Source organism: Thermobia domestica, chromosome 5 (assembly GCF_964235325.1).
Source record: "Thermobia domestica chromosome 5, izTheDome1.hap1.1, whole genome shotgun sequence".
Taxonomy (NCBI): Eukaryota; Metazoa; Arthropoda; class Insecta; order Zygentoma; family Lepismatidae; genus Thermobia; species Thermobia domestica.
In genome coordinates, this window is record NC_137458.1 from 148,930,707 (window position 1) to 149,074,885 (window position 144,179).

General features: G+C 35.6%; 2 protein-coding genes across 3 annotated transcripts; one reads left to right on the plus strand and one right to left on the minus strand.

Annotated features, from left to right (window-relative positions):
- The first annotated feature begins 623 nt into the window (after positions 1 to 623).
- On the plus strand, positions 624 to 71,981 carry LOC145686169 (fibroblast growth factor receptor substrate 2). 2 transcript variants are annotated; one of them, XM_081759185.1, is made up of 2 exons: positions 624 to 834; positions 60,187 to 71,981. In XM_081759185.1, exon 2 carries the CDS (start codon positions 60,195 to 60,197, stop codon positions 61,665 to 61,667), a length of 1,473 nt encoding a protein of 490 aa, XP_081615311.1. In that variant the 5' UTR covers positions 624 to 834; positions 60,187 to 60,194; the 3' UTR covers positions 61,668 to 71,981. The 2 variants fall into 2 exon arrangements, with proteins under 2 accessions (XP_081615311.1, XP_081615312.1); XM_081759186.1 differs by lacking the exon at positions 624 to 834 and adding an exon at positions 40,277 to 40,406.
- A 20,035-nt stretch (positions 71,982 to 92,016) lies between these two features.
- LOC145685273 (uncharacterized) lies at positions 92,017 to 93,156 on the minus strand. The gene has a single exon (XM_081757640.1). The coding sequence runs from the start codon at positions 93,154 to 93,156 to the stop codon at positions 92,017 to 92,019; it is 1,140 nt and encodes a 379-aa protein (XP_081613766.1).
- Between the last annotated feature and the right edge of the window lie 51,023 nt (positions 93,157 to 144,179).

The following is a 144,179-nucleotide window of genomic DNA, read 5'->3' on the forward strand; positions in this document are numbered from 1 at the left end:
TTTATAAGGGGTTGATGATTGCAGTTGCTAACAACATGATAATTGTAGCGTAAGATACACGATAACGAAAATGTGGCTTAATAAGCTAACATAATAATATAAAATTAAAATCTTTGGAAAATCGCAAAGCAACCTGGCATTCATATGCACAGTTATACCTCATTATTTAATTTTAATGATTACTTCATTATTTAATTTAGTGAAACTGTTAGTATTAGCTATAGGCTGAGGAGGAACGCTATCAAAATGCATTATAATTACAAATGACGTTTAAAAGTTGCCTTGCTGAGCGTACTTTGTAGGCCCTCCCGCAGCGCGGGGTCCTTATCGCCGCCACTGAGATGAATAGTCTCCCGTAGGATCTACATATATTCCAATTTCTTATAAGTTCCTATTTGGAAATCAGAATTCATATTCTTTCCGTAAACTTTTCAAAACTGTGCCCCCACAAAATGGAATAGCACCCAGTAATCTTTGAGTGATCTTGGAGCACTGTGTGTATAGCCATTGTCTTTATTCTAAATTTTAAAACCGATATTGTTATGATTTATTGTGTTTTTTTATACCTTGGGAATTCTGTAGATTGCGACAAATAATGGCGGTTCTATGGGCAGTTATTCTTGTAAATTGATTTTGTAAGTGACGTAATGGATGTTGCTAACTTGATGTGAATATTGTGATTCCCACTATTGACAGTGAGGAATGAGATCTGCCATTTTTGTGTGAGAAAGGAGATGGAAGTGAATGCTTGCTGGAGTATTTTGATTAGTTCTTGTTCTGTTTGTTACTTTTAAGGGAAGTGATGCTGAAAATGAGGCAGATATGTTTACTGTGGTAAGAAATTTAAACTATTTCAAACAGTGTAAAACTTATTTGGGTAAGAAAGACCTATATAATATACAAAAGAGGAATGTAAATTCTGAATCGGTATCTTGTTATATAGTCTTAGAACAAAGGGAAGTACATAAAGACAAAAAACACAATATTTTACATTCATTGAGACACTTATTCTCTTTTAAACACAGTGGATCAGAATATCCACATGTGTATCATTGCTTAGAGTAGGCGCGGTAATTTGATGCTATGTTTATGCTGGAGAAATGTTATGGTTTACTTTCATTTCATTTCATTTCATTTATTTGCCTGTTTCATTAGCTTACAAAGCATGAGAAATTCTCATGTAAGCATTACAGTTGTCAGAAAAAAAAAAAACATACAATATTGTCAAGTACCAGAAGTATACATCATGTAATCTTTCTAAAAATACAAAACCACATAATTAGGTAACTGTTTCTACCACACCAGGCATGTACTCACGGGTAAGTATCTGTAACCAACTCTTCAGTTAATGAGTCATTTAAATATTCTTTAATTGTGTAATAGCACTTTTCAGTGAGTAGATTATATAAAGTCTTACCAAGAATGGACTGTTTGACAGTTGATTTAATACAGCTGTGTGTTGCTTGTAATGAAGTTTTCTTGGGTGAACGTTTGCAGTAGGGGTCTATGTATAAATTGATTACACAGATACTTGTTTCCTTCACTGACTCTACCTTTAGTATGATTTCTCTTTATGCATGGAATACATTCTTCGGTACACATTCACTTGACGTAAATTAGGAGTTTTTACAGTATTACCCTCTCTAAAATTTCTGGCGGCTAAATAGACGCAGATGGCGGCGCCGTAAGGCCGACATGGTTAATTTCAGGCCTTCACTATTAGCTTTGTGTCAAAAATAATTCTAATTTTCATGCTGCTTTTGTTCTTTCCTACTTTTATGTGCATCTATATAGCTAGTATTACTGCGCGAAATTAGTACCTTCGAACTCTTAAGTGTTGCAAACTACGCATTACTCAGAAATTACTAAAACAATGCATCTTTATCTTGTCACTGCGATGGAGGATATACCATAGCTTCGAAACTGGTACTATAAATTCGTGAATGGTATCATCCTTCTTTGTTTTGTGTTTCAGGGGTTTAGGGGTGCTGTTCCCTATCAAAAGCATGCCCCTAGCACATTAAATATTACAAAATGTATACGAAAATACTTCTTTTCTCTGTGCTAACCATTCAATGGGGGAACATTTACATTCATGAAAAATTAGAATAATTTCTTCCAGCATCATTTGAAGGGTTTCCCAAAGGAACTCCTTTAATAAATACGGATTGATTTCATGAGGGCTGAATATAAATACAGGGTGTGGATGCATGGGATAAGAGCTAGAGTGCATTAAGCACGAACCAACTTGTGTTAGGTGGCCACTGAAAAAGCACGAATGTCATCTAACAGTCAGGGTAGGAGCGCATTAGGGGGGGCCCGAGGGGTGAGTCCGTAGGGAGCAGCCGCGTCAATGATGATGGGTATACGTATGAGTAAGTATAGTGAAAAACTTATATAGCATAAAATCACGCATTGCGTGTCGCAAGATTTGCGACACCTGCATTGTCACTTTACCCACTGCCTTGACATAGCACTTCCTTTCATTATGTTCTTGTTACTGAGTAGTATGTGGTACAGATTACACTTTCCATTTTGTATTTCTACCGTGTTGTACATTTAATGCATCAAAAAAACTGAGAAGTTACTCATTACTCCCAATTTTGGAGTAATTACTCGCATTTGTATCAATAAAAGGAAAATTGAGCACTTCTCGTCTTGGCTGACCTCGAAAAAGCCCTTCCCCTTTGGAGTAACCACACCCTATTCCCGATCTGAGTAACTACTCCGCGTTTGATATCAATAAAGTTCAGAGACTGCTCTGTGGTGCGAGTAACTTCTCCAAATTTGTTGAGCAAGCTCAGTATGTGACTTCCTGCAAAAATGGCAGAGTATATGATTGTTTTGCAGCGAACAAAAACTTATAAACCGCATAGAAATGTTGCAAATGGTGATTACAAGAAACACTTATAGGTTCATGAAAAAGAAAAAAAAATGTAGAGTGGTTAGTACATTTTTTTAGGAGAATCAAGCGAAACTCGTGGTGGGACACTTAAGTACCAAAAGATGCAAGTTTTCTTGCGTTACGTGAATGATCCAGGTTTCCAGGTCAGAGTGTCAAATGATTCTGGTGTGGCTCAAAGTACTGTGTCTATGACTATTACAAGTTAATGGATGCGATTATTGCGAAATCTGAAAACTGGATCCTTTCCGGCAAGTGTGCTTAATATGGAAGCAGTAATGGCAGAGGGGCAAGAAAAATATACATTTCCGGGTGCTATCGGAGCACTTGACTGTACACTTGTGGCAGTCAAGGAACCTAGTATTTTTGGAGACGAATACGTTAATAGTAAGGGGGTATACGTGTGTATTGTTTTGTTTATGTCAAGGCGGAATTGGACACGTGTGGTGTGGAAAACGCAATCAGATGGACGTGCTTTGTGATGTTACTGGCTTGAGTTTTTTAAAAAAAAGGAAACCCAGGGTCAAGTCTGATTTCATTCTTAAAGCCATACAATCTACGAGGACCTTGCACAACACGTGAAAGTGCTACTGGAAACTCTTTTATAATATCCGCAAATGCACTTTGATTGAAACTGTCGTTGCTATTCATCCGTTCCATGGCGTTTAGGATACTGCACCATAGGTTAACCACAACGAAATGACCGCCCGAACACTGTTACGCACAGAGGTAACCCGAGTAATCGTTCATAAATCTGGAATAGTCTCGGCCTGAGTAGTGGCTTGTTTTATTGATACGAAATTGAGGGAGGAGATTACGTAAGGTATAGTTACTCCGATTCTCGAGGAGGACTTCTCAGGAGTAGTTACTCATTTTTATTGATACCACTCAATGTGTAACATCTCGATATTTTTTAAAATTACTTTTACAGTCCTATTGCAAAATCAATTACACAATGTCTTCCGTGAATTTTACAAATGCCCCCATAGCATGGGATATCATTCAAAATTTTGCTTCATTTCATTATCGGTACATTTGTCTCAGATACTATTCTTCTTCTTACTAGTTTCCGCTCAACATTATGTATTTCCTTCCATTATAGCAGCATACACATCCTATATTAATAATGTAGTGGGCTTGAAACACTATCATATTATGGTCTGCTTGCTGATCACCTCATATCGCATGAATCTGCGAACTCATATAGCCCTAGTCGAGAACTGAACATCTATTTTCTCCCTTATTAATCAGCCTACATTGATGACCTTCATTACATCTTTTGTTACTCTTATTATGACATTTCGTCTGATTCTGTTCACTTCTCCGTAGATTTTGTATTTCGGGGCTGTCATCTGCGGCAGTTAACCCTCTGACCTCTGTACTGCAGAGTATGTCCAAAATTTTAAGGGTTAGTGTAAAGGTGGATAACCTCGATTAGGTTAGATTAGTTTTGGTTAAGTGCCATATTCCTAGACGTATTCTGCGGCACGTAAACTAAATTTCTTCACGACTGCCTACAATATTACTTTTTATTTGTGGTAGGTATTTTCAATAGGGTTCGTAACTCGCGTGGAACGCGAGTAGTGGCTCTGAGCGAAGCCAAGTCTTGGCAGGGGCTTCGGCGTTGCTGGCTGTCGTGCGGAACCACATCGAGGCGGGAACAGCGCGAAAGGCCTTGGTCATTATACTTTCGAGATTGACACTTGTGCTGAATTTTAGATATGTTGTACGCAATGGGTGTAAACGAAAAAAAAAAAAGAAAGAAAAAAAAAACTTGCATTTTAATCTTTTCTGTTTAATATATTTCTGTTTCGATATCTGTAAATTCTTCCAGTGTTCTCTACTGCAGTATGTACACAATACAATCATAATGCAATGTAGGCTTACTTTTCTGATACTTAGTTGGGTATCATCAGTTGATACAGCCTTTACGTGCTTAATGTCTTCCTTATGGAGAATCCGTGCTTAGCACCATTTTAATTCATACGTTTCTGCGTACATACACATATCATAGGTACATACACTCCTCTCATATTTGGATTAATGGCACAGTGCTCTGAGAGTAATATCACATTATTCTCCTGTAAGTTTTACCAGTATGTGGACTCCCATTGTAAATCGTTATTATTTTCTTGAATTAGCTAATTAAACATTTGAAAGTGCCTGATGTTAGTACTATCAAAAGTAATGTAACAAAACTCCGTGTGCATCACAAGTATCACGTAGTACTGCTATGATTTTAGTATGGTGAAAAATGAATAGGGTCTACTGCGGTAGTTGGTATTTTTAGTCAGATTGTTATGAAAGTAGTTCAGTGACGTTGGCGTAATGCGTTGTTATTTTTAAGTTGATAAACATTGTCAAATATTGTTTAGTCCGTGTTGTGAGGAAGGGTCCCCTGCGCCAGGTTTTACTTAAGTCTTGTTTAAAGTGGTTTGTACAAGTTTTAAGACAGCCTGATAAAGACTTGTTCAAGACTATTCAAAATTATTTGATGTTCTAATTGCGTACGTATCGATAATGTGCATGCAAACTAATGCGCCCTGGAAATGATTACGTTATATCCTATTATATACAATTATTTCATAACGAAATCCAATCGTAGTGTTGTAGAGGTTGTTTCTTCGGGTAGATGTAGCATTCATGGGTGCAGATTTACTTTACGAGGACTTTCCCTTACAAATTTAAATACGCGTCCGGAAGTATGCTATAAATACGACTGTGCAAGAAACCGTAACGAACTTGTCCTAGATGGCCACTGAAAGCGAGAATGCTATCTAGCGATGTCAGGGCAGGGGGGCCGAGCGCGGATACGTCAGCAACGGAGGGTATGCGCACACACGAGGATAGTGCAACAAACACTTGATATGACACTCACTAATTTTAACCCTACTATAGCCCTAATAATGGTTTGACATTAGTAACACCACAATTGTGAACATATACTAGTTCCTTGTTTCCTACATTGCACACAAATTCATAAATATAAATAAATGCATTAATATCACAAGCTCCAACTTTGGATATTAATATTCTAGACAATGTTCCATATGCATTCACTTATCTCATCCGTAAAATTACGATTTTTATGACGTACCAGTATTGTAACCTTTTAACCAGTATTGTTTAGTATACAGTAATATCGGTTGAGTTTAAGAAAGTCTAGTAGGTAAAAAGATCTTAGTTTGGTTTGCTGAATTTTCAGTTTATCTTTATTTCGGTGATTCTGCCAGGTTAAATTTTACAAAGAGGCGGCAAAGAGATAGTGTCGTATTTAAAACAATGTCTTCTCTGCCCTAGCATAAATATCAATAGGCACTCATTGCTTCGTGGTATTTTTCTACAATTATTAGAAACGGTTCGAGAAATTTTTGTTGGGTGTCGTTCTGTTATCCATAAGCCACGTGTAGTATAAAGCGAAGTCAAGAGTACAGGGGACGATTTTATACCTAAACAGCTCCCACACTCTTCGTAACGTAATCTAATCTAACGCACATTCAGTGTACAAGGGTCAACATATTTAGTTAAAATTTGCTGGCGTGGATTACCTACAAAATCAACTGACATGTTTTTAAAAATTGTAATGTAATTTATTGAATTTCAAATGCCTACAGAAAGTTAGGGAAGAAATACTAATATTGTTTTATTAAACAATTTCGCTTTCACGTGTTTATATATTTTCAATCACTTGTTTTCGAGTGCCAACTGGCAACAAATATATAAAACACGATTCAATACTTGTATGATCGTGTACAAAGGGTTTCAAGTTCATTCGAGATTCTTGATCAGGTTTTCCTTCATTTGCTCATTTTACTTTGTGCGAGTATTTTTGTTGTTCGTTGAGTACAACTTCGCGAGAGTAAATTTTTTACTAGATTGGCTTTTGTTAACTTGTTCGTGTCAAAAGAAATCCAATATGAATGGTAATTTTTTTGGTTCATTCATTGATTTGTATTATTTCCCTCACTCCGCAGAGAATGCTTTGATCCCTAGTTAACTTCAAGATAGTTTGTTTTGTCTTGGTTAAGATTGATTTGATGGGTGTTGTCACACTTGTATTTATGATAATTCATGTGTCTAAGTATTGTGATTGGTTGGTACTGTATTATTGTTGTACGATGTATATGATGTGTTGTGTTGTTTGTATTGTTGTTGTGAGAGCTAGTCGGTCACAGGATACGGTTAGCAGGTGTTTTTTCTTTTGGTGTTTGGCTGAGGTGGATATAATGTAGTGGCAGTTTTTTAATGTACGGTATGTGTTATTTTATTCGTAACGTGCATGAGTTCCGTTTATTTTTGTATTCTCATCCCACGAATTATTTCATAATCATTCGCTTTCACAATTCATCCGTCTCCCTTATACTGCAAAGCGTAAAGGTAGGCACGGTGGCTTAAGTACCAGAGCGCATACCTCTGGTGCTCGGGATCCCTGGTTCGATTCCCGGACAAGTAAATTTGTGGTGGATAACATCGCATCCATGAGTTTATCCTGCCACAGCCTCATTCCACCAACTCTTCCATCATTCACTTGTCTTAATCGTCTGTTCTCTTAGCCTAAAGGGCATAATCGTTGGTCGTTAAACTGAAGGATTTCATTTTGGAAGGGTTGTATAAACTTGGGATGTTAGATAGATATTAGGGTTTGAAATAATGTATATCTTCCTTGAGATGCACAAAAGGGAAGGAACTGGCTGTTCCATCCGTTCTATGGAGAAACTGATGCGGGTAGCAACAGTTAACTTTGTAGTGTCACAGAGTTAGTGAAACAGTATCCCCATGTAGATACTTGTATGGTATAAAATTTCAGCTTTTTGTCTTAGTTTAAAAATTAACAAGGGCGTATCAACAAAAATAGTCCAATAATTAACACTACTGTATTCCTATATGGCGTGTATGTAACTATTTCAACCGTTTGTGAATCATAAACAAACAAACCAACCAACCTCGAAAATTAATTGATGTGTTGAAAAATCAGTCATAAAAAAAAAATACATAAATTTCACTTATTATGAAGGCAGTTTATAAAATTCTCATTGTGAATCACTCAATTTTTATTCTTTGCACAAATGCATTACGTCACTTCATATGACTTAATTTGTCAAACTGTGATACATGAGCCTGATGTGGACAGTCGGTTGAAAAAAGTTTAAAAGAATTTTCAGGCCAGCCAACCTGAATGAGGTTTCCCTGGATTTCTCTCATTCACACCAGGCAAATGCCAGGATGGTACCTAACATATAGGTTCTGGGCCGCTTCCTTCGTTCCCCAGTCCTTTCTTCCCTTTTCTCGGATAGTGTGATTGCTGAGTTACGTCATCCCTCGTACGTGACAAGCTAACATGGCCGTAGATGCCGAAAGCTCAGAAATCTAATTCTTAAATTATTTGATACATGGGCATCTCTGGTTAGTTAAAACTTAAGAGGGGCGACTAGAACGCTGGAAGATTTCAACTAAATTTACCTCAAAATTGAGGACAAATGGGAATCTCCCTGAATTAAAAGCTGGCGGTTTCCTGCTTCTACCTTCATCAATACAATTCATCATAATTTTCTTGCATCATTGATAGACCACTTGCTACAGCTTTAAACGTCTCCATTCAATATGATCCTGAGGTAACTTCTTCGCCTTGACATAAAAATTTTTCTTAATCACAATTTTTCATCATTTTATCTCAATTTTTCATCATTTTTATCACAATTTGTCATAATTTTATCACAATTTTTCATCATTTTATCACAATTTTTCATCATTTTATCTTTCTGTACCTTCCTGGTTTTCTTTCCTCCATTTATACAATCTTCCACGTCATTTTGAGTACAATTTCTTCTTCAACAATGTCGTATTATCATATCGTATTATATGGTTTCCAGTTATATTCTTTGTTTCACCGTTCCAAGATTTACGTTCATCTCAAAGTACAGCTTTCTAGAACTCGAGTATTTTTAGTCTTTTCGAAATGCCCACGTTTCTGCTTCGTACAATGCAATACTCTTCATCTGAGTCATTTTTATAGTTCTTCATTAATTGTCTAACATAGTATGGTTCTCATCATCTTAAAGAATTTTCACCATTGATCCCGTTACTTTGTACTTAATGTTCACATTTCATATCTTCGTTAATAGTATACCTAGATATTTAAAAAATAGGCATCTATTCTACTCCCTTTCTCTGACATCTATAATTTTACCCACCTTTCATCATTCCAGCTACTATTGCGTTAACCTTATTCATGTTTTTCATCTCATCGATTTGTTAATAGTGGTGTCTGTGAACAAAAAACTTCAGATCCAAATTGAAATTGACTATGTTTGTGACTTTTAACCTCTTGAACAACCAATCTCGATCAAATTTTTGACGTAGATGCAGTTCTGGGAGTGTTTTTAGCTATTCACTTTGACGATAGAACTTAAAGGTGAAGGAGGAGGGAGGGGGACTTCGAAAAAAAAATAAATAAAACTTAATAACTCTTGAACCAAATGATCAATCTCGATCAATTTTTCAACATAGATGACGTTCGTGCCTGGGATAGATTTTTAACATTTCACTTTGACGGAACAACGCAGGGTTGGGGAGGAGGGGGAGGTGTATACAAAAATTAATAACTATAAAAAATGAAAGTGACCATGTTCGTGAGTTAATAACTCTTGAACCACCCGGTCGATCTCAATCAAATTTTCAACATAGATGATGTTCGAACCTGGGAAGTTTTTTTTTTATTATTTCACTTTGGTGGTAGAACTTACGGGAGGGGAGAATTGTAAATGTATGAAAATGAATAAAACTTAATAACTCTTGAACCACCGGACCGATCTCGATCAAACTTTCAACATAGATAAGGTTCAGACCTGAGATGTTTCCATCATTTTACTTTAACGGCGCAATGTAGTGGAGGGGAAGGAGGACATGCAAAAAAAAAAAAAAAAAAAAAAAAAAAAAAATCAAATTTTCAACATACATGACATTCGTACCTGGGATATTTTTTATCATTTAACTTTGATGTAGGGAAGGGGGAGGAGATGATCAAATTTTCAACCAACCTAGATGAAGTTCGAATCTGAGATGGGTTTTGTCATATCACTTTGACGTGTAACTTATGGGAGGGGGAGAGACATTTGAAAATGATCAAAAATGACCGATATTAGTATCGAGTCTATAGTGTTTGAGGTCGCTGAGATGAACAGTGATACTCCCGATGCCGTGCCCTGCAACATGAGGAGGGAGAGGGATATATAAAAATCACCGAAAATGACCAATATCAAAGATCGCTTTAGTAATAGTAAAAACGGAACATACTACTATTTTTCTTTAATTTAACCCAGCGAAATCGGGGTGCGTCTTAACATCGTCTTAAATTCGAGTAGTTATCGAGAAATTCTTAATTAAAGATATTATTAACGTGTTATTAAAACAACTACGCTAGCCATAAATATTTTTAATTTTGTATCGTATTCAATCATTTAGACAACAGTAGTGTCCTGCATTTGCGTAGGACGTGCGGGTTTGCTAGTATTACTTTCAAACCTTTCTTATGTTTTCTGGTATCATGTTAATTTTCAATTCAGGTTCCGCAATAACAACCATCTCTGAAAATAAATATATTTGTCCTTTTACCTCCTATAATCAATCTGATTCCCTAATCACTCTCCCTGTAGTAAATGTTACAAGAGGGAAAATTTTTGTCAAAAACCTCCAAATTTCATCATCTTACATATTTCTTGTATCCCTACTTTTATGCTTAGTTCTTACCGTTTGTAAGTTGCGTCCAAATCTTTGATCTTTTATTTTTTCCCAGGCTTCTTTGGCATCTTCATTCAAATTACCGACGTAAAGCAGTTATAAGAATTTTGAAAAAGGGTTGAAAGGATTTTGCCATACTGACTGTAATTTAAAATCCTACGACACATTTATAAGAATTTAGTGTTTATTATTATTATTATTATTATTATTATTATTATTATTATTATTATTATTATTATTATTATTATTATTATTATTATTGCAAATGACAAGTTACAGTGCATTTTTCATTCAGAAAATGAAAAATAATTATTCCGGAATGGGGATTCATACCATTAATTAGTATAATTGCCTTCTTTATCTTAGCATAGCAGCTGTTAAGATAGGACGCAACATGTAAAAATATTGAACTAATTGTTTATGTCATGTACTAGTGAGGTATTTATGGCTATATGGTGCGCGTACTACGCGTCGTTGGAGACTTGAGTTCGATTCCATACAGAGCTTTTGTGGTTCCGATCTCACATTAAGCTATAAGTCCACGTCTCATAGCCTTGCCGCTGAACAGGACACTTAGTAAGAATTTACGAATCTCACCGACAGTTATAACGTAACAAGATGATATGGTAAAAGATAGTGAATAGTGATCCCAACATATCCTGAACATGTTATACAAGGTGGCAATAACATACAATACCCAATGTAATTGGACTACAAGAACCTCGAACAGCAGATGTTCTAGCAAATCGTCGATTGCATAAACGCTGAATGGAGCAGTTGTACCCACGCTCGCTGTAGAACCTGAGCGTGGCTGCTTGGACGCGTACATAATGCTGCATACGTACTCTACAACTCCCAATAACTTACTGAACTATGTCTGAAGATCTAGCAGACCAGAGGAGAGGGAGTAGCGAGAGCACGCTCGGTTGACCTTCCGTTATCTTGCTCGAAGATAGGGTTTCCCAAAGTGTATATATAAGGTCGATGAATATGATTGACAGTGTTACGAATGTACAACGCACTAGTCTTAATTCTTTGAATAAAACGTAGAAGCGAGCGGGACGTACAGCTTCTTGCTCTCTTGCTCTTCCCTCTACATACCAGAATGTTAGGTGTCGTTCTCGTGTGACGAATGACAGTACAGTGAATTTTCTCGCTCATGTGAGACACAAACATAGTCTTCTTTATTGACCTCCCATGGCAGTATCTTTTGACACCTTGAAAGACCTTCCAGGTGATGAGCAGGTGTCAAGGATAATCGTGCGAGAGACAAATGTGGAAAGATTAAAATGTACACTCGTCCAAAATATATTTGCGAGTCTGAAGTCCCTTAAAACAAGAACAAACAATGCATTCGAAGATAAAAGTCGAAGTGATGAAGCATTCTCGACACACCTCGCTATTTGTTGTTTGAAATATTCACCTCCTTTTTGGTACCTAATCCACTGTTACTTTCAGAACTAAGTAGTACCTTAGCAGAAAACTTCGATAAAAAAAATACACACGCTTTACGACCAAAAACTTAAGGAAAAAAAAAAGTGTTGTGAAGGAGTTCATTAGCTATCAATACAACTAAAATATAATTTCACAGCTGTTTCGCTAGCCGTGTATGTTACATTGTCTCTTTGTATTGGTATTCGATAATTTTGAAAGTTCGAATCCTCTGAGTGATGTCATTCACTTTTTAATTTTTATTTTTCTGTTCTTGGTTTCTGATTTTATGATTCCGTTCATTTTTGTTTTGTTCAGGAGAAGTCATAGTTTAGAAAGTTGCTAACTGATCACCATTTGTATACGACAGTTTTTCCAAACACCAAGGAAACGAGTAATCTCAGCTTTTTGGGTTTTCTTTTTTAAAGGGCACATATACGTATATACTACTAAATTACTAAAATGGGTTAAGTCGTTTATTCCTGGTGTGCGAATTGACAGGGGAATGACAGTGATTTCACCTCTAAATAATCCTCATTTTGAAGTCCTCAGAAGTTATGGCAAACATTTAAGCTTCCAGTGAGTGGTTCATCTCTCTCGTTCATTTTTACATTTTAGTTCCATAATTTTTGGTGTTGCCCTAGTTGTTGTTATTCCCTGGTGCTCCGTGACAGGTTCCAGAGATACTGCAAATTCTAAGTAGTGTCCACTTACTTTAAAATTTAAACAAACCAACCCGTACCTTGCACTACGTAGACCTAAGTTCTGGCTTTCACGCAGCGGGAAAATCTTAGCGCATTTTCCAAGGACACTGATAGAATCTTTGTAGAAAAATCTAATATACCAACAACATTGGTAGGGGCCCTGCAGAAAAATCTAATATACCAACAACAAACCTCGTTTGGAACAGCTAGTGCCAAATATTAGTTGCATCTGAGGATAATATTTTACAGATCCTGAAGGATTGTAATCTGTATAGGCACCGCTTCTAGTTACCTGTTTTATTGTTTCTTCATGGCGATCAGTGTATTAAAAATAAAAAAAAAAGTATTACTCGTAAGGTTGGAATAAAAAAGATAAAAGTGAGGACTAAATGTGTTCTTGACACTGAATTCATTTAAAAACGCTGCTTTTTTGCTAATATTTTACAATTCTTGTACTAGAGTGATCAACACTAAAAAGAAAAATGGTTTATTTCTACCTTTTTAATTTTGAATACAGGTTTAAGGGAGAAGACACTGAGACTGAGACACTGAGTTCATATCAAAAAACATTTCTTGATATATCTTGACAGTTTTTGCTATAATACCTGTCAACAGGTAGACGGATGGACACGCATATATATATATATATATATATATATATATATATATATATATATATATACATAATCGTTCTGTAAGACTTCCCATACCAGTACCAGTGCTGACCTAGAAAACATTGATGTTATTTATGATATGGTATTCAAAATCGAAGTTCTTTGATGTATTTGATGTATTATAGAAACAGTTGATATTTCACGTAAAATGTTGCAACACACTTTGAAGAATGCGAGCACACAGCAGTCTGTGACTAAACGTGTTCAGATAGACATGTTCCCAAATTTCTGAATGCTGAACATAGTTCGCAGCGAGTGCAATGTTCTTACACGTATATTTTCTTCCTCCCATCGGAGTAAACAATGGCCCTCCGCCGGAGCTAAGATACATCAAGTAGTTCCCGATGGAGTTCCAAAATTGTTTTAATTTCTCCGCCAGACGAAATTTTCTGGAAGAAAGCTCGAGCGAATGCTCGCTTCTAAGCTCATCATTTATTTTTATAAAGAGGATCCAAGCTGATTCTAGTAAAAATTCATTACTCAGGAAACAACTTATATCGACAACTATAAATAAACCTTTTCAAATAGTTTCAGTACAAAACAATTTCCAAATAGTGGAAATCATACTTTATCTCCACTCCAAAATACTTCATGTGAGACTGTTTGGGGTAAGGTGATGCTCATACTTCTATAGAATTCTGAGAGCAATCCTATGGTGGACTTCCTACCAAACTACTACGATGATCGGAGTATATTTTTGTGAACTAATAAGGCGTTTAAGTATAATGATAATAGTAATAATATAATGTGAGATAACGTGGGAAGCTCGCTCAAATCGTTCTGATGCACCAAGGCAACAGAAAGCTACAGGTAAATCAGGGAGAAGAAATATCGAGTTGCCTCATACGGTACCATCAAGCTTTCTTATTGTTCCCTATCTTGGTGGAGCATGTTCCAATACTGATGAAGGAGTTGTGGTTGATAGTGATTTTCTAAATGATAGAACTTCGTTTGTTGTTTGTTTACGAAAATTTTATGAATCGATGAACACTTGCACTAAGGAGTACTACATTCCGAATATGGAAAAAGTTTCACGCCTGTGCAACTTTTTATTTTTGGTGTTATGTTAGAAATAAACTCGTGTATTACGTACATGTAATAAAAAATTAGAAAAAAAGAAATATTACAAGAATAGCATAAAAGTTAGTAAAAATAAAATCACCCAATGGGATTCGAACTAGATTTAAAAGTTGAATCAGCACCAAAATAAACTGCTTAACAGGCATGGATATCGAAACGATTGTAGAGTATTCCTCCAGTTATATTGGTAGAGAACAAATTCCTTAACAACCTTTTTTACTATTTTAATTTTGTTTGTGTATGTGTGTGTTCATTAACTACAACAATGTTTTTTGCATTTTCCAATGTATTATTTTGTTTTACAAGTATCGTTATGTAAGTATATCAGACAGCAAACTGTGACTTATGTTCGGAAGTCTTGGTATTTTGTCTTTTTTTTTTTTCGTATTACTTTCCCTCCTGTTCGAGTGCGTCGGTACCAAACCTGCAATTTTAAGGGATTTAGAAAAATTTGCACGCGCAATTAAGTTTTGGAGAAAGTGTAGAAGTGTAGAAAATAAATTTCTCATACTTGCGATGTTGGATGGAAGTGCAACTGCTGAACAAGAGTATTCATTGAATTTGTTTGGTTGAATAGACGTTAGAGAACTCTGTATTTACTGAGATCTGTGTACAGAGCAATTGGACCAGCTTAATCTTCCAAAATTACATGTTCATACTCTCCCGTGACTGCATAGTTAGCGTATGCGTCTTCGGCTCGAGAAAATCGATTCCCGGCAGAAGCTCTTGTGGTTCGGATCCCTCATTAAGCTGTATGTCAATGTTTGATATAGCCTCGCTGCTGAAAGGAATGCTGAACACCAACTCAAAATCATTCAACTAAATAAATGTTGCTGTTAATCCCAAGGTGTGAAGTGCTTCAAGTATGCTTCTTTCACATCTATAGATGTTCAATGATCGTTTTCACGCCTCAAGCTATCTTAAAGACGGACGACATAACGTGTGTATGGACGATCTAGAGAAAATACTTCTGATATCGTGTAGTCAGCTTTGCTCTATCAACTGCCAGGATAGATTTTACCTAATATAAACTGAGTTTATATATATATATATATATATATATATATATATATATATATATATATATATATATATATATATATATAATATTGGTAGTGTTTGGTTCACGGTATTCAATAGCAGGTTTTCTTTGCAGGTTTACAAGACCTGTTCGGAAAGTAATGTCACCAAGTGCACAAGTATAAAAACAATATTTACATAGTAATACCTACTTCCTAGCTATGCAAGCATCAATCAAAGCGATGACACAGAGTTAATTTTCTTAGTAGGCGAAATTTGAATTTTTCTTAAACCTTGGTGTAGCTCGCATACGTTGGTAGTCCTATAGTTCGTTAATAGTTAACACTTCCTCTTGAATCTATTTTCGCGCTCTTATTAAATTGTCCAATAAGTAGGGGAAATTTTTTAGCAAACCCAGCAAAAATTAGTAGCCTAATGAAACTTTCAGGATAGTTACCTTTCATCAAGTATAGTAATATCCTAAAAGTCACCGAACATCTCTCTTGAACTTCATCCCATATGGCTGCCATATCCAATTTGGCCGCCACCGTCTATAGAACAATCATATTTTCCTTGATTTCTTACCTTAGGTTCAATTCTACGGTCTTCGAACTTTGATTTCTATACATATAACATCTACATAAGTAAAAAATAAATAAATAAAAAATAAAGAAAATATGTTAACATGCCATAATTACAATTGATATATACAAAATACGGTACATTGGAGAATAATGGGGCATTATATGGAAATTTTTGTAAACTTATTCAGCAAAATAGTCCGTAGAGAAAATGTTGTTGAAGCAAATTTGTGTTGTTTTTTTTTTAATAAACTGTAGAAATAATTAATAGTACAGTACATAAAAGACACAAAAATTAACCAACCCTTGGCACTGTGTACTGCTGGCACATGAACGATAGGGTTGGGTTGGATCAGACCCACAGCTGCTTCAGATGAAAAAAAGTCATTGAAACAACGAGTTTTAAGGAGAGCGTTTATATTTTAATAATTTAGGTTCCATATAATAGACTCTGCTTCATTCAGAACCGGAAAGGTACCTATTACACTAAAAAACTAAAAGACAAAGAAAGAAGAAATTTCGAAAGATTCTTTAAAGTAACGTATAATTCGAGGGTAATTCAACACTAAGATAATGCCAACATGTCATTTTCATCTTGTTTTTGATTCCCAAAATGTGATTTCCCTACAGTTAATGCACATGTCTGACAAGGGAAGAGAGGAAGATTATATATCGAAGTGGAAGATGGATTATACACCAATCGAAAGCACTAATGACGCCTATTACGAAACTGTAATGAAATTTTTGCGAATTCATATACTGTGCGAGTTACATGAATATACAAGGTGTTCAGAAAATCCGTTTCCACTCTCTAGAATTGCATGCCAAAACAGGGAAACATGTGTTTTATCATTTTAAAAGTACAACATATCAAAGCAAAAAGTGTTGTCCCAGGACCAGCTGCAGGGACCCAGGCAGGGTCCAGCTCGAAAATTGCAAATGATATGGGAGTCAAGTAGCATATCACTGGAAACCTGTTGGAAAATAAAAGAAGACAGACCTAGTCTCGACTCCTGGTGACGGCTGGTCAAAATGTCAGTAAAACCGTCATTGTAAAGTATATGACCACCCCCATAAATCTGGAACTGTGAGACAGATGTCAAAACAGGAAAACACGTGTGTAATCATTTCAAAAGTACAATAATTGAAAGTGAAAATATTGTCCCAGAGTCCTCCACAGGGTCCCAGACGGAGTCGTACTCAAAATTTTTAAGTAGCAAGGGAGGTCAAGTATCATATCGTTGGAAAGCTGTTGGGAAATGAAAGAAGAAGGAACAAGGCTCGACTCTCTAAAACTACGTTGTGCAAAATGGCGGCCGGTCAAAATGTGCATCCTCATTTCGATTCTCCAAGCGCATTTGCTTTCCATTTTGCAATCGACACTTGTTGTCATTGTGAGAAATTTGCACGTAATCGCTGTACCTGGCGTAATAATTTTTTTTTTTTGGAATCATTTTATATTTGACAATCCAGACAACGAGCATGAATACCATTATTTTACACTATATGTTAACTAGTCAGTTGTTTACTCAAAGATTTCAAATGTTTCTTTTTTTTTTTTTCATTTTCTTCATTTCGTAATTTTCTTTTATTTTATTATTATTTATTTATTTATTTATTTATTTAGACATTATTAAGCCCAAAGAGTAGAATCTCACAGTAGGGGCATTTCCTGTGTTTCCGTTGAGTACAAGAATTAAAGTGAAAACGAACTAAAGCCCGACTACAGAAAAAAGAACTAAAAAGCAAGATGTTTGCACAGTGTTATCGTAGAGCATCCAGACTTGTTTCATCTGCTTTCATTTAACGGGATGATCTACCTTTTCTCGGCACAAAAATTTTTATATTGGACCTTATGGGGAGAACATGGCTACCGAATTTCCTCAGTTTCTAAGGAACTAGGCATCTCTAATGGGAAAGAAAAATTTTGCAGCATTCTACAGAAGTTTATTAACGGGTTGAAATACTTAAATTGTATATTTGTCTGCTAGTTTAGCAGAAATAAATTATTAAAAAATAAATAAATTAGTTTCTTTTTATACAAATTATAATATGTCTAACTTTGGAACCAATTATGGTAGAAAGATCAACTTTTTTTTTGTTTTATTCCTTGAGAAGAAACGACTCTAATAGTTTTAATCACAACCATATCTGATACGCCAATTAAAAAATAGTATTTTAATATAAGTAGTCCACCTGTCAAGAAGTTTGACGAGGGTAATGCATCCGCACCCACCCTTTTTTTCTGTTTTCGTCCCGAAAGATATGAAGGGACCGTTTTCACAGCAGGTGTCAATGCGAATGTAAACATCCTGTCCTCACGTTCAATAGCCCAAGTTCGGCCACTTTCTCTCTCTCTCTCTTTTTTTTCTCTCTCTCTCCCGAGGAGGTGTTTCTACCCTGTAAGAAAGTTACAGATATGTAGAGAAAATGGTGATCAATTATTTCTGATAGCCAGATGATAGACAAGCATTCTAAAATGCCTTCGAATTCCAAAAATGTATCGACCATAACTTTACCATCTGGTTATTTTCAGGAGGCAAAAGTTATATTATTATTATTATTATTATTATTATTATTATTATTATTATTATTATTATTATTATTATTATTATTAGTAGTAGTAGTAGTAGTATTTGGAGTTAGAGTGCAAAGCCACGAAGATACAAATGGCTCCATTGGCTAAACATACACATAGCTGACCCCATTCAGAACATCCCTTTGTGCGTTAGAAAACATGCTATAACAATGCGCTCCTCGCAAAAGTCTAATTCAACTCTTATTGACCTCAGTAGCGCTTACTAATAGCGTAAATGCTATAAATCAGGCACTTGCAAGTAGGAACAGGGATTGGCCGAATCACAGAAACCTTACTGTCGTCACGGGCTGTAAAAGGTAATATATGACATTTTCACAAGAAATAATTATCGGATAATTTAATAACGGACAATTTCGTGGGCTGTATAAAAGAACTCGATCTCGACAAATTGGGGGAAAGCACACGAGGCTATAGCACGAAGAAAATATGAACAGGTTCTAGGAGTCTGTTATTCCTTGTGATCTATTCATAGATAAACAAAACCCCTTCCTAGGGGCAAGTCCTGATGGTGTCGTTTATCCAGATGAAGGAGAACCATATCTCTTGGAAATTAAGTGCCCTTACAGTGCACGATTTTGCGAAAGTATCGCTGAAGCTTGCGAAAAAATAAAATCCTTCTGGCTACGCAAGAATGAAAATTTTTTTCTCCCAAAAAACCACACGTACTACTACCAAATTCAACAGCAAATGCTTTGTGCTGGAATGAAGAAGTGTGATCTTTTCGTGTTCATCCCTGTAGCAAGTGAGATACCTAGTAATCAGAATGAAAATTATGCCATTATAACAATAGAATGAAGACTTCCTCAATGACCTTGTTCCAAAACTGCGATGGTTTTATATGAAATGTATACTACCAGAGCTCGCTGATTCTCGTGTGTTTCGTGGGCTTCCAATCAGGGAACCAAAGAGGCCATTCAATTCCCATATCCTCGTCCTAAGAAGGCGCTAATGCAACGAGCCTAAACTTTAAATGCTTTGAAAGTTTGTTCTTTTTTGCGTATCCTGCTTCTTGTTTCAACTCCCTAGGACAGTAATGATTTCAGGGGTGATTCTGGGGGGAGGGAATTCTCCCAAGAGCTACGAAATTCACCCTCGGGTGCTTGAGATCTTCGCAGAAATTTCTGTGGAGCACGCAATTTTTAGTCGCTTTCCTCCCTGTGCGTGGTGCCTCCGGGGGAAACGATCTGAAATTAACACTGCTATAGGATAATTGAAGATTGGCTTATCCAGTGCTTAGTCTTAGCGAAGTAAGCACGAGAAACCAGAAATATCACAAAAAACAGGGCTTTTGCTCCGCTGTTCCCCCGTGAAAATGCACGGTTTACACACAATACAGGTTGGATCTAACAGGACTATTTAGAGAACGTCTTATAGAGTATTCGGTGTGCAGTGTTGTCTGCGGACAAGGAGGCAAAACCGTGTTTTTCATTAAAAAATGGAGTATTTTAAATTTCCCTCGCCCCCTCAGGAGACGCTTCTTCAATGAGACCGTATCCTGCCTCTCTCTCCCATTCTCTAGGCCAATTAGGACTGACAGGCATTTGAATAAGTCCATTACTTGGTTGCCTAGTAATTAGCCATCATATTGGCTGCCATATTGGATTTAGACAAATGTTCTCTCATGTTACCATGTAAAATATGTCTTGTCGTGATGAAAGCTACCAGAAAAAGTAGGTTTCGTTTAGTCCTAAGGAAGTACGCTACATCCTAGAGTAATGCGTGCATATACGCATTTGTAACTTTGTACAGTTAATCGTTAGACAACAGTGTTGCCAGGTTGTAAGATTTCTAAGTGGCAATAAACAATGCCATATTTAAATTCATCGTCCTCAGAAATCTATAGTTTGACACCAAAATTATTTTCTAAGTGCCTTGGTTCACGATCTCTCTCTCTTTATATATATATATATATATATATATATATATATATATATATATATATATATATATATATATATAGAGAGAGAGAGAGAGAGAGAGAGAGATTTACGTAGGGCGGCGGTCATATTGGAAAATGACGGCTACCAGGAAAGCACCTCAAATTTGAAATATATTCCGAAGATATTATTTTAAAAAGAACTTAGGGGACATTTTTTTACGGACACCTATATATGGGGGCCAGGACTTTACATTGTCGGAATCCTGTGGGGGCACCCCTGCCCCCCTTCCCTTCGCCACTACTATATGCTATAATATTTGTCCGGAAGGGAAAAAAATTCCCAAAATAACAGCGTTTTCTGATATATACTGTTCTTCCCGCGCACTCTAGAATGCATCTTGATGAACTTCCAGAGGTAACGGGGAAAAGAGGATACTTCACACCACATCGTCCAGTCTCTTAGTATGGAACCATTGAGGTAGACAAACTCTATAAAGCTAACAGTATTTGGCAGCTGACAGGTAATCTCAGAAACTGGTCAAGAACCTGTTTCATTCAGACATCCACCCCCTTCCCCCTCCATTTCACCAACCCCCGCCCTTTCCGCGGCCAAGCTTAGAGTGGGGCGTGACTTACCCTCGTCAAACTTTGACAGGTGGACTTTAATACTTATATTAAAATACTATTTTTTAATTGGCGTATCAGATATGGTTGTGATTAAAACTATTAGAGTCGTTTCTTCTCAAGGAATAAAACAAAAAAAAGTTGATCTTTCTACCATAATTGGTTCCAAAGTTAGACATATTATAATTTGTATAAAAAGAAACTAATTTATTTTTTAATAATTTATTTCTGCTAAACTAGCAGACAAATATACAATTTAAGTATTTCAACCCGTTAATAAACTTCTGTAGAATGCTGCAAAATTTTTCTTTCCCATTAGAGATGCCTAGTTCCTTAGAAACTGAGGAAATTCGGTAGCCATGTTCTCCCCATAAGGTCCAATATAAAATTTCTTGTGCCGAGAAAAGGTAGATCATCCCGATATGCCACTTGACATCCCTTGCTATTTGAAAATGTTGAGTAGAACCCCGTCTGGGAATGACACACGTGTTGTCCTGTTTTTGACATCTGTCTCATTTTTATTTTTATTTATTTATTTATTTATTTTTTTGTGGTGTGGCCATAAACTTTACAGTGACGTTTTAGCTGACATGTTGACCAGCCGCCATTTTGCACGGGGTAATTTTAGGGAGTCGAGACCTGCTCCGTCTTCTTTCATTTCCCAACAGGATTTCAACGATTTGCTACTTGAACCCCTTATCATTTGCAGTTTTTGAGTTGGACCCCGCCTGGGACCCTGCTGGTGGCCCTGGAACATCACTTTTTACTTTGATATGTTGTACTTTTAAAGTGATCAAACGCGTGTTTCCCTGTTTTGCCATCTGTCTCACCGTTTGCAATTCTAGGAGTGGAAAGGGATTTTCTAAACACACTGTATATTCATATAACTTGCACAGTATATGCATGCGGAAAATTCTCATTACAGTTTCGTAATAGGCGTCATTAGTGCTTTCGATTGGCGTATAAACCATCTTCCACTTCGACATATAATCTCCCTCTTTTCCCTTGTGAGTAAAACAAGAACAGTTGGAACTAAGTACATGAGGGTTTTACATTTCCAATACACCAGTTTCAGAAAACAGTTTGATACGGGTATCTGCAAACAAGTAATTGGGTAGCATTCTTCATTTTTTCCTCCGATCCCTAATCAATTGCTGGAATATCTTGCTCCAGCCGAGTTCGCTTGAATAGGTGTCGTCTCCTCGCACTTGCTCGTATGGGTATGAGTGAGAAGACCAGTGCATCACTATCATGTGAGGCATAAAAGTGTAATTGAAAATGTTATCCCATTTGTACGAGTTCTTTAGGATTCGTAGTAGATTTGTTGAATATACTTACAACCTGTTGCAATTAACTATTTCTCAGGTAGTTTCTAACAAGTTTTCTTCCTTTTATGGAACACAAAGTCATGTCTCTTCCTGAAAATTTATGTAGAAACAGTTTCACATCATCCATATTTCCTCCTGTATTTTCATGTAGACATTTTGGTTGGTTGATGAAATCTGCCTTCTCTATGAAACAGTTAAAAACAGTAAGAAAAAATACTCTGGAAAGAAACAGAACAAGATTAAACGGCACAAGCCTATCATTTCTAACTTAATACTGTATCTACCTAACCTACAGAGAAGAATTATATAGCAAACAAAGGAAATTTTATTTACAAAATATTTTGTTATAATTTAAAGACCGTATAATTGAACCTAAGGTAAGAAAGCAAGGAAACATGATTGTTCTATAGACGACGACGGCTTGAATATATGAAGCGCCTAATATCAAAATCCGCCACATCCATTTCGCTTAGTTTCAAGTAATCTCGCAAAACGTGCAATGATGCCTCATATACACGCGTACAAAGTCCCCATATTTGAACTAGTTTTTTTAGTATGAAATATTAAGCTTTTAAACAAAATTCTGTTTCCATCTAATTCCTTTAGATCAAACATATAACAAGCGATATATAACTCAGTTTCGATTAAAAAAAAAAAAAAAAATGGATTTGGCGGCTTTTGGTAATAGGCGCCTCATATACAGATTTATAGATATTTTGAAACAGGAGCAAACAGAAAATGAAATGACAATCTATCAATTCTGGATGGGACATGTCACTAAATCAAAGAAAGCAAAGTGGTGTCGCCTTAATCAACATATTGTGGAACTCAAAAGAAGGGTTGGATCACAAGAAATAGCCATAATACAGTACTTTGATGCAGTGTCTCACTGCATTTCATTTATGTGTGACTTGTGATACTTTGCTTTGTTTATTTTATGATTTATGCAAACTCTCGCAGGATTTCTGTCACTTCATTTTATGTTTTCTGTAAGACATTTGTAATTTCGTGTAACATTATTACAGTTCGATGTCAAGCGTATACTATCTATTTATATACCTGTATTGTGCTTATACTGATTTTTGGTGCTTTGTTTCATTTTATGATTTATGCAAACTTTCATAGAATTTATGCTACTTCATTTTATGTTTTCCGTAATATATTCTGTAATTTCATGTAACATTTTCTTATCTCGATATCAAATATATAATATCTAGTCATGTACTGTAATTGTGCTTATTCTGTTTTAGTATGTACTTTTTAAATATATATAAATTTCGAAACTACAAATTTTTGTGTAATTTCTTGTCAGTACTACCAACATAATTTCGCATTAGGTAAATCTTGAAAGTTGAAAGGGAAATCTTGAATTCAAGATTCGCCTACACTTTCCCCTGAGTTAATATTGTAAATTCCATTGCCTGAGGTTATTAGCCGAATCTTGAATAGGTGAAAGTTGAAGTCACCCCTCCTGTGTCCATACATCTTTGCCAGCGGAATTTCCAATCTTCGAAGGCATCCTGGAAGGCCTGTTCAGGAAGTGCGTGTAAAGCCATTTCACATCCTGCTTCCATATTGTCAATTGTTCTCTAACTATGTCTATTCAGGGGGGATTTGAGATGGGGAAACAGAAAGAAGTCTTCGGAAGCGAAGTCTGGACTGTAGGGTGGCTGGACAGCGTTGCCACGCTAGATTTGGCCAGGTAGCTGGCCACGTCGAAGGCAGTGTGGGCTGGCGCGTTGTCGTGATGAAGTTTCCAATCGCCGCTGATTTCTGGTCTGACGCTCCGGTTCCTTGCTCTGTCTCGTGAGGATTTCTACGTAAAATCTAGAGTTAACGGTTTTTGTTACGGGAGGTACAAACTCACAGTGGACAATACCCGTGATGTCAAAAACACAATGAGCATGGTCTTTGATTTGTTCATTCAAGCCCTCTTGGGCCGAGGAGATACCGAGGTGTGCCACTTGGCACTTTACCTCTTCGTTTCGGGTTGTACTGGAATATCCATGTTTCATCACCAGCGATAACATCGTCTAAAATGTGAGGATCATTTACATACATTTCCAAAACAGGTTGACGAATCTCCACTCGGCAGGATTTTGGCAGGGTTCACGCACACTTTTCTCATGTGCAGATCCGTGGTCATAATCTCGTGGACGATAGTTCTTGGAATATTTAACATATCGATCATTAAACAGACACTCATTCGACAGTCTGTTGCAAACGTTCTTTCACACGAGTCACATTTTTGTGGTTTGAGGAGGTTGATGGGCGTTCAGCGTGGGCTTTGTCGTCGACCTCTTCGCGGCTATCCAAAAAACGCCTTGTGCCATCTGTAGACTTAACTTTTGTAATAAACACTCATTCCCGAAGGTCTGTTGAGCATTGGAAAAGTTTCCGGTGGAAACATACCGACTTTTACATAAAATTTGATCACGTACCTTTGTTCCAGTGAGCATTGCATCGCGACATGTACGAGAGACGAAAGAGAGGTTTACAAAATCGCCCGTCCTTCACCTCCGAGAGCTCGGAGACAATTAAACAAGCACTCGCTTCGTAGTTTACTTAAACCACCATCAATCCCGGCAAATAGAGTACGCTGCGGCATACAGTCGCTTCACAATAAAATATATGACTTATTACTAAGGCCCGATTTTTTATGTGCTAAAAAACTGTAAAATATTTATTTTATATGCTAAAAATTAAAAACTATTTAATAAAAAATAAGGAAAAGTATGGGAAAACGCCCAATATACAAAAATAAATATTGGTACTCACCAATAGTTCTAATTCATCAATGTCGAAATTCCATGCACATTGCAGTGAATAACTAACTTTTTTTTTTTTTTTTTTCAAATTGTCCATCGTAAAGCCATGGCTATTGTCACGGAATAATGCCTTATATTGAGAAAAGGAACGTTCTAAATCACACGATGTTAACCTAGCGTATTTGAAAAGGGTCATATCACGAATATTCACACCAACAACTTCACTTGTGTTTTATTCTTCCCGTACTTCAGATATTATATATAGAGTTTTATAGCCTATGTTTTTCTCAATCAAATCCTTAAATTCTTTTTCTTACGACTTCAGCTTTCGAAGCAGAAAGAACATTCGGTTTTCTTTCAACGCATTCTATTTCTTTACCCGAAATAATAAATCTCCCGTAGTTTCTAGTTTCTTTATAGAGTGAGTCAAGAAACCGAAATTGGGAGATATGAAAGCCAAGTCACATGTAATACGGTTTCCACTGGAATGGATTCAGAGATAGTCTCATTCAATCACCTCTCCTGTGGCATCCAGCATACATTGTTTTGTGGGATAGACTGTGTTCTTGAGAGTTACCTCCCAAAAAGAAGTATAACGGCAGTAGATCGGGAGATCTGGTTGGACACTTGACACTTCCTCGTCGCCTATCCACCTTTGAACAGTTGTTTCCAGAAATTTCCCCACGTCTCGATGTTAATGTGGCGATGCGCCATCTTGTTGGAGAAAAAACAATCTTCATCTAGATAGAGTTGAACATCGGGCACAATAAGATTATGCACTTGTTGTAGAAAGTTCAGTGAAAAGTTAGCTTCCGCTGACCTATTAATAAGGTTCTAGTGTCATTAAGAACATCAAGCGTATGGCTGCCGCAGAACACTTACACATTATAACGTTGCATTAATCAGGTTGGTTGACGTGAAAACAGCTCTCATCAAACCGGCTGCCGCATTATATAATTAAATTACTATATTCTTTTAAGAATGAAAGAAAATTGGTCGTTCCATAGAAGAAAGGGTGAATCATAGGTATGATGATTTATTCTATTTCAATAAATGGTTTTTGTTTTGAGTAATTTTCAACGGCACTAATCTTGTAGTGACAAAAATAGTTACTATATTTTGTATAGCATGTATACTGACTGTACTAGAATGATCGAGGTATTTGCCAGTCTAAAGCTTTACAATAGAGTTCCCTGTACCCTACGTAGGGAACTGTATTAAACTAAGGGGGAGAAGTTGAAAGGGGGACATACGGCTCTGCGTTTCGCAAAACCAACTGAGATTAAAGTAAAAAATTGTAGTCTTGGAGATAGACGCTGTTGGAGTCCACGTGGATCCGCCACTGCCATAAATCCGAACACTTTCTAATGAATCTGTTAGAATGCCATTGTCGTCATAAGTATTATTCTATCAGTATATCAAGAAGAACTGTGTATCCATACGGTCCTTCACTATTGTTATCATTATGTAGGAGTTGTCCATTACAGAGCAGCGTATCCCTCCCTTTTTCTTGCACAATAGAAAATTGTACCTTTCTAACTATTGTGTATTGCGTGTTAAAGTTTACTCATTTACTGCCTATTGACAGTCTATCCGAGGCGAAAACACCAGAGAGATTTGTTAGTAAATATGTTGTTTCAAGCTATACATTATTAATTAAACTAACTTGGCGGAATTATTTACTTTTAACATGATCTTTCAAGCTGGAAAAGCTGATAAATCTACTTGTAATGCTCACCTAGAATACCTCTGATTCGATTGTGAACCGTGTAGGGAGCAAGGTGTCTTAGAGGTAGAGCACTGTCTTTTGGTGCGAAGGGTCCCTCGTTCGATCACAGGCCATGTGAGCTTGTGGTGGACAACATTGTGTATGTAGATTTTCTGAGAGTTTTCCCGTTTCCTTCCACATTATCATTTCACCAATTCATTCATAATCATTCACTTTTATTTATCATCCGTGTTCTTTAGCCTAATGAACATTAAATGAAAGATTCTATTTCATGTTGTGAACAGTTTAGGTTTATTCTCTCGTCACTTCTATTTCGTCTGAAACTTCTGGTATAAGAATATCCTGGTACGATTCCAGGCTACATACGTACTTCGACAGCGTTGTGTCTGTAAATTTTCTCTGCGTTCTCTCGTTTCCTTGGATTTTATTATCCTTCGAATTCTGTTTTCTTCCATTGCATTTGGCGCGCCCCTCAAGTCTGAACTGCATAATCGAAGGGAGAATTACCCAAAATCTTGCTTTTCTAATCTGCAAAAAAATTGTCTTAATTACTTTATCTCTCATTTGAGTTTATTTTTCAATCTCATAGTCTGTGGGATGTTAAAGTTTTTGTTCCTTTTCCAAATTCCAGAAGACGACGCATATTACTACAGAACATTGTCAACATCGCACTAGGTTTCGTGTTTTTGTCTTCTCCTTTCTGTTGTCGGCGCATAAAGCAGAAATGCAAGTTGGTATTTCCGCACATTTTCCTGTGCAACATCGGTGGCAATGTGCCGTGACGTTGTAGGCGTCGAAGACAACTCGCTCATTTCCTCTCTTCTCGTGATTCACCACTTACTATGTTATGTGCTTGTTTTACATCATTCACACTTTGTGAACACTGACTCGTTATCCGGATGTGAAGTGAACTATGAATTTTTATCTTCAACTTTTCACTGCATCCAGAGCACATATAAGCAAATAATTATTATGCGCTTCAGTGTAATCTTTCAAATAACACATTTAAAAAAATCTTCCATGTAAATGAAATCTGATGAATTAAAATTAAGATAATACTGACAAGTGAAATAATAGATCGTATTTGCAAGTTTCTGGCTCAAGGAAGGTTAGAATTTTTTTCTATTTCTAGCATATCAGTTTCGCTCCTTTAGTCCGTTAACGTGATAGCACTGTGATACGTTCCAATATACTATTCAGAGTGTTCGGAACAATACAAAATGCATTGGGAACAGATGAAAATATTAAAGTAATTATAGACCAACATGGGTGCACAATCTCGTGAAGATCCAAGATTCTGAAATTTAGTAGTTACGAGATAAGGAATTCTGAAATTCCAAACTCCAAAATGTCTTAGAGCTCCTCCGTGGCTAAGCGGTTAGCGTACTCGCCTTTGGCGTGGTAGACCCGGGTTCGATTCCCGGCGGGAGCTCATGTGGTTTGGATTCCACGTTAATTAGTAGGTCCATGCCTCATATAACCTTGCTGGTAAACGGAACATTAAACTCAAAATCAGCTCCAAATTCCGTAGTTCCGCAATTTGAATAGCCACAATTCCGAAACTCCATCGTTCCGAGTATTCAATATGCCAGACCAACGTGCCGTCGTTGCGCTTTCCGAAATTTTGGGCTGATGTTCTTTGATTCCGGAATTCCGACCTTCCCAAATTCCAATATTCCGAAAGCGCCTTGCTAAAGTTTTGAGATTCCAGAATTCCGAAATGCCGGACTAAAGTTTTGAGATTCTGAACTTCCGTAATTCCGATAATCTGAAATCTCGGGATTCCAGAATGAGTAAATTTTTAATTCCTATTCCGGGATGAAAATTTTCATTCCGAAGTATTTCGGAATCTGGAACATTTCTTGCGAGAGGTCATTGTACCTTTGACAACGTTTTAACACCACATATTAATATGCTGGGATTTGGAACGACATAACCTTATTTATTTGATCCTGATTTCTTTAGTGGTTGCGTGAAACACATGTTGAACACACGACTAACATTACAAGTTCAAGAGAGCATCCACGCACTTCTCATTTAATAAATGAGAAGTTTCCGTGCCCTAAGATTCGCCGCGACTTATCTACCTCATTATCATTGCCACCAAAAAAAACTTGAGCCTATTATATGTGCAGATGCTTGATGACATTACCAAAGAAAAAAAAATGCAGATATTTAAGTTGTCTTACTTTTCAATCAGAAGTGAATATTTCCAAGTAATATTTTGATGAATTTACGCTTAATTTTTGTTAAAGTACGGAGGTTAATCTTTGTTATAGCTGCAGAAAGGATTATAACTAGGATTAACATTTGTGCGCACTTTATTTTCTTGCAGAGCGAAACAAGCTCTCCGAAAAATAACAAGATGTAAAATGTTGCTTCCAGTTGTGAATAGAGATAATTGTTAAGCATATTTTATTCCCTTTTTGTATCCTTTATTCCATTGTTGTGGTTGTTACTGTCTGCACTGTCAGACCAGAAGCGCAACGCCCTATTCCATATCACTGAAGGACATGTGAAATCACCGCCTTCTTTTGTGTGTGAAGCATCGTGATTCGCATGCAGACCTATTGGACTGATAAGTGCCACAAATATAGTTATATCTTGAGCATGGTTTATATACATTCTTAAGTCATTCCATCCTACATTTTAAAAATCCCCATGAGTGGTAGGTGACATACCGATATAATAATTCTCATTTGTTTAGTGATGAAGTTTTGAGTTAACCTCATTTCTACCGTTCTGCAAATGTATTTCCAAGAGTCTGCGCAGCGCGGGGCCCGGATTTAATTCCGGGAGGGAGTTCGTGTGCTTCATATTCCATGTTAAGCTGTAGATCCACATTTCATATAGCCTCGGTGCTGACAGACTTTAAACTCCAATCCAGTCCAACCACTCAATATTTCCCAAGGTTTTATTCGTGAACATCTCATCGTATTTATTTCTGAGAATGCTACTTGTATCCACTCATTGTATCTTTCCCACTCATACACTACAGCGGACTATTACAGGTTTTACGTGTAAATTCTTGACAGTAATTGACACGGTTAGTGTATTATGTTCGATGTAATAGCAAACATTTCTTGTATTAATTTACTTTATATTTTCTTGTGTACCAAGAGCAACTTTGTAATGTAGCCACAAAGTCATGTGCCTTCTCAATTAATAAGAGAATCATGAGGAATGACCAAAAAAAGTAGTTATTTTAATAAGGAGATTGCAATCCTGATTGATATCGATGGGAGATTTCGCAGCATAGTGTAAATCACGATTCTTGATGTTACGCGTTCACGTTTTTTAGCGATCGGTTGCCTTATAGATAGCGATAGGCACGAGTCGAGCTAAAACTCGTCTCGAAACTCGGGTCTACCTCGAGTCGACTTCCGGGACGAGTCACTGTTTTTGAGGTCGAGTTTCGAGTCGAGTCAAGTTTGATAATGGCTCGCTTGTTCTGCTCGTTTTAACTCGTTTTGAAATCATGGCCTGATTAGACTGAAAAGCGAAAGCCATGAAAAATGAAAGCAGTTATGTGGAGTACTTTTAGTGTTGCTCACGAGAGGGGACACTACTCGCATCGTCTCAATAACGAGACAATAGATTTTTATAACGAAACACCCTCAAATGTCATGAGCACCCATATAAGTATTACTGCAGTTCTTAACCCAAGGCCGAGACCTGTACGGTCGAATTTTTGATCCGGCTCGGTAGGGATGAGCCATCGTCTCGAGCAGGCTCCGTCGAAACGAGTCCTTCGGCTTAGTTCGACTCGGTTCAACTGAGTCTCGAGCCGGCTCGGTTGGCTGAGCTGTTGGCTTTGCTCACTTCTTGGTTCGGCTCGACAGCGAATGAACTGTGAGCCGAGTTGCTCGAGCCGTTAAAAACCCTATTTCCAGGCCGAGCAGTTTTGAACATGAACTCAAACCTAGAAACTTGTGGACGATGTCCTTGCCTCCTGAAGACTTCTAGACGAGCGATATCGGCATTTAACTAATTTTTAGTATTCAGATACAAATCGCCTATCTTTCATACAGGGTGTTGTTATAATAAGTAGTAGTAGTAGTATCATTCATCATTATATTGTCTATGTGAGATACTTGAAACGAATACTTGAAACTACACACAAGATTTAGCTCGTTTGGCTCGACTCTACTCGAAACTCGACCCTAATGCGAGTCGAGTTGGAGGAAATTTTTCGAGCCGAGTTCTCGAGTCGAGCTGGAAGATGTCTGTTTCGAGTCGAGTAGAGTTTCAAAGAAAAGTCGCTCGTGCCCATGCCTGCAGCCCTTTAAACGCTTGCCGTAACGTACAATGTAATGACACATTTTCCATTACGGGAAAAGAATCTGTTTCGGTCGGCTGACGGGACCGCGGGATAAGTAGGAATAGGACGGAGCCTAAGCTCTGTGACTGTGCTGATGCCCTCAATTCGAGCGAAGAGGCGTGGATTCGCTCCGCTTTTCTCTTACAAAAATGACTCATATCAGAAATGCGAAATGTTTACGTAACTTTTTGCAATCATTTACTGAATGAATGGATATTCTTAAGCTACAATTTAAATTTATTTACCACTAAAATGTTACGGTGATAGCAAACATGCAAAACTGTAATAGCACAGATAAATATGCTAATGCAACACCTGTAATTCATAGTTATAAAATTATAATAAGTAGAGAATAATCAAGTTATGTAGGGTAGGTTTAGAGCGGACAATACTTACGGGGAATCAGTAAGTTCGGTCCCCTGTAGACTTGCGGGACGTCATGCATATTTTAGTTTTCTCGTGCTAATATCGTTCGCAAACGCGTCTTTAGCATGGGATATCAGGGTTCGATTCTTGATAGGAATACCTGTGATTCAGACACTACCTTAGCCAGTCACTCTACGTCATGCTGCAGAAAATGATTAGTCGAATGAATTACTCATTTGCTTTAGAAATGATCGAAATAGAATGCACATTTCTTTCAGTGCATCATGAAAATAATATCGTGTCTGTATTTTAGAAGTAAATAAATAAAAATACGATAAACCATGCTAGTTAACTTTTCGCTATTACTTTGTTTTTGTATCCGTTTCAAATTACGCTTCTTAAATACGCTTATGTATGTTAATGGGTATGTAACCGAATGATTTTTACAGAATCTGTTTATAGCGGGACATGGGACTCAGTGGTAGAGCGTTCATCTCTGATACAAGAGGTTCCTAGTTTGATACCCACTCACCCGAATTTGTATTGGACAACATCGTGTTCGTGGATTTTTTCCGGATTCTCCCGTTTCCTTTCATATTTTCATTCCATAGGGTACTTACAAATCTGGAAAACTGGGAAAAGTCAGTAAAAATGAAACGAAGGTCAAATATCAGGGAAAAGTCAGAGAAAATGGTGCTTAACGTGTAAATCAGGGAAAATTGGGTTTTTTTCTCAGAAAATGAAACTATTGTCCGTCTTACGTATTTGTTAAGATAAGCCAATAATTCAGTCATTATTTGTTGAAAGAAGCACTACAAATAAATTGATTTTCGTTGAGTTTTAGGAATTGTATTTATAGTATGTAAACTTATTAAGTAAAGTAGTTATTACTTCATGTACAGTTGTACACAGCATTATTTCTAATATTATGAATGTAATTTTTGAAGATATTTTGATTTGTTACACTTCACGTTATAAGTGATGGGCATTTCTTTCTGTTGGTAAGATAATAGTATAGAAGTACTGTTAAATAAATGAGGGTAATTTGCTGTTACTCAATGCTTTTTCACACCGTAACACACTGTACACATTAAAAAAAAAAAAAACAAAAAAAAAGAATATATGATAACATTTAAATGCCGATGTCCAATGAAGACTGAGGGCAAGCTGTAGAAGTTAAAAGTAATCTGAAAGCCCCTAAGAATGTAAATATAGGATTCGGGACAGAAAAAAAAAATACATTGGGAAGCTTAAATATGTCAAGGAAGTAGACAAGGGCAGTTTCTTCAGTGATTGTCAACAATTTTTAATACACTACTGAAAAAATACTCGAAAAATGTCCTCTTAGATATCCTCTTACTCGTGCCATTTCATGCCTTGATCCTGAGGTTTTCGTGCATAAACCTAAAATTGCCTGGATAAGGATGACGAAATGCTTGGAAATACTCCATCAGTCGTTTCGTCTCGATGATGATAAAACAGAGCGAGCCCAGAAAGAGTTCGAATCTTTTCTTAAACCGTCTAAAAGTGTGTTCGCGACTTATACTAATTCAGATGGAAGCGAAACAAAACTTGATGAGTTTTATAAATCAGTTCTAGGTGGCAAAAGTGAATTCAAACACTTGTGGAGTCTTGTGAAAATGATATGGATTATTTTACATGGAAATGCAAGTGTTGAGTCTGGTATTTCTATTAACAAAAGTTTATTGGTAGAAAAATTGCAAGAGGCTTCTTCAGTAACCCAAAGACAACTGGTCGATTTGCCTACATAGGTGGAATTAGATGTCTCAATGCTTCAGATCCAGAACTCTTTTAACTTCTGTAAAAGGTGCAAGAACAAGATACAATTCGGCTTTGGAAGAAAAGAGAAAAGAAAGAGAGAATGAGAGGTCTCAGACAGTACTTAAACGGAGGAAAATAACTAGAAAAAAAGAGAGATGACTTAAGGAAAAACAACGATTGGAATCAGAAGAAATTGAAAGTGATATATCAAAATTTTAAAGCAGTCAGTCTGAGTAACTGAAACAAGTAATCATAGCTATTAAAAGCTTTTAAGTAGTGTTCCTATTAATTTAATATAATTTAAGTTCTTTTTGGATCAAAAGCTCCAATATATTTCAGATAAAAAATTCCTTGTAGGTCTTATATCTGAAGAACTACATATAGCGTAGCCAAGCCCAAACTATAACGTAACTCAGTATGTTGTGCTTATTCCGTAAAAAATACGAAAACACGATTTAGAGGCGGTTCAAAAATTTTGTAACTCCTGATTCAAAAACTAATTATCGGCCAAGATCGCAATCTTTTGATGCATTTTTTTTTTATCATTCCGAAATACTTGTTACCTTTTAATATGTTGTATAATATGTATAACATAAATTTCTGTTTTATTCTGATAACAATTAGGATCTATTGCAATAACTGAAAAAAAAATCGGTACAGAAAAATTGGTTAAGAAATTGGATGGGCTGCTGTAATGTTCGCTACCCATAATAAAAAAAAAATCCCAATTTGCATTCTCACAGTTGCATATACATTTACATATTATTTTGAAAAGTTTCTCATTGTTTTATTTTCTCATTTTATTGAATTCGGAGAAATATTGAGAAATTGATAGAAGCAATTTGTTGACATTTTTTAACACTCTCAGCCCCAACCCTGTTTGAGTAAATTTCATCCCGGCACCAGACTACAGTTTGCTATGAACACTGTCAGCCCATGTGTATCTATTTGATACACGTGGTCCATTAGTAAACCCTCACTGTGTATCAAAAAGATACACATGGGGCTGAAAGTGTTAAAGAATTCTTAAGTTACAGCTGCCCATTGGGGAGAAGGGTGGCCAAATTACTAGTTTATATATATATATATATATATATATATATATATATATATATATAATATGCGGATTCAAGGGGAGCTGTAGGGGCTATAGTCCCTCCCTTGATAATATCTTGGATCCGCCACTGTGTATATATACAGGGTGTTTCAAAACAACACCGACAACGTTTGGGGGGTGAATCCTGACATCAAGATAAGACAAAAAGTATAGACCAACTTGGGTGCACAAATGCTTCCTTTCGGAGTTATAGACTGCCGAAAACATGAAAAAAATGAACTATAAAGGTCCATAGCTCCAAAGTTATGAGACCTACCGTAGTCGGTCATGAGCAACAGTAGGGTCTATTAGGGAATCTGGAAGTACATCACCACATAAACAAAAGTATCATTGATTCTATTCTGTGCAAAACTGATCTCGTCGGGATTGATATACAATACTTGTTTTTTAAATTTTCGTCCAATTTTCTAAACCTACCCAGAGATCTCTTACCCAAAAGTTTTCGAAGAAAAACTGTAGACACTTCACACAAGTTTGGAATACGAGCGATGAATTTTCCCGACCATCTTTGGCGACTTAATGAAATAATTTATATAAGTACCTTCATTTCCTTTACATATTATTCATTCCTACCCCGTTTTCATTATATATTTGTAGAAACTTTCACTGATCTGGGAACATTCGGAAAAATATCCACTTTTCGTCGCATGTGCAAACCGTTTCAGGAAACATACATCTCGCGGATTTTGCAGCAGTTGTCGGCTTACACGCACAGTTTCCTTTGGGTCTGAGCTTGTGTCAACTCATGTGGTACAATGCTTCAGCTCCTCATGGTTTTCCCGAGAACGTGAAGGTGATGCACTACAGTGTGCTCGGACATGCCGAACTGGTTTAACAATCGTCGTGTCTTGGTGAATTATCATTAATGGCGTGTCGTATGACTTTAGAATCTGTTACCCATGGAAAGTACACGCGCCTTCTGTGTGGGCTGTGAAAATATTGTAGAACTTATGACTTACCTTTGTAATACAGGAATTTAGCGACTTTTAAATTGTTACTGTGTTATTTGCATTAAAGAAAATAGTTGGCAACAGTCCCCAGGGCAGCCTGTAGATTTCATGAGCCCCAAGAACTAATCTCACGGGCCCCAACTATGATCTACGACAAGAATGTAAGTTTTAAAAATTTACTATATGCTTACATTAATCAGTAGTAGATCAACGCGAAAACTGAATTTATAGTCATTCACAAATAAATAAATAAAATTTTGAAATCAAAACTTGAGTTACTGCCTTAGCATATGCTTTCATTAAACTAAAAACTGCACTCCCTTACGTTACACCACGTGAATGACGATGGCCTTTCAGATGGCACATGTTCAGCTGGGTGATACGTAGTTAATGCATTGGTTCCTAGGCACTATTTCTGTAATTCTAGGCCGGATTTGCCATCTCTTAGTTTAAGTGTCTCCCTAACTACTTTATGATATTGGATCAAACCGAAAATCTATGCACCTGAACACGAGACCGTGTTACATTAATCATTCCTCGAAGCAGGAGCATAGTAGAATAGTCATTATACACCATACTGTTTTCAGCCTTGACTTCCAGTCCTCTAAAACAAAGTTTCTAGTTGTTAAGCCTGAAGATATGTTAGTTGGTAGCTTTAAAATCTACCTGAAGACATGTATTCTATTTACAGTATAATACTTCAGTTGGATATTTCCTTGAACGATACACCTAAAATTTGTTGCTACTGTTGATATATTCCGCACGAATACGTGATTTTGATGTAAAAGTTATCATGAAAGGAAACGGGAGAACTCTTGAGAAGATCCATGGACATGATGTCCACCTAAGATCCACATTGTCTGAGATTGAACTAAGGACTCCTCGCACCAGAGGTGAAAGTTCTGCCACTGATCCACCATGCTCCCTATAGCTATTTTTAATCATGAAAGAAACTAGTAAAATTCAGGATTAAAGGAATACGTGGAAATATAAGTGAAAACGTACAGGATTGTTCGAAGAGAGAAAAGAAATCAGTAAAACAAATTTTTCGGTGAGAGAAAGTTCAGTATTTCAAACAAGCATTTTCTGAAAAATGCTGGAAACTATTTAAAGAACAAGGTGTTTAACGTTTTTACTGAAATATTTGGAGACTGCTAAACCTTTCTCGCTAAGATAATTTCACATTTAATGAAAATGCTGTATCACAACATGGTTTCTAGCGTATATGTCTCGCCGTTAGCGCGATGGTAGCTGCAGTGATGGTGCTGACTTCTGCGGCGCCACAGCCTTGAAAAGGTTAATTTATTATTTTCTTGGCAAGAATTTCAATGCAATTTTCATAAAAGATTCTATATAATTCTGTTCGATATCATGGGTGTTCTGTACCTTTCAGGATCTCCTTATTAGTAGCAGTCACAATATGGGATTGTCCTTTGAGAATAAAAAAATAAAAGAAATTGTTCAGTTACATACGAGAAATTTAACACTTGATGGTTTATATACAGATCTGAATTTGTAATTTTAATGAGAAATAGTAAATCGTGTAACTATTATCATCATTTCGCTGGCTCGCATCGTAGTATTGACGGTTGTGTACATCATTGCATGTTGCAAAAGCTTGTGGTTGAATGAGTATCTTACAGATGTGATGATGTCATCTTGATGTCACTAGCTATTAGAATGCAAGTGCAGCTCTTGATGCTAATGGAGTACTAAGTATAGAATCAAGCATGTCTTTTATTAACCTTTATTAGAGACATTATGTAATTTTGCAGCTTTGCAAATTGGTGCACTTGGGAACAATGAATCGGTCTTGTTTTAAAGTATTCAACAGGCGTAGCATGAAAGAACATGCGTCTTGAGATTATACGGTTTGTATTGTACAGTACTTTAAACCAAGTTAAAACTTCATTGACTTGAAATAATTCGGAAATAAAAATAGGATTGTATTGAACTTTTCTTTATGTTAAATCTTTTCTTTATGTTAAATCTTCCTTACAAGGTTGTAAAAGAAAGCAATTCTTCTGTTTAAAAATAAGGAAAATAATAGTTTGGTACACATAGATCGAATGTCCGTTGGATCAAAAATTGAGAAAAAGACAGCTTCTAGAGAATGAATCGTTTCTAAAATGTGCCGATCTGAAATAAAATGAAATTTCTAGTTCTGTCATCTTACGATTATATCTTTTAGGCTAAAGGAAATTGATAATTAAACAATGAATGATTATGGAAGATATGCCGGAATGAGACTTGTACGAAACGGATGAACTCCAAGAAAAGCCACAGACACGTTGTTGTCCACCAAAAACACATGTCCTGAGATCAAACGAGCCTTCTCACACAGTCACCTTCCCACAAGTACCGATCTGTTACACTACTTAAAAGTATACGTTGGATTATGTTTATAAGATGCTGTTGCACGTAAGTGATTTTTAACGTTAAGAAAGTATCTCGCTGTATTTTTGATGTCTTTACATTTCTTAAGAAGGTGGTTTACCAGGACCGCCACCGTGTCTGTCCGAGTGTCCTTTCATCCCAGAGACAATCTTAAGAACAGCGATGGAGGTTATACTCAAACCGGAAGTGGTACAAGTTAACCATTTTCGGTTTTAACGTTGATCACTCTAGAGCAAAAACTATAATAGATAGCAAGAGGTGGTTTCCTGCAATGATTAAGCATTCCAGGAATACATTTAGTCTCCATCCGTAACTCTACTAATAAGGAAGTCATAGAAATCCACTACAATTTCTGGTTTCAATATTGATCTATATAGAGCAAAAACGATAAGAGATAGCGATAAACGATTTTTTGAAATCAATTTGGTCTAAGAACAGGTGACATTTTCTCTTGTAGCCCTCTATTCAAATCGGTTAAATGTTGATCGCTTTAGAATAAAAACTGTAATAGATAGCGACAAACGATTTTCGGCAATCAATTAATTGCCCTAAGAATATATTTTATCTCCACTCTAATCTTTCTACTAATCTCGGAAATGATAAAAATCTGATATCAATTCCAGCTTCAATATTAATTGAGAAAGTATCACACCGTACAAACCAAACTGCTTCATATAGTGTACACATGACACTGGTACTTATTTTGTTACAATATTTTTCTAAATAACAGAAAATCTATTAATTACTTTAAAAATTGGCGTTTAAGGCTTATGTTATTGACAAAGAAAGGAAGTTTCAGTAGAGTATCCCACTTTTAAAATACAGTAGGTATATTGGAATAAATAATCTATTAAATAAATGTAAATGAGAGGGGGTATATCTGGGGAAATAATTTACAGTTACAAGATGTGCTGAAAGTGTCCCTGTTTTCCTGGAGAGACTTTTTTTTTTTTTTTTATTTTAACCATGATGTCAGATACACACCTTAACATGTCATGTTTTGATACTTTTCCAGTAACCTTGGAATTGTCTTGCGATTAGAACCATAACAAGCTCTTTGTATGGATAATAGAATTGATAAATCAATAATTTTTACATACATATTAAAGAGACATCGTTGAATTGTGTATGTCATCTTAATGTTATGTGACAACAAAGAACAGTGATCAGTGTGCACAACGTAAGATCGATATGAACTGAAATCGAAACTCTAGATTTCGATCCCGACGGAGCTCATGTTGTTCGGATTGCATGTTACTCAGTAGGTCCACGTCTCATATAGCCTTGCAGCTGAAAGGGACGCTAAACTCAAATTCAACTCAACTCTAGATTTCCATCATAATTTCGATGTATACACATTTCACACGCCCCAACTGGGGATGTGGAGTAACACCAACTTAAAAAGAACAACATTCACTGAAACACCCTGTTCTATGAAATAATGTGCGATGTGGTTATTACTCTCCATGTTGGTCTAGTAGCTAGTGTATGCGCCTTTGGTATACATGATCCCAGGTTCGATCCTCAATGTTTACGGTGCTCCATATTCCAACTTAAACTGTAGGTCCACGCCTCATATAGCCTCAGTGCTAAAAAGCTATGCGAAACTTCAATAAATAAATAAATATTAGTTTTCGTTGCATAGTTTGATAAAGTAGTTCGAAAATGTGTTGTTTTGTTGGGTAATAGATGAAAGGGTTTGTACGTTTAATCCTAGTTCTTGTAAAATTTTGAAGTGAAACATCATGTTCGTGGGTTTTGTCTATATTCTCATGTTTTTTTCATTTAACTAATTCTTTTGTGATAATTCAACATTCATCATGCGTTTTGTTCAACTTATGAATCAGCATGTGGGGTCTGGGGTGTTAGACTGAAGACAGTTAATTTAGTTTATCTAAATGTTGAAGGTATGTATTAATGTTGCACTACATACCACTGCTTTATAGTCTTTCAAAGAACGGGATAGCCATCTAATGTCTATGAAGTCGCGAAAAAGATATGTACGTTGTTTATCTCCGTTATATCTCGGAATCCGGTTATATTTTATCAAAGAGCTAACCAATAATTTATCTTAAAATTTTGTTGTGTTAATTGTATTTTCAATTGAAGCAATCTTATCTTTCACTGTTGTTGAAGGGAAATCATGGTGAGTCATGTGAATGCTTCAGTTGACGTCACTGTGATCTTTCTTGGGTCGTCCAGGGTTACGGTCCGGTGACCTCCCCTTTGTAGGTGAAAAAAGCCGGAGGGGTTTGAAATCCGGCCAGCCGCAACAGGCGCTCCACCCTGCCTTGTGACAAGTGGTTGAGGATCAGTGCTTGTTCTCTTGTAGATTTGCTTTGTCTTCCAATCTAGAAGGAAGGGGGTAACCGACGCGGGCAGCTTCTGTCGCTGCTTAGATCTTGGCAGAGGAAGAGGTAAAGTTATGTTATATTTTTTCACATTATCAGGAAAGAGATTAACCTTTTTTAATGTGATGTGATGTGAACTGTTAATTTGTAACAGGTGCGCAAATTGTTCGATGTCACGCACGTGTGATTTTTGTGTTTGTCAACAACACGTGTACCTGACGTTTGTCTTTATAGCAAACAGAGGGAAATTGCCAAAAATTCCCCACTGTATTTAGTAAGCAACAAAAGGAAACGGTTCAGCATAGATTTTGAACAAGGCATTCTTTAATTTTTGCTGCAAGGAAATTTGTAGTTATTTTTATTCAGTGTTTCAAGGTAAGTTTTGTTAATGCAAAAGGCGTCGCATTTTTAGAGTACGAGTTACAGAATTAGTTATAAAATACTATCTTTCCATAACAAATAGCTAATTGCTTCCTTCCATAATTTCACGCTGTTTCATACATTTTTCTTAAAGCGGTGATTTATTTAGCATTGAAAAGGAACTAATCGAAGGCATGTGATAACTTACTCTGAAGTATGTTATTTAGGGCTTATTTGAAGTATCATGTAATTCCTGATTTGCACATGTCCCGTCCCGAACATTGTATAAATGTATAAATATAGAAGGGTAAGAACTACATAGTAATCGCACACAAAATTTCTTTAGTCATAATTGACGGGTATAATTCACGTCTAATTGAAACAAACTAGGCCTAATGCTGTTTTGTTTTTTGCTTACACAATTTGTAACTTACTGATTTCTTAACGAAAATGAACTGCGAAAATGAAAGGAATAAACATTTAAACTTTGGTTGTGTAATATTTACTTATTTAATAAATTTCCAGATACAGATAGCCAGGCTTAATCATAATCACCAAGAACAATAGTGGGAAAGAAATTGGAAAGAAGTCCGCTAGTTGAAGGTGCCATTCCGGAATGTGCCTTGCGGAGTTGAAAAAAAAAAAAAAAAAAAGTCATCATGGCATCGGCTGCGGGTTTGAGTCCGGAACCTCTCGATTGTAAAGCAAGTGAGGATTGCGGCAGTTCGTAATACTAGTAAGGGATCAGTTACAAAAGTGTGCTCTTTTTTCTCGTGGTTTCGAAAATGTGAAAATATGCTGTAAAATTCAGTGAATTCAATTTTCTCTCTCTCTCTACTTTTTTTTTTTTTTAACGGAAAATAACGAGTAAAATGAACATTTGGTTTCCCATAGCGATGTAGAACGTTGAGAGTAATAGGAAATGAATGGATTGGTGTTTCTGTGATATTCTTTATCGTCGCGTAATTTCACCGGCTGTCAATTAAAGTCATACATACTTCGTTTTTCCATTATTAAAATTAAAATAATAGACTCTAGTAGAAATTCACGTGGTCTTTGTAAGCATACTTTCTAAATAGTATATATCATTGGAATGTAGGGTAACTTCGTTTCGCATTTGGCTCAACACGTTAATTAGCCTGATTAAGTTTAAGGAAACATACTGTTTGTAACCAGATCTATTAGTTCACATTTTTCATTGATTTTCATGTATTTGGCTTGTACTGAAGTTTCATATTTGATAGGCTATGTAGAAGGGGTGTTCAGGTGTCTGTATTAACTTACATCAAGAGAGATTATTAAAACCTATGTGAATTAGGTTAGACTTTAAATAATGAAATTGTTTAATTGATTAGAATATTAGTCGTGCATTCTCAAGCTGTTGTCATGTATAGGTTTCAGTCAGGGCCGGGTTAACCATCTGAAGGCCCGGGGCTAGAAAAAATATGTGGCCCCGGCTTACTTCGCCTAATACATTTCTGTGAAAGAACAGTAGGAAAGTTAAGAGAATATGTTTCATATTTTTAGTCATATTTTATCTTACGATGATTGTATCGTGTATGAATCTTTTTACAGCCAGCTGAAATTTTGATCAGAGTGGAGGCCCCCGTCCAACTGGAGGACCGGGGCTGTAGCCCCTCTAAGCCCCTCCCTTAATCCGTCCGTGGTTTCAGTGCGTAGAAAGAAGACCGATCTGAAGTTCTACATTGTTATCAACTTTTCTACCTCAAATCATTAATTTATAAGTTCTAAGCTTCTCTTCGCGATATATTGCGATTGCCTGGCAGACATCATTTGACAAGGAATATAAACCGTAAATTGTTCATTATTTTTCCTTTCTTACGTGAAAAAGTGGTACAGGTAAATATATAGGGTGGTCCATATACAGTCCTGTACTGATCGGTCTTGACATTTTATATCATTTACTTACAGTTATCCATACAGGTATTGATTTAGTTTCTTCCTTATTTGTTCTTAATTTATTTCCACTTATACTTTAAGCTCGGAACCAACCAAAGCAAATACATTCACTATATTAATAAATTAAAATGTCATACTTGATCGATGCTGGTCTGTATACCTACTTTTGGACCATCCTGTATATAGGCTAGTATCCTTCGTAGGAAGGCTAATTGGATTGGACTCATCTTATGAAGAAATAGTCTTTTTCATACCGCCATAGAAGGAAAGCGAGGAATGGGAAGAAGAATACAACTGATCGATGATTTGAAAAAAAAAATAGAAGAAAACATTGGAAGTTAAAAGAGGAAGCTAAAGATCGAGAAACGTGGAAGAAACATTCTTAGTCCCAAACCTAAAATTAAAAATAAATAAATAAAAATAAATCCCAGGATCTGCCAAAAGGCAGAATACTTAATAATAATAAGGCAGGTGCAAATGAAACTTTACCTTTAAAGGTATAACCAGGGTGGGAAATCCTGGGGAAAAGGGGGATAATCTCCCCACTTAATATTTTTGAAAGAAATTTCCCCCACTTGTAGCTTCTTGGGTGTCCACTATTCTCAGAAGTTTGCAAATTCAGTTAAATACAACCAAAGAACATGTAAATATGTTATATGTACCGATCATTAATGGATGGTTAGCGGTATACGTAAATATGTTATATGTACCGGTCATTAATGGATGGTTAGCGGTATACGTAAATTTGTTATATGTACCGGTCATTAATGGATGGTTAGCGGTATACCTAATCTTATATACGTAGTTTAATAGTTACAGATTTTGGATGTTCAAGTATGTCGAAACATTCAATACGAAGAGGTTTTTTTTTTTTTTTTCGTTTCTTCCTTGTCATCCCCTCCCCCATTTCGACTGTTATGATTTCGCACTCTGGGAATAACGCATATTTTCCTGACGCTGAAATAGGGATGCATATTACTATTAATGTTTTATTTAGAATGTGAAAAAATCATAATTCCTTTTAGAAATTGACATACCAGATTGTTGTAAAAATGAAATGAAATTTCTAGGTTTATGTTCAACATTTATGCCCTTTTGGCTAAAGGAGAAATATTATTAATGGGAGTGAATGACTATGAGTAGTGGAATGAGAATGGGGAAGGAAACCGAGAACTCTGAGAACTCACGGAAACAACGTTGTTCACAAGCTCGCGTGGCTGGAGATCAAATCAGAGTCCCCTCGCTCCACAATTGAGATAACCGCTCCACAATTGAGCCACTGTGGACCCTGTAAGTTATTGGAAGTTATTCGTATAGGACTTAACAATGAATATATATATATATATATATATATATATATATATATATATATATATATATAATCTTTCGAAATGTAGTGTTCAAAATAAATCCTTGATATTTAGTCTTTCTATTATCTGCCCTGGAATCCTGAAAGAACTGTTATGTTTGTAATATGATTTTTGTAACCAATTGTTTTTTTTTTTTTTTTTTTTCCGACTTCTAGGCATTACTGAAGAGCTTCGGCTTCGGCGACACTTTATTTTATTCAGCTGTGTCTTTATTTTACAGGAAGTACTAGAATGAGCTGTGAGTGAGTGAAACGTTAGTAGTCACTACGCACTTGAGGTGGAAAGATTTTTATACTTATTTTTTGTCAAGGTTCGATCCCAGCCCCCGCCAAGTAAACTTTGTGGCGGATTAACACCGTGCTCGTGGGTTTTCTCGGGGTTCTCCCGTTTCCTCCCACTTTCTTCATTCCACCACTTCATTCATCTCTTATTACCGTCTCCTTTAGCCTGACCGGCATAATCGTGGGACGTAAAACTCATAGATTTTTTTTTTTGTCAATCGTAGAACGACACCAAGAAAAAATAAGCATAAAATTAAGCGTTCACAACAAGGTGAGCAAAGTATTTCAGAACATGATTACGTTTGTTTGAGATGTTTCATCCAATTAATATACAGTATCGGCCCCCCTCCGAAATTTAGCGTAATTGGCGGATTTACATCAATTCGAAGTTTGTAATAAATCTCGAAAATTATAGCTGTGTCAAATATTGAGTTAATACAATTGCATATATTTTTATACTAGCCTATTATAGTTTGTCCGAGTACATGACGTTTCATTCATAAAATTTGTGAAATATATAGATACAGGTACACTACTTGTTAAAAGCTTTGTAACTTTCAAACTAATACATAAAAAACAAGATGAGAATGCTCCAAGAACATTGCGAAAAAGAACTTACAAGGGACATCACCCAATTGTCCGGCTCCGATTTCAATGAAATTTTTCTAGCTGATAGAGGACATATATGTATTATTTGTGATGACAGAAATTTTTGCCATGGTATATGTTTTCTATTTTTTTATAATTTTTAAGAGTTGTGATGTGGTTATTAGAGATTACTACAGAAGTCCCTTACTAACCTTTCTAAACGGAGCGTTAATGAAAGAAAAACCATGTAGATACATATAAGGCTTAGGGGGAAGTTGTATGGTAGGTATGACCTTGACGGCAGCCATCTTGAAATCCGCCATTTTGAATTAAGGCCATTTTTTTTAAATGGGAATAGGGTAATATGATACATAATTTCGGGCTAGAAAATAATCAGGGAGACAACGGTGAAGCTAGTTTTGAGATGCACCCATTTGGGAAGAGTTGCAGGCATTTAATTGTTCGCTTACTACGTGCGAAAGTACCTTACCCCCGCTTCTAACCCGCGTATTAATGATAAGTTGATAAAAGCTTCGGTAATACATATTATGCCTAGAGGGTAGTGATACGGTAAGGATATCCTTGACGGTAGTCATCTTGAAATCCGCCATTTTGAATTAAAGTGAAGTTTGAAAAATGAAATGTCATGGCTCATGTTTTCTAAATGTATGCTTATCCGAGCACTATTCATGAACTGACAAATTTCAACACTTAAAAAATGTAATAAATTTAGAAAACATGAGCTATGGCAACAATTGCAAAGTGCCAGTTGGAATCTTAAAACATGCGGTGAAAATTAGAAGTGTTGCCAATTTGAAATATCGAATAATGGACGTTTGGTGCACATTAGAAGCAGTCTTAAATTCATACTGCTTAACTATAGAACAAAAATAAACATACCATTGGCTTTTTGGGAAAATTTGCTATTAAAATAAGGTGTCACATGTTATGGTTTTCGTTTTTCAAACTTCACTTTAATTCAAAATGGCGGATTTCAAGATGGTTTCCGTCAAGGATATCCTTACCGTATCACTACCCTCTAGGCATAATATGTATTACCGAAGCTTTTATCAACTTATTATCATTAATATGCGAGTTGGGAGCGGAGGTAAGGGACTTTCGCACGTAGTAAGCAAACAATTAAATGCCTGTAACTCTTCCCCAAATGGGTGTATCTCAAAACTAGTTTCACCATTGTCTTCCTGATTAAATTCTAGCCCGAAATTATGTATCATATTACCCTATTCCCATTTTAAAAACTTGATCTTAATTCAAAATGGCTCATTACAAGATGGCTGCCGTCAAGGTCATACCTACCATACAACTTCCCCCTAAGCCTTATATGTATCTACATGGTTGTTCTTTCATTAACGCTCCGTTTACAAAGGTTAGCAAGGGATTTCTGCAGTAATCTCTAATAACCACATCACAACTCTTAAAAATTATTTTAAAAAAATAGAAAACACGCACCATGGCAAAAATTTCTGTCATCACAAATAATACATATATGTCCTCTATCAGCTAGAAAAATTTCATTGAAATCGGAGCCGGACAATTGGGTGATGTCCCTTGTTAGAAAGAATTATTTTTTTATTAACTTCTATAGGCTTTATTTCAATTGTTTTATATACTTTATTATTATAATCATTAAACAATTCTTGTAATATATCTACTCTTTATAATTTCCTTAAGTACTACATTTTTTCCACATGTTTTGTTTAGGTTCGTTTAAAACGTTCTACGATATCCCGCTTTACGAAGACACATGCTCAAAATGGAGGGCTCAAAATTGAAAAATTCGCAAAATATCTCTCTATGACTTACGGTTCCTGAGATATGGCTCCTTAGATCTCCCGAAATCGGAACTTTTTTGGCCAATATCTCAGGACCGATAAGAGTAACCTGAAAAATTCTGTCATTTCTTTCAGGTAGTGTTTGATGCAATATCGAATGGAGGGCTCAAAATTGAAAAATTTGCAAATAACAGACACACACACACACACACACACATAGAGAATTCAGTAACGAACTTTGTAAGTTCGTTGAGTTGAAATCATCTACAATCAGATTAACTATGTTATCAACCCAACATAAAGTTATATTTTGTCAAATGACTACTCCAGATTATTACATATTTCAGATCTTCATGTAAACGAAAACGTATAGTCCACATTTATTATCCAGTGTTGCAAACTAGGTATACTGCAGCACCACAAACATCCCAATTTTTGGATGCGTCTCCGACAGTAATAACGAACCTGAGATGGATGGGGCAATCCACATCCAAAGTAACTGAATCTTGTTTACTATAACCATGATATAGGATGCATTAGTAATCACTACGCACTTGAGGTGGAAAGATTTTTATATACAATTTTTGTCAAATCGTGGAACGACACCTAGAAAATAAAGCCTGAAGTTAGGCGTTCACAACAAGGTGGGCAAAGTATTTCAGAACATGATTACATTTATTTGAAGTGTTTCATCCAAGTAATATATAGTATCCCCCTTCCCCCATTTAGCCTAATTCGCGACTTAACGTCAACTCGAAGTTGCGTAATAAATCTCGAAAATTATAGCTGTGTCAAATATTGCGTTAATATAATTGTATACAGATGTTTTTAGTAGCCTGCTTATGTCCAAGTAAATGACGTTTCATTTATAAAGTTTGTGGAATATATAGATACAAGTGCGCTGTTTGTTAAAAGTCCTTGTAACTTTCAAACTAATACATAAAAAAGTGACATTGAAATTATATACAATGCAAATATCGACAAGGGGAAAAATGTTTGTCTTACACTAATGCAATCAGATTAACTATGGTGCCAAATCAACATAAAGTTACATTTTGTCAAATAATACTAAGCCAAATTATTACATATTTTAAATCTTCATGTTAAAGGAAAACTTATATATAGTCCACATTTATTATTCAGTGTTGCAAACTAAGGATACTGCAATATAGAGATGCAAAAAAGCCGGCTTTTTTGAATCGATGGTTTTTTTCACATAAAAAGCCGGCTTTTTTGGGAAAAAAACGAGAATTTTGGAAATTTTGGCTTTTTTCAACTTCATGATTTTTCTATTTAAATAGCTTTCTTATAGTATATTCTATAGTTAGATAAAAATTCCATGACCTGAATGTGATATTTCGCTCTGAAATTCACCATCAAGATGGATGGAGCACATGTTTTACGAATTAAAGCTATCATGAAGAATGTAGTATTTGAGGGTAATTTTAGAGGCTATTTAACTTTATTTTAACTATTGAGTTATCGACATCTTTTTTCTTCTCTAGTTTGTCATCCGTGTTTCATTTCTAAGAGCTTTTAGTACTCTAGCTTCTAGCGCAAAAGTTAAACTTGCCCGTTTTTCTATTTATCCGTCAAAGCGTACCTTTTCAATATATCCGTCAAACCGTACTTCCACATTTTTGTTATACAGTAGCTGTGAAGTGATTTAGCAATAATTTTCCGGACACAACCTTGAATACCAATTTATACAAATAATCAGTAGCGGATTTAGAAAAGTACTGTAGGAGGGTTTTTTCTTATTGTTTCGTTTCCTAAAAAGTCCTAATTTTATTTGGGAAGTGCTTGAAGTATATGAGTACAGGCATAACTAATATTTCGTTTCGTTTATATGTTTAGCAATAATCTTCCGGATACAACTTTAAAAATCATTTTATACTGAGAATCAGTGGCGGATTTAGAAAAGTATTTTGGGAAGGGTTTCTTACTAATGTTTAGTTTTTTTAAACATTCGTAATTTTTATTTGACAGGAGCTTAAAGTTTATGAGTAAAGGCATAAATAATAGATATTTCGTTTGTTGCAGACATTCCGTAACTTTGGGGAACGGGCTTCAGTCCGAAAGACCGCCCCCCTAACCTTCGCAAAACCGTCACTGCTGGTAATTAGTAATAATAACGATTTAAAAACAATAAAAAAGGAAGTCGCCCAACTCACAGTACACGCACTATTTCTACATTCACAGATGGAATGAAGAAAAGCTTTGTCAGAATGGTCGAATGCTGGTTGAATCCCGGAATTCCCGATAGAAGCGCAAAAGCTAATCACTCAGTCATGTTTGTTGTGCAGTTGTATTTAGCTTAACTTAAATATATTCCGTAGTCTTTTTTTTGGGGGGGAAGGGGGGGGAGTTCCGTAATGATATGTTGAATCCCTCTTGTTAAAAATTCAGAAAACTTGAGGATTGGGTAAACTGTGATGGTGGTTCTATAAAACTTAACTGTAGAATTTCAAGAATATACAGAACCAAAAGCTCTAGATGTGCAGCCTTTAAGTGTATCATATAAATCTAAGTATTTCTCTTATGTTTTATTTTAATTTTATTTTGTTTCAAAAAGAGGGTATGGAATATTTTGAAGTAAAAATACTACATACTATTTTGCTAGTTATTTGTGTATTCTTTAAAAAGAAGTGTTTACTTTTAGGGTTGGCTGATTTACACCAACTTTTTTTTTTTTTTAATAACTGGTTTAAACCACAAAAATAAAAAGAATGAAAAATGCGAATCGTGTGAACTTCATGGTGGCGTTTCCATACATCAAACCATCTGCATTAGTTTTATTTCCTTTTCACCTTTTAATCAAGGTGTCCCATGTTGAATTCTCGGTCGAACCACAACCCTTCTTTCATGCGTAAACAAAGTAGCGGTTCGGATGTCAGTTTAAGCGAAAGTCTTCTCCTTGATAACCTCGGTATTTCGTAAGGATGTTAAGCCTAAATATACGAAACAAACCAAATTGTATATTTCTACATGCCTAAATGCGTGTTGTTTTATAAAGAAGCCAATATTGCTTAAATATATTGATAGAAATTGGCAAAATTTATCGATTGCCTACGTAGCTTCCAACATTAGCTTGAATTGGACTTTCAATTATATCTACATACCGGTACTAAATTTGTAATTTAATACCTCAGTTTTAGCGTACTGATTATGATATGTTGACCTTTAAATTTTACATGCAAAGCAATAACAGGATTTTCCCGTTATTGTCTTACATTTCAAGTAATGACGGGATTTTCCCAATGGCTAGGGCGGGAGATTCTCAACTTAAGAAATTTACTGACCGCACTTGTTTAAGCTTATGGGAGTTCTTCCGGCATAACCCCGCTGTTGCATAATAACATCAAGGCGAAACAAACTTAGGCTATTTCTGTGAATATGTAATATAAATACATAAAGCAAAAAATCTAAGTCAAAAAAGCCTGGTTTAAACATCCCCCCAAAAACGAGTTTTTGGCATTTTCAAAAACAACCACGGTTCTTGCCAACTCTGCTTACTTTTGTATATAGGAGGTTAAAAAATTCTTATTATATACATTGGTTAATCCTGTGGAATTCATAATGTAAATATGTTGAAGAAAAATTGTTTGAAATATTGTTTCGAAATTCATAGTTTATTTTCGATGTTTTATATTATTATCAGCATCAACCACTAATTAAATGATTTTTTGTGTTATAGAGAAGCGATACAAAGTCTGTTTTATCAATTTAAAGCAGTATTTTGAAAAAAGCCCAAAATTTCCGAAGCAAAAAAGCAAAGCAGAAAAAACCGAGTTTTTTTTCCAAAAAAAGCCGGTTTTTTTCCGAGCCCTTGCATCTCTACTGCAATATCACAAACATCCAAATTTTATAAGCAGACAGTAATAACGAACCTGAGATGGATGGGGCAATCCACATCCAAAGTAACTTAGTCTCGGTTACTATGACCATAATATGACGCATTTCGAGTGAATAGGATAGAAGTTGTAAAAAGCTTTATTTCAAAAAATGTGTTTACATAATTATTATATCTAAGGACTATAAAGAATTATAATTGTTTACTTTGCTTAAAATTATGTGTTGCAAGTACGTGTAATTATAACTACCAGATGCTATTGCTGTAATGTTACAGACTAGGGTTTCTCAACCTGTGGTCGCGAATATAAGCGGAAAAATAAATACAATTAGAATCTAATACCGGAAAATATTTTTAAAAATTATTTTGAATTTTGTTCTAATAGGCATATTTTTATTTTTATGCATACTGTTAAGAACAAAACAACAAAGAAAAGAAAAGGGAAAAGATCTACTATTTTTCCACAGGTGCAGAGTTGTTTAAAAATCAGTGTAAATGAAAAAGGTACGATATAAAACTAATGAGAATATCATATTGAAACACTAGAAAAATACAAACGCAACAAAACTGCATATTGAAATACAATTAAAATTGAATGCTAATGAATGAGGTACCTGATAATGGTATGATTTCACTAGTGTGGCAATGTCCGGTTCAATCTTCGTGGTGCACATTATCAAGTCATTTAAAACACTCAATAACTTTTTAAACAGGTTTAAGTTTTTTTTTTTTTTTTAACCAACATTAGAAATCGCTTTATTTTTTATCATATGACCCAAAATTAAGGGAGTTGTAAAGTTTTAAAATTTTCAAATTGCCTCCATTTTGAAACAGTATGATGATCGGCTTCGATATTTGTAATATGAATGAACTGACCAAATTTGGTTTTAATCCATTCGCCTACAGGGAAGTTACTCTATTCCCTACATATACAAGAAATGGATTCTACTATTAGAGAAATATATATCGTGAGATCTCCGCAATAGTTATATTAAAAATCCCACACAAACTTATTACAAACAAGAAATTATAAAGGAATCGGTGGCAAGAGGATGATATAAAATGGGGGTTGTGATGGGAATTAGACCAAAGGAAAACAACTAATTTTTCGTACAAATAGTCATTTTAAGTAGTGCTGGAAACTTGACCAATGTTTTATATTTTCGGACGGTTTGAGATATTAAATTGCTGTAAACGGCATTGTGATTTTTTTTTCGTCTTCTGGAAACTAAAAGTTCTTGAGCGCTTAAAAACATCAAGTGTAACTGTGCTCCTGTTTATTCGGAATGCGTCATATCATAGTATCTGACACTAAGTTTCTTTGTAGGCCTATGTGCAATGTCCCATTCGCCTCAAGTTTTTAAATTTGGATGTTTGTGGTACTGTAGCATCCTTAGTTTGAAACATTGAACAATAAGTGTGGTATTGTAAGATTCCCGTGTAACGTGTAGATTTGAATACTGTAATAATCTGAAATAGTACTATTTGAAAAAAGGAAGTTGTATGTTTGTTTCACTACACTGTTAATCTGGTGGTATTGCAGATTATGTTTAACGAGTTTCTTCTCTAGATACGTGATTTGTACAACATTTTAGGTTTTTTTTAAATCAGTTAGTTTATGATTTAAGGTCGAGTCAGGTTATGTCGTCTATCCTGTACCTAGGTATACACCGCATTTATAGGTGTTAAAATTCGAGAAAGAGGAAGTTAAAAACAAAGTTCCCAATTTTCGTATTTCAACGATATTGACGAGACGAGTAAAAGAGAAGAAATTCTGTGAATAATCAACGTTCACTAACCAACATTATAGTAGTTCCTTTGATAGAAAATATGGAGCTCATAGTAAAATTATTTTCGAGTGGGTAACAAGATGTAAGTGTAATTTTAAACCAGAACAATAATTTATTTCTTTGTTCATGGTAGAACTTTCTTGTCTACTACTTTGAATTTAGGCAACCCCCTCCCCCTCCAAATGTATAACTTTCAAGTACAGACTGGGGGAACCAAAACGGCAACAGTTCTCAAAAAGTAAACCAACTTTTGCATCTCTATTGATAACTAATACAAAGACTATGAGTAGTAACACCCTGCAAAATAAATGAATAAATCGGGGGCGAGGTGGCTCAGTGGTAGAGCGTTCACCTCCGGTGCTTGGGATCCCTGGTTCGATCCGAGCTCGCGCCGTGTGGACTTTGTGGTGGACAAACACCGTGCTCATGGGTTTTCTCGGGGTTGTCCCGTTTCCTTCCATTTTCTTCTTTCCATCATTTCACTCATCTCTCATCATAACCATCTCCTTTAGCCTAACCGGCATAATCGTGGGACGTAAAACTTAAAAATTTCGTTTCATTTCAAAATAAATAAATCCAGGGGCATTCTAATATTTATTTATTTGTTTCGTATTCCCGCTGATAGTTTTGCAGCGCACCAGAGTAATCGCAGTTAAAAATGTGTACTTCATAATTTAGTCGAGAAACTTGCAATTGCGAAACTAGATAACACTATGATAACTTTAAACTAATGAACAGTTTCGTCTCACTTGAGTTACTTTTACCAGAAATACGCATCTCAAATTTATAACAAAGCTTCACATATCTAACTACAAATAAATAAATTGTGAGTACACAGACATCAGTGACGACTACGCGAAAAAAAGTTTGAGAACCAGTGGTACATTAACGTAATATTTCTGTTATAGCTAATTTAACATAGTCGTTGTATAAAAAGGTTGAAATATTTTATTGGCTCCTTCTCCTTTCTTCCATCAGTATTAAATGGAAGATAAAATCTATCTACAGCTAAAAAGCTTTTGTAGAAGCATCCTGAAATCCACTAATTCATCATGTCGGATTGACGTGATTTACATAATATGAACCTCTGAGGCTTCAATTAACTAAATAGGCGAAGTTGTTTGACTTTTTAATTTGGCTTTTGTCATTGAGATTTCAGCACTAATGTACAAGGAAAAATTAGGAAATATGTTTTATTTATTTGTAGAGCATCGTGTTTCTATTTCTTTTTCCTAACACAGTTCTATTCTACACAATTTAGATCTTACGGTAAACTGTAGACTAGATTCAAACAAAGGAAACAGTTGATAACTATTGAATAAAATGGTTTAATCTTTTTAAATCCTCTTTGGGTTTATTTTCCTAATGATGAAACGATACAGTTCAAGATCGGTGTCGTTATTTTCTCGGACTCAGTATATAAATGTGAACATTGTTTTCGCAGTCTGAACAGAGAAAAGTAATAAATTATATAACTTAAAAAAAAAAAAAATTCAGTACCATAGGAACAAAAGCTTGTTAACGGATCTTATTCTCTGCTAATCCAATCCAGTCAGCACGTACTACGCACTTCCATCAGATCTTTCCCATGTATCATTCTCCCATCTCTATAGATACCCAAAAACTTTTCCTGTAAGCTTCTCAACTCATATTTGCGCACCATACCTATATTTTCCATGCGAACCACTTATTTCGTCCGTCTTAGGTTGGGATTTAAAATCATAAATTTCAGTTGAAATAAAAAATGCCATATTTAGAATTTTGACTATACCAGTCCCCATATGTGATATGTCACTTGTGTGAGTCATTCATACCATATATACAGTAATAATAATAATATAAAAAAGCATATACAAATAAATAAAGTCTATAGAGATGAGAACCTGTAATTTAACAATAGTGAAAAATAGAAATAATTTCACTTCAGATTCAAAGGTGGGTACAACCAGTCTCGATCTCAATTTCACAAATCGTCACTATCAATCCATGAGGCTGAAATTAAGTAGGCGCCAATAAAGAGTTTTGAAAATGAAATGAAATCTTTGAGTTTTACGTCCCACGGTTATGCCGGCAAGGCTAAAGGAGACGGTGAATATGAGAAATGAATGAAATGGTGGAATGAAGAAAGTGGGAGGAAACGGGAGAACCTCGAGGAAACCCACGCACACGGTAAAGAGTTCTGAGTTTGAGGGACTATAAGGACGCATGTAGTTATGTATATTGAGATCAATGTTGAGCGAAATATTGATAATTATTCTCAGAAAGGCAGGAGTGGGTGGATTATTGTTCCATGCCCTTTGTGAAATCGATCACAGGTATTCTGTCATTACTAGAAAGTACGATACTTGCAGAAAATTGAAAAAGTCTGCTGTCTACTACGGTCCTTAATAATCCTTTTCCTTTTGACGTAGAAATGATCTATTTTTAATATCATTTACCGATTATACTATTGTATTCCTTGTTTTCCATTCACTGTACCTTATGTTGCATTCCTTAGAATACAGTATTTTTTTATACAATGTCGTAAACAATGCGTTTTTTTAAAACATCTAGCCTTGCTCTTTCCTACCGTGCTGTTATCTTTTGTCTTTGGTTAGCTATTTTTTCCGCTCTTCTACAAGCTACACTTCGAAAGCCGTTATCTTTCCATTGTATAGTGTCCTGATTTCTGTTCTGTTCTGTATAGTGCAGTACCCATACGAAACATTTGAAAACTTCTTCTTCGCCATGTGCATCATTTTGTTTCCCCTTTAAATTTTAGATTACCACTATCAATATTACCTAGGTACCGAAAAATAGTTGAATATTCGGATTTTGGCAGTCTCAAAAGATTGAAGTGTGATCACAAACTCAGTGTTTCCGAGCCAAGATGTGGTGTGAGGTTGAAGTAGAACATTAGTGAACAGGACAGCAACCGTCCCGCATGTGACACGTGTATGCTGAGTAATCTATTTTTGGAATCTGATCTAAATTTGCACGGTATCCTTTGACACTTTCCCATCGCCGATAATGTCGACAGTAATGACGGAAGAAACTGCAGTGGCGAGGCGAATGAAAGGCGGTAGTATGCAGCGATAAGTCTTTTCTACCTCGAATACAATGATGAGACGTGTGAGTGAGTGGGAAGGTCCAGCGTCCATTACTCGCCACATAGGAGGGGATCTCCCTCGTGGCTAAGCGGTTAGCGTACGCGCCTTTGGCGTGGGAGACCTGGGTTCGATTCCCGGTGGGAGCTCATGTGGTTCGGATTCCAAGTTAATCAGTAGGTCCACGTCTCATATAGCCTCGCTGCTGAACGGGACGCTAAACTAAAATCAACTCAACTCGCAATATAGGAGCCACACTAAGCATTCTGGCATGGGATGTGGTGGGGAAGCAAAAGCTATACATCCCGTTTGCCTTTTGTCTTCATTGAGTGGAATATGACTCGTACGTCATGACATAATTAATCCTGTACTCTGGCGCTTGGGTACTACGGGACCCATTCTTCCCGCGGGATAACGCGTGTTCTCTTATCCCAGGGCAACTTGGCGTGCTCTATTCAGTATATGTTTTTTACTCTACCTGGCTAGGCCGGCCGTGTTGAGCAGATATGAGACATGCAGGGACGCCGCCTGACCACGTGGAGAATCGGCGATGATAACCGATCAGCTATGCCGAAATTAACAGCAAGCATGAGATACCATATTCAGAGAGAATTTAGCATCTGTACGATGAGTGACCTGTCCAGACATCTGCTTGTTACCGCTCGGGGTGGTTACGTATGCTATTGAAGAGTGTGTAGTGTTTTTGAACACATTGTATAATATGTGCATAATATTCCACAGTAGCCATATTCGGAAAAGTGCCCTTATTTAGTCGACCGGAAACGAGCTTTCTTCCAAAAAGACAATGTTTGGCTTATACTTCTGCTGTGACACTTCAGAAGATCCTAGAACTGAAAATGGAACTTCTATCCCAGCCAGCTTTTCCAACCACCCTTGCACTTAGCGACTACCATTTATTCCGGTCAGTGGCACATCTTTACAACAGAACCTTCGGGAACGTAAACTAGGTAGAAACAGAACCTGGGAGTTCGCCTACATGCCCGCTGAATGGTATTGTGTCGGAATTTAAGAAAGAAAAAAAAAAAAAAAGCTCAAAGATTGCTAAATGTAATGATATATAATGAATTGTCCTTTGAAGATTAAATCTATTTCTCATGTTCAAATCTGTTTTCATTTTCAAAGGAGATCGAGAACTTAGGTAACACTTTTGTAAATGATATCACAAAACATCTAGTACACAGATTCTTATCAATTAATGGAAACACCTGGAGTCGGAAACATGTCAGTCTTGGTTTGCAACGGTCAGGCAGCGACCATATCGCCAACCGATGTTTGGTGGTGTGTTAGGTCGAATGCACAATCTTTCTGATTTCCAAAGAGGGCAAATTCTCGGTTGTGTGGTGCAGGCGTAACGAAAGTGGCAAGTATGTTGGGTAGTCATGAGGGACAGTGTTCAAGGTGATGATGATGTACAAACTTGCTGCAAACCACATCAGCGAAAAAGAACGGTGGCTGGAAGAAAATTCGGTGACAGGTGTCTCCGAGCATTAAAGTGGATTGTCACTCAGAGCTGTCGTGCGAGTAAGGTACAAGTGACGGAGGAACTCAAGTAACTTTTTCTACAGCGTGTTGTGTCGACAGTCAGTCCGCCACGAGTTACGGGTGACTTACAGTTTGAGATGAAGGAACATAATCACTAATAAGAAACCAATAATGATTTAGCACGACGCCAATGGTGCCGCGAACATGCAACATGCATCACTGATGACTAGAAACGTGAGAGTCTTTTTAACTTTATTTTGAACTATGAACTGTGTTTGTGTGGCAGACACCCAAAGAAGTGTGTAGTCCCCAGTGTCTCCGATGAAACGTGGAACGTGGCAGTGGATCTGTGATGTTGTGGGTCGCATATCCTGGTGTTCAGTGGGCCCTGTGCTGACGCTTACCGTTTGCGTTACTGCCCAGGTTATATCGCCATTTTAGAGATTATGTGCATCTTATGGTCCAGATGTTGTTTCTGGACAATGACGCCATATTCCAGGATATAATGCGCCCATCATACGGCTGGAGCTTTTGCGGCATAGTTTGAGGAACATCGGAATGAAAAAGTCGCCTAATCCCTGTTATTTAATCATAATTGGACAGTTCGGGATCCATATATAATAACAAATAGATCACTTGGCTGTAAGTATATGGCCATGAGCCCCATGTAATTTTGCATTTTTATGTACAGGATGAAGATGAATATCAAGTTTATAAAATAATGTATTTGTTATTGTGATGGTCGCTAAGGAAATGTTTATGGCATAACAGATGACAGCCTTGACCAGTACAAATTGAAGTGTGTAAAAAAAAAAAGACCATCTTGGATTTTAACAGCTAATAACTAGTGTCCATTAACTTTGAATGACAATTCCTTATGGTCTGTGCATCTACCAAGGGACGAGATCCTTTCTCCATCTCTGTACTTGTGCCACGCATTGTCACATTTCGTACCGGATGCCAGTTAAGCCCGCTCACGCAAGCTTAGACGTTGCCATCGTCGACCATTTATACCTGCAATCACATAAATGAGATATCGTGTATTAAATTCTACCATTGTAAGGAACAAAATGGTTTTTGTTCTATGAAATTTCATTAAGTGTTAAAATAGTTACAAACAGTTTTTAAGAACGTTATACAAAAGCTCATTAAACAGTAAACACAATTTAGAGTTAATACAATTTAATATTTATATAAATAAAAAATAAAAAAGAAATACTTATGAATCACTTTGAATTTTTTACTTAAAACCAGATCTAAATTTAGATAGGGAAAGCTTAAGACATGGCATAGTAAAATGTTTGATAAAGTTACAGAATTGATGCTTATACTCTGTAAATGATAATGATAGAAACTTGTTTATCATGTAAGAATAGTGCTGTTACATTATTTTGCAGAGAATATGACTATTTGGTAGAAATAAAATCTGTCTTAGTAGTTATTCCTGAAACAACGTTTTCATTGTTTTCCAAATCTCTACTATGTTTTTTTTTTCTTTTTTTAAAAAAAAAATAGAATCCCTATGTGATTACTGTGACTTTACAGATAATTTTATAAACCCCTCTTACCCTCTTTATCTTTGTAGCTATTGAAAGAGGATAGTGGTTTTATTACTTATTTCATATTTATCAAAAGTGTTTGGATTGTTGTAAAATTATACTTGTGTATTTTTATTTGTACGTATTTACTTCTAAATGTTGGTTAATCACAAAAAATTAGGAATATAATTTGTGTGTTCAGTCGTTTCTCAGTAATAATTTCATAGTTTCCATTCTTTCTTAATGATATTCGTAAAGTGGTTTATTTTGTTTCTGTCTAGTTATTGTTGCAAAGAAGTTAGCTTATAGATGATTTTTTTTTTTTTTCCAAATGGTGTACTTGATACATTGAGAATTCACGTAGATATTGTGTGTATATATGGAGGGAGCTTTATTTTCTTTCTTCCTACACTGTTGTTACAAATTCGTTCTTTCTTAATGATATTTAAGTCTAATTATATTGTATTATTAGTCAAGATTTAGGAGAAAAGAGTGAGTACAATGAATTTACTGTGGAGGAATGATACATAAAGGACATTGCATAAAAAATAAAAAAACAAAAAAAGAGAAAAAAAAGATGTTAGTTGTTACCTCTGAAAAATTTGTTAGCATTCAATTCCTGGTAGTTACCCAAACTCTACGAAACATAAAACTATAAGAAAGTTAATCTCAGTGCGGTCTAAATGTTATGATAAGTACAGAAAAAGCTGTCCTCATCCCTACTCAGATAAAAGAAATGTCAGGAGGTTTCTATAAAATTATCTCTGAATGTCCAGCAAATACATAGGAGTAAGAAGAAAAAACATAAAAGTGTGAGCATGTAAGAAAATCGGAAAATAATGAAAATATGGTTTCACATTTATTCAAAGATTTATTATATGGTGTGCAGAAAATTAACAAAATCAAAATTTTGCACTTACAAAGGATACAGATCATTTTATGTTTTGATAATAAATCTAATCTAAATTTAGAAACGAAAAATCTTAGACATTGCATTATATTATACAAGTTTATGAAAATTATTACAAATAAATATCAACTTCTTGGATTAGTGATGATATGGGTAATACTTGTTGCTATTAATCCCAATATTTAGTTGATAGCTAAGTAAACTACAGCGTTCAGTAGGCACATGATTTGCTCTTTATCTTAATTATCGTATCAGCTCTTCAAAATGATCTCTTCGTACAACACAAAGACAAAATCAACCTTTCATTCACAGTGAACTTACACATACAATTGACATTCCTTAAAACTCCAAATTAGGCACTCTTAAGTATCTGTTCCCATGACTATCTTAGACTATCTTAGTTCTAAACTTTGTAAGCTATTTTCACAAATTTAATAATTGTCTGACCTAGCAAAACTTTTTTTTTTTTTTTTTTTTAAATACCGAACATACAATTCACTGACCTTAACTACTGTTGGAAAAACACTTGAATAATGGTTACGTTAGCAGAGAGTTCTAATATATTTTTATTTGGCAGCAATGTTCTAATTCCTTTTAAGAAATGATACTTAATCACAAATGGTACTTTTTAATTATTTAATTTCAATTCCGTATATTGAAGACAGACGATTATCCTTTCTTTATTTAAATATTACCAACTAATGTTCCACATCCTGATCGAAACTGACAATGTTGTATAAACAATGGTAATTTGGATACTAAAAGTTCACTGTAGAAACATATAAATATTCACATATTTTTGACTTGCTCTTTGTGTGCGTACAATCACTAATATTCTGTTATTTTCGTTGCAGAGTCCAGGATGGGCTGTGTTTCCAGCAAAACTGATATCAATGATCTTCACCCAAACATATTTCAGGTGATGAATGTAGACGACCTGGGACACAAACTTAGCCCAGGCCAGCTTGAAATCACAGAAACCGATCTAGTCCTCTACCAAAAAGGCAAAACACCTGTTCGGTGGCCACTGAAGTGCCTCAGACGATATGGGTTTGACGCAGAACTTTTCAGCTTCGAATCAGGAAGACGGTGTCCAACTGGTCCAGGTATCTATGCTTTTCGCTGTCGTCGAGCTGAGCAACTTTTTAACCTTTTACAAGGGCACATTCAAAATCGAAATGGGGAAGATGCAGTGTCTAGAGAGTTTCCTGTCGCTACGGGGAACCATCTCCCATCATCGGCTTCAAGGACAGGATTTGGATCGAATGTTGGTAGTATGACAAGCAATGGTGGTGAAGGTGTGGATAATGGGAATTATTTAGAACCAATCAGAGGGCGTAATTGCAATGTTCGAAATTTATCACAGACTGTTGACGGAATTTCAAATCTTCGGAATAGTGGTAGTAGTGGGCCGCTTAGTCCTCAGAATTCCATATCTCCACCTCTTACATTCCCCACTATCGCCATGCCCGTCACCACAGCTAGTAGTAATAGTGCGTATTATATCAATGAAGAGATGTTTTCTGATGGTGATACTAATTCTTTGTCCAGTAATAGTAGACGAACAGTACATCAGTATGTCAATAGTGCCACTTCTCCTACTGAAACGACAAGTCCTGTTCAGACTAGTGTTGTAAATGGTGTTATCGTTGGTGATAATGTTGTAGGCTGTACCAACAATAACAAGCCTGCAGAAGGTTCTATTTCATACATGAATTTGGGGCCTTCAAGTCCTGTTTCAACGTTTGATATCAACACGAATTACACGAAGGCAGATAAGTCAGATGAAGAAACTCATCTCCATCTTTATATGAATGTCGTACCTGAAAATGCCAAAGAAACTTCACCAAAGATATTTCGTGATCACCATTATTATGCAAATCTGGAGCCTGGAGATATTGAAGTCAAGAATACTCATCTCCGAACAGTGCTTCATTCGCCGTTAGACAAGGAATCTGAAAAACCTCCCTTTCGTAATCAAGTGCACAACATTGGAAGTCAGGTCCAGCCTCCTCAGGGAGGAAGTCAAAGTGGTGTTAATCAGACACCAGTTAGGCAGGTAAATTATATAGTCTTGGACTTAGATCGGGGATCAGATTCTAACAATTCTCAGACCTTACCAACTTCACCGATTGGTTCTCTTAATTCATGCCCAGAATCTCCACGTCGAGCTTCTGAAGGATATGCGACCATTGATTTCGACAAAACTGTTGCTCTCTCACACTCTGTGAATCCAAAGATAGAAAACGACACTGAAGGCTCACGAAAAACGCGTCACAATTCTACAATAGCAGAGACAACAGTGGTGAGAAATAGTTCCTCTCTAAGTGATTGATTATATTGATTAAAGATGCTTTTTTTTGTTGTACTTGCTGAAGATGGCCAGTTGTACCCTTCCCCACCTTCATTGTCGTTTCTGTATTTTATTGATTGTTAATCGAGTGGACTGTTTGTTCCAAAGAAAACTTGAATGTCCATGCTTCTGCTGTTTGATAATAGTTTGAAGTCTTATTTGAAAATACGATATATACAAGTATATAAAGTAGATCTTTTACAAAACGCGGTAAACCGTTGTTAAAACAGTTTTATGCAGATTTTAAGCTTGCTTTTTACGATATTTAAGATTGTTAAAATAGTAGTAAACATCTACATTAGATTTTTTTAACCAGCTGAATGTGCTCAGATACATATTGTATACAATATGTAAATATTTAGCAGCTATGTACATATATATATATATATCAAGTTTTTGTATTTTTTTCCCAAAAGAGTTGATCTGTTATATTATTACTTGTGCCTACGAAACAGTATAATAGAAGGACCTGGCATGAAACTGTGTATTAGAGAATTTAATAGGCAATTTTATTTATTGTTAATGTTACATGTACCAAAGGAATAAAGTTGTCAGTGGAATTTTGTTCAGGCCTTCCATTGTACCGAAATAGCTTTAATGAACTATAAAACAGAAAGATGACATACTCCTTTTTAAGTTTTAGAAATTTAAAATCATTGTAGAGGTTTAGAATGCTGAGTTTTGAAGTTGCAGAAATTTAAAATCATTGTAGTGGTCAGAATTGTGAGTGTCTGTTCACACAAGAAATTACGAAACAACTTTGATCCAAGTTATCTACAAGTCTGGAAAATCAGTTCAGGAAAAATGTAGAATGATGCTTCGAGCTATCAAAATTAAGTACAATCCAAGAGTAGATGTGGGGAAAATGTTTGCTAATCTCTCATAAATTCTACACCTTGTACAAATGTAGAATATTATTGTACAACATGAAAACAAACAAGTCATTCTTTTTAAGTAGTTTTCTCGATTCATGTAGTGAATACGTGAATATAAATACGAACATACTTAGTTTTCTTTTAGGTGTGGCTGGTGTTCGTAATGTATGAACTTAAGTGGAAAAAGCGATGTGTATATTAATCGCTTTTTTATTATTTATTTATTTGTATTCATTACCTCAAGACATAGATTATTATAATACACATCTAATAAACTGTACGCCGGTAATTTTATGTACATTAATGGAGTCCATATAAACATCTTCATTGAGCATGTTTCTAGATTTGATTCTCCTTTGCAGTGTCAGACATTTAATGTTGGATTAGTCTGAAGTCAAAATATTGTGTGTAAACAATGGAAATTAAAAACACGACAGATTTCATAGCCAGTTTTAGTTATTGGTGAAGCTAGTACTAAAATTGTAATAATTTATTATCTGTTCTAGAACACTCGTTACCAAAATATTTTTCATTATCAATATAGTAGAGAAAATGGAAAATAGGTTTGGACCCAGATCTTCGAATATATATTAAAACAATAATAATTCAATGAAATTTTATTATTTAAAAAATAAATGAGACTGAGAATCAGCAGCGCGAAACTGCTGATGACATGGTCTTCCAGGATTAAAAATTTTGGATGGTGCCCCAGGAATATTTTATTAAAAACAAGCGAGGATATACAGTCATTCAAGACAATGTGAATTTGTGACAAGTCGTGTGTGAATTTGTTGAATAATTTATTAAAAGGAGTGTGGTTTCAAATTCTTCAGATATGATGATTAGTTATTAGTAATGGAATGATTAAGCAACTCTTTACGAGTAGGTTAACCTAAACCCAATCATATTTGATGAAATGTTAATCATATTGGGTTAAGAGGAAAAAAAATCTGTCTTTCTGTTTTTGTACGTATCTTCGTATGTATAGGTATCTGATAATATATTTGATATCCCATATAGCTTAGGCAAACGAAAAGTTAGGTAGCCCAATATTTTCAATAGGATTATTTTACTAGAGATCAATTGTAAACAGTACAGGTATGTCGCTTTGTTGGTTTACTATTTAAGTCATTGTTAAAAGACCTTTAAAAGAATTACCTTTTTAATTTTATTACACAATAATTTTCACGAAAAATACGGTTTATTTAATAATATTGGTATACTTTAAAAATATGCAGTTTGTTTGTAGTCGTTGTTTAACTTAATAGATGTATTCTTGTCGACGAAATTGTGTGCTATTCAAATAAATAAAACTTCTTTCTTTTTTAAGGCAATGCAAGTATATGCGCAACAATAGAATATTAAGGCCTAAAGGACAGCATATTTATTTAGAGTAATATTCTTATTTCCACTACAATTATTGATTACTAGACATTACCAAGATTAGAAGAAAAGACATTACCACATTTTACTTGCCACACCGTGCTGAACTGCGGCTTGTCGGCCTAATTATGAACCGTTACCGTTTACTACCCGGCCTGTAGTTCCTCATGCACGTAGTGTACTATCAAGAATTGTTCCTCGACCTTTAATGCGTTTAAACATTAACCTTGGTCTTTCGATCAAGGAGTGGGATACGCCCACTGCGCAGTCAGACCGAAGTTCTTAGTGCCTACCAATTAACCTAAGGACTAGGCACCCCTGCTAGCGAGCCAGGGCCTATCATACTTTACAGGCATGGTGCCTGAGCTATATAAGGCAAGCTCACATCCAGCCAGTACTAGTACCAGCTTTCGAATCGCCACGATGTAAGCGCAACCCGGCAGAATCCAACGCAAGAGCGGAGGGAGTCTTAATGATTCCCAACTGTGTCGTTCAGCAGCTACTACCTTTCGTATAGAGGTACAACGAACGTAGATACTCTTACTTCTTATCCCGGAACCAATGGCACGGTCAAGTCACCATTTAGGTTTGAGTCCAGCCCCCTTTCCTCGGAGATATTCCGCCCCTTCATTGCAAAATGGAAACCTTTGACCAAATGACTGGGATTGGCACTTTCCTCCAATCACTGTTTGGTTACCCTCAAGGATTGGCCTATCCCCTGGTAGGATCATCCAAGCAATACGGAACAACGTCTCTTTTACGTATTGAGGTACTACGTACACGTTGAGATACGCATTATCTCCTCCCATATCCAATGGTACGTGTAGGCTACCATTTGGGAGAAGAATCGTGACTACTGCTCTCCCCGGTAGGGTCACATCCTTTGTTTTCCCAAAAAAAATTCTAGAATAATTACTTTTAATATTCCATGATACACATCAATGTATTAATCCGTGTTGCGTAAACACCGAAAGGCTATAGCAATGCTGCGTGTAACATTCTGTTGAAAATCTGCTTTCAAATATATTTATTGATGAATAGTTGAATTTCATGTTAAGAGATGGTATTCTTTGCACTTACATTCTACCCAAAGGAACTCAGGTCCTTAATTGTTTTAAAATACAAAATGCTTAAAAGTTGTATTATGGTATAATGACGCTGCAGTTAACTTTTCTAAGAGATTGTGTCCTCTGTACAGATTTTATAAACTTTTATGTATTGCATACAAATGTAGATAGGAGGCAAGGATGTATATTCTTTAATATCTGTTCTTAATGCAGAATTCATGTTGAAAATTAAGTGCCATCTTTCAAAATAATTATGTACCTGCATCTTAACTTTGTAAATGTACAACATAGATTTTGAATTGCATTTAGTTCCTATGATTCAAATTAATTCTTGTGTACGCATTGTTGAGTTCTTATTTTTCTCGAATGTACATGCTTATAATTTTCTAGTGCTTGCTGGTCATTCTAAGCAGAAACTATAGTTTAATGTAAAATTACTTGAAATTTATTGTTTGTTTCTTGGTTGTAGATTGTATGATGTAATTAAGAAGTTCAACTAAAATTTTCTTTTGATAATATTTTTCAAACAAAGGAATACTATGTTCACTCTCACTAGTTTGGCTTATTATAAAAAATTAGTGACTCATTCTTGTAATTCCTCTCACGGTAGATAATATATGTATATATAAGAAAAGAATTTGAAAAAGCTGGCTAACTTTAAAGTATTGTAACATCAGATAATATTATTCAGATATGAAAACCTTTAGAAATAAGTCATTGTAGAGAAGGAAGGAAGAATACATAAACGACTTGAAGATGCAATATTTTTCCCATTTCTAGATAGAATAATAACTAAAATTTTATTGAGAGTCGGTTTAGATCAGCAAGTGCCTGAAAAGTTCTTTATATCAAGGACTTTGTATATATTTAAAACAACATTTTAACTTTTGTGTTAAAACGAATGACGCGGACTAAAATTAATAATTACGTTTAAAGCTGTCCTGTTTAATATAATAAAATCATTCATCATCAAAATTCATGATTTTTTGGCAGTTTCAATTTGCATATATATATATATATATATATAATAATTAAGTAGGTTTGACACAAGGACATACAACGAATATATATGAGATAATTTTGAAAAACTTACTTCATTATTTTATTATAGTTTTCTAATGAAATTTCATCACACAATTTAACCTGAAGTTTTCTTACTTTTAGAACTCAAAACATTCATTGTGTTCTGTTATAATAGAAAATTTGCAATATACAGTGAAACCTCTCTGAACGACCAACTTTTTATTTTTAGCCCGACAAATCCAAATTACGACCAGTTTTTATCGGTACAAAGTAATTATTTCATAAGAGCAATGTATTTGAACCTATTTGAACTTTCTTTATGCTTACCGTCACTCTTCATAACCGGCGAGGACTATCGATTTTTGTCAGAAAATATTATATTTACTTTTCTTGTAAGACGACCTTTACTACAGATGATTATTATTATTATTATTATTATTATTATTATTATTATTATTATTATCGCTGAAAAAATCATGATTTTTTTTAGAAAATCATTTTTGTTGATTTTTTTTATTTAAATCGATTTTTTTGATTTAAATCAAATCTTTCTCCTCGTAAATTACAAGTCGTGAACTGAAGAAAAAGCATTAGGAATTAGTATTAAATGCTAATTATGCCGTTAAAGTGAAAGTATTAGGGTTGAATTTTGAATTAATCCCCAATTGTTAACCTATATCAATTCCAAACAATGTTTCTTAACCTTTTTAAATTAGTTTTTTTTTTTTTTTTAAGGTAAACTATAGACTTTCAGTCCAGCAGCTACATCATCATCCCAATTTATCCTAGGATCATAGTTCATACCTCATTCTCTTCAGAATAGAACAGCCTTTGAAACGGTAACATTCACATTTCCCTATCGTGTTCCTGAAGCGGGAAATTTTAAGAGAAAATGGGATTTTTCTGATTATTTCTTTCAAATTTTGATTCCCTTTGGACTCCCTTGTGTTAACGCACGTATCTCAAAATCAACTGGGAAATACTAAGGGGTGTACTAAATGTGTGTAAAAATTTCAAGCTGTCTTGAATAGTAAGGGCGGGGAAAATATTTAACAATGAGCTAAGAACATCCCTACAATGCCCCAGATAACCCGCATGTAATATGAAAATTTCCTCAGACATCCCTATTTATCCTAGGGTTGTGATTTGTACATTATTCTCTTCAGAATAAAAAAAAGATTTTCAATCGTACCATTCAAATGTCTCCATCGTGTATCTGAGCGGAAAAATCACGAAAAAAGTGATTTTCTGTTAAAAATATCCTTTCTTACTTTCTACCCTCTGGACGAACCCCCTGTTTTAAGGTGGAATTCTGAAACACTGAAAAATACTAAGGGGCGCATTGAATAAATGTGCAAAATTTCAATCTTCTGGGTGCAGAAGTAAGCCCGCGAAAAATAATATCCCCTAAATACCCGAGATTCCCGTATAAAACAGGATCTGAGGTAACAGTTTCCTGAAACATCCCTATTTATCCGAGGATCATGGTTCGTACATCATTCTCTTCAGAATAGAACAGCCTTTCAAACGGTACAATTCATATGTCTCCATCTGAATCGCGAAAAAAGCTATTTTGTTAATTTTTTTTCACACACACACACACACATTTACTCTTCTGGATCCCCCGTTTTCACGCAGAGATCTGAAAACATCTGAAACATACTAAGGGGTGCACTGAACGAGTGTGCAAAATTTCAGTCTTTCGAATGCAAAATATAAGCCCGACAAAAAAATAAGAGTAATAGGCATAACAAAAAATATCTTTTTAAAAGAATCAGAAACAAGCAGACGCGCACACGAAAGAATTTTCGTCTTAAATGTCGATAGTGATTTTCCGTTGGAATAGTTAAAGATTTAAAAACCCAAACCCATTGTTACGAAGAGAAGAAAGCAGGATTGCTCCGTTACCCGTTCAAAACGGGATTTTCCTAATCATCCTGTGCATGACACTTATTTTCATACTATGCTGTACATACTGTACATTTGAGTCTCATTGTATTATGATTATTAACTTCCGTAACCGAAATAACAGAACATAAACGGGAACAGAAACAGAATGTCCCACTGAGACTCAGGGTGATGATGATAATGAGCGAAATGGTAACATGAGGGAAAGAGCTGTGACAAATCACACATGCACTGTGTGTGCTCACCAAAGGAACTCACTTGGCGAGAGCTGGGATCGAAGCAAGGGCCGTACGCGCCACACGTGAGGGATTTAAGATTGAGCCACTGCGAACCCTAGATGTGTTTCGTCGGGTTGTTAAGAAACAATAGTCAGGTAATGTTAATAACCTAAGTTGGGATATATCTGTGAACTCAAGGGAGTCATAAAAATGTTTGCTGCTCCGTTGAATTTGGGGAAGAGGCATGCGTTCGTGTATTTTTCCGATGCGACATCTCAAAGCGAGTGTCATTTCGCTTTTAACAAGGAAGTTCTTTTCTGGTGAAATGAAATACATCAGCTGTTTAAAAAAAATGGAAATTTATGACACAATCTTTGAAATCAACAGGTGACCATCTTATTCTCATTGAATGCTTTTTCTATATTTCTTTATTTTAAATACTGAATTAGCTCTGACGCAGTTTTTAGATTATTCTGTAAGTTTCGAGTTCGTCAAAAGCAGTTGTGTAGGCGTCTTCTATTCTCTTCATTCTTACAAATCGATAATTGTACAGTGATCTTGAAAAGTCACGTTAATTAATTACACACTAATTGCAGTTTATTTATTTTATTTTTTTAATAACATATAGTATTGCTAGTAATAAGAGTGGAGTGGAAACTCAGAGAACACGATGTATCTTATAATTCAATTGCTGACTCTTTTATTTAAGTTGTACTCCCTGATTTGAAGATCTTCGGTGAATCATGGAACCTTCTATAAGAAGACTCTCTTTAGGTGACCGATTTTAATGCAAAATTTGAAAGATTGCTTTATAGAGGTTTCACTGTAGTTACATACTGAGAAATTTACAGTATTACAAGTTTTGTAGTATACTGAAAATTTATTGATCGTGATATTAAAACTGAAATGATTGCACGTTTGTGAAAAACGTATCTTCAAGTAAAATTCTTAGTATATTAAAAATTGTCTTTTCGATGAAAAGAAATAAAATATCGTCTTCCTATTTATTTGAATTATTTCTGAAGCGAAATCACTAACTTATTGTTTGATAAAATTAAAATGTCTGTATGTACATGGTCTGTAAATTGATTTTATCAGATTAATGTGTTAGTAGTATTTCGTTAATTCTTTAATATAATAATAAAAGAAATCAATTAGAAGAAGAATAAAAGAAAGGATAAGGAACCAACAACATTTTTGCAGCAGAAATGAAATTTTAGCATGGGATTTATTTTTTTTTTAAATTATAACTTGAGACCGGATGTTCAAGCACTAAAAACATGGAAAATAAGCAAGCAAGCACTATTCAAAAAAACAGACACTAAAATCCAATTCGAAATAATGAAGATGAATATCTGATAACCGTCAAAAACTGAAATTTAGCCATGCATAGTGTTCAGAAAATTGAGGAACAAATTTAATCGTCGTTAGTGGAGAACACCTTTTTCTAAAGAAAGAAAAAGCATGAAATTATTTTCATGTGTATACATAATTTTATCACTTCACACAGCAGTTCAATGTTTTAGTGCGCTTTACACGCAACGGTTCGAAAAATGAAATTAATGAACATTTTTAAATGAGTAGATAAATTAGTAAGTATATTTTGATAGTTTGTCATAAGGAATCAAAGGTATCACTAGTTGCGATTCCACGTAATAATAAAGTATCTGTTCAAGTTGTCAGTTGGCAATTATGTTTGATCCTATAGCATACTTAATGAAAATTTAAAACAATTTGTATTTTTTCACCGATGTGGTAGCCGCAATAATTCGCTCATATTTCTTGGACCGACATTTCTTTTCATGTAGCGGAGTGGAGTTTGACCTGGACGAAATTCGTTTCTGTTAAAGCAGCTTTGTTGAAACAAGATATCCATTTAGTTATCCTAGATGATTTTGAAGAAAATACATTAGGTATTTAATTAATAATATAGACAGTAGACAGTGTAAAGCGAAGTAGGAAAAATAAACTTCGCTGACATTTAAGCATAAACTCTCACATGAACTTCAGCGTGTTAATTTTCGTCATATCTCTAACATTATAAGAAATAGGTAAAATGTCTTAACATCCAGTCTCGATTTATAACAACAACTCAACGAAGATTTTGAACTAAATGTTATTTAAGAAATGTTTGTAATAAATGTTTAAATTTCATAACAATTGGTCCAAAAGTCTCCAAAATTTGAAGTACACATTGTGCATTTTTATAGAATAATTGTCATAAGTTCATATGCAATTAACTTAATGAAGCAATGGGATGCATATTAGTAATATTAAAGTTCAACACTTACTCAAAGAAACATCGGAGTCAAACATTTACTGTAAACGATTCAGCGGTAAATTCATCCATCTTCAGTACAATGTTTTATTGAATTCTACATTGCTTCAAGTACTAAATTTTTAAAGAATTGTCTTCTCCTTTCGGTTATTTGTGAAGAATTGCTCTGAGTTACTCTAGTAAACTTATGAAGTCTTTCCACTATTTTAGATAATAATTGAATTAAAGAAACGTCGTTAAGTTGCAAATAAAAGTCCCATATGATTCTGTATCGCTTTCTTCCAATTGGTGAATTATGAAACATTTTCATGGCATGTAACTCATTAACAAAATGTAGTACTTCAAGCAATGTGTGATTCCATTTTTTAAAATTATTTTTTATTATTCGGTAAGTGTTAAATTCATTCTAAGGCATGTTGACTATGTATGCTTCTATAAGATATTGTGTATTTTTTTATCAATAGAAAAATCAACTCCAAGTTATTTTTTTTTCTGCTGTAAATCTCTGCAGAGCATTCTATATGCTGCTCTTAAATGCGTCTCATAACATTAGTAATATTGTAGATATATGTCCCGTAACGTAATATACAATGTGTCTCGTTTATCTTATTCATTCCTTATAACTTACAATGAATAGAAGAAAGTGCGTTGTAAATCAGTGTGCGGAAGGGAAAAATTAAACATGTTATAAATCGTGCAACAATACCGGATGAGCAGTATTGTCAACTCAGAAGCTTGGTTCTATTTTTCAAATCATGGCATTACATCATCTTATTATAAATTTTAAATTTACATTCCAACTTTGACAAATACTTAAATCTTCTATCACAGCTTTGTTCCAAATATTTTGTAATTCGTTATCACAGTATTCAGCATATCCAACAGAGCGGTACTTCATGTATGCGTTTCCCTACCCTCCTTATTTGGTTATTAATTTTGTTTAAAAGTATTTAAGACAACATTATTTACATGTTATGATAGCGCCGTAGTTCGTAATACTAATTGAAAACCGTGTAATCTATGTAAAACCTCGTAGTGCCATTTGGAAAATAAAACCACAGTTGATTAACAACACGTTGACAATCTGGTGCTTTTGAAGTATGCAACACGTTCTTTCCCTCTCGATATTTCCTTAGTATGCTTTCACTTTGGTTCTTAACTTACGAGGAACAAACGAGATAAGTTGAACACACTGTATATTGTATCAGAAGGCATTTACTTGTTTGTTTAGAATACATACAAGCTCAAGATAGTATAAAGGCAAGTTTGAGGCCTCGAACGGTTCGTCGATGGAATATAAAGAAAATACTACGGCGAGAGGGATATATTTGGTGTCACTCTCAGCTATTTTGAATGTTCTGATGAATGAATGTTAGATCATTATCGGATGAAGGTTTCAGGGGAGGAGGAAGAAATCACCAGGAAGAGGGAGCATGGCAGGATAAAATTAAGAATTAGCGGAAATAACTAATAAACTAAATGTGAAATTAAGCAGGTAGCGGCTGATTGTAAAAGCTAGTATGGAAACGTTAAAGGAAATAAAAGCTGAGTGAAGGAAAGTAATATAAAACCGTAATTTGTAGATGTTTCAAGTACTACTATTTTCTTGTGAATTCTATTCCAGCATTGAGCTGAGCACACGTTCTTCTGTCAAAACTTTTAAAGTAGCTTTCAGTGACACCCACTTTTGTTACAGTGACACTCACTCTTGCATATTCCCTCATTGAGCTGTACGAGACAAGCAGTGTATTTATCCAGTGGCTATTCTAAACAATCATGTAAAAAAATGTTTTGGGTTAGTATATATGTAGTAAGACTAAGTAACGTTTGAAGTACAATTTTTAACCTTTATGGGATCAGATTAAATTAGCTCTACTCTTGTTAATTGTGTGTTGGGAGTTCTGGTGTACGATTAACAGAGTACAAGCAAGATTTATATTTTTCAGCTATCAAATGAGCTAGAAGTGGTGAAAGTTTAAGAAATCTATTTTGTTTTAAGGAACTTTAACCAATAACGGAAGTTAAATTTCTTTAATTTTTTCTCCTTTCAAAGCATCTGCTTGACTATAGTTGAGTATTTATACTAAATAACAAGTGTGCAAAGTAGTCATATTAGCTATAAATATATAAAGCAATTGTATTTGTGTGGTGATTTTTCTATATTAAAACCACAAATCTGTTATTGCGTTACTTGAAATACTGACGCTTAAATTCATATTTGCTAAATTTTGGTTCTTGTAGAAAATTTTGTGTTTTTGTCTAGGAATGAATGTTCAAAAACATGGAGGCAGGTTTTAATGAAAAATTGAGCATCTGAGTAAATGAAACCAGATAAAATTATTCTGCATAATAGAGCCGCCAATTAATAGAAAAAGCACTTTTAAAAAGTAAAATATATCTTTTTTTCTATTGTTACGTGGAGAGATACAATTGGTTATATACCGTGTATGACCTGTTGTTTTAGTATATGTATGACTTAAATTCGACGAATATAAATTCAAATATCACAATGTACTAAGTTCTAACTCCAAACTTCTCTCCATGACATTGCTCACTAAACTTTCGTTAATTAAGAGTACAGTATTTTTATTTGGAAAGATTGTGATATTTTCACGTAGGACAAGTTTTCCTCTATGTATCCAATTATTTTTTATGCGTCAATTTCTTTAAATGTAATAGATTAGAGGCTAATTTTTGTATGAGGGTTCGGGAGAGGGAACAGAGAAATGAATTACTATTTCAAAAAGGGCAAGGGCCAAAATAATATGTCTTTCAAGTGTCAGTATTTTCCATGGGATCCGTACATTAGCATTGCTGCTACCGTATTTATAGTGAAATTTATATAAAGGCCAGTTGTAACATGCATTTTATTTTTTACAGATAATATTGTGATTAAGTGAAACACTATTTCTATGTAATGTAATGGCAGTGCGAATTCAATGTGACATTGAAGTAAAGATTGATTAGAAGGAAAAAAAAAGTTTTAAAATATCAGTTACTGTCATGCAATTTGAATTGTTTGTAAAGAACTGTATTTGTTGGCTATATTAGTGGCTCTGAAGTAACAGAGCTAGGTACTGTTCATAGTTGTTGAGTGTATAGAATCCAACTTTTGTGATGCAAAAGTTTATACTTTAAGCGTACAATTTAACAAAAATATTGTGGAAGGTCTGATCAGAAGCAAGTGTGTGTATGTGTGTTCCTTAAAATGTTTTGAGCCTAAGTGGGCATGATGTTAATGTTTTAATATAAAAAACAAGATTAAAAATTATTTTTAATTTTGAAAATCTATACATAGTGCAAAATTAGATTTCAACTACGTAACATGTTCATGTAAATACGTGTGTTTTGAATCCAGTTCCAGTGCCAAGTCCCTTTGTCCATTACAGTAGTGAAAGTTTTGTATGAATAAATGATGTTTATTGCAGTGTAAATAGTAGTTTTCTTTACTGTAAATTTATGTAATGTATTTCCATAGTAGTTTACATGGATGGCTGTTCATATGTTGGATATAATCTTCCCTTATCTATATTTCAGTAGCATACTTGAGATCTACATCACTATCAAATTTTGATTGCTAACGTGCGATTACAAGTTTGGAAATAGTTGGAAATCACGACGCGAGATCTGGTTAATAGTAATAATAGTAACTTTTTAAACTCAAGACCTTCAATTGCAGCTTGGATATTAGATACTTCATGAGCGGAACATTGTGAATCTGCAGAGAAACCTTTCCGACGATTTCCGTGTCTTTTGTTCTTTATAAATTCTCATTAGTACCACACTAAGTGGGCATAATATTTATATGTGATATTGGTTCTTGAGGATTATTGAAATTGCCTTTTTTTTTTTTTTTTTGTAAAGCCAACATAAAAAACAATGCCCCTCCAGAAAAAAAGCTCCAAAAATACACTTCAAGGATATACTTGCAATAATAATCTTAATGTGATTATATTTAATTTCTTCAGTGGTGTTTCTTGATACATACCGAGTTTCAGAACTGGCTTGAAATATACTGTATATTTATGAGATCAGGATACAATTGAAAAAAGTGTTTGGGAATCATGCATAACGAATTTTATTTGCGATGGTTCAAATTCGCTGTACAATGTTTAACTGTAATCTGTTATATAGAAATGAAAAGTATCTTATTTGTGATCGCATTATGGAAAACAACTAAACCGTTCCAAAAAATTTCTGGATGTAGTTGTTACGTACCTCGAACTAAGTTTTTATGTTGTTTTGATTAAAATATGTATTCAAAGGGAGGAGCGAAGGGTCAAAATTTCTGCCAAAAATGGGATATTCACTATCCTGTCAAGTTAGGAAGATGAAACTTAATATTTAAACTCCTTACTAAACATAAATGGACCCATGTCCCAACGTTTTTGAGAATTACCGTTTCAGGACGGAGAGGGCATTTTCCGTAATTTCTTTCTTGACGTTGAAAGCGATGTTACTTGTTCTTTGTGATCGCATCACAAGAAAACGTATGAACAGTTTGAAATGAACTTCTGACCATAGTACCTCCTTGAGCTGAGTTTTTATCATATTACTTAAATTCGAGGATGCATTCGAGGGGGTTCAATATTTATTTCAAACATTCAGTACGTTACGAACCCACCAAGTTAGGAGGATGGAACTCAATATATAATCTCAGTAAAAATAAGTGGACACATGCTCCAGATTTTTTTTTTTAATTCGTTTTAAGAAGAGGGGCATTTTCTGTAATTCCTTTCTTCACATTGAAAGTGGTGTCCTGTTTGTGATCGCATCATGGGGGAACGGTTGAACAGTTTGAAGTGAATTATGGAACATAGTACCTGCTTAAGCTTCTTTTATGTTGTGTTATTTTGAAAACCGCACCCGAATGGAAATAGAGGCGGCTCAGAACTTCAGCCGAAAATACAGCATTTCGTTAAGTCCGTTCAGTTAGGAAGATTAAACTCGATATATAAACTCCTTAAAATAAGGGCATCTCTCCTCGTTTCTGAAAGTTTCCATTTTAAGGGGAGAAGGAGGGCATTTTCTATAATTTCTTTCTTTACGTCTAAATCGACATGTCCTGTTTTGTGATATCGTTACGAGGAAACTGTTGAACAATTTAAAATGAGTTTTGGAATAGTTAGTACTTACAAGCTGTGATTTTGTCATGTCCTAAGGGTGGAGGTGGTTCAAAATTTATACCAAAAATACAGTATCTTCTGGAGTTTTTATTATTAGGCTACACTTTCATTGATACACGTATCCTAAAGGGTAGAGGCGGCTCAAATATTTTACATGTACCTCAGTCGTCTTGTGCAATGAACACATTTCAGATAGCCTGGAATAAAAAAAACAATGTGGCTACATTCCCTTTGTTTTTGTAGTACGTACTCACGTATTAGTACAAACAAAATGTCTTTCTCCAGGTGTCAATTTCGAATCGAAAACAGTTCACTTAAAGAAAATTAATTCCTCTACCTTCTCAACACTAACGGCAATCAGACCGTGAAACTTCCGAATTCTTGGTGGTGGGTGTGACGTATACTATAAATATTGTATATTACAATGGCCCTTTAGTTGTGAAATCAATTGTAAGAAAGCAAATTGGTACAATTTAAAAATAAAGTACAATTTTAACATTTCAGTTCTTCCAAAAAATATATTTTTCATTTAAAAAAATACTAAAGCCGTTTTTTGCCCTGGCTCTTGAACTTGAGGTACTATCTTGGTGTATTTTGAGGAAAACTATAAAAGTAACCAAGAAAGTAATGTCACTTTTTGTGAAGGTCTATGTTCAATTGGCCTTTACAGCGTGAATTGAATACGAATGGAAATAAGGCGGTCAGTTGTTGGTGTGATTATATCCAACATACTACCTGGTTGTGGCAGTTCAATTACACCGTGAATTTGCGTAAGGTCAGAGGGAACATGGGATCTCCACAGAGCGTCATAAGGGCGCTTATGCTGTACGAGTTCAAACTGGGGTCAAACGTCGCTGCAGCGGGACAGAAGATATGTCACGCCTTTGGCGAGGGGGATGTGACTACGCCGACAATGCAGCGGTAGTTTAACAAGATTAAGGGCAGTGACGAAACACTCAAAGACGTACCACGTGCCGGAAGACCAACACATACAAAATGAAGATCCTCAGGCAGCAAACGAGGCAAACAGTGGCCAGACATGTGAGGAACTGGGACTACAATTCAGTGTGAGTGCAGAAACCATTTGGCAGCACCTCCATCAACATAGGAAGCACTAGAAGTTGGGTCGATTTGTTCCACATGATTAGACTTTGGGCCAGAAGGCAGCGTGGACAGACACCTGTGTTTCTTTGCTGTCACATCTGAGGAGCCATTTCTGGACAGAGTGTTGACATGTGATGAGAATTGGCCCTGTTTGAAGCTCCACGGCGCCGACATAATTTGTTAGCATCCCATGAACCGGTTCCAAAACAGCCGAAACTAGAAGTGCACAAGAAGAAGGTCCTTCCGTGTTTGGTGGACTGCTCGCGGCATCGTGCATCGGAAACTGCTGCCAGCTGGCCAGAGCATAAATGTAACTAGTGTTGTAAATAGAAAAAAAAACCGTTCGTATTTTTTCAGAAATTTACGTTTTTTTTAGAAAAAAACATTGCCTCTCGTTTTTTTCTAAATTTCGTTTTTTTTCAGTCATTTGTAATGCATCTTACGTCCATTTAAGTATGAAATATTTTTATGTAGGTGTAATCACCGTAAAATGCAACATAAATTAAACGCTAAATACTGATACGCTACAAATATTTTACAATTTACATGAATACCATACCTATTAACAATTCGGGTTTCAGCAGTTTTCATCAATATCAACTAAGAAATAAAAGTAGGAATGAAATTTTGTTTTTTTCGTGGTATATACTTTAATATATACGAAAATAATGTCACGTACAGTATAAAATTCAAATAACTTGTCTAAAGGTAAAAACTAATATTAATTTGCCTTATAGTATTTTTAAATAATTTGTCGAGTAGATATAGGCCTATATGATATGCAGAGCCGGCTCTACCATATCTGTAACACGTGCATTTGCATTGAGCGGCAAGTTTGGAGGGTTCGGCAAAATCTGTTATAAGTAGAGACAGGATGTTTAGGCATTAAAAACTTTGAAAATAGGCAGGCAAAAAGGCACTTAAAATTTAAAAAATAAGCAGTAAAATAGGCATCAATACAATTTTAAAAAATCGATTCGTCATAAATAGTGTTCAAAAAATAAAGCAATATACCTGTTTGTTAATGTCTTCTTTCACTCTATGTAAAATGATTATATATATATATATATATATATATATATATATATATATATATATATATATATATATATATATATATATATATATATATATATATATATTGTAATGTACAACGTGCTTGTGTTATTTACAATATATAAATTATATATATTTCCCAATTAAATCTTATTTCAAAGAAAATGCATAGAATACGCAACATTAGGCACTAAAGCAATTATTTAGGCAGTGAGGGGCGAAATAGGCAAAATAGGTAAAATAAAGTTGGCTTAAATCGAAACTATAATTCCCGATATAAACTTTAGAACGTTATTTTTGATCATATCTTTAGCACTGAAGAATAGGCATTTTGCCTAACATCCGGTCTCTAGTTATAAGTATATTATTTAAATTAAATATTTTTTGTTGGAAACAGTAAATGTAACTACCATCATCATGAAGTCTAAGCTGGCCTATATGAATACTACATTCATAAATTATGTTTAGATTGCATTAGTTTAAGGTCACATGGACAATGCCAAAGCAAATGGTCGAATCAATCCGAGCACAAATTGCTTGATTGTTTTCAAATGCAAGAATTCAATTCTAGAATAGTAGCGAATATATGTTCCATTTAGTAAGCTATTATTGTTTTGATATGACAACTAGTCTTGTTTTTGTCAGAAACAAGTTTCTTACCATTGAAGATAGAAACAAGTTTTTAAAAAAAATGTTAACAGATGTAGAAGAAAAATCAAGAAATAAAGATAAAAGAACTAGTTGCACTGGAATTGCAAACCGATACATTGGAATTGAAGCTCGATATTGAATTCTATAAAAAGGATTACCATCTTTCTTCTGCAGATGTGTTTGTTTTATCTTTCACTAGCATAATAGATTAATATTTAAAGAAAAAAAACAGACACAACGGGATTGCATTTTTACTAAGTATTTAAGCCTTTCTGAGTGCGACTACACTTACCCTCCCCTTCCTTGTTCATGCTGGAGTAGCATAATTAAAATCATGACTTTTAAGATTTGTTCTTTCTGGAGAAAGGGGGAGGCGGCAAATTATGCCATTGCACGGGGCGGCAAATTGCCTAGGGCCGGCCGTGTGTATGACGATGAAAGTTAATAGCTAATAATAATGGCATGTCTTGTATATGTAGGCCTATATACAAGACATGAATATAGGATGACTCAATTTGAAGTAATGCAGGGTGTTTCAAAATTAATATTAGGGTTTTGAAACTTTGTAATGTCTATTACAATTAATTTACAATTATAAATATTATATCAAATGAAAGAGCAACTCAAAGAGTTTTGTACGCACGCATGTGCATGCATTGTTTCTTCTGTCTGCCGTTAGAAAGAGCAAGTAGCAAACATGGAGACTAGAGAGCAGAAAGCTTTTTGTGTTTTAATAAAAACTGAATCTGTACAGTGCAACGGTCTGTGTGAAAAATATTAAGGAGACGCTTGCAACTACGTCCTTATCGTTTGCAGTTGCTACAGGTCTAAAGCCTACAGACTACGGTTTAAGTGCCAATTTCGCATGTGAAATATTGCTGCATAACAATGAAGATTTTCTGGATCGTGTCGTCTTCGGTGATAATCGACATTTCACCTAAGAGCTAATGTGAACACTCAATGTTTGCATCTGGCCGTCAGCAAATCCTCAGGAGATGGTACAGTTGAAACAAGACTCTCCTAAATTGAATGTGTTTTGTGCCATATGGCGGAAAGTTTATGGGCCTTTCTCGCCTATCGACTAGATATGTACCGTGTGACGAATGATCTCACATCGAACACTTGTATTAAAGACTCTTTGAGGTGCTCTTTTACTTGATACATTGCTTATAATTGTACGTAAAATGTAATAAGTACTACGAAGACTTAAAACCCCGATATTCATTTTGAAACACGCTGCATTTCTCACTAACAGTGTTGGAACTAAGATGTAAAAAGGAGAGAAAATTTTCCTTATAAAGTTATTGTTTACAACAACGATATTATTATTAGTCGAGACTATACCTACAACAACAACACGGGTTAGTACTCAATAAATGTAATCAAATGTACGTGAACACTAGGTGGCCCAGGTGCCCAAAGTGGCACACACGGGTGTGTCACTTTTTTAATCCGCTCCTGTGTGGTCACTAATTAACATATCGAAATATTATTCTTTCCAAATATGGTTAGACCATAGTTTATCATATTAATTTATTTTTCTTCTGGTGTCGAATTTCCTTCTCATATTTCTCCTCAATCAAATATTCGAGAATTTTCTAATTTCGAATTTCCTTTATTTCTTTTTTCCCTGTAGCTTCGTTGTAGAAAGACCTCCTTAAGACTTGCCAGATAGATACCTCGGATGGATACCTAACTGTTGACATCAATTGGACGGGCCTATGTGTAGTGTTGCCAATTAGGGAAATTAAAATTTCCCTAAATTTGGACAAAAAATTCGAGATTTTTGTTTAAAAATCCGTATCTATACGTCCGAGTGCAAGTCAACTTACTACAATCGAACATTTGTTCTTACTTAACAAACGCAACTATAGATCGTAACAATGGGGTAATTAGGGGGCGCACGAAAAATTCGTATTTAGGTTCTAACCCTTGATTTTCCTAGTTTTTCCCTTTTATGTTTACCGTAATATATTTCTGGTAATTAGAAGCTTTGTTCCTTAAATATCGCCATAATACTTGTAGGATATATTAGTGTTGTACCAGTGTTTAATTTAAGATAGTTTACGTCTATCTGGTAGCAGTGTTGCCAGCTACAGAAAATTTTAATTCCAGATTTTATGGGGAAATTTTGGGAAAATTATCTGTTTTGTCTCTTATTTCCCTCTTGTTGGCTACATCGGAACAAACGTACCAGTATCTAGAAGTCTCGTCTTTTCCCTACACAAAGCACTATAGAAAGTTTCAATAGGATAATTAGGGGAAGTACAGTTGAAGTTTACAGTAGACTTTGTTCTCTAATTGGAAAGATAACTGATTTTTTAAGGTAGAATGAGATTTTTTATTGACATGCTTACTTTATTAGATATCGTCACAATACTTGTAGGATATATTAGAGGGATACCAAAGCTTATTTTAAGATAGTTTGTGTATGTCTGATAGCAGTGTTGCCAGCTGCAGAAAATTTTAATTCCAGATTTTAGGGGGACATTTTGAAAAAAAATCCCTTTTTGTTTCTATTATTTCCCTCTTGTTGGCTACACTCGAACAAACGTACCGGTGTCTAAAAGCCTCGTTCTTAGCCTACACAGCACACCATAAAAAGTTTCACTAGAATAATTAGGGGAAGTACAGTTGAGGTTTATAATAAACCATGTTCTGGAAATGGTAAGAAAATGGTGAATTTCTGAGGTAGAATGAGTGTAGAATGTACTCTTGGAGTAGCAAGGTTTATTGTCAGATAGATTTTGTCTGTCTGATGGCAGTGTTTCCAGCCAAAACAATTAATTCCCAATTTTAGGTGAGAAATTCGGAAAATTTCCCTTTTCCCCTCTATTATTACCCTCTTGCTGGCAACATTGAAAGAAGGGTACCACTACCTGAAAGCTTTCTCTTTGCCCTACAGGACGCACCATAAAAAGTTTCAATAGGATAATTAGAGAAGCTGCGGCCCCGGCATATCTGTTGATTTTTTGCTTCTGAGGCGTAAAAAGTGTCAAAATGTCATGTGTATGATGACAGAGAATTTTTTCTTTCCCTCTTTGAATGGAAGCCAGAAACTTCAGGATTGCACTGTACCTTGTTAACACACCAAAGAATTTTTTGGATGACTTGAACCCATATAGCAGCACTGGTGCTAGATACAAAAAAAAAATTAAATTCGGTTAGGAATTTTTTTTTAAATTTTCACAAATACATTTCCCTCAATAATTTCCCACCCGTTGGCAACACTGCAATGCAACTTACACCAAAAAATAGCCACATCCATTTTCTAAAAAAACAAGGCCTTAACCATATCAATCGAGTGAATGGTTCCTGAGCAATATGTCACTAGCTGAAAATGTAGGAAAACGCCAAAAATGACCTGGGTCCGAAAGGAATAATCACACAATTTTGCTGGTATAGGTAAAGCGAAACAAACGATTTTTAAGTTACGGGGGCTTCGACTCAAGTTCTGTTGATTATTTCAATAATCTGCAACATAAATCAATAAATAATAGTCGCCAGAGAAAAAACAGACATTTGAAAAAAAACATGAAAAAGAACGATGTTTTTTATTGAAAAAACTTCACAGAAAAAAACCGTTTTTTTACAACTCTAAATGTAACTGTGTACTGTCAGCAGTTGAGCCGTGTTCAAGAAAAACTCAAAGCTCTGGAGCCAGAACTTATAAATCGCAGAGGGGTCCTCCTGTTACAGGACAACGCTAAGTCCCACTTGGCTAGGATGGCCTGGGACACCATTCTATGCCTTGGATCGCAAACACTATTTCTTCCGCCATACTCCCCGGACATTGCACCGCCCGATTATCAGCTGTTCCACTCCTTGGACAACCACCTTAGAGGACGCCAGTTCAAATCCCCAGTAGAGGTGCAAAAATGCACTTGATACCTTCTTCGCTTCACGGCCCATCAAGTTCTACCGCTATGGAATCAATGGCCTTCGACAACATTGGCTGAAGGTCATCGATGTTGATGGGAACTATGTTTGATCTTCCAGGTACGTCTTAGGTGACATATCGGTGTTCGAAGGTGGTGGGTGAAAAAGCAACAGAACTTCCCTGGTTACCTTTATAAAGTATTCTTTAGCCAGGATGGCTGGCTCAGGGATTTGAATCTTTAGTCTCACAGGAGATTTTATTCTATGTTACATAGAATTATCCACCTTATCTTTTTATTTTACAGAATAGTCTACTTCTTTCTAGAAATTGAAGTATAAGCGAGTGTGAGTGGTACTTTTCTAGTCACAAAAATGTGGGAAAGCCTTCTGGAGACTGTCCAAAAAGTTGCACCTAGATCCTTACATCCCTCGGATCTCCATATAAGTGAAATCGATTTTCCTTCCATTCTGTTAGAGCAATGTGCGTATTCTATAATAGAAATAGACCATCTGGATATTGCCTCCAAGTAACTATTCTCTGTTTCACATAAAAGGATAGGAAAAAGAAGAAGTTTTTCCCCCCACCACGCTCAAGTACAGGTGAATGTTGGTGTTCCGTCTTCCACCATCAGCCCCCGCACACGGAGGTATAGAGTGTATTTAAATATGTCTAGGCCTAAATAATAAATTACAACTTTCATAATAACATTGAGTATTTTAAAACACTTAATGACATTTACCTGCATTAGTGAGTAAGTAGCACATGTGTCATTTTAATGGAAATTTTATTGAACAGTTGTATTGTTTATTTTCCTTCTTTTTTGGCAGTCGGGGTTATGACATAATGTTGGAATGGCAAGGGATGTCAGGGTTGGTAATTGAATTGGTATTTACTGCTTTGATACATGAATTTTATAATATAAAATCGGAAACCAAGTACAATATGTATGGGTAAATTATCAGTGCGTTAAGAACCTGAAATAATAATAATAATAATAATAATAATAATAATAATAATAATAATAATAATAATAATAATACACTTCTTGTTTCCTCTCTTATATACATGTGTTCTTACATTAAAAAGAACCAGAAGAAAAATAACCAAATGTATACACACTGATAATAGTGAATAAATGCGTCTCGCCCCGGGCGCCTCAACTCAGGCAAATGCCCTGGTTTCTATTGATTATTTTTCAATGAAATCATTTTCCTACGTTTTTCTCTTCGTACGTACACCTGATGTGATGGTGGCAAAGTATCTTTTTTTGTTTGTTGTTTATTAATACGCGGCGATAAATTTACGGTAAAACATCATACATACAAGATTCATCAACATTGAAGTCTTCTGAGTTTATTAAGGGGGAAAATTTGTTATGGTGGACTTAGAAAAACAATCCCAGATTGATTGAAGCCTGACACGAAATAGTAACTGAAGATGCTACGTAATTTGAACAGGCCCATGTCTGAGTCTGTCGTTTCAAGCAAAATTATAATATTGGAGCTTAACCATCACAGTGAATTTGACGCCCCTAAAATCCCCTAAAATTTGGCGCCTTGTGTGGTTGCAATCCTCACCCAGCCCTTTCGTTGGCCTTGAGTTTAGCCAATTGATAATAGAGGAAATTGATTTTTGAATTGTTACTTGACTATTTTAATAAAAACGGAGTTGTCAACAGTCCTGACGACCGTTGAGGGGGAGGGAGAGTAACAGATGTTTGGAAATGAAATTAAATCTTTGAGTTTTACGTATCGCAGTTATGCCGGGTAGGCTAAAGGAGACTGTGATGACGAGAATGAATGAAACAGTGCAAAGAAAAAAGTAGGAGGAAACAGGAGAACTCCGAGAAAATCTGCAAAAACAGTGCTTGTCCACCACAAAGCCCACTAAGCACGAGCTGGGATCGAACCAGGGCCTTATGCCCCAGAGGTGAACGCTGTACCACGGAGCCACCATGGCCCCAACAAAAGTTTTTAGTTCTCACAGAACTCTTGTCTGGAGGTCAATGCAATTAATGGGTGCTATACATACTTGAATTTCATTATTTTCAACAGTCTATGGAGAGTTGAGTGAGAAAAGCAGGGCAGTTCATCATCGGTATTTATAGCTATCAGAATTTTATTTAACGTTGGCAATTCATTACGGGAAAAGACCTGATGTACCTTTGATCGAATTGCCGATTTCGTGAAGTCGTCATAGTTTTCCGAGAGGGGAAATACTTGTACGCGTATTTTTGGGACTTCTTAATTTATTTTCATTAAATTTAGCCTCCCGCCTACTTCTATAAACAGTTGCCTTTCCTACACTTGTCTGTTTCCCAGTCATGTCGGCGAATTCTTCAACAGTTAAATTAGGGTGTTGTTCTCTTAAAGCATGGAAGATATTCAAAATGCAACTCTTCTCACCACTTCGTAACGCTGTCCCGGGCTCATGTTTTATCGCAGAACTACTGCAAGCATCATGAATTGTCGCTTCACAAAGCACTAAATACGCAATTATTTACAATTTAATATGCACTAAAATTTGTTTCAGATAATATAAACTATACAAAACATAATGGATACAGAATACAATTTAATATGCACTAATTTCACACGACACTATATATAATATAGTTACCACACACGCTAAATTCATACAATATTTGCACAGGTCGATAGTCTGCGCACTCGATACTCAGACAGCCAGAAGATTACCTTCCTTGAAATTGTAAATAAAGACAGAATGTCGACAGGATTGGTTTGCTTTCTCTCCCGATTCTTAAGTGAAACAATGATGGAAATTAACTTTATAACGAATTAGTTCTTATTTCTAGAAATGCAATTTAATAAATAGGACTAAAGCCAAAACTTTAATACATAAATAGTAAAAAATACTTTTCTTAAAGACAACAATTAAAAACAGTAATTGTTTGTTATTTGGGGTTGACAGGTAAAAACAGCAGTCAGTGCTTTCTCGCCATCAGGTGCGAGCGAATTGACGTACGAATTTAGTGTGTACACGATTTTGTTTATTAGAAAAGCTTCCCTCCCTGTGAAGGTCTACGGCTTGATTTCCCCTCCGTACTGGAGAGTGGTGGGAGGAAGGGGAGTTTCCTATCAGGTTGCCTGGAAAAGAAGATTAAAAAAAAAACTGGCATACTATATGATACGAGATTATAAAGCCTGTGGAAAGTACACTGTCAACAGAATGGTAACAGAAACAAACGGAAAATATTAATAGTCATGCGATCTTATTCTAGTGGATAAGGTAATGGATTCGCATGCTGATGTCTATTTTTAACATAAGTTTGAATCCTGACTAGGCAACCTTCATTTTGTAAATAATTTCATTTTACTGACAAAGAGCATTCGTGTGAGAATGCAAGAAGTTCATAAATGTATATATCAGAGCTATGGAATGTAGTCCAGTAGAACATAATAAACATCACAGTTCCTCTTGTCTAACGCTTACTCCGGCATGAGAGATCCATATTTGATTCCCAGCGGGAACGAATTGGGTTCGGATTCTACATTAAACAATATGTCCAGGTCATATATAACCTCGATGCTGAAAAGCAGTCTAAACTCCAATACAGTAGAGTCTAATGTTACTCTTGAACAGAAAGCAATATAGAAAGACGATGTACATATATTTTAATGAATTATGTAATTACTAACGGAAACGGTGAAACTACTACTGCAAGTCTACTGAAAAACTGTCGGAAAAATGAAATTACTGTAGGCAAGCTCTCCACTGACTTCTATCCTTAGCTAACTGCATCCAGTTTCTACTTTGTATTCCAATCTCTGCGAGATCCATCTTAATATTTTCCTCCCATCTGCGCCTAGATCTCCCGAATGGCCGTTTTCCGATTGGTCTTCCAGTCAAGACTTTGAAAGAGTTTCTACTTTCTTCCATTCTAGCTACATGACCCGCCCACCTAAGCCTCCTAGACTTGACGACCCTCACAATGTTGGGTAAACCATATAAATTATGTAGATCTTCGTTATGAAGTTTCCGCCATTCCCCATTCCCGTTCCTCTTGGGTCCGAATATTCGTCTCAAGGTAAATCATTGAGTAAGAAAATACTAACAAACTATTACTGAAAAATGCAATGACTACTGCAGGCAATGGGAATCATTGAGTAAGAAAATACATAGTTGCTAAATTTTATCAACACTAACAAAAGTGTCCATCCTTCGTACAGGAAGGAGGTGCGGTGGCTCAGTGGTAGAGCGTTCACCTCCGGTGCTTGGGGTCCCTGGTTCGATCCCAGCTCGCGCCGTGTGGACTTTGTGGTGGGTAAACACCGTGCTCGTGGGTTTCCTCGGGGTTCTCCCGTTTCCTCCCACTCTTCATTCCACCATTTCATTCATTTCTCATCATCACCGTCTCCTTTAGCCTAACCGGTATAATTCGTGGGACGTAAAACTGAAAGATTTCATTTTTTTCCTTCGTACAGAAAGATGTTAAGTATAAAACCGGAAATTTGAATATTGTAGAAATTTCCTCCTGTTCCCCATGAAATATATATTCATAATATATATATATATATATATATATATATATATATATATATATATATATATATATATATATATATATATATTAAATGAATAGATCTTATTATTGCCAATCTTTTCAACAATCACTTTACGAATATTCAGAAAACTATGGGTCAAAATAGTCAGCCTCCTTCAGAGCAGTTATTGTTTAACAAAATAAATAACTCAATGTTTCTCCGTCCAGTGTCGGAAAATGAAATTTAACAATAATTAAACGATCTAAAAATAATGGTCCACTTGACTAGATGAAATACAAATGTCCATAGTAAAAAGTAGTAGTATTCATTTAGTAAGACCGTTATATTACATAATAAATTTGTCTTTTCAGCTCTTTGAATTTCCTGACAGATTAAAACATGCAAAAATTACACCTCTACGTAGGAAAGGCGTAAAAACAGATAATTTTAGACCAATCTCAATACATTCTCCTTTCTCAAAGATATTTGAATCTGCAATACTTAACCAAATTGTTGCTTTTCTTTCCAAGCACAACATTATTTCTACGTCGCAGCATGGATTTCAAAAGAACAAATCAACAACTACAGCAATGTATAATTATATTGAACAGATACGGGAAGCATTGGACAATGGGAAGAAGTGTCTAGGCATTTTTCTGGACTTGTCAAAGGCTTTTGATTTAGTACCCCATAATATGCTGAGAAAATAAAAGTCTATGGCTTACGCGGAGTACCCTAACAGCACAATATGTGCCATTTAGGTGTCCCAGCTACTTTTTAGGTACCCGACACTTGGCACATATGATATTCATGTGCTAAGTACGTACTTCAGCTACCTACAGTTTTAGGTATTTGTTACACCTAATTGATATTTGCCACTATGTACCACAAATATAGCATTTATACACCTGGCTCAGTTTCGCACTCTTAACAGTCATTTGTTTTTATGTCGTCACTTGGGACATATTTCTTTTATGTTCTAGGTACGTCCTTTACGTACATATTGTTTCAGATACCCTAAAAGCACAATATGTGCTAGGCATTCATCTCCCCCATTTGATGCATTTGTTGCTTCTTTTTCTAAGCGATTGTGTACTAGAAGCAACAAACGCATCAACTTTATTAGATAGCAACTGTCGCCGATCATTTAAAAGTGAATATGGAAAAACCATGAAATAAAGTAAATAAGACACTCGTCATTTTGTTATAAAATTACATAGCGAGTAGATTTTATCTGATCCCAAACGGTTATCGTCGAATATACACAGTTAAAGGAGCACTTTGATTATCCGAATGCAAAATACCTCAATAATTTATCCCTCTACAAGCCACGTTTTCTTCATCGCCTCTGTGGCCAAGTCGGAAGAGCACGCGGTTAGTTATCCAGAGATTGATGGTTCGCGCCCACCCTAGGCTAGCCCTAAAGTGTTTAGATTCACCTCCATGTAAACACATTACGCATATAGGCGATTTAACGTATTTTGGTAAAGTAATTTTGTTCATTGACGCTTACGGCATAAGGAACATACCTAGAACATACTAGACACGTTCCCAGGTACATGTCAGGCATGTGCGTACGGGTGGACATAGACTGTGGCTATCACTTGCCATCCATGTGATTACTGGACACATTCCCATGTACCTGAGGGAACATGATAGGCATATGTAATTGTGCTGTTAGGGTAGTACATGACTGGTTAAAATCCTATCTGGAAAACCAGACTCAATCGGTCGAAATAATATATACGGATAAAGGTCATCCCGCAGTCATTTCTTGTCACATTTCAACCCAGTTTTAAGCGGTATTCCACAGGGATCGGTTTTGGGACTTGTCCTTTTTCTGCTATACGTTAATGATCTTCCTAACTACATTCATTCAGGGGAGTCAGCCTTATATGCAGATGATAAAAGTATTCTCATTACAGGTGAAAAATACGATATATTGCAACAGGAAATAAAAACATAAACAATCAATTACAAATGTGGTTTACTCTGCGCGGTTTAAAAGTAAATACAGAAAAATCGATGGCCCTGAACTTTCACCGTTTACGAAATAAACATACTCATGACATAAATGTGTCAATCATGAATTCTGACTTAAAGTATGAAACTTCAACAAAATTCTTAGGTCTTCATATAAGTAACACCTTTACTTGGGATATTCACATAATGTCGTTAGCACAAAAACTTAATAATGTTCTTTATGCCTTGAAAGTTATTAAAAATATTTTGGATATAAATTGCTGCAGAAGCATTTATTTTGGTATCTTTCAATGTTTGTTAATGTACGGCATTATCTTCTGGGGAAGTGATTCAAGAAGTAATCTTCCGTATTAAAAAAAAGAAAAGAAAGAAAAAAGTTGTTAGGGTATTAGCGAATGCGAGAGTAAACGAACCATGTAATAACCTTTTTATAAGACTACAAGTATTATCATTGCCGTGTCTTTATGTATTACAGTTATTAATTTTCACGCGCCAAAATCTTAATATATTCTTTGACAATAAACTAAGCTTTCACTGTCATAATACTAGATACTAACAAATCTTTAAAAATAATATGATTGATTGAATGCCATAGGGCAGGTAGTATAGAGTTAGAAATTCACTTTTATAGGCTTTACATGAAGAAAACTAATTTATTACTACAATATATAACCAAGTGCATATAAGATAAACCATTACCAAAAGAGCTTATTAAATGAATGATATTTACAAGATAATTGAAGGGTTCACATTCTCGTCTTACATGTCAGGACTGTCTATGTGAATTTTTCACCAGAGTCACTAACAGAGCTCTATGCGAGCGTACTTACAATGCCTTTACGTCCATTGCCATCAGTAACAGAACTACTCCTTCCCAATGTCACTTTTCTACGAAGCAAGAGTGGTAAAGATTCTTCTGCACCCCTAGACTGAATTGTCTACGGTTTTTATAATACTTTCATTTCACGGAACTGGAATTGTTTTTGTTTTCACTTTTCTAAATTCGTCCGCGTTACCTACAAACGTGTTGTTAGTTCTATTTTAAAAATGTTTTCACTCTGCTATATTGTTCTAGAAACTTAGAGTTGATCCGTTAACTGTGTACTTCTATATTATTATTTTTAAACCTCAAAGTGAGGAATGTCTTAATCCTCGGCTCAAAAAAATGTCTGTCATCTGTTCTTATGAACTAGTGACTTTTAAACCTCAAAATAAAGCACTAAAGGGTGTGAACACATGGGATGAAAAAAAAACTAACATGCGAAGAAGGTCCATGTGAAAATGCAGAAGGCTGCAAACTGGAATGCCGTGGAGAAGTGCTGGTTGCATATCGTACCGGAGCACTAGGAGCAGGGCTGGCTGCGTCGCTCTGAAGCTAGAAGTCTCTGGAGACAGGGCTGTTTGGATCTCTCAGGAACAGGAAATCTCTGGAGACATTGCTGGCTGCATTTCTCAGGAACAAGACTGTTTGCATCTCTCAGGAACAGGAATTCTCTGGAGGCATGCTGGCTGCATCTCTCAAGAACAGGGCTGTTTGCATCTCTCAGGAACAGGAAATCTCTGGAGACATTTCTGGCTGCATTTCTCAGGAACAGGGCTGTTTGCATCTCTCAGGAACAGGAAATCTCTGGAGACATTGCTGGCTGCATTTCTCAGGAACAGGGCTGTTTGCATCTCTTAGGAACAGGAAATCTCTGGAGACATTGCTGGCTGCATCCCTCTGGGTTCTGGAAATGGCTGTCCCAGGGCGGGTGAAGCACGGGTCCAGGAAATAGGACGTGAATGAAAGGAACTCAAAAAAAGGACGTGGATCAAAAAAATGAAAGTACGCCTGTGTACGAGTATCTCTGTTAGGTTGTAGGCAAGGCTGTTTATAATCAAATTTCAGTATATGAAAAGAAGAAAAAAAATGGAAAGAAAGATGAAAAGAAAAATAATGAGAAGACATGTCTGATACCATGTATGCACCACAAAATTACTGTTGACAAAGGTCACGGGTGAAAAAAAAATGTAATCGGCGACAGACAGAAAATAGTGCAAGATGTTTGTAGGAGGCAATAATTATTGCAAGTGTTGGAGCTAATCGGGAGTCGAAGGCAGAAATTTGTGGAACGAGGGACAACACAATAAACTGCAAGGAGGAAAAGGGATGGAAGTAGGAGTGAATTATTATTTATTATTATTATTATTATTATTATTATTATTATTATTATTATTATTATGGTAGTCCCTATAATCTGGTGTAGTTCTTTTGTTGTGGTCCTCAACAGAAACAAAATATTTTGGTAGAAGAGTAACGGTATGGAGAGGCGGTTTTGTCCACTAGCATAAGTAGGTCAAACTGCATCATAGAGAATTCAGGGTAAATGCCTGTGCGAAAGTGTTTTCTTGGTGATTTGTACTGTAATTGTGTGCGAGTAGAAGGAAGGTTCAAGGGTGAAAGTTTAATGTTTATGTGAGTAGGACATAAACAGGATGTTATTATGACCGTCCGGAAGAAGAAATATGGTACGTATTACCTAGAAATTCTCTTTTTATTTTTATTTATTTATTTTGTTGTTGTTGTGGAAATAAAGTAAACACCTAAGTTTAAAGATAAACAGTATGTTACGCTGAATTAGTGAGTGATCAGATGTATCGAAGGCAAAGGGGTCGTAGGAAAGGAAAGGACATAGTGGCGGAGTAGTATTTCGTGGGGGTGGGTCACGACGTAACCGTATATTTGAATCGAAAGAAACGGATTTTAGTCGCTTTGTATTAAGATGCTATGAAAATGGTAAAGGGTGGGTGTGTCTATTCTGATATAAACAATGTCTATTGAGCGTGAGTTGTATGAAGTATTCAACAGTTTTCGTTCATGTATCCTTAGAGCGCTCAAGTTTTTGAACAGAACCAGCTGTTCAAGATTAAGATACAGGAAGGAAATACGTGAATATAAACAAGTACTTTTCCTTGCATGCTTAGGAAAAGGTGTGTTGAGAACATTCAGTGTCGCTATTGTTTAAGTGGCGTGTTACGTACGTGAAGGGAAGGAAGGGGAAAAGGGATAAGAGATTAAGGTGGTATGTCGGGCAGTGACCCAATGCCTCAATATGAAATCAGGATTTGGGAGGTGAGATATGAATGCATTGTATGGCCGAAACTGATTGCACGGGAGAAAGATTTGTGTGAAGTGTGTTGCCTACCTAACAGGGAATTTGGAAATAAAGTTCCTTTTGAAATATGAGTCATGGCAGAACGAGAGACAAAGTCGGAAGTTTTGCCAGCTTAAACTTTAATTAGGTGATTTCAAAAAACGCTTATATTTCATTTCGAACTCTGAATTAGGTGTTGTTGGTGGTACGTAATGTTTCAAACGAGTCTTTCCTATAAGGGTGGGTTTACCCTCTATGTCAACGAGGACTTCGTTTGGAGAAACAGTTGATATGAGCCTATAAGGTCCTTTATAAATTCTGGACAGTGGTTTACAAGTACCAGGCTGAGAAGATGTGTCCAAAATCATAACTTGAGAGTCCGGTAGGAACTCTGTGGGTGGTTTGCTTGATTCGACTTTTTTCTTGAAGTCAAGAAATGCTTGATGCTTCCTATATTCAACTAAATCCCTCATGTCTTTCAGTGCCAAAAGGCGGTCCTGTAAATCTAGATGTTCTTTCTCAACATGTAGCAAGTTATCTATGGGTAGGCGAGGAGGTACTCCATATAACAATTCATGAGATGAGACACCTAAAGATGTTAATGGAGTCTTGTTAAGTGCGGAAGTGGCGTGAGGCAAATATTTTGGCCAGAGTTTTTGGTTAGATTGGCACAGAAATTTAAGACTAGTTTGCAATGTGCCCAAACGTTGTTCAACTTTTCCTAGTGTGAAATGCTGATATGGTAATCCATACTTAACTGTAATGTTGAGTGATTTGAGAAAGCTCAGGGATAAAGTGGAAGTGTGGCTTGACTGACGGTCAGTATAAATACAGGAAGGAACACCAAAGGGAATGATTATTTGATTAGTAATGAAGGAAATGAAATTGTCAGTATTTGGGGTAGTGATGGGTTGTGTAATGGTAAAGCCTGTGCAATGTTCGGTTGCGGCATAGAAATATTGGTATTTCTCTGGGTCACTGGCTATGAATTTCCCTGCTAAGTCCAAGCTATAAACCGAAAATAGGGGAGCTTGGGGAAAACGTTGTATGTTGGGGTTGTTGGGCAAATAATTGCGTTTGAAAATTGCACACTGTTTGCAAGATTTGAGTTCACTCGCTAACCAAGATTTCAAGCGTGGTACGTAATATTTATAACGTATCATCCAGTAAAGTTTGTTAAAGCCTACATGAGTAAGTTCACCGTGGTATTCCTGAAATAAAGCAGGTTTTAGCGCGTCCGGAATACAGACAAGCAAACGGGTTTGCGAGGCACGATACATTTTTCTGTACAAGATGTTGTTCTTAAGAACGTACTGTTTCGTGAGACGTTGAAAGGCCGGGTCTGATTCATTTTTGGTATTTAGAGTCGTAATAATTTTGCCAAAAAAAACGGTCCTGAAGCTGGAGATTTGGTAGGTCAGTGTTGACACCTATTGTAGTTAGAACAGTAGGAGGAGTGTCCTCCAAGGATGGGTGGGTCTGGTCAGTATCAGTGGTGTTGGAAAAGAGGACGGCATCGGGAGTGTCATCCTGTTCTAAGGCAATGGCGTCTGGTGAGACGTCCAGAGGAAAACGGCTAAGTAGGTCGGCGACTGCGTTAGACTGACTTTTTACGTGTTTGATTGTAAAAGTGAAAGTGTTGATATAAGTGATCCACCGGAGAATTTTTGCGTGTGGGATAACAGTTTTCCTAATAGCGAGAAGGGAAATGTTATCAGTGATCAAAGTAAAATGTTTTCCCAGAAGGTATTTTTCTAATTTCTTAAGCGAAAAGAAAATTGCATATAATTCCTGATGAAAAATCGGGAGTGGGTTGACAGTTTTTGGATGCCTGGAAGAAACATAACAGACGGGCTGAATGACATTAGAGCTAAGGTCTTTTTGTAACAATACGGCGCCAACGCCTAGGGCTGAGGAATCGCACATTAAAATATGTTCTGTGTTCTTTGTTGAGTACAAAGCAAGCACTGGTGGGGAAGTGAGGAGGTGCTTCATCTGGTCGAAGGCACGGTCTCTTTCAGGTGTCCATATCAATTTGCGATTTCCATTCGAAATAGCTTCATAAAGTGGGGCTAATATGAGAGAAATGTGATGGAAAAATTTCCTAAAGTAATTAGCCGAAGCCAACCAACTTTTTAACCCTTTGATGGTGGTTGGTTTGGGTGCATTGGCGAGGGCAGCGGTTTTCTCGGGATCAGGTTTGACTGTATGATTTTCCACAATATGACCTAAGCATTTAATCCGTCTAGCGCCAAATACTGATTTGTTGATATTGAACAGCAAAGAATGTTTTGCAGCTGTATGAAAAAATGCGCGTAAAACTGTCATCATGTGATCAAAAGAATCAGCATGAATATACATGTCATCTACGAACGAAGTGATGTTATTGGTATATAAATCCCGAAAGATAGTTTGCAGTACCTGTTGTAATAAAATAGATGAATTTTTGAAACCCTGTGGAATTGAAGTGAGTTGCATATGATTGAAGGGCAAAGAGAGGCCCTTTAAACTAAAGGCTGTTGCAGGGCGATCATCAGGATGAAGGGATAACTGATGAAAAGAGGAATGGAGATCGAAACTCGAAAAAAAGGTGGAATCACTAAGCGAATCTATAACGTCCTGTATGTCCTCTAATGGAGAAGCTAAAGTCCGGCATTTCCCATTTAGAACCCTCAAGTCAAATACGGCTCGAAGAGATTCAGAATTCGGTTTTGAAACAAATAGGATGTTGTTTTTATAGGGGGAATCCGACTTTTCAAAAATCCCTTGGTTCAAAAGTTGTATAACTAACTCTCTCGCTTTGGGACGTAATTTGTGCGGAATGACAAAAGAGTTACACTGAAATGGAGTTTTGTCTTCTAAATCTAATGTTGCCACAAAAGAATCTATCTTGGTAAAATGGTCACTTGCCCATTGAAATAAAAAGGCATATTCGGAGAGTAATTCCCGCATTTGAGCTTGTTGTTCCTCATTCATGTCTGGAGACAGCTTAAATTTACTAATATCTATGAGATGACCAATTTCTTTAAGACGCTTTTCTTTGTTGCGTGCCGCATCTTCGTCTGTAGGAAAATATATTTGCCTAACAGTCAGGATATTGTGGTCATTGTCTTGTTGGGAAAAGAGAGAACCTATAACTACCGGATTTTGAGCCTGAATAGTTTGCTTTTTGTTTGTGAGATTAGCTAACGGGAGAACAAGGTTTTGTGTGGAAACTACAGTATGTGCCATATAACATTTACTTAAATTCCGAGAAATCGGTGTATGTAGGCGAAACTGTGCATCAGGGAAATAACCATTAGTAGCCAGTGGTATGAATCTAACAGAATGAGGGGGAATAACGGTAGTGCGCCGCGCAAAAAATACAACCTGAGGTTTGGAGTGTTTTTGAAAGAAATGCGAGATGTTAATACTAACTGGGTTTTTATCCTTTACAGTATGTGGCATTTTTCCAAAATGTTTCAAGGACAAAGTGCCTTGTGAGTAATCCAAAATTGATTGGTGATCTTGCAAAAAACGTGATGAAAGAAGGGGTGGGAAATTTTTGAAGGGAACTAACCGAAAAAGAATGGAGTAATTACGACCATTAAAGTTAATTTTGAGAATGGTAGCGCGATTTAATTGGACGGGTTTGTCTGACAAACCGTGAAGAAGGGACGGAAGATGGAAAGTATGCGCATTCGGTTCCAATAATTCAAATGGAAATAATCCTACGTGTGCACCACTATCGAGGCAGAAAAGTAATTCTTTGTTTGCGTACGTGCCTTGTATATACGGAGAATTTCCTTTAAATTGCAAGGGAAGGGTATGGTAGTCCTGGCTTAGGGCAGGTAGTATAGAGTTAGAAATTCACTTTTATAGGCTTTACATGAAGAAAACTAATTTATTACTACAATATATAACCAAGTGCATATAAGATAAACCATTACCAAAAGAGCTTATTAAATGAATGATATTTACAAGATAATTGAAGGGTTCACATTCTCGTCTTACATGTCAGGACTGTCTATGTGTATTTTTCACCAGAGTCACTAACAGAGCTCTATGCGAGCGTACTTACAATGCCTTTACGTCCATTGCCATCAGTAACAGAACTACTCCTTCCCAATGTCACTTTTCTACGAAGCAAGAGTGGTAAAGATTCTTCTGCACCCCTAGACTGAATTGTCTACGGTTTTTATAATACTTTCATTTCACGGAACTGGAATTGTTTTTGTTTTCACTTTTCTAAATTCGTCCGCGTTACCTACAAACGTGTTGTTAGTTCTATTTTAAAAATGTTTTCACTCTGCTATATTGTTCTAGAAACTTAGAGTTGATCCGTTAACTGTGTACTTCTATATTATTATTTTTAAACCTCAAAGTGAGGAATGTCTTAATACAGGGAAAATCTCCACATTCAAAACCACCGTACAGCATTGTTTCAAAACGGTCCCATATGTTTAGGTCCAACATTATATAATAATCTCCCTAAAGATATTCGTAACATTCAGTCAATGAATATATTTAAATATATTTAAATCTTTTTGCAAAGAAGTATCTATTGGATTGGACAATTGTTTTTATTCAGTAGATGAATACCTGTCTGCTAAATACAGCTTGTATAATTTTGTCTCACATAACACCATAGCGTTATTGTTTTTTTAGTATGTAATAACTATTTCTTTGTATCTGTTTATTGGCGTGTCCGATTCATACGCTCGTCTTCCTTCGAACTTCATGTATGACTTATGGATGAAAATGAAATGAATAGATTGTGCATAGCAGAGCACACCTCCAACATAGGCAAATCTCAATATTGAGCACTTTCGCAATCAAGAATTTTAATATATATATTTTTTTCAATTTCTCCATCTTCTTTCTTAGAGATGAGTTTCCGAAAAGTATTCCCTAACTGTTAACTGGAGAGTTTGCTAAATTTTACATCCAACTTGAGCATTTTTAAACTTGTCATTTTCTGAACAAAGAAAAGGAAATTTGGGTATTGTAGATACTTTCTATCCTTAGAAGTAGTGCTCTCAACGGGTAGGGTCTGGTAGCTTTGAAGACCGACCCGACCCGTGACCAGAATTGACTGACCCGACCCGACTGACCCGAATCGTGATCCGACCTGATTGACCTGACCCGACAAGCCGACCCGAGCTGACCCGGTTGATCCGACCCGACAACTCGACCCGAGCTGACCCGGTTGATCCGACCCGACAACTCGACCCGAGTTGAACCGACTGACCCAACCCGACCCGAGTTGACCCGACCCGATCCGAGTCGGGTCGGGTCGGGTCAACCCGATCCGTTTGAGAGCACTATGGTCACGACACTGACTCAACGCCAAAATGCACTCCCATTGGGAATTAAACCCGGACCACGTGTACCGAAGTCTTACACGTTAACCACTAGCTAGATCAAGCGGGGGATTTGTATATGCATCTTAATGAATATTTGGCACTTTTGAAGTTTGGTTATTTCTTTTTATAACTGATACCAATGTCCCACGTGGGAGAAATTTATTTTTTTCTTGCTTTAGTTCTATGTGACGAAATTTTTATTCAAGGTCAATGTTCTCACCTGCTTGGACGGCAGAGGGTCTTCTCGGAAAGCAGTAGCAAGAGTCTCTTGGCGGAGACAAAAGGAAATCGTTTAACTACAATGATAAGGGTTGAGGAAACAGGAGAACACCTGTGATTTTTTCCAACCCTTCAACTTTCATTCCAAAATAGGTTCTTATGATCCCGGGACCCGTGCCAATTTAATTTTTCTTTCTCGGTAATTAAAACGTATTTTACAGTATATATAGTTGCACGTAAGAAGATACATAATATGAATTTTGTAATTTAAAATTTAAAAATACAGTATGATATTTAATTATAAAGTACTAATTTTATTTCATCACTTTCAGCCCAACAAATCAAATTCAAACAATTCGCACCCTGGATCTTGGTCATCAATACTGCGTCTTATTCTTTGTCTTGCAGTCAAGTCTTGGTCCTGCATTTCGTAGTCTTGCTGGTCTTTCATGCTATACAAGAGCCAAGAATAGTTGCCTCATCGGTACAAATGAAGACCAAGTGTGATTTTGATTATGGTCTTTCATACTATACGGAAAGCAAGAAAATATGCTCATCGCTACTTGGTGATCACCAAATTAAGGCCAAGAGCAAGATTACTATGCAATTCGTGTTCCATATCCAATCTTTATCTTGTTCTTGTATCGATGTCCTTGGGCTTGCTGGAATAAAATGAAATATTCAGTTTAAGGTCCCTCGATTCTGCACCGAGGGTACGGGATACGGTGACCATGAGAAATGAATGAAATGGTGGAATGAAGAAAGTGGGAGGAAACAGGAGAACCCCGAGAAAACCCACTAAACGGCGGGTAGTAGAAAAGAGTGGGTAATGATTCGAATCAGAAGTTTTAAATAATATTCTCAGAAATAGCGATACAAGTGGGAACGCGAAGGAATTTTAAAGCGGTGGTTACGATCAGTAACAACTAACTCCAGAAAAGCGTGTGACGTAAATGCAGTGCTGTGATAGCCGCAAAACGGAGTTTTATTGTATTGTAATACACACAGTGTTCTTCACCAGTCATGCTGGTGTCTAGTGCTTCTTCGAATAACTTCTGTATGATTCAATTTATATATTCTATAGTTCACAACTTTCCGAAATAATATATTTATTTATTTATTTATTTATCTATCTATCTATCTATCTATCTATCTATCTATCTATCTATCTATCTATATATATATATATATATATATATATATATATATATATATAGGGTGTACGGTAACTACGTGGACGAACTTGGACGGGTGATAGTACATCTTTAAAAAAGCAAAAAAGTCCTAGTGAACATGGGGGAAATTCCGTCCCGTTTAAGAATGACAGAGTGTTGGAAGCGTGGGATCATGAACTTCAGAGGCCAACAGCTTAAAACAATACATCGTGGAGAGTGCGGTTTAAAGCGTCACTTAGAAAGTCATACCTACTCTATTGAAAAATACATATTTGAAAACGCAACTACGTGTGCGCACGGGATTAATAACGTGTGATACTTCTTTCCTTTACAGCATGTCCGGGAATTCCTCCGTTCCTTTGGGAATCCCGTGCGCACGCATAGCTATGTTTCCAAACATGCATTTTTCAATAGAGTAGGTATAACTTTCTATGTGGCGTTTTTAACCGTACTATCTACGATGAATTTTTTTAAGCTGTTGGCCTATGAAGTTCATGTTCCTACGCTTTCGACACTCTGTCACTCCTAAACGGGACGGAATTTCCCCCATATTCACTACGACTTTTTTTCCTTCTTGTTAGATGTACTATCACCCGCCCAAATTTATCCACGTAGTTATTGTTCACCCTATATATATATATAAATGAAATGACTACATTTGTTACAACTCTTGAGACACCCGACTGATTTCGATTAAATTTCCAACGTAGATGAAGTTCGGGCCTGGAATGGTTTTTATAGCTTCACTTTGAAGAGAAGGGAAAGATATACAAAAATGATCGAAAATGACCAATATTAATGTCGAATCATAGTTTTCGGAGTGGCTGATATGAACAGTGCCGCTTCCGATGCCGTTTAAATCCAAATTCAGTCCCCATTAGTACTCTTAAGAGGGATGGTGACATGTAAAAATACCTAGGCAATTGAAAATTACCGATTAATTGAAATCCATACTGAAAAACGTTGTTTTTCACCAAATTTTTCATCTGATATAAATATGTTTTCTTAAAAAAAATAGTAGTTACAGCATATAAAAAAATGTAATGCAGGCCCACTTACAAATCAGTTTAGTACCATTGTTTATGGTAGTATTTACAGTACCTTGTTGAAACGTTTGTCTTCGAAGTGTCAAATATAAATCGCAGTAAATTGTGTAATCTGCTGTAAAAAATAAATAAATAAATAAATAATGAAAATAAAAATAAAATAAAATAAACCATACTGTTTTCCGATTGGTATAAGGATTAGATACCATACTATTTTTCGATTGGAATGGTAAAATAATTTTTCCGTACTATTTTACCGTAAATTATTAATTATATGTAAACTTTCTTATTTTTAAATGCCTGAAGCGAGGTAATCTTACAATGATGTTTAAAAGCTGGTCATTTGGGGGGGCAAGAAATCATTTGGGGGGCCTGGCCCCGATGGGCCTCCCGTGGCTACACCCCTGAGTACACTTCTCTTAAAATAATACATTGTTTTCTGGTTTTTACAAAATTGAATAGGGTACATTTTTGCTATTTCCGATTAGTACTAATTTATTCCTTTGTTTATTTAAATAGTACGAAATGGTATAAAATTCCAATCTAGTCAAAATTGCATTTCTGGTTGGTTCAAAATTAAATAGACCACCCGAATTATCCTAAGTTTATTTAAATGGTACAGAATGGTATAAAATGCTGAGTTAATTAAAATGGACATTCTACACTTTTTTCTGCTTGGTATAAAATTGAATAGGCCACTCAAATTTATTCCTTCGTTTATTTGAATAGTACAAAAGGACATAGTCCACCCAAATTTTATTCATTCTTCACATTTTTCTGGTTCGAAATACTCCATCCACATTTATTTCTTCGTTTATTTGAATGGCACAGAAAGGTACAGATATTCTGAGCTGGTTCAAAAGGCATTTCTCGCCATAAATTTATTCCTTCGTTTATTTCAATAGTACAAAATGGCACAGGAATTTTGAGCTAGTTAAAATGGCATTTCTCGTTGGTACAAAATTGAATAGGTCAGTGAATTTATTCCTTTGTTTATTTAAATAGTACAAGACGATTTAAAATAGTCAGCTAGCTAAAATGTCCCTTCTTCGATTTTTACTTAGTGGCACAAAAAGTAGAACACCCATATTTATTCTTTCTTTTATTTGAGTAGTGCAAAAGATACATAAATTCGGAGCTAGTTAAAATGGCCCTTCTTCGATTTTTCTCGTTGGTACAAAAAGTAGAGCACCCATATTTATTCTTTCGTTTATTTGAGTAGTACACTTTTTTAAATAAAACATTCTTTTCTGGTTCTTACAAAATTCAATAGGGTAAATTTTTTGCTTTTTCCGGTTAGTGCTGATTTATTCCTTTGTTTATTTAAATGGTGGAAAATGGTATAAAATTCCGAACTAGTCAAAATGGACCTTCTTCGGTTTTTTCGTTTATTTAAATATTACGAAATGGTATAAAATTCTGAGCTTGTTAAAATGGGGCTTTTTTGCTTTTTCTGGTTAGTACAAATTTATTCCTTTGTTTATTTAATAGTACAAAATGGTTTAAAATACTCAGCTAGTTAAAATATTCCTTCTTCGTTTTTTTCTCCTTGGTTAAAAGTATAAAACCACTCAAATTTATTGCTTCGTTCGTTTGAGTAGCACAGAAAGGTATAACATGCTGAAGTAGTTCGAATGGCATTTCTTCACTTTTTCTTCTTGGTACAAATTTATTCCTTTGTAATTTTAAATGGTATAAAAAGCTATAAAATACTTATATAGTTAAAGTTGCCCTTCTTCGGTTTTTTTCTGGTTGTTACAAAACTAAATACTTCACTCAAATTTATTCCTTCGTTTATTTGAGCAGTGCAAAAGGTACATCAATTCTGAGCTAGTTAAAATGGGCCTTCTTCGCTTTTTCTGGTTAGTACAAATTTATTCCTTCGCTTATTTAAATGGTACAAAATAGTTTAAAATACTCAGCTAGTTAAAATTGTCCTACTTCGGTTTCCTTTCCTGGTTGTTACAAAATTAAATAGCTCACTCAAATTTATTCCTTCGTTTATTTGAATAGCAAAAAAGCTACAGAAATTCTGAGCTAGTTAAAATGGACCTTTTTCGTTTTTTCTGGTTAGTAGTAATTTATTGCTTTCTTTGTTTAAATATTACGAAATGATATAAAATACTCAGCTAGTTAAAATGGCCTTTCTTACTTTTTTCTGGTTGGTACAAAACTAAACACTCCATTCAAATTTATTCCTTCGTTTATTTGGGTAGTACAAAATAATATAAAATTTTGAGTTAGTTAAATTGGTCCTTCTTCGCGTTTCCTGGCTAGTATAAATTTATTCCTGCGTTTATTTGAATAGCATCAAGAGGTATAGAAATTCCGAGCCAGTTAAAATGGCATTTTTCATTGGTACAAAATTGAATAGGTCACTCAAATTTATCCCTTCGTTTGTTTAAATATTACAGGATGGTATAAAATTCTCTACTAGTTAAAATGACATATCTTAGCATTTTCTGCTTGATATAAATTTATTTTTTCGTTTATTTGAATAGCCCAAGAAGGTATAAAACACTAAACTACATAAAGTGGCCTTTCTTGGCTTTTTCTCATTAATACAAAAGTAAATCAGCCATTCAAAATTATTCCTTCTTCTTTTTCTGCTTGAATTGAATAGGTCACACAAATTTATCCGTTGCTTCGTTTACCAGTTATTCGGTTATAAATATTTGACTTATAACTTCGATGATCAGTACTTTTGAGGCATGTAGTAGATGACTTATTACTAAATGTGGAAACAGAACCTCAATATGGTGCTCCGTTTACGAATTATTCTTATTTAAATATTTGACCTTTGACTTCGATGGTAAATACTTTTGGGACATGTAGTAGTTGATGACCTTTTACTAAGTGTGGAAACAGCACATCAATACGTTGTTCCGTTTACGAGTTATTCGGGTTTAAATATTTGACCTTGGACCTCGCTGGTCAGTACTTCGGTACATATATTAGTTAATGACCTATTACTTTATGTGGAAACAGTACTCAATACATTGCTCCGTTTACGAGTTATTCTCGTTTAAATATTTGACCTTTGACCTGGATGGTCAGTAGTTTTGAGACATGTAGTAGTTGATGACCTGTTACTAAATGTGGAAACAGCACCTCAATATTTGTCTCCGTTTACGAGTTATTCGGGTTTAGACCTCAATGGTCAGAATTTTTGGGACATGTAGTACTAGATGAATGTTTGTGTAATTTCTGCTATGTTACATAGGGGTCGATAAAAGGGAACTAGCACACTCCTGCTATTGGTTCATATTCTTTGCTGTATTAAATAGGGGTTAAAAATAGGACATATTCTTTTATACCTAGGGGTTACGAAAATAGGTGTTCGTAGTCTCTGTGTAATTTCTGATTGGATTATGTGTTATAGTCTTATGTAATTTTTATGTTACAATAGGGGTTAAAAAGTTGGTCACAAAAGAGAACAAATACACCCCCATTAATATCTATTAAGTTAGTATCCTTTGCTATGTTACATATGGGTTGGAAAATATTTTCATAGTCTTTTATTAGCTCTGTTATGTTCATAGTCTCTGTGTAATATCTGATTGGATTATGTGTTCATTGTATTAAATAATTTCTGCTATGTTAAGGTAGGGGTTCTTGGCTATTGAGTTCTTCGTACCAGGCGGGACCTGGATTGAACAAGTATGGCTTCTTATGGCCCAGATCGGTAATTTTTACACTACTATCGACTGTTGTGATATTGATGTTTGAAATTAAATAATGGTGTTTCAAATACAAATAATGGTGTTTCCAATATAAATAATGGTGTTTCCAATGTAAATAATGGTGTTTCAAATATAAATACCCTCACCATTTCACTCATATGACCACAGTTCTATTCTTGATGTATCATGCGTACAGCCCCGTATCCAGGGTGTCTAGGGGGCCTAAATTTTTGCTGACCCGCTAAAATTTTTACGGTAGGCTTGCAAATTAACTATAATATGGTGATAAACTATAATATGATTGGATCGGGCCCTAACTTCGGCTGCCCCCCCTACATTTCGGGCTGGCTATCGGGCTGATGCGCGCGCGCGTGCGCGCGCGTGTGTACTTATATCTGGGTATAAGAAACGGTTCTGCGAACACAAAATATTTTAACAACATGTTCTAGCGAACCGGTACGAACCGGCTGAATAGCACCACTGGGTGTTAAGTTTTATTCAGTCTCATTAACACACATTGCAAGAAGGGTCTATTATTTTAACCTTAAATTGCAAAATAACTTTCAAAAGGCAATTCGCGTAAGGCCAAATTGACAAAGAAACTATGGTATTTATAGTTATCATGACACATTTAAGACACATATAAGTCATACTCTTATATTTTCCACAATATAAGGATTGTTGGTAGCTTATGCTAAATTTCTAAAACACGTGTTAAAGTACATATTGTATACATGGCCGCCCGCAGGGTGAGGCAAGGGGGTTAGTTACATCACCACAACTATATTTTCGAAAAGTGTTCAATTCTTCGAAATACATGTCAAAACTTGTTAGATTGACTTGCTGATACACTGTTGTATTTAATAGATTACTATGAAATTCTATAGCTCTACAGATATTTACTATATTTAATATATGCACAGTGGCGTAGCCAGGATTTCTTTAGTTTCTTTTAACAATTTTAAAATTTTCGGGGGGTCCGGGGACACTCAGTGTTTGGTGATGTTTGGTAATGTGGGAACTGAAAACGTAATTTTAGGTTTTATTTTAACAACTTATCAAAATTTCGGGGCCACTAAAACACAATTAGACTACATAGCACGCATATGTCTATCATGATCCCTCAGGTACACGGGAATGTGTCCAGTATGTGCCTTATATACTTCTGAGAGAGAAATCACATGGATGGCAAGTGATAGCCACAGTCTATGTCCGCCCCTAAGCACATGCCTGACATGTACTCCCATGCGCAAAAAAATTGCGCGTATACTGTAACTCACGATTTTCCGCATTTATTCCTTTTTCCTTACGTTTGTGGGTAAAATTGAGTTATTGGTATGTGGAGATAATAGAGAGCAATCCATCTAAGGAGATATTTCCAAAAAATATAATAAAATAATAAAAATATAAACAAAAAACAAAATTATGCTCGATTTTGTGTATACTGGCAACGATGATTTCTAGGGATTTTTTCAGTAGCACAGCACGATTGCGGAGGGAATTCAGTAGGGGAGTCGAGGAGATGGATCAAGGAACTGGATAGTGGACTAAAATGTTGCATTTATTGGTTAAAACCTAGTGTGTAGATTGCCTGCCAAATATAAATTAGCTTCTGTAACTAAGATGTCGTACAAAAATATAGAATTAAACAGAAAAACTCTTATGTTAAGGTTCGAAGCGATACGCACCATGGTTATGAAGATTATTTCTTAAGAAAAAAGAACAAACACAACGTAGCCTCTGTGGTTAGGTGGATAGAGTGGGGGACTCGTAGATGTTTTATTACTTTGACACCACATCGAATCCCATCCTATCCCATTCTCTTTTTTCTTTTTTTCTTTCTTTCTTTTATTTTTTCTTTTTTTTACAAAACATTATAATTTTTATGTTAATAAGAACCGAAGCAATATACTAAGGACAACTTATTGATATCCAGGATTACAGTATTATTGGTAATAGCTATTGTTTTCAGTTCATGTTGTTGTATAGCTTCTCTCACCCTGTTTTCTTGGGAAAATAACAATTTTGTCTCCAACAAAATGTAAAGGATATATACGGACAGAAAAAGACATCTTAGTGTCGAACGTGATTTATCGTGATGAAATGGACTAGTTTGCCATTATTAAAAAAAAAAACTAAAGTAAATTACTGAAGTTGACTTCCCTTTAGCTTTTAGCTAAAAAAAAATTTTTTTTTCTTTATAAGACTATACTTTATGAGGCAAGGTGTGTGATCATACCCACAAATTTAGCTAGGGAGTGAAAGATAATCGTTTATACAAACATTTTACAGGTTTAGGTGCGTGAAACACCAATACACCATGGTCTCCTTATCCGACCATCCTTTGTTACACATACCGTATGATCCGATATATCATTGCAGAAAGCACCAATCGGCAAGAAGAACTGCAAGTTGTGGTCTTAATCTATTTTTCATGCTCTGGAGTATATCGCCTAGCGCGACCATCTACACGTTGACTCATACATCTATCATTCAGTGCAGACACGTATCCAGGTTTTCTATTCGGAGGGGGCCCAACACGAATCTTCGTAAGCACGTAATTCTAATGTTTTAATAATAATAATAATAATAATAATAATAATAATAATAATAATAATAATAATAATAATAATAATAATAATAATGCAACAGTTCTGTATTTCTCTTAAACTTTTTCCTACTTTTCATTTATAAACCGGTTTACTTTGGAAACTGCATTATAGCACAAACAAAATGAAACATATTTTCGACAGAAATGTAACTAAAGAAAACTGTCTGCTATGTATATCACATAACAAAAATAGCAAGAAGACATTGAGTATATCGTTCTAATATATTAAAGTTAAAAACAGAACCGAAACAAAATGTTAATCCTATTTAATTCCTGTTCTTTAATTCTAAATGGTATAATGGCATTATGGTATGTTCTTAGAATTATAACAAGACAACAGCACATTGCCCAAAGTTTGGACACTGACTATTAGTAAACTGATATAAAAGAATCTCAAAAGGGTAAAAGCATGTTTATTAAAAAGTGCTTGAGTTTCGGAAGGGGACAGCCCTCAGGCCCTCACGCTGGATACGTCCCTGATTCAGTGCAGTGCAGTTATTTGTTATAAAACATTATTATTAGATGTGTAATATGTAAAATTATATCATAAGTTTTACTTTTAATAGGTCTTTTCTTAACACATCCATATTATCCAGCGCTCTGCCTGCCTGTTTATGTCGGATAAGCGAAATTCTACTGTATTTCCAAAGCTAGCATATACATGAACTAGAATTGTATTGTCCTAGAACAGACAATAGTGTGAAATGCTTATATTAAAAGGCTGGAATAAAAAAAATAAATACTGTTTTGGTAGCGTGAGAACAAATTAAAAACAATTCAATATATTTCCTAGGTATTAGATTATCATCTTATTGTGTCGATATGTATTCTTTTTTTTTAACATAGTTTTAAAAGTCATACCATTCTCAATATTCCTAAGGAAATCGAAAGAAAAACTCCTATGTGCCTCTTGTGGCAAAGCGGCTTAAGTGCGTGGTCTGAAACGTAAGGTATAGATAGAGTACCCGTACTTCAAAAATGCAAATCCGGGACGCTACTAAATTACGAGAATCTTTGAAATGCTTAAAATTGAAAGAAGTGTTGAATACTAATTTACTTTTCTCCATTAGATAGAGTTGTTCAAGCATTACGTTATCACATTTTTATTCCTTTCACTAGACCTTCTTCCAAGGGCGCCGATTTCTCTGTAAATTTTTTTCTGGGAGGGCATTCAAATGCAGACGATATATATTAGGATTTTAAGGCAAATTGCATTCAAATTATGCCAAATATTGTATATTCATAAATACAAAGGGGGCCTACATGAGCTTTGGGGGGCCCTGCCCCCTAGGATCGGCGCCCTTGCCTTTGTCCTAGTTACGCAAACGTAAGCAGATGATTTACTCCCTTCCCCTGGTAAGCAAAATTGTTTTTGTTTCTCAAGATTTGTTGTGTTTCGTGAAATAACAGCAGGAATTTCCAGATTACTTAACGATTTAAATGAATGTTTTCACTTAGAGCCATCCCGTCGATTCGCTTTGCCTAGGACTAAAATAAATTAAGGGTCAATAATGAAAGAGACATGTGGATCGAAGATCTTTCTTTGTTCGAACTTTGATTTTTTCAAATCCATGATGGGAAATTATATTATGTGTACAATTTTCGAAATTAATAATATACAATCGTAAAAATATCTTACAAAACGATGGTTTATTGCAAAATACTTTGACTCAAAGAATAAATTACAAGTAATAAACTTGTTACTTTTCCTGAAGAGTCTAAGTCTTGAATGAGACAGAGGCTCTTCAGCGTAGTGCTTGGAAAGATTGCCTCACTTGTTCTACCTTCCCGTGACGCAGCCTTGATTCGACTTGATCCTAAACGGATTATTCAGAAGTCGAAGTCGGGAGATGTTTCCCATTTTTCCCAAACACTCTTGGTCGATTACAATCTGCCTCACTTGTGAGGGGACAACCCCATGCCGTAAGCGTCGGTGGACTACCGATAGGCAACTAGCGACATGTCCCCAAAAATTGGTGGTCCCGCAGCCAAAAATTGGTCCCACTTCCGCTTTGAAAATTATACCACCACCGGCAGAGAAGCGACGGAACGCCAACGAACCACAAAATTGTTCCCCTAAAATACGTTAAATCGCCTTTGCATTAAAGTGAGTCTACAAACATTTTTTAAAAAAGTAAAAATAAAGTGCCCTGAGCTGGGCGTGAACCACCAACCTTAGGGTTATTAGTTGCGTGTTCTTCCGAATTCGCCACGGAGGCGATTATGAAGACACAGCTTGTAGAGTGATAAATCGTTGAAGTATTTTTAATATTTCTAATCAGAGTGCTCCATTAACCGTGTATATTTGACGATAACTGTTTGGAATCAGATCAAATGCACTCGTCATGTAATTTTATAACAAAATGGCAAGCGTCTATTTACTTTTTTGATAGTTCTCCCATATTCACTTGCTAGTGATCGGCGACAGTTGCCAACTAAATTCATACAATTATACGCACCCATCTCAAGATTTTTCACTTCATGATGTAAAGGCAGGAGTTACTCTTGACCCCCGGAGCTCAAGTATTGTCCTTATAATAACAATTCGTCAGGGAAAAGTAATATATAATAATAACCGCATGCACATGACTGGCGATAGTTCGTGTTGGTCCCTTTGCGATTCTCCGTGACAAATCAAAGGAGCGGGGATCAAAATGAAGTCCTCGCTGTTACGTGGTGGTAACTTCAATATCCCCGATTCTAGATATCTGCTTCGACTCGACGAATCCCTGCCACTAGTGGCACACTAGCGGCAATCCTTCGATGCGTCGCTATATTGACGATCACCATTTACCAGCAAGTGGGCCACTAGGTGTTGGCGACGTTTACGGCATGGAGAAGCTAATAAACAAACAAACCAATAAATAAATCTAAAACCTTATAAAAAAGTTTTCCCAAAATTTACATCTAGCAAAATCATTTGTTGGTATTCCAGAACTGCAAATTCACCTGTATTCATAATTTACTTCTATCGTAGTTTTGATATGAGAATGATGTGTCTGAAACTGTAACACAGGTCATTAAGACTTTTTTTTTTTTTTTTTTTTTTGCTTTAGTCAGATTTAGCAGTTTTACTTAGCAGTTAGTCAATTTGGATCTGTGATTTCAGAGTATTAGAGATTTCCTTAAATTTTTCATTTCTACAAAAGTTTGCAACTAACACCATTAACGTATCTCTTTCGATATTTCCATAGGCAATGGCTTGGTCACTCCCAGTATATTTCATACAATGAACTACAGTGTCTTACTCCATTAATCCGAACTACATTTCATATCCAACAACTCTGTACATTTTCTCTTAAATCTGCAAACTTTCTACTAGGTTAAAACTGAGTATTTTCTATTTTCTTCCTTTCTTGCTAAAACGAAAGTGTTCTTTAGACAACCTGAAATGATGACTCTATATTACATTATGTTGCATAGGGCATTTTATGTAGCATATCATTTGACAGTTGGACACTTTCTTCGTATATTGAAAGCAACAGGGATTAAGTCCTTCTACACTTACATGAGAAGTAAACAAACTCTTTTTAATTCGTGGAATTGTGCCAATGCACTAGGTCCAGAGAGTTTTTAATTTAAGATTATTATTATTATTATTATTATTATTATTATTATTATTATTATTATTATTATTATTATTTTATTGACTTAGGTTTTCCTGAATATTAAGCAATATTTCACAAAAAGCTGGTATTTTTAAACAAATGTGTTCGATATCAAGTTTTCATAAAGTAGTCACTCTCTCCTATAAATAATTTCAGAGGGGCCGCGGTGGCTCAGTGATAAAGCGTTCACCTTTGGTGCATGGGATCCTTGGTTCGACCCCAGCTCGCACCAAGTGAATTTTGTGGTGGACAAACACCATGTGCATGGGTTTTCTCGGGGTTCTCCCGTTTTCTCCCACTTTCTTCATTCCATCATTTCATTCATTTCTCATCATCACCGTGTCCTTTAGCCTAGTCGGTATAACCATGGGTCGTAAAACTTAAAGATTTGATCTCAAATAATTCCAACCCAAACAGTTGCAGGAAGTATATCATTTCGAATAAAACAAACTACTCTATAAAATTCTGAGTATTATTATTTTTTAAATATACAATTCTAGCGGACCTTATTTCTAAATCGAAGGGTAAGAAGACTAAATTCACTCTTATTATTATAGATTAATTTCAATTGAAGCAGTTAAAATAGTTGGGGAAAAATTAGAAAGCCATACCCTATATTCCAGTGTGCCACAACCGGATAACAGGCACACTGGCGTGCCCAGCAAATTACAAGAATATTTGTCGAGTTTATTTTATTTATTATTATCAACGATTCTCCCATGGATCAGCTGTCTGTATACAGTTAAACAAACAAGTATCACGTTGAGGGAATGAGTGTAATTATTTACTTTAATAGTAATAGTAATAGTAATAGTAATATTTTCTTGTGTTTTCTACCGGGAATAACTGCATCCGGTCTAGAAAGCTGGGGCTAACAACGAAGGAACCCGATGTGCCAAACACACACCACTCTATACTCATGAGTGCCACAAGTCCTTTTCTACGTCTTGGCACCCTAAAGGTTGTTGCCTTCAAAGAGAGAGAGAGAGAGAGAAATAACTTAAGTCTATTGCACTTCCATGCTTAAATAAATACATTATGTAAATAACTGTTTCGTTTTCTGTTATTATTATTATTATTATTATTATTATAAATTTCTTAGGAAGTTGACTGCCATATGTATGCATACTGCTCTCCCGTGCAGCGGCTCGTGTATGATTTTCCATACATAAACTATATATTCCAAGTTTGTTGTGTTCGTTCTATAGGTGTGTTTGTAATTAGATGCATATGACGTAGAAGTCAAAATTTAATGTCCACGCTACGTATATGCAAAACCATAGACAAAGAAATTTATGAACAAAGACATTTATGACGCTAAAACAAAGGGCAAAAATAAAGAATTACTAGCGGATTGTTGCCCGTAGTGCACAGGTATTAACGGTTAACAGTGTTAAATTTAAACACATAGTTTTAATTAAGCACGAATTTAACTTATAGAGTACAGTGCGGAAAGGCTGAGGAGTTTGCTAGGATTGTTACAATATCGAACCCCGTAAAATGTACTGCAAACCTGTCCGCAAGCCCCCCCGTAATGTTCAACAGATGTTGTGTATTAATGCTCATTTCAATGCAAACCTATATAGACCTACGCACTTCAATACTCAACGAAGGTGCAGAGACTATTCATGAGTTCCAGTATTAAACTCTCTCACCCAATGTATTCTCCTAACATGTCTCCCAGCGATTACAATATTTTTTGGTATCTCAATCACTCCCTAGTAGGACAGCTTTAACTAGAGACCACTGATTAACCTGGTATTGGATGTTTTACTTTCTTACCTTTGGAGTTGACAGTCATGGGTTGGACATCTTACATGCAAATATCTAATATTAACAACGTTTCTTCTATAATTTTGTAATATTGTATTATTTCTTTGTATTATTCATTAGCTTGGTTAGACTTGTTTAAACACTTTTCTCTTTGCACCTATTCCTTAACGTTGGATAAAAATACACTAGCTCTCACCGGGAATCAAATCCAGAACCAATGCACTTGAACCATTTGGCCACAACAAGGCACATTTAAAAAGAAGTTTCGATTTTGTTAGGAAAATTGTGATTGGGTGTAACATTTAAAAATATATTTAAGAATGGGTACGGATGAAACGCACTAAATTTTCTCGCTCGAATTTCTTAAACTGACTCGTGTTAGGCTGCAGCTATTACTGAAACATTTATTTGGGAAATGCGAATAAAATAATGTGTTTTATAAAACTTTGTTCGAAGCAACTTACGTCCAAAAGTAAAGTACCCATTCGTCATATTTCTTTTAGAAATAACTTATGCCATACATTAGAATTATTAAGGAGATAATTGTATGTGAACTATGAGCAAAAGCGTCTGAGTACTTTCTGAGAAAATCGTTAAAAAAAAGTCATCCCCAAGAATAAAATATCCCTTGTATATCTTTTCAGGACAAACGAGTTATGCTATTTATGAAATACGAACAAAATTGCCAGAGCAATTAGCGACAAAATCGTAGGGTAAAACTTACTCCGAAAAGTATTTGGTCTAGGAATTAATTCGTGCGGGTGGACAAGAGATGGCGCAACGAACGGAGCGTCCCACAGTTCCGTGTATCCACACATGTGTTGCAAACTCCTGTCATCGCGTATCGTTCGTAGGATAGGGCAGTGGATTAAAGCGTCAACAACACCAGTTTGTAGTTAAGTGAACATGGCGCAATTTGTGCCTGATAAAGTGTTTTTGCGGGGTGTCCTGCTGCATTACTTTAACATGCAGAAAAGTGCGACTGAAAGTCATCGTATTTTGGTGGAAGTGTATGGTGACCATGCTCTAGCTGAGCGAACGTGTCAGAAGTGGTTTGCACGGTTTAGAAGTGGTGATTTCGGCTTGGCAGACCAAGAGCGAGCTGGACAGCCAAAAAAATTTCAAGACGAAGAATTGACAGCATTGCTCGAGCAGGATTCGTGTCAAACGCAGGAACAACTTGCAGCAGCATTAGGCGTTGATCAAACAACAGTCTCCAAACGCTTGAAAGCCATGGGAATGATTCAAAAGATGTCACATTGGGTTCCACATGAATTGAAAGACAGAGACGTTGAAAGACGAAAAACCATTTGCGAATTGCTGCTTCAACGACAGAGCAGAAAGGGGTTTCTGCACCGAATTATTACGGGTGATGAGAAGTGGATCCATTACGAGAACCCTAAACGAAAAAAGGCCTGGGTGAAACCAGGTGAACCAGATCCATCACAACCAAAACGAGATATGCACTGTGCAAAGGTTATGCTGTGCATATGGTGGGATATGAAAGGTGTGGTGTACTATGAGCTGCTGCAACCGGATGAAACTATGAATGGAGAACGTTATCGACGACAATTAATGCGTTTGAAGCAAGCTCTGGCCAGAACACGACCAGAATGGGAGAACAGACATGATAAACTTATTGTTCAACATGATAACGCTCGGCCACATGTCGCAAATCCGGTCAAAACCTATTTAGAAAATGTCGGATGGGAAGTTTTACCCCACCCGCCGTATTCACCAGACGTTGCTCCTTCGGACTACTACTTGTTCGATTGCATGAACAACGATTTGATTGGACAGCGGTTTACTTCTTCAGAAGATATCGAAACATGGGTCTCTGACTGGATCGCTTCCAAGGATGAGGACTTCTTTCGCCACGGAATCCGTACATTGCCTGACAGATGGGCGAAAGTGGTAGCTAGCGATGGACAATATTTTTCTTAAGGTATTTATGTATTTTGTGTTTGTACTACAGCTTCAATGTGTGCGTACCAACCGCACGAATTAATTCCTAGACCAAATAATATACCACTTCTAGCTTTTTAGGATGATGGAATTATACCATATCGTTAGGTTATTTATGTAACATTTATTTATGAAATATGAACAAAATTGGGTCAGGCGTTAATGGGAAAATCGTCGAAGAGCAGGCTAAACTACCTCTTCTGAATGTTTACAGGACGAACGAGTTGTGTCATATTGTCAGGTTATTAATTATACATTTATTTATAAAATGTTATTGAGAAAATTGTTCAAAAAAATGCATCCCATACAGTAAATTACACCTTACGTATTTTTTCAGAGCAATGATTCATACTATATTTGTAAAAATACAAGCAAAATCTTTACAGCCGTTTTTGAGACAATTTAATGATTTTAAATTTTCATCCTTCAGTAAACTACCCTTATTTTTAGGTGTCGGAGGATATAGAATTCGAAACGATAGTGTTATAAACACAAATCTCCGGGTGTAGATGAAATTCCGGCTGAGTTAATTTTAGCTGGAGGCGAAAAATTGTGGAACAAATTGTGTACACAAACTCATTCTCCTTATATGGAACAAGGAAGAATTGCCACAAGAGTGGAAAGAATCAATCATTGTTCCAATTTACTAGAAAGGCGACAAAACTGACTGTAATAATTATCGAGGCATTTCTCTTCTATCAACATCCTATAAAATCCTTTCAAATATTCTGTTAGCAAGACTGACCCCATACGCAGATGAAATTATTGGAGATTATCAGTGCGGATTTAGACGAAATCGATCAACTATCGACCAAATATTTACCATTCGCCAAATACTCGGAAAAAAGTGGGAATACAATACCCCGGTACATCAATTATTTATTGATTTTAGAAAGGCGTACGACTCGGTTAGGAGAGAAACATTATAATTACAACGTTCTTACAGAACTTGGAATACCGAGAAAGCTAATTAGATTAATTAAGATATGTTTAAATGAATCCCAAAGTAAAGTCCGGGTAGGAAAATTTTTGTCCAGAGCTTTCACGTCGAAAATGGCCTGAAACAAGGAGATGCGTTGTCGTCATTATTATTTAACTTCGTTCTGGAATACGCTATAAGGAAAATCAAAGATAGCAACCAGGGCCTACAGTTGAACGGTATTGACCAGGTTATGGAATATGCTGATGATGTAAATTTAATAGGGGATGATAGGAGAACAATAGAAAGAAATGCAGAGATCTTATTAAACTCTTGCAGGGACATGGGTTTAGAAGTAAATGCAGAGAAAACTAAATACATGGAAGTGCGTCGGGACCGGAATACAGCAAATTATGGATGCGTTAAAATATTAAATAATACTTTTGGTAAAGTGGATAGTTTCAAATATCTAGGATCAATATTAAGAGAGGAAAATCATATTCACGAAGAAATTAAATGTCGACTCAAAGCAGGGAATTCGTGTTCTATTCGGTTCAAAATCTCTTGTCGCGAATTCTGTCGAGGAATTTGAAGCTTAAAATATACAAAACGATAATTATGCCTGTTGTTCTGTATGGCTGCGAAACATGGTCACTTACTCTGAGGGAAGAACATAGACTGAAAGTATTTGAGAACAAGATCCTGAGACGAATATTCGGACCCAAGAGGAACGGGAATGGGGAATGGCGGAAACTTCATAACGAGGAACTACACAATTTATATGGTCTACCCAACATTGTTAGGGTCGTCAAGTCTAGGAGGTTTAGGTGGGCGGGTCATGTAGCTAGAATGGAAGAAAGTAGAAACGCTTTCAAAGTCTTGACTGGAAGACCAATCGGAAAACGGCCATTAGGAAGACCTAGGCGCAGATGGGAGGACAATATTAAGATGGATCTCGCAGAGATTGGAATACAACGTAGAAACTGGATGCAGTTAGCTAAGAATAGAAGTCAGTGGAGAGCTTTTGTGAACGCGACATTGAACGTCCGGGTTCCATAGGCCATAGAGTTAGCTAGTTTTTTTTAAAGTGTTATAAAAACTTCATGTCTAGAATTCGGTCCAGATACGTCGAACAGTATGGCCTCTATTTGAATACATGAAAAAGCGTGACGAACCGACAGACGAACAGATGGACAGACATCAAAATTACTTTTTCGATATGTGGGGGCGTGAAACTTGAATTCATTGAAATCTCGAATTCGATTTTTATCACTATTACTACAATTTCTTCTTTCGTCGCTCGAACGTGAAAACGAATAGGAATACAACGACACGTAAGGTGATAATTTGTAATTCCCAAAATTTAATGAGTTAAGTTTAATGTGTTGCCGTGCTAGAAAAAAAAGCTTATGCCTGTTTATTATATCATTTTAATATCAGTTTTTCACGCTACTATATAATGTAGAAATATGTTATGATTATCGTTCATATTCATGCTGTCTTTTGGAAATATTCGTGTTCCGCATACATAGATCTGTATAATTTAGCTTCGTTCTTCGAAAACATTCCTTACACAGACTTATGATTGCATTTTGAAATCGTGTTTTTGTCGTCGTTAGAATTTAGTAAATATAAGCTTAAAACTCAAATTCGTTTTTGACTTTTACAGAAAACCAAATTTCTGTAAAAAAAAAAAAAGCCCAAAAGAAAAAAACTGCGGCTGACTTAATCTCCACCCTCCTTGTGCAGTGCATAATAAAACGCAAGTGTTATATAAATTATCCCCTACTCTCATTCGTTGCCGCTAGCGCAAATTATAAATAAAATTTAAAAAAATCATTCCTATAAATCAAACAGGCCATGTAAGCAAAGTAAATAATTTAAAAAAAAATTAAAATTAAAAAAAAAATTATTATAATGTAAAATTAAAATTAAATCACCATAATTGTGGAATAATTCCCGAATTAGTACAACTTCGAAGAATTAGTCAAAATTTGAATTAGAATTAATCAGAATCGCACAGAGGTCAGAATTAGTGCAGAAGCACAGAACTGGTTTAAAACGTCAGCTAAAATAAAATTATTGAAACATTATTTGTATATTTGCCAATAACATATTTTTTCATACATTTCAAAAAAAATTAAAAATAAAGTAATTGTTTTTAAGCACTCAGGTTGTTAAATATATTATTTGCTTGTAGTTTACTTATTGTATATTATTTGTTTAATCATAATACATAATACTCGTAATTTTAATCTCACATTAAATTCTTAGCCGTAATCGCTCGTAACTTTACAGTGTATTATAAAGATTTATAAATTATTTGTTTTAATTTGCTTTTTTAAATTCATTATCTTTACGGCAAGCATTTTTCTCTTCCCTAATATCTTTTCAACGGCCGGTGAAAACGGGAACTGCTTATATAGTTTATAATGACCTTTCGAGGGTGCTAAGAGCCACAAAGCCAAAGTTTAAAGCAAATGGTTAAAAAAATGTCGTCTGTTAGCAATCCAAAATAAATCGTCCTATTCCCAATAAACCCACAAAGGTCGGTCATAATTTCTTACAATTGTGGATATGAAAAAGAGAGAGAGAGGGAGAAAGTCAATACTCTAAAAAGAAAAAAAAGACAAGCACACACACACACACACAAACGATAATTTGACATCAGCTTTTTCCTTTCTTCCTTTTTTCACGACAACAAGCATCATTCGATGTAACGTCATGTCGATATAACAAGGGGTAAACTTGGGAAGACTGTCAAGGTCGCGTATGTTATTTTTCCTGTTCTTGACACACAAATCCGAAGTGAGTTGTCTGCTGTTCAAGAACGGGCAGGTAACATACAAGACCATAAACTGAAAACAATAACTGTTTCCAATAGTACACGTATTCTAATACTGAATAAATACGTCGATTAAAGGATACTATCAATAAGTTATTTCCTTATTATACTGTTTCGGTTCTTATTAACATCAAACTTATACACTTCCAATAATGTTTTGTTAAAAAAAAAATGGGATGGGATAGGATGGGATTCGATGTGGTGTCAAAATAATAAAATATCTACGAGTCCGACACTCTATGCATCTAACCACAGAGGCTACGTTGTGTTTGTTCATTTTTCTTAAGAAATAATCTTCATAACCATGGTGCGTATCGCTTCGAACCATAACATAAGAGTTTTTCTGTTTAATTCTACATTTTCGTACGACATCTTAGTTACAGAAGCTAATTTATATTTGGCAGGCAATCTACACACTAGGTTTTAACCAATAAATGCAACATTTTAGTCCACTATCCAGTTTCTTGATCCATCTCATCGACTCCCCTACTGAATTCCCTCCGCAATCGTGCTGTGCTACTGAAAAAATCCCTAGAAATCATCGTTGCCAGTATACACAAAACCGAGCATAATTTTGTTTTTTTTGTTTTATATTTTTATTATTTTATTATATTTTTGGAAATATCTCCTTAAATGGATTGCTCTCTATTATCTCCTCATACTAATAACTCAATTTTACCCATAAACGTAAGGAAAAAGGAATAAATGCGGAAAATCGTGAGTTACAGTATACGCGCAATTTTTTTTTGCGCATGGGAGTACCTGGGGAACGTGTCTAGTATGTTCTAGGTATGTTCCTCATGCCGTAAACATCAATGAACCACAAAGTTACTCCCCCACAATATATTAAATCGCCTATATGCGTGATGTGTTTACATTAACGTGAGTCTAAACAACACTTTAAGCAAGTAAAAGAAAATGTAAGGCTAGCCTAGGGTGGGCACGAACCACCAGCCTTCGGATTACTAGCCGCATGCTCTTCCAACTGGGCCACAGAGGTATTGATAAGCAAATGCAAGACCAAGACCAAGACCGGGGTGGTCTTGGTCTTGCTCTTAGTCTTGGTCTTGCACTGGAACCCTTGGTCTTGGTCTTGGTCTTGGTCTTGCACACCCAGTCTTGGTCTTGGTCTTGGTCTTATTTGCAAGAGTCTTGCAAGTCTTGCTTTTAAGAAATCTTATGCTTTTCATAGGTAAATTTTACTCTGGATATAAGGGATAATAAATTCTCCAATGCGCCAATAGTACAGAAAATACAATGTATGTTTCTAAATATAATATAGTTTACCTTCGTGTAAGTATGATGATAGTGTACAACATAGGTGATGATCTTTATTTTTTTTACTGTGTGCCCACGCTTCACTACTTATAAGATAAATCACAACGTTTCGTAATCTTTTTGTATTTTTTTTTAACAGATCCAACACTCCACTGGTTCCCAAACGGGGAAGGCTACCCCTGAGACGCATGAAAGAAAGTCAAGACAGCACAGATTATTGAAATATCATGAATTGTAAAATTATTTTTACACTCTAAAGGCGTCAGATTTTTCTTTTCAACTACGATTAGTTAATCCTTATATTAAACAAACTTCCTATTAAATGTTGAAATTTTGTTTTACTAATTCCAATATGTACTCTATGGGGCAGAAACATTCACATTACGCAAAAGCGATTAAAAAATTGCAGGTTTTCGAAACGTGGGCATGGATAAAAAAGGAGAGAATTAGCTATGTTGAATGGAAAACGAATGAAAGGATATTAGATTTTGTGGGGAAAAAGAAGAATTTTAGGTATTGTTAAGAAGAGGAAGAGGAACTTGTTTATATATTGGCTGAGGAGGAGTTTATTATGAGGGACGTGCTAGAGGGTATGGTGGAAGGAAAGAGAGGGAGGGAGCAAAGGAAATTATAGTTGACGGCAGGTATTAAAACAGAAAATATTTACGTCAAGACGAAGAGACTAGCTGAGGACCACCGTTCATCGAAGCTTCTCAGTTGCAGCAAGTAACCTGCCAATAATGGCAGAATAGCTATGATGATGATGATATGTTTAGCAATATTGACCAAAAACAGAGAGGAAAAATAAAATAAAATTATAATCAAACCTCTTAATATTTTATAATAATTTGAGTGAAAACTGAAAACGACTTAAATGTCTGTCTTTTATGTAAACTCAATTTATATAAATACTTTTGACCTGAATTTGAAATACAAAATACGGGTATCAAACTCCAAGTTATTTGAAATAACTGTACAAAATCAGCCTCATTTATGAATATAGATTACTAGCATCAATTTCCACTTTGTTAGTCATTCATTTTTTACTATTACTAAAGCGCTCCGTGATATCGGTTATGTTCCATGATTTTTATATCTCTCTCCTTTCCTCCTCCCCAAGATGTGGGGCTGAGCTTGAATTTAAATGGCATCAGAAGTGTCACTGTTCATCTCAGAGACCCCGAAAACTATGGATTCGGCACTAATATCGGTCATTACATATATATATATATATATATATATATATATATATATATATATATATATATATATATATATATATATATATATATGGTGATCAGAAATATGGAAACACGTGAACGAAATTGCAACTTACCAGATTAATATGGTGTCGGGCCACCTTTCGCCTTCAGAACAGCCTTGATGCGACGTGGGATGGAGGCATAGAGGTCGCGAATGCTAGCAAGTGGAATTTTACACCATTCATCGTGCAGGGCATCGGCCAGTTCTGTGAGAGAGGGTGGAGGTGGAAATCGTCGCCGGAGTCGTGTTTCCAAGACGGACCACAGATGTTCAATTATGTTGAGATATGGGGATTGGGCGGGCCAGGGGAGGTGTTGAACTTCATCCTGATGTTCCTCAAACCACGCTGCAACAACGCCAGCTGTGTGAATGGGTGCATTATCATCCTGGAAGATGGCGTCATTGTCCGGGAACAACATCCGGACCATAGGATGCAAGTGGTCTCCTAAAATTGCGACATAATCGTTGGCAGTGATTCGTCCGCTAAGTGTGATCACAGGACCCAATGAAAACCATGATATGGCGGCCCACAGCATCACCGAGCTGCTGCCATGTTTCACAGTTGGGCGGAGACACTGCAGATCATAAGCTTCTTTAGGCGTTCTCCACACATAAACACGGCCCGTGGTTGGGAATAGGGTGAAGGATGACTCATCCGACCATATCATGTTTCCAGTCCTCAACGGTCCAAGTTGCATGGCCGCGGCATCATTTGCGGCGTGCGAAAGCGTTATGGTCCCTGATGAGCGGTTTGGCCCGTGCAACACGACCCCGTAAGTTCATGTCATGTAATTCGCGGCGGACTGTGATTGTCGAAACAGGGTGGGGGAGGTGCTGATTGAGTTCCTCCGTCACTTGCTCCGCAGTGGCACGACGGTTCTGCGTGACAATGCGCTTTAATACCCGGCGTGACCTGTCACTCATGATTTTATTCCGCCCACTGTTCCGCTTCCGCGATGTGGTTTTCCCGTGTGTTGTGTAGGCCATCATCACCTTCGACACTGTTCCACGCGACACACCTAACACAGTAGCCACTGACGTTACACTCACTCCACATAACCGCGCACCAACAATTTTCCCTCTTTGAAAATCTGAGAGGTCTCCCATTTTACACTACCTCCGTCTGCTGCAGCCACTGGACACTGCTGTTCCACTGCGCCTGACGTAGTATGGAGACCGACCTAACACACCACCACCAGCGGTCCGGCGCTGCGGGCGCCACGACACCACTGCCAACCCATACATCTGACCTGACGTGTTGCCAACTACAGGTGTTTCCATTTTTCTGATCACCATCTGTATCTGTATATATATATATATATATATATATATATATATATATATATATATATATATATATATATATATATATATATATATCCTCCCTCATGTTCCGAGGCACGGCATCGAAAGTGTCATTGTTCATCTTAATGACCTCGAAAACCATGGATTCGACATTGATGATGGTCATTTTCCATTATTTTTATACATTTTCTTCCTTCCCCTTCCCCAAGTTGCGGTGCTAAATTTGCGTTTAAACGGGATCGGAAGCATCACTGTTCACCTTAGCAACGCCGAAAACTATGGATTCGACACTAATATTAGGTTATTCTTTAAAAAAATCATTTTTATGTATCTCCCTCTGCTCAGAGTTACGAGGCTGAATTTGGTCATTAACGGTATCGGAAGTGTCAGTATTCAACTAAGCGACCTCGAATACTATGGATTCGACAGTAATATTCGTTCCTTCACCAAGCTACATGGCTGAATTGGGATTTAAACGGCATCGGAAGTATTACTGTTTATCTTAGCGACGCTCAAAACTATAGTTTCCACCCTATCAGTCATTTTCTATCATATTTAAATATCTCCCCCCCTCCCCTAAGCTGCACCGTCAAAATGATATGATAGAAAGCAGCCCAAGTCCGAACCTCATCTATGTTGAAAATTTAGATCGATCGACTGGTTCAAGAGTGATGAAGTCACAAAAACATTTACTTATATTTTTTACATATATATATATCTCCCATTTCCCCCTCCCCTACGTTGCGCCGTCAAAGTAAAGTGGCAAATAACATTCCAGGCTTGAACCTCATCTATGTTAAAAATTTGATCGAGATTGGTCGCTTGGTTGGAGTTATTAAGTTTTATTTATTATCTTATAACTCCCCTCCACCCTCTAGAGACCTGCACTGGCCGAATGTTTCGGCCCGAGCCCAATCCAGCCCGAACGTAACTAGGCCCGGCCCAGCCCGGGCCCGAAAAGTTTTGGAGATTTTCAGCCCGAGCCCGGCCCGGCCCGATAAGTTTTCAAAATTCTTGGCCCAAGCCCGGCCCGGCCCGTTAAATTTTTCAAAATTCTTGGCCCAAGCCCGGCCCGGGCCCGATAAATTTTAAGTTTTTGGCCCGACCCCGGCCCGATAAATTTTTTTTAAAATTAGCTCGAGCCCCAATCTTTCTCAAAATTTAGTACTAAATTTGACCTAACCATCAGAAACATTTTCTAAACTTTGGTTCACAACCTGACGCTTGCCTCCCGAATGGTACCATTGCCTCCTAGAACTTTGCCTGTCATCGAGAGAACAAAAACTCCATTCCCTGTAACAAAAATCTAACTTAATTGATTTTTAGCATAAAGTGAAGATGGCAATATTGTTTAGCGACAGGCAAAACATTTCCACGCCTTCTTTTTATATTTTGAGTTCAGTGAAGGTCAAGGTCAGAGCTCAATTTACCGCATAATGCCAGCAATTGTCTATAGTGAAAGAGGAGCCGCTAAGCAACACAAACTGTAAATAGCTATTGCATTCTTTGTAACATTTTTCACGGACACACTTCTTCAACGTTTGGCTTTATGCCGATTATAGTTTAACGAAAGTCAATAATTATTAAAGAATTGCAATTGATCGGCCCCAGCCCGGCCCGACCTCAAGAGAAATCAGTGTCGGCCAGCCCAAGCTCGGCCCGGCCCAAAGAAATAACAGTGTCGGCCCGCCCAAGCCCGGCCCGGCCCGTGCAGGTCTCTACCTCCCCCTCCCCTATGTTTTACTGTCAAAGTGAAATGATCAACAGACTCCAAGCTCCAAACCTCATTTATGTTAAAAATTTGATTGAGATCAATCAGGTGGTTCAAGAGATTAGGAATCACAAACATAGTCACTTTTAATTTTATAATATAGATTTATTGTTGTAGTATAATGTTATATTGCTCAAATCTCGATGTGTCGTATATCTAAGGAGGCTAAAAGTTATATTAATAAACAATTATTCAACGTATAAGTATCCGCCCACGAAATCGACTTGCGGTCACATAAACTAAGTTTTTGTCAATGTCATGAAAATGTAATTTCCAAAAACATTCCAATGGATGCTTGAGTCTCGGAGCCTAAGCCATACCCATGTGGTCGGCACTTATGGCATATGGAATTATGGATTTCAATAGTATATGTCTCTTTAGTTTTGGAAGAACACCGCTAATATGCTTTGAAATGAAATGACGTTCCACGATTATGGACCAAGCTAAGGGAGACGGTGATGATGAGAAATGACTGAAATGGTGGAATGAAGAAAGTAGGAGAAAACGGAAAAATCCCGAGAAAACACACGCACACAGAGTTTGCACACCAAGTACACCAAAAAAGCTCACATGGTGCAAGATGACACCTGTGTGGTTTGAAAACAAGCAATGTCTACAGAAAACGTGAGCAACTAATTCAGAAAACGACATGCTATAGCTGTATGCTACAGGAACAGATCAACTCACACGGACTGCATAAACTACTGGGAACACATTCACTCTAGCGGCATTTTTACTGAAGCCAAGAAGTTCAAGTAAGAGAATTTTCCCCTTCCTTTTTACATTTTATAAGAAAATTCAAGTAGTATCGGCACTTGTGCAAGACTCTTGCGCAAGAGCCTTGGTCTTGCAGGTATTGTCTTGATCTTGCACCCCTTGGTCTTGGTCTTGGTCTTGGTCTTGGATCGAGATTCCTGGTCTTGGTCTTGGTCTTGCATGCAAGACTCTTGCAAAAACTGCAAGACCAAGACTCTTGCGCTCATCACTAGACCCTACACAGAGGCGATGAAGAGAACTTGGTTTGTAGAGGGATAAATTACGGAGGTCTTTTGTATTCGGCTAATCAGAGTGCTCCTTTAACCGCATGTATTCGACTATAACCGTTTGGGATCAGATAAAATCTGCTCGCCATGTAATTTTATAACAAATTGACGAGTGTCTATTTACTTTATTTCATGGTTCTTCCATATTCACTTTCAAATGATCGGCGACAGTTGCTATCTAATAAAGTTGATACGTTTATTGCTTCTAGTACACAATCGCTTATAAAAAGAAGCAACAAATGCATCAAATGTAGGAGATGAATTTAGAACACTTAAATAGCGAACGCCTTGCACATCTTTTGCTGTTAGGGTATCTGAAACAATATGTACCTAAAGAACGTACCTAGAACATGACAGACAGATGTCCCAAGTGAGGACGTAAAAACAAATGACTGTTAGAGTGCGAAACTGAGCCAGGTATATAAATGCAATATTTGTGGTATATAGTTGCAAATATCAATTAGGCGTAACAAGTACCTAAAACTGTAGGTAGCTGAAGTACATACTTACCACACGAATATCATATGTGCCCAGTGTCGGGTACCTAAAAAGTAGGTGGGACACCTAAATGGCACATGCCTAGCACATCTTGTGCTGTTAGGGTATTATTATGGCTATGTTCTTTTCAGATATACTAATATTGCTAGTTGTAGATTTACGTATATATATAATTTTATATTGAAATGCACCTTATATAGTTTAGTCTATTAACTTTCACGCACTTCTTAAGCGCACATTTTGATTGCCATCCATTCTGAATGCAAAATCTCTATTAAACTTTTGAAATGTAATAAAAATTATATATATATATATATATATATATATATATATATATATATATATATATATATATATATATATTTATATATAATGTTGGTTCTACAGACCTTGGTGTAAGTTAGTTGTAAACCGGGGGCCCCGCAAATTGTTCCCAATCGGGCTCCGAGTAGATATCCCCCTGGATAGATGGCCGAGTCAGCGAAATTTGATCTTGTTTTCCTAGAATTCGATATAATTTCCTGGAATTGGGAGGCAAGTTTCGACTAGCCTTTAGTTGTTATGTTCATAGCCTTTTACGGCTACCACAGGACCCCGTGGGAAAATGTTGGTTTGCTGTTGCTATGCCCATAGTGTTGGATGCTCATAATCTTGGATGACTATCGGATCTTCGTGTGAGTCCTTTCAGTTATCACGATCGAAGCTTCCCAATTGATTGATTATCACGATCGAAGCTTCCCAATTGATTGATTGATTTTCGTCTTTTCGTTATGTATTGAATAGCTATTTTGCATAGCATAGGTTAGCTATTTTAAACCTTTACCCCAATCCTTTGATATTTAGTGATCGAAGCACTCCAATTTGATTGGTCTTCGTCTTTCTCCGACTCGTTCCTCCTGGGAAACCGAAAAGCATACTTAATGTCTTAAAATATTCAATGCTTTCTCATCGAGAATCGAACCTGAACCCTAAATATGCTTTCATTTTGAAAGCTCTCTCATTGAAATCGAACGCAAGACCAGTACTTCACGATTTAGAGTTGAATTAATCCTTGCATGAAAAAAAAAGAATTTCACGTATATAGCACTTCGTTTTCACGACAGAAAGGATCGAATTAACTTAATGTCTTAAAATATTTAATGTATTCTCAGCAAGAATCGAACCCGGACCGCAAGGGTCGCGGTTCTTCGTAAGTATATGGGACATGTATTAACATTTTCGACTGACTTGCACATCATCGGAACCGATTTCCCCAGAGGAACAATGTCTTAAAGTATTGAATGCTTGCTCATCGAGTAATCCAACTTGAGGTGAGCACTCTATCACTGAGCTACAGTGCCCCGCATATAGATTAGATTTTATTTTTAAAAAAATCTTTTCGTCTTCTTACTTGCACATCATCGAAACCGATTTCCCCAGAGGAACATTGTCTTAAAGTATTGAATGCTTGCTCATCGAGTAATCCAACTTGAGGTGAGCACTCTATCACTGAGCCTCAGTGCCCCGCATATAGATTAGATTTTATTTTTAAAAAACCTTTTCGTCTTCTTTTTTTCTAGTCGTCTTGTATTGGATAGCTAGATTCCCCCCTCAGCCCCCCAGACCCATCTTGTAATGCTAAGAATAGAAGTTCCGAGATTTCCTGCGAAGAGCTTGAGGATTTTGACCTGGTCTTATTCTGACGAAACGCCTGGAAAATTTTCGTCTGGAACCTTCTCAGGAAATTGAGTTGATAAGACGATTGTTGCAGTTCATGGTTGTTTTAAAACGTATTGGTAGCGGAAGCTTCTCATAAGCATATCACAATATTTTGAAAACGTAGGATGAAAAAAAAATTGTATACTCAAATCAGCAGGGTCGATTGTATTGCATGTGAAAAGTATTATATGGATATTCACATGATGATGTCTGTTATGACAAGTAATTAAAATCACTTATGTTGAAGCCGTGATGAGATATTGCGTTATAACATATTCCCATAGCACAAAAGACTACGCCCCACGAAATGCCTGTAGGTTATGAACTGAAGGCGTGAACTATTTGCTTTATCTAATTTGGTCTTGGGATTCTCACGAATTCACTTGTAAGTGTTCATGGGAATAGAATTTGTTTGCAGACTGTTCTTTGATCGAATAGGCCTTAGTTTCTAAGGGGAATATCGCATTGCATGATTCGTGAATATCGTATTTTCAAACGTATACAGCATTTGAGATTACATGTATGTTTGTTGTCGTCTTCACATACGAACATACTCACGTGCGACTGAAGATAATGTAATCTGAATGAGAAAACGCTGAGTTATGTGTAATGTAAAATAAGTTTTTTAATAGATAAGATTTACTAAAGATGCTATTTTGATACACCTATCGAATAGTGTGTGTGAATAAGGAAATGAAACTTTGTTTCTTAAGAACCGTTATCGTAATAAACTTGCTTTATTTTTGACTTCAGGTATAAGTGATCGTATCGCTTTGCGATTGCGTTTACCTTTAATGTATATATGGGATTTATGAATTTTTTGTTCGTGTGTTTGTGAGAAATCGTATTTTCGCTGAGTACATTTAATCACGTTGGTATCAGTTTATTCTTGTTGATGTAATTGAATATATTTGTTCTTCGATTAGGCCATTTCCTGAAGAATGTAGAGACGAAAGACATGAAATTCTGATTAGGACTTGTGAAATTTCGTAAGTCCCCTTTCTCAAATAGGTGAGTGCTTCGTCATGTCGCTGCGGTGTAAGTATACATTAAATCATTATTTTTAAAAAGAAAGAAGAAACGATTGTATTGAAATGTAATATTTGAAATGTTTAAATTTCATGTGACGTTTTTATTTGACGTCATACGAATGTAGAATAAAACCATTGAACAGAGCGAAGTGTGTGAAGTAGACTTTTACGATTTGTGTTGTGCTCATCTGTGTATTAGAAGAGATTGTCAGCATACTGAAGCTCTACGTTCTAGTAAAATAAAACATAGTTGCTATTCTCTCTTTCTTTCTCTTTTAATCATCTCTGAGGTACTACCTAATTTCTATAGTTAGTGATTATTTGAATTCTTATACGTATTATCATTTAACGTTGTAATTCCTCATTTGAATTAGCTTTTCTTGTCTGTTTTAAAATATAATTTGAATTGGAGTCCCTCTTACATAACCATTCAGTTCATTTTCCTATACTTCAGGCTGATGGAACTCCAGCTACTTTGTTTACACAATCTAAGTATTACCAAGGGAATTATGGTGTCTTATGTTCCTTTAAAGGGTATGTACCATGATATTCAGAAAAGAAAGATATTGAAATTAGAAATTTGTACACGCAAGCCCGTTATCAGCGATGGCTTTTGATTTATTTTACCCCTGCTAGCATTGACTTTAAGGAAATGCTAGAGTTAGGAGGACATAGATATATTTTATCCGTAGTGTCATCACTTATCAAAACTTGCTGGCAATTACGTGATGCAACTTTTTTTCGCATTAAAGGTTCATCTGAAAAATTTCAGATTTGTGCAATTTATCAAGGTGTGGGTAATGAGATACAGTTACAGGATCGATTAGCCAGATATAAGTGTAGGTACATCTTTAATAGTGTAATTCAAATTGCGGACCTAATGTCAACATGTGCAGAAATGTGTAAGAATGCATCATGTATTATATCACAGAATACTACACTGATAGACCTATCCGCTTTCGCAGATTTGTTCAAAAAACGTAACACATGGCTAATGTAATTTGTCATCTGAATTACCTTTTCTTGTTTGTCTTAAAAAGCAATACATCTTCGCGGGTAATCACTTAGCGTACGTACAGCTAGGAAAAAGTATTCTTCAGTTGAGAAAATTATTTTCCCATTACAGTACCAATTTGACAAGCTATCAAATTATGACTATTCCAAAGATAACGTGACAAAAAAAAAACAGATTAATTCATTTGTTCCAGAGTTAATGCGAAAAAGAAAATTTGTCAACTATAGAATACTTTCTTTTTCGTTTGTACGGAAAGATTATATGGCTCAAATTTTTGTCTCATATATCGTCGGAGATATTCTGATTCTTTTAGAATAGAATGCAATTTAACATAATATTTCCTTGGATATAGTGTTTAGCATTGAGTTATTCAGGTTTATTATTTAGTTTACTATTACGTTATTATATGTAGGAATTTATTTTCTTGTTCTTTGACACTACTTGCTGAAAGCAATACATATTCGCGTCAAATCCTTTAGTGCACATACTTTCTGTGTAGGAAACTTGAGTTCGACTCTTGACGGATTCCAAGATAATCTGTAGATTCATGTTTCGTATAGCATCGAGATATTCTGATTCTTGTAGTATAGAATGAATTTTAAATGTAATATTGACCTGAATATAGTGATTAGCATTGTATTATATATTCCGTAGCTAGTTATTTAATTACTATTACTGCTAGTATATGTAGGACTTTATTTCTTGCTCTTTAACATTACGGAAAGAAATTTTATAAGTATAGTATTTATATAGTTTAATAGTACCGGTAGTGGTTTTGATTATTATTTCAGTGCTTATTTAAGTGATATTTTCGTAACGTAGATTGGAATTAATTATTTCATTGTTTTTCGTGGATGTACGTGCGTATATTATGGGAAACCTGAGTTCGATTCTTGATAATAGATAATGTAGCTCGAATTCCACGTTAGGATGTAGATTTACGTCTTATATAATCAAACCTAGTCCTTCTAGACTAAGTTTTTCAAAGAATTGATAATGAAAGGACGGATTCCAAGTTAATCTGTAGATTCATGTTTCGTATAGTATCGAGATATCTGATTCTTGTAGTATAGAATGAATTTTAAATGTAATATTTACCTGAATATAGTGATTAGCATTGTATTATATATTCCGTAGCTAGTTATTTAATTACTATTACTGCTAGTATATGTAGGACTTTATTTCTTGCTCTTTAACATTACGGAAAGAAATCATTTTATAAGTATAGTATTTATATAGTTTAATAGTACCGGTAGTGGTTTTGGTTATTATTTCAGTGCTTATTTAAGTGATATTTTCGTAACGTAGATTGGAATTAATTATTTCATTGTTTTTCGTGGATGTACATGCCTATATTATCGGAAACCTGAGTTCGACTCTTGATGATAGATAATGTAGCTCGAATTTCACGTTAGGATGTAGATTTACGTCTTATATAATCAAACCTAGTCCTTCTAGACTAAGTTTTTCAAAGCAATTGATAATGAATGGTCGGATTCCAAGTTAATCTGTAGATTCATGTTTCGTATAGCATCGAGATATTCTGATTATTGTAGAATAGAATGAATTTTAAATGTAATATTTACCTGAATATAGTGATTAGCATTGTATTATATGTTCGGTAGCTAGTTATTTAGTTACTATTACTGCTAGTATATGCAGGGCTTTATTTCTTGCTCTTTAACATTACGGAAAGAAATCATTTTATAAGTATAGTATTTATATAGTTTAATAGTAGTGGTTTTGATTATTGTTTCAGTGCTTTTCGACTTTCGATGATAGATAATGTAGTTCGAATTCCACGTTAGGCTGTAGATTTACGTCTTATATAATCAAACCTAATCCTTCTACACTAAGTTTTTCAATGAATTGATAATGAATGGGGAATTTAACCACATCTAATGTGCTACCTAATTGCTATAGATAGTGATTGTTTACATTCTTATACGTATTATCAATTGAATTACGTTTTTCTTGTTTGTCTTAAAATAGAATTTGAAATGAAGTTCCTCGTACATAACTATTCAGTTCATTTTCCTAAACTACAAACGGATGGAATTCCAGCTACTTTGTTTACAAAATCTAAGTATTACCAAGGGAATTATGGAGTCTTATGTTTCTTTAAAGTGTATGTAACATTATATTCAGAAAAAAACGATATCAAAATTAGAAATTTGTACACGCAAGCCCGTTATCAGCGATGGTTTTTGATTTATATTACCCCTGTTAGCATTGACTTTGAGGAATTGCTAGAGTTAGAAGGACATTGATATTTTTATCCGTAGTGTCATCACTTATCAAAACTTGTTGACCATTATGTGATGCAACTTTTTTCGCATTAAAGGTTCATCTGAAAAATTTCAGATTTGTGCAATTTTTCAAAGTTTTTGTAATCAGATACAGCTACAGAACTGATTAGCCGGATATAAGTGTAGGTACATCTTTAATACTGTAATTCAAATTGCGGACCTAATGTCAACATGTGCAGAGCTATGTAAGAATGCATCATGTATTATATCACAGAATATTACATTGCTACTCCTTCTGTATATAGGATAGGTCAGTGTTTCTTTCTTTAGATATATGCTATCTTTTGTTGTTCAGCATTACGTCACGTGATGTGAGAACATCACATTAACACTTCTCACTTTTAATATTTATCTTTACACGTATGTAGTTCATTCATTAAAAAGTAAACTTGCGATTTTTAAAGATGATGATGATGAGCGTGTACAATAGATTTTAATCTTTTAATGGAGTCATTCGATTCATTTTTAATGTTATACTTTCGTTTTGAAAGTAATTAATTTTCAGCAGCAGGTGAGGAGCGCTGTTGCACTCTACAAAACTCCTCAAGAAGCCAATATTATCACCCTGAGGAAATGCAAGGTGATTTCTTTACTTTTAAAAATAATTACTTTCAAAACCCTTTTGTGCTTTCCTCTTTTATCTTTTCATTTGCTTTTCATTATTTCACTGTACTTCAAAGGTAGCACTTAGTCATTTCCCTTACCTTTCCCTGTATATGCAACTATATAGTATTTTACTCAACATTATGCGTAACATTATATATATGAAGAAGAAATGAAAACAGGATTATCTTGCGTTTAAAACTGTTAGAATATGAACTGCTCAAAGGAATGTGACGCATCTATCTTTTAGCCATAGGTAAGTTTTAAATATTTGTTTTCAATAACAGATAAATAATTACTTTTATTTAAAATAAAATAAATAATTACTTGTTTTCTTTCAGGAAACAAATTCATGTTCACCACGTAAATTAACGATTCATTCTTGTTTATTTACAGTACACTTTAAAAGAGGATACGTCTTCAAGAGACACTGAAGGAAGATTTTCTACGTTCAAACAGGTCCGAAGACAAAACACTGATCAAAGATCATCTCTCTCTCTTTTACGAATAGGTAAGTTTTATAGCTTTCTTTCGGATAAAAAAAGACCCATAACTGCTTTTCGTCTTTTAGAATATGTATGATAATATTAATAATTACTTATTTCTTTTAGGTAAAACATTTGCTTTTTTATTTTTTATTTAGGTTAAGATAAATGAAGAAAACCCCACAGATACGGTGTTTGTCCACTAGAATACACTAGTCGTAAAACCAGGGGTGGATAACTTAACGTAACTGTAACGTAACGAAAATAGTTCTCTGTAACAAAATTATTGGTTATTTAATGTAGGTAGGTACAAGGTATAACACCAATTTTTGTTACGACACCGTAACGTTATTCAAGCATGTAACGTTATTGTACCGTAACTAATTGAAGGAACGAATCTGTTTCGGGTATTCCTTTCACGCTTGGTGGGAGAAAATCAACAACTGGTACCAGCTGAATGAGATTCTTTCCTCTGCGGGTATCTAATGGAACGAAAATGTGTGGAACAGAAGCTATTTCGTTACAAAGACTATTTGCCACACGAGTGACACAGATGAACAGACAGGTTTGGTAAAGGTATTGTGTTCATCAGTTACAGATCTTATCAGATCTTTGGATAGTTCCTCGGACATGGTATCAATTGTATTGTTCTTCAGAGGGTGACACTGAATTTCGTTCTTCAGGTGGTGAAGCAGAATGAATATTTCACTTTCATATGTTGTTATTGCAAATATGAAGTAGAGACAGGAAGAAAAAAGACATCGATTTCTGTGAATATCATAGGAGGAAGTCAGTCACATACAAGGAAAAAGGCAGGTGGAAGGGGATAGCAGGGTCAGGGGGAAGCACAGAGTGAGACAAAAGTAGCAAAGGGGAGGGAAAATAGACAATCTCTTTCATTCTTCATCTTGCTTTGTTTTCATAGCGCTCTTCGCTGTCCACAACAAGAGTCGGATTAATTTATGTAAGAACTGTTCCATGAATGGTGGGCGCAAGCCTTTGAAAATCATATTAGTATTATTAAAACAAAGCCCACAAAATAGCTAGGAAATTGTGTGATGCATGGCCACGTCATTGGCAATCAATCTGCATTATTTTTTGGATATTTCACCGTTGTTTGCTGATTCTTAATCCAGGCACATCCCCAATTTGTTCACTATATTGAATCAAACTATATTATTATTATTATTATTATTATTATTATTATTATTATTATTATTATTATTATTATTATTATTATTATTATTATTATTATTATTATTATTATTATGTCTAGCGAGCATAGCCTAGTGGCTAGCGTTCTTCCTTCGCAAAAGGGAGATCCTGGGTTCAAAGCTTGTGGCCTGCTACCGTGACCGGTTTTACCAGCTTTTTTCGTTGTTTCACAAAGTGAATGTCGGGATGTTATCTTTAAGCATAAATCCTGCCTGATTTTCTCCTTTCCTTTTTCCATTATTGATGTTAAAATATTCTGTTGTAAATTGGCCTTAGAAGCTGCATTTGGAATATTTTACATAAATAAATGAATGTTTAGAGCACGCCAGGCGCGCGCCCAGAATTTTGTTTGTTTGGAGGGATCCGAAGATTTTTGCAGGTCTAATACGTATATGTAGTATTTAATCTGTGTTATTCAACACCCGAAAAGACGACAAGTAATTGTTAATTAGTGCCTCTTATTAAACATGATAGAGCTAAAAATATTAAAATTGTTAGGCTATGTCAATCATTTCGATGACAAAGAAGTATACTTATAGTAAGAAAGTTCACAAATGTTCGTCGATTTGCGAAGTTTTGTTGGGAGGAATCTGAATCCTGTGGATCCCCACATAGGCCTTGGTTTCAATTCCCAGTGGGAGCTAAAGTACTTTTCCGGCGTTGATTCAGTATCTTGAGACAATGGAAAAGCTTATGGTAGACTAGCGGAGTCCGGTTACGTGCTATGTGCCTTCCTTTTACTTAAGGAATAATGCTGTTGTTTGAGGTTGCAATTCATCAAGTATAAAAGGGGGAAGGGAGTTAGTAAAATCAATCTCATGTTGAAAGTTTACACATGTAGGCCACATGGAAGACAATATTTCAATATACACTATGTAAAATATTTATATGTCAAAACTTGGTGTATATTTTCGGGTCGCGGACATAAGCTCACCGGCATTAAGCTGACCTATGTTAATGCAAAAGCGGACAAAAGCTCCCCGGACATAAGCTCACCACTAATAATATATTTGTATTATAAGATATTTACGAAATAAAGAATACAATAATGATAAGTAATTACATTTATAGACTAACTAATTTAATTGCAAAGGAAAATAAACCTGAATAAAATAAATAAGCAACGAAAAAATGACAGACGGAAAATATGACAGAAATGAAACTAGACTTTGAATATTAATATGAAGTAGATTTTTAATATTAAAATATAAACTGAAAGCAGATCTGGACAAACAAAAAAATACTACTTCCTCTTACTGAAGAAAGCAATCCAACTCCCTCCCCTGTGCTGATACTTTCGTGCAGGAAATTTTGCAGCACAGAAATATCGGTAAACGAAACTTTGGTGAAAGGATATCTCCTTGTTATTTTTTTCCACTCTGGCTGAAAGTATCTCAGATATATCTCATTTTGCTTTAGAAAAACGTATGCTGGGTATGACGATTTATTAAAATATAGACTTTGACTAGTAGTAGGGGCCTAAGTTAGTAGAAAATAGCCCGGATATTTAAATGTGGTCTTTGACTACTAGTAGCCCTAGTTCCTCAATAGAAAGTAGGCTATATAACTAATGTCATATAGAAGTTATCAGACATCAGAAGAAAATATTAAGATGTTGCAGAGTTCAAATCTTAAGGCTGTCATCATACTTGCAGACCAATACTTATCAAATGAATCTCTTTCTTATTTACTAAGAACAAAACAACAACTTATGAACAATAAAAGAAAACAAAGAAAAAGAAAGCTTAGTGTTATTAAATAAGAAAGGATCTTGCATCGTTTGGCCTAATCCTCGTTTCGCCTAACCAATTATCTGACACTTTTATGACAGATAAAAGATAAGCTTTATGTCCGCCATTTTAGGCGAAATAAGGATCCTCGTTTGACCTAATCCTCGTTTTGCCTAAAATGGTGGACTACAAAAAAAAATCTGGAGATAAAACTGGAGGGAAATTGTTCGAAAAAAAATATTCCCTACTATGTGAAGAACTGAGAAATACAAATTAGTTTTCCCATAACTAATTTGTAATAGGACTATTTGCTTTCGGAAAAAATGTTTCGACAATTGTACAGTTACTTTTCCGTTCCATTTTGAGAATATTAATGCCCCCACATGGTGTGACTATATTTGAGATGAGAGAAACAGAAAAAGTTACACCTGTTATTAATTTTGTTTAAAGGTGAGTGCTGTTTAAAAGTAACTTTTAGTTTGCAGTTTGTTTCCAAATATCTGATATTGTCAAATGGTACTGCTAATCGGCACGTTAAAGGAAATATAGTTTGTGTGTTTCTTCTTATGTAGGTGCAAAAGTTCTTTTATTGTAGATTTTGCTGATCTTTCAGACGATTTCATTTCAGTTTCAACGCTTTTTTGAAACTGCTAATGCATGTAAGAGATCCGATTGTGATTCTATTGTAATTACAATTTGTATGAAATTTGTAACTATTTCGAGCTAGATCTGACAAAAGATCCCTAAATTTGCTCATAACTGAACAATGGACAATTATGATTGCAATGAGTGATTTGTGACATTCCTCCGCTGACAAATTGCTCTTTGGATAATTCCACAATTCAAACATCTCAATGTGTTACTGACAAAGAAAGAAGAAAAATATATTTCATTTGTTATTATTACTTTTGAAATTACAACTTTTGGGTAAAACCTTTTTTGTTGCAAGATATAGATATTACAGATTCAAACTGTACGAATAAGTTACTGTTGTGCGTTAAAGATATTAATAATATTCATCCCCAAGGTTGTATGAGACGTAAACCTATATTTACAAAATTCAAAACGAAGTATTGAAATTATATGTTACCACCGGGAATTGAATTCGTGTGTTACAAGAATAAGTCAAATGCATACAGATGCAATATTCAGTGGAACGGTTATTTGCTTTAAAGAAGAGAAAACTATTGGTTAGTATAGGACTATTGGTAAAAAATACCATTGGTAAAAAATATATATAGTATTAACTGTACGAATTTCTTTTCTTAAAAAAATAAGAAAGAAGGAAGGAAAGAAAAGTTAACTTTGACTTTTCGTGCTAAGTAAATATAGTTTAACGTTTAGATCAACACCGAAGCTGTGTAAGTCATAAATTATTGCAGTATTTCAAGAACTAAACTGGAGTTAACGAATGAATAATTAAATTGCATATTTACTGGAATTGCGACCTTTACTGGTATCATATGGTATTTGCTTAAGAGAAAAGACAATTAATGATAGATATTGTTTTATTTAGGATTTTTATATCTTCTTAAAATATGAAGATTGTTAGTGTTGCATTTATAATTACTTGTTTTTCTTCCAGGAAACAAGTTCATGTTCACCGCGTAAAGTAACGGATTATTCTTATTTCTTTACAGTACACTTTAAAAAGAGGATACGTCTTTAAGAGACGCTGAAAACTACCTGAAGCAAGATTTTCTACGGTCAAATCTGATTGAAGACGAAACACTGATAAAAGAGCAGTGACGCAACTCTCTCTTTTACGAATAGGTAAGTTTTATCTTTCTTTCAGATAAAAAAAGATCCATAACTGCTTTTCGTCTTTTAGAATATGTATGATAATATTAATAATTACTTATTTCTTTTAGGTGAAACATTTGCTTCTTTTTATTTTTAAGCTAGGTTAAGATAAACGAAAAAAAATCCGTAGATACGGTGTTTGTTCATTAGAATACATTATTCGTAAAACCTTTTTTTCTTGCAAGATACAATTATTAGAGATTCAAACTGCACGAATAAGTTACTGCGGTTCGTTAAAGATATTAATAACATTCAATACCAAGGATGTATGAGATGTAAACCTATATTTACAAAATTCAAACGAGGAATTGAAATGATATAAGCTACCATCGGGAATTGAACTCAGATGTTCCAAGTATAAGTCAAATGTATACAGTTGCAATATTCAGCGGTACGGTTATTTGCTTTAAAAAAGAGAAAACTATTAATTAGTATAGGAATATCGTTGGTAAAAAATGATAGTTTATAGTATTAACTGTACGAATTTCTCTTTTTAAAAAATAAGTAAGAAAGAAGGAAGGAAAAGTTAATTTTGATTTTTCGTGCTAAGTAAATATAGTTTAACGTTTTGCTCAACATCGAAGCTATGTAAGTCATAATTATTGTAGTATTTCAAGAAATAAACTGGAGTTTTCGAAGTTAATTAAATTGCATGAAGTTGTGGTATTTACTGTTATCGTGTGGTATTTGCTTAAGAGAAAAGAAAACTAATGAATAGGTATTGTTATTATACTAAGAAAATGTACAAACAATGAAAGAATGTCAAGAATACTTGCTATTTCTTGTTCTTGTTCTTTGTCATTACGAAAAGAAATAATTTTATAAGTATAGTATGTTGCTATAAGATAAGTGTACTGTTTGAAGTTTAATTTATATTTTCTGATAATAAAAATTCGTACTTCTTTATTTCCAGAAAAGATGATGCCAACCCCCCGTAGTGTTGCAATGACCACTGTAGAGTATTGTGAAGATAAAATCAGAAGAAGAGGAAACAAAAAGTTATACTATATTTCTACTGACTGTCCAAACAATAAATTGATAAAAAGAAGATGGCAGACATGCGATGATTGTGTCAATGTGACGCTATTAGAACTTTATCAAAAGGAAAAAGAAAGAGAAAGTGTAGATAAAATGATTTTGGGGGTAAAATGGGACTTAGATGGTAAGCGTATGCGAAACAGAAGTGAAATGATAAAAGAGGAAAATGAAAAAGAAAACGAAGAAGAAGAAGAAATGTTGAAAGGTGAGGTGATATTTGGACTACCATAAAAAGCCGAAATGAAGAAAATGAAAGAAAATTGTAAATATTTCTGTATATATATACATATATTAAAATAAAAAAGAAAAAGAATTTAAATTCCCTGTAGTTAAAATTTGATGTTTTAATAAATGTGTAAAATAACAGCCGAAAGAATCATTTAAATAAGAAATAACTTATTTGTTGATCTTTGAATAAAAAGAAGAGAAAACTCTATGAAATAAGAAATAACTTATTTGTTGATCTTTGAATAAAAAGAAGTTAAGAGAAAACTCTATGAAATAGAAACATAAAGGTTACCTACGCATACAGGATGTTTGCACATCACAAAGTTCACTTGCCGGAAGATGGGATTGAACCCAAGGCCATACAGAACAGTTGAGGTGCAATTCATGTTCATTCCTGTTGTTTGTTTGCTGTGAAGAAAAGACCTACAGCTTATTGTGAAATTCATGCTTTCACCCCATTTTAATTCTATACGCTGATACCTCTTACCGAGAAAGGTCATATTTGTGGAACGTATCATTATTTGTTCAGGGTCTTTACATAATGTACAAACCTATTACATTTTAGGTTTGAGGAGTGTGGTGGCTCAGTGATACAGGATTTACAACCAGTACTTCATTTTTCAAATGTTCGATTCTCGATGATAGAGAGAGAGAGAGAAAGGGAGCATTGAACACTTGAAAGCATTATAGTGCTTCGAAATGAAGAGCTTCGAACAATGTACATATCATATGCTCCGCTAAAATCAATACGAAGTGCTATATACGTGAAATTCTCTTTTTTATGCAAGGATTAATTCAACTCTAAATCGTGAAGTACTTTTACTTTTATTAAAGTGTAAAAATTCCAAACAAATGTACAATGTTACTCTTGTGCAGATCCCATCTTTGCAAATACTATTTAATGTAACCCACTAACAATTTGAATCAGGTCCAGTTGGGAGAAAATTTTCTAAAAGGGAGCATGGAGATGCCAATTTTGGTTCCTAATCATGGGCCCATGTTCGCCAAATATTAGTAATTTTAAGCATTACCTCATTAGCCATACTGTCTACTGTCTCCTTGGTATTATCACAATGGAAAGTTCGCTGACAGTATTCGTAACTTTTTTTTTTGTAAAAGAGTGATGAGTAATCACAATTTAATTTTTTAACGGTCATGATGGATCAATGATTGAGTCCCAATGGTAGATTGTCAACAGCCAGTCCCAAAATGTAGGGAGAGGGGAGTAGAAATTAGGAGAGACCCAATTCAATCATATTTTAGTTCATTTGCAAGCCTACCGTGAAAATTTTAGGGGCGCTCGTCACCCCTATGGATAAGGGCCTGGGTAGAGTGATTACTTCTGGTGCTTTTTTCTATCAACTATTATTTTTTCATTATTCATTTGTCTTAATCATATGTCCTTTTACCGAGAAAGGGCATATTTGTGGGACGTATCTTTATTTCTCTGGGAGGTCTTTATATGATGTACAAGCCTATTACATTTTAGGTTTGAGGAGTGTGGTGTCTCAGTGGTAAAGGCTTTACAACCAGTACTTCATTTTTCAAATGCTGAAGCTTCTTGGTATGCATCCTGTACAAAGCAAGTGCTGGAACTTAATGATGATCCGTGCCTTAGATTTGTTAATCATCACACCTTCAGTTAATTACTCTAAAAATAAGAAAGATAACGAGTTCGGAATTTGTTAGATTCATGTTTTTCCAAGGCTGATGATAATGATGATGGTGGTGTTAGGTGTTCAGTATAATAATAATGGCATAAACACATCTCTCTTTGTTTCAGACAATTCTCATAGTTCGTGAAGAAAAAAAATATTACTTTTAGATTCATTTGCCAACGAATCGAGAAACTTTTCGGTACGAAAAGAGATAAGTCGCAAATCGAAAAGTACATTTTTTCAAATTCGAAATGAAACAAACATCCGAGACTCATAGTATTGTCAACTAATGTGCCTGCAAAATGCCCATTATGGTAAGGGAGACGGGTGATTAAGACAAATGTATGAATGAATACTTAGTAGAACGAGAATGTATGAGTAGATTATGAAAACTCACGGACACGATATTCGGAGGTCGAACTAGGGACTACATGCACTTTGCCATAGACTGTATTTCTTTTAGTCTTTCCCGCTGGCCTGCATAACATCGTCGTCCTCTGTAAACGAATACAGATTATTATAATTACACTTCTCAGAAACGAGATATCGTAGCCATGATACTGCATGTTTCTTTCACACACACACACACACACACACACACACACACACATATATATATATATATATATATACTTTCTCTCTCTTTCTTCATGCAGTGTGATAAAACAAGGAAATAACATACAAAGCTCTTCGTAGCCTTGCATTGTATGCTTGTCTTTTTTTTCACACTACAATGCAATCTGAAGATTGACTTCCAGACTATGTAATGCAACGGGAAACCACATGAAAGAGCTATGTCTATCCGTTTAATTGACTGATGGAAATTTTCATGCTTTAAGGATGCTGATAACCTCTAGATCATCATTTTGTACTTACATTTTCAAAACGAAACAAGACGATAAAAGATTTTTGAGAATACTTTGAGAATCAACACTCAAAACAGTAAGATGAAGAACTGGTTTCTTTGAAAACAATTCACCGTTCCAAAATAAATTCTGCCATCTCTTTATCAAATTGAAATGATAGAAATTATTTCTGGTTTTAATACTGATTATCATAAATCCGATCCGATCTTTATTTTCCATGGGGGTCTTTACATGATGTATAAACCTATTACATTTTAGGTTTGACGAGTATGGTGGCTCAGTGATAGAGGATTTACATCCAGTATTTTGGGGTCCCTGATTCGATCACGGTTCAAACCGTATGGACTTTCTGATAAATTCAAAAAATCTACAAACACAATGTTCTTCACCGTAAACGTACGTTGTACTGTGATCGAAAAAAAAGACGTCCGTACGGTTTCTTTTTAGATCAACCCTTCCAAATGAAGTTTCTTAACTCCTAAAAGAGAAGTATCGGAATAACAACAACATTAGTATACTAATTTAAAAATCCTACCGTATTGATCGATCACAAAATACAAATTTTATGTGAAAATAATAAGAGATTTCAATTTCACTATATTATTATTATTATTATTATTATTATTATTATTATTATTATTATTATTATTATTATTATTATTATTATTATTATTAAATGCACTAGAATTAGTACTACACTGCTCAGTATAAATGAAAAATATTTTCTGCTTCTTTCTGAACAGAATTCCACTTCATTGACACCCATCAACGGTAGAGTTTGTTTTCCGTCAAACTTGACTGTGTTTGTACACTATCAAATAAATCAGTCATAATTGAATCTATGAGTTGTTTTGTTTGTAGTCTGAAAATAAGTGGAATCAAATGTACAAGTTTTTCCCATTCAGTTAAAAATTTCACTTAAAATCCAAATACAAGGCCTTTAGCAACACGATTCACTTGTTCAAATGTGCCACTTTTCAGTACAATACAAATTAATTTGGCTTTCATTGAATTAAGACCATATTCAACATTTAATATGACAAGGAGGAGGAACAACCATGTTTCGTCTTGTTTATATATGCCATATATACTTACGATTATGATATCAGTTCAGTAAACTCAAAATCGTGCATGTTACATCCAGATAAATTAATCTTCATTCCTTTATATATTAAACATATATTTCCATTTTTACAAATACGATGCTAATGCATCATTATCAATAAAATCCCTGAAGGATATACATAATAGCACATATGCAAATTATTTGTATAAATACATATTGCTTTGATAACTTTAGAATATGTACATGTATTTTTTTACAGTTATATACAAAGAAAAAGTATGTAATGAAACTTTATTCAAATTTTCACTTCAAATTGTATTATATTGAAAGGTAAGTTCCTTATTGCAACTTTTATGATCTAAATCCTCAAGCTCTTCGCAGGAAATCTCGGAACTTCTATTCTTAGCATTACAAGATGGGTCTGGGGGGCTGAGGGGGGAATCTAGCTATCCAATACAAGACGACTAGAAAAAAAGAAGACGAAAAGGTTTTTTAAAAATAAAATCTAATCTATATGCGGGGCACTGAGGCTCAGTGATAGAGTGCTCACCTCAAGTTGGATTACTCGATGAGCAAGCATTCAATACTTTAAGACAATGTTCCTCTGGGGAAATCGGTTTCGATGATGTGCAAGTAAGAAGACGAAAAGGTTTTTTTAAAAATAAAATCTAATCTGTACGCGGGGCACTGTGGCTCAGTGATAGAGTGCTCACCTCAAGTTGGATTACTCGATGAGCAAGCATTCAATACTTTAAGACATTGTTCCTCTGGGGAAATCGGTTCCGATGATGTGCAAGTCAGTCGAAAATGTTAATACATGTCCCATACACTTACGAAGAACCGCGACCCTTGGGGTCCGGGTTCGATTCTTGCTGAGAATACATTAAATATTTTAAGACATTAAGTTAATTCGATCCTTTCTGTCGTGAAAACGAACTGCTATATACGTGAAATTCTTTTTTTTTTTCATGCAAGGACTAGTTCAACTTTAAAATCATGAAGTACCAAATTCGATCCCAGCTCCCTACCAAAGTAGATTTTTGTGTACAGGCTTTATATCGTAAGTTAACGAAGCTACAATCAAGGTTAGTTATCTGTTTCACTTTTCACTCCCAAAATAATAATAATAATAATATGATTCAGGTTCGATTCTCGGTGAGAAAGCATTGAATATTTTAAGACATTAAGTTAATTCGTTCCTTTCTGTCGTGAAACGAAGTGAAATTCTTTTTTTAAAAAATACAAGGACTAGTTCAACTCTAAAATCATGAAGTACCAAGTTCGATCCCAGCTCCCTACCAAAGTGAATTTTTATGTACAGAGTCTTTATTTCGTAAGTTAGCGAAGCTACAATCAAGGTTAGTTGTCTGCTTCACTTTCACTCCTCCAATATAATAATAATAATAATAATAATAATAATGTGATGCTGTATTTTTAAAATTTATTTTTATGGTTGTTATTTATGTTTTAATACCACTTTGGTCCGGGTTCGATTCTCGCTGATAGCGAGAGATATGTTTTAATACCACTTTGGTCCGGGTTCGATTCTCGCTGATAGAGAGAGAGAAAGATAGCATTGATCACTTGAAAGCATTATAGTGCTTCGAAATGAAGAGCTTCGAACAATGTATATCATATGCTACGCTAAAATCAATACGTGAAATTCTTTTTTCTCATGCAAGGATTAATTCAACTCTAAATCGTGAAGTACTGGTCTTGCGTTCGATTTCAATGAGAGAGCTTTCAAAATGAAAGCATATTTAGGGTTCAGGTTCGATTCTCGATGAGAAAGCATTGAATATTTTAAGACATTAAGTATGCTCTTCGGTTTCCCAGGAGGAACGAGTCGGAGAAAGACGAAGACCAATCAAATCGGGGTGCTTCGATCACTAAATATCAAAGGATTGGGGTAAAGGTTTAAAATAGCTAACCTATGCTATGCAAAATAGCTATTCAATACATAACGAAAAGACGAAAATCAATCAATCAATTGGGAAGCTTCGATCGTGATAATCAATCAATTGGGAAGCTTCGATCGTGATAACTGAAAGGACTCACACGAAGATCCGATAGTCATCCAAGATTATGAGCATCCAATACTATGAGCATAGCAACAGCAAACCAACATTTTCCCACGGGGGTCCTGTGGTAGCCGTAAAAGGCTATGAACATAACAACTAAAGGCTTGTCGAAACTTGCCTCCCAATTCCAGGAAATTATATCGAATTCTAGGAAAACAAGATCAAATTTCGCTGACTCGGCCATCTATTCACGGGAATATCTACTCTCCGCACCACTTAAGGCCTCCTGATCCTGCTTTGCATGCTGTATCCTTTGTTCTTTCAATATGGTTACAGCATATATTCGGCTCTTCATTTGAAGATGCAATCTTGCACTTCCTACTCTTTTGACGTTGACGAGTCCTGCCTTGTCTTCCAGTTTTCACCTCCTGCACTGTTTCGGAATATTCTGAATCTTATAACATCTTAATCATGATGGTCCAACAAGAGCTTTCTACAATAGCTACTAATCTTATGATACAGCAGTAGCTGAATATGAAAGAGAATTATGCGGGACAATATACAGTGTTGTCCAACAATAGCTTTGCAAGATGTTGTGTGATTCCGCGACAATAAACACATACGAGTGTAAAGGCTGTTGAACACTTTTAAGAGTTACTGTATCCTTTTAGTTTCAACCATGCTGTAGGGCTATAAACCATGCTGTAGTTTCAACCATGCTGTAGTTGAATTTTGTAAAATCTAGAAAAGTGGAGATGTCGTGATTTTTGAAAATTTGCTATAGGCCTATTCAGTGGCCTTTTACAAAAGGCGCAAATATTGTTTCGTCATATTTTGTGTTAGCCATTGTGTGAGGCTCATATTAAAGTACCAGAATTCGTTAAAAAATGGTTTGAAAAAATGATATTTGTTGTGTTTTGTTAAAACGGTCCTCAATTATAGAAATAGGCAAACATTGGAGCGATTTGAACTGTTTTGCACATCATAAATAGTTTCACGGTCACAGTAATGTTGAAGTCGGGCCGAAACCTCTGACTGCATGAGTAAGATGGCATAAAGAATATATACAGATGTGCAAGTGGCTTGTTGGGTACTATTATTGTTTTGTTGTGTCTGGAAGACTACATCTGCAACTGTCGCAGAGTAGCTGATGATGATGTCATTACGAGCTATGGAAAGATATTAAAGCG

Excerpts from the sequence above, each read along its gene's own strand:
- LOC145686169 (XM_081759185.1), top strand. The coding sequence starts at position 60,195 with ATGGGCTGTGTTTCCAGCAAAACTGATATCAATGATCTTCACCCAAAC.
- LOC145685273 (XM_081757640.1), bottom strand. The coding sequence starts at position 93,156 with ATGTATCGTGCCTCGCAAACCCGTTTGCTTGTCTGTATTCCGGACGCG.